Below are 122,421 nucleotides of genomic sequence, written 5' to 3'. Positions count from 1 at the left end.
CCGCTAAATATCGAAAGGGACTCTAAGCAAACAAAAAAGGAGGAACCTGAATTTTCCGAAACTCATAGAATAGTATTTCAACTGGAATTTCCCACTTGATTATTTTTGGTAGAAGAAATATCCCTGAACAATTTGAACTGTAGTTTCTGTTTGCGAACGATCTCCCCGACACGCTTCTAATGGAGAAACCATGTTCATCCACGATTCCAATGGATAAACTCTTCCCTTTCCGCTTCAAAGTCTCCCCTTTCCGCTTGATTCTTCCGGATCCAAGAAGCAAAATAGAAGAATCCGAGCCATATCCCATGCGAATGATCTCCCCGACTCGCTGCCAATGGAGAAATCCTGTTTCTCCACGATTCCAATGGAAAATCCGAGCCATATTCCTCTGTTTGCGGTCGATTTCCCAACCGATTCCACGTTTTCAACCATAACGGCAACGAAAGGGCAGCTTCGGAAAAAAAAAAAAAAAAAAACCTCTGTTATGGACCGGTAATTAAGATTATCCCTAATCTTGGACCGGAAAACATGGTTTGGGTCAACAGGGACTTAGCATTATACAGTAGTCAAGGGGAGGGTCGGGAATTAATTTACGCAAGAATTTATTAGGTGGGAGAAGAACGTTTTTGAAGCACTTCATGTCCCTTCCGCTTACCTCTTCACGTAGCTCAAGGTTTAAACGGACACTCCACTCCATGCTTCGGCAAGGTTTAAACAAACATCAAGGTTTAAAGCTCCTTACGTCTTCCCCCGGCTTCAAATCTTCTTCCTTCCTCCCCATCCATTCCGAAACCAAAAAAAAAGAAAATTCTGTTCAACGGAAGAAGAGGGGCCGAGGGGTGTGGCATCCACGACAAAGAAGAGCATGGGGGACCTCACCGCCGCGCACCTCAACGGAAAGGAGGTGATCGTGAGTATAAGTTTCTAAACATGCTTGTTGTTTTAGTTCTTTTTGTTCTTTTTGTAATTAAAAAAATTGATGTTTTATAGTACTAATTATCAATAAAATTCTCAATTTTGATTGTTTTTTTCATTTTTCATGTCTTTTGTTATGGAATTATGCTGAGATTAGAATATCAAATTCCATTTTAGTGTATATAAACATTGATTAGAATATCAACTTGGAAGGTTTTGCTTCAACGAGAGCCTTGCAAGCTAAATTTTTTGCAGCTTTTTATGTGCTTGTCTTCATATACTTGGAAGTTATATTGGAATTTTTAATTACAGTGCCATCTAGTTCTAGTATAATTTAATTCATGGAAAAGGGAAGGATGCCCATTGAATTATTATTGTTACAACATTTAGAGTTGTATTCTATTTTCTATTTTCTTTAATTGCTGCCAGCTATTGATTTTTTTTCTGAACAGGGACACCCAAAGACTAATCCTCCATTATTTCGAAAATTGACTTTTGAAGATGGGGATTCACTTGTGAGAGTTAATTCGCTGGAACCTATTTCAGTAGATAGCAATGATGAAATTTAGGCTAATGTAGCAGAAGAAGTAATTCCGAAATTGGGAATCGAGTTTGAGACTGAGCAAGAAGCATATGATTTCTATAACAATTATGCACGTGCAGTCGGATTTAGTATTAGGCGAAGTAAAGGACATTATGAAAAGGGGAATCAAGATGATTTACGTAAATGGTTAGATCGAGTTTTTTGTTGTTCTTGCCAAGGTCTACGAGGGAATGACAAAAGAGATGATGATGTGAAACGCCATGGTCCAGAAACAAGATGTGGTTGCTTGGCTGAGATGAAAATTAGTCGTAGATCTAGTGAAAAATATTCTGTAGCAAAATTTGTATCAAATCACACACATGTTTTAGCTTCTCCTCGTAAACGTATATTCCTTAGATCTCACAGAACCATTAATCCGGCTTAAGCTGTTGAAGCTGAATTAGTAGATAGTTCTGGAATTGCACCAAAAGCAAGCATAGGACTACTGGCTAGAAGGGTAGGTGGACTTGACAATCTTGGCTTCATTCATGAGGATTATAACAATTATTTGCGTACAAGACGAACATAAAAGATGAAAATTGGAGATACAGGAGGCCTACTTGAATATCTTCAAAGAATGCAATCTGAAGATCTTAATTTTTCTTATGTGATTCAAGTTGACGTTGATGATCTTATCACCAATATTTTTTGGGCAGATGGTAGAATGAGATTAGATTATGAATATTTGGAGATGTAGTATGCTTTGATACAACTTACAAAAAAAATAAAGAAGGTAGGCCCTTTGCATTATTTGTTGGAGTTAATCATCATAAACAGAGTATCATCTTTGGTGCTGCATTGTTATATGATGAAACATCTGAGACTTTCATGTGGTTGTTTGATTCTTTTCAAAAGACAATGTTTGGTAAGAAGCCACAAACTATCCTCACAGACCAAGATCGTGCAATGGCAAAAGCATTAGCTTCACAATGGCTAGAAACAAAACATCGTCTATGTATTTGGCATATGTACCAAAATGCTGGTAAGAAGCTCAATGGTGTGTTTGGAAGGTATAGTAGCTTTGCAAAAGACTTTAGTAGTTGTGTATATGACCACGACGATGAAGATGATTTTTTACATGTATGGGATAAGATGCTTGATAAATAAGATCTAAGAGATAATAGTTGGTTGCAGAGACAATTTGAGATAAAGGAGAAATGGGCTTTCGTTTATGGGAGTAAAATATTTTGTGCTGATATGTCTACTACTCAGAGAAGCGAGAGTATGAACAGTGTAATCAAAAGGTACATAACTTATAATTATGACTTATTGCGTTTCTTTCATCACTTTCAGAGGTTGGTTGATGATAGACGCTTTGAAGAATTGAGGGCAGATTTTAAAGCAACTCAAAGTAGACCAACATTGGAATATCCTGTGGAAATATTAAAGCATGCAGCAAGTGTTTATACTCCTGCAGTATTTAAGTTGTTTAGTCATGAATTATGGCTCACATGGGATTGTGAATTGCATAAGGATGGTGAGAATGGATCTGTGGTCAGTTATAAAGTTATTCCTCCCTATATATCTCGCTCACACATTGTTCAATTTGATTCATTGGCTTCTACAGTGATATGTAGTTGTAAAAAAATTGAATTTGTTGGAATTTTATGTACCCATGCCTTAAAGGTTTTATCTATTCAAAACTTTAAAAGGGTGCCAAATCAGTATATTTTAAAAAGGTGGTCAAAAGATGCAAAGGATGGGTCTGCAATGAATATATGTGTTGGAAAATATGACCAAAATGGAGATGTGGGAAGCCGTTATAGAGCATTGCTTAAATTGTATTCTAATTTGGCAGCAAGAGCTGCGGTGACTAATGAGTCTTTTGGTATTGCTTTGGATGCTCATGAAAGTACATTGAATAAAGTAGAGGCAAGTTTGAAAAATTTATCAATTGAAGAATCTACTTTTGGGGGCACCCGTTTCAAATCAAAGGCTCATCTATCTAATGACAGTGTGCAACCTACTAGCTGTGAAGGCAAGAAAATTAAAGGAATAAAGCTTAAAGGGAGACAAGCATGTGGAGGGACATCTCACAGAATAAAAGGTGCATTAGAGAGAGCTACAAGAAAGAGAAAACCTCAAACTCAAGGACCCTCCAATATTCAACTGCTCACACAGGTATGAAATATGTTTTATGTCTAGTGCTTACAATGTTATATGATAAAATGTACTAACTAAATCTATATTTCACCATTCGAAACAAAGCATCCATGCCATAACCCAGGTTTCGATTTTGGTAATCAAGCAACTCAGATGTATTCTTCGGTATATTTAACAGAGGTAACAAGATATATATTTTTTGTTTTTAAAATTTGATATTTTAAAAATTAATTTATAGTACTAATTCTTCAAATTATTTATATGATTTTTTTCTTCAACAATATAGCAGTCACCTCAGGATGGTGCCTTTAGCTCAAGGAATCATTTACTGCCTCAACATACAATGGTAAAGTTTTAAATTATGATTATGATTATGGCCTTGTTGTATTACTCTTATATTTTGTTGTATCACCTTATAATTGGTTCATTGTATTATTTGTATTTGTTCCACTATGAAATGTAGCAGAACTTTTACGGGGCAAATTTAAATACACGTGGTTTTACTGAAACGTTGAATTTGATACAGGTAATGAGATGACAGTAGATATTTTTTATTTTGCACATCTTACTGCTTTCTGATCGATTACACATTTATATGTAGGCACAATTACCGAAAATAAGAGAGCAAAGAAATGATGAAGATGCCGGATAACAAAAGATAGAAGTATGCTGGCTTGTAGACTTTATTCGTCAAGCTGTGAGCCACTATGGTGCCATTTTTGGTGAATGATGAAGATGCCGGATAACAAAAGATATAGAATTAACTTTTGGTGCCACTTTTGCTGTGAGCCACTATGGTACCATTTTTGGTGTGAGCCACATTTTATTATATCACTTTTGGATATAGAATTAAATTTTGGTGTCACTTTTGCTGTGAGCCACTATGGTGCCATTTTTGGTGTGAAAAACATTTTATTGTATCACTTTTTGATATAGGATTATTTTTTGATGCTACTTTTATGTGAGCCACTATGGTGCCATTTTTGGTATGAGAAACATTTTATTGTATCAATTTTGGATATAGAATTTTCTTACCGTCTATATGTTTGATACCATAGGATCTTGTCAATGAACTCTTGTGATCTCTTTTTTAGATCTATAGGATCGATATCATCATCATCGTCATCATCGTCATAATTATCATTCTCATCATCGTCATGACCATCCCAATTTCCATTTTCATCGTCACAAATAGCTTCATCATCTGAATCTTCATGCATCATTACATCGACTTGCTTGTGTCCTTCTGGTAACGCCGAAGGAGTGCATGCATGGAAATCTGCCTTATCTTGATGGCCATCATCAATAGCAGCATCTCCTTCACTTACACCTTCCACCACTACTTGGCATCTTATCAATGGAGGGAGAAACTGTTCGGCAAAGGGGTGCGGTTTACCAATATACGATGAGCTTGAGCTGCTGAGGAAGATGGCAGCAGCCACCAAGTTTAGCATTATAAATGCCAAACAAGAAGAGCTGGACTTCTTCAATATTTCAGTAAATAAAAATTGGAACAGCGCCTAGACCTAGGCCAGAGAGCAGCTGCTGTGAGGATTGTCATGAAAGTGAATCCTTGGTTCTTCGGTGTTAAGCATGCTGAATTTTTTTTTTTTTTAACCATGACTGAACCTGATTGGGTTGCCTACGTACCCCTTCATAAGGGGGATCAAGCCATACGTAGTTCTTTTTAAGTTTCAAAAACGCAGCAGAAAAAACCGAATTAAACAATTTAATTCATGCATGCTTACAAGATCAAATCTAGAAATCAGCACCTTAAGAACATATAGGATTATGCCAGAATCGTTTAAACAATTATGCTAAAACTTTCATGCATGATTAACTATCAAATCTAAAACTTAAGAACTCTATTCCAATTAATCTCCGAATATCCATCGAATGGATTCTGGAGATATCTCCGTGAGGAGCCCCAAAAGAGGGTAAAACCTCGGAAATCGGACTTAGATCTTGACACTATAATAAATGATTAATGCTAGATTAATACCTTTTATGATGGATGAAAGTTGTAGATCTGATCCTTGACTTCGCAGCCACGCACACGAATGGCCTCTACGAGAAGTACACGCGAAGTTCCTGAAGAGATCCAATCCTGCGGAAGTGCTAGCTTGCGCAGAATTTTTTGAAGCTGAAATTTGATCTTCCCAACGCTATCAACTTTTGATCCGCCTTCTTGGAAAAACTTGGAGGAAAGGTTTAGAGGAATTGAAGAGGACTTAGATCTGATCTAAAGACTTTTATAATCAGGGACCCCTAACACTAATGGCTTGATGGACTTAGAGGAGGAAGAAGTCGGCTAGATTTAATGCAGAATTTTTCCATGCATGAACTAGGGTTCCTCTCTTTTCTTTTTCCTTTTTTTTTCTTCTTTTTCTCTCTTTTTTCCTTGAATTCGACCACCATCTGATGGAGGTCCTTTTAATGTTGCCATCCCCTCTAACTTCATGCCAACCATCCCTATTTGAGGAGGATTTTGTGGGGTTTTGAATTTTGAATTCAAAATTCAAGTTCATGCGCCATTATATGATGAAGCTTGATCTAATCTAAACCATTCATCATGTTGCCACTTTCCTCTTTCAATTTCAAAATTTCCATGCCCCCAATCAGATTAGAGGGTCACATGGTGATTTTGTGGTGATTAAATTCGAAATTCAACCTTAATTAGAAGTGAGATAAAGATAAGGATGACATATGCCATGAAGAGAGAGAATTTGATCTTATTCAATTCTTTTCATGAATTTATCTCTCCATGTCACCCCATCTGATGATGAAAGAGGTCCATGATGTTGCCAAGTGTCCCATGGCACCATTAAATAAATTAAATTAATTTTTAATCATATTAAAAATCAATTTATGGCGCCATGCATGGATATGTGACAAGTGGATTTCAAGATCCGAACAATTTCAGATCAAACCCATTTAATTTAATTAAATCCTAATAATTAGAATGATCCAATTACCATGGGTTGAACCTAATCCAATTAGGTCAATTCCTAATTAAGCACAAATTTAATCTAATTTAATTTGGTCAACCTAAGTCTTCTTGATTCAGACCTAATCCAATCAGGTCAAAAATCCTGATTGAGCCCAGAATTGAATCTAATTCAATTTAGCTCATCCTTAGTCTAATTACTCAATCCAATTGAGTTCATTAGCAAACTAATTACTAATTAATCCTTCGATAATTACTTTAATTATTTTATAAGATAATTTACCAATCGAATTGACCAATTTACCCCTGAATGATTCTTAATCATTCATCAGCCTTCTTGATCAATCAGGAATCTTCTATGCGTGTGACCTCATAGGTTCGAACCTAAGCCGATAGTATAGGAACGACTTCCTACACTATTCGATATGACCATCTAGCAATGGTACTCGACGTCCGGATAGGTCGAATATATGCGAAGCAAATATTCTGAAATCCTGAACTATGGTTACTGTATAATTCAATCCCTTTGACTCCTAATGCCAGGATGACTTAGAGCTCACTGTCAACCCTATAATTAGTACATCCATTATGTGATTAACTTTAGATATCCCGTGACTCCTCACTGGGATTATCCTAGCCAAGGTTTTGCTAAATTAATCACAAGACATTATCTCCTGTTTTCAAGAGGGGTCAATTCCATCTCGACTCACAACTGACTACGCAAGTACTTGACTGCACCCAGTGAATTAGAAATCCAGGTAGTCCGGTACCAAAGTACAATGAGTTGCTTGCTAGTCACAGGTTGCGGTCTCAGGTCAGAGGGCCAAACTTATACCCATATCCACTCGGAACATCTCTTGACAGAAAAGCGTTCCGAAATTGGTCACGTTCAGTGAAATGTACTCCTACACTTCACCTGTGTGGCATACCAGTGTCTCTACACTCCTTGGTTAAGAGGACAACCAACGTATATGTCACACAATGACCTAATCTCGATAATACTGTCGTCCTAGTAACAACATATCATTTGGTCGCGAACTGGTTTAAGGTGTCACGACCCCCGCCCCGTTTCCGGCGGGCCGCCGCGACGGTCCTAGGGTGCGGGTAGGCATAAGGCCACCAGCCACCACGTAGAACCCTACTACCTATCAATCATCAATAAATTCTGAAAATTTTGGCATGATGCATGCACAAAATGATCACCTTTCCTATAGTGACCTGTCAGGATTATCTCAATACATACAACAACACTACCTGTCAGAGCAGCAATCACATAACCTGTCACATAACGAACCTGGACAATATATATCAATACATCATCACAGGCATATAACTCAACTGTATAAAAATCTGGTTCCCATTCCATCCATGGTCAAACCCATATCCACAATAGGATCTATGACTGTAACTATACACTATATACAACAGAAGATTTATAATACACCAAAAGGGTATAAACCTCTATCTACATTATACTATACTATACTATGGAGCGGCACAGCTAGCAGGCAATCTCTAACCCTGCTCTTCTCTATACAATACCTGCCCTGCAATCAAAAACCAAACTGGGGAGTGAGTATATAAATACTCAGTGAGTGGAGTAGAGAGTACTATGCATATGAGACAAGATATAATCATGGCTCGTGGTGAAATCTCAAGAGCATATGAGCAATCGTCAAGAATAGGTTACACATAACTCAACATAAGAAATAAGGAGTAAATCATCACAATCCCATTTAACTCATCTGGAGCATATATAGAATAATTAAATAAGTATGTATGATAACATGAATATGCTCAACAGGTCGTAGTACTGAATCATATAAATCATGTGTCAATAGGCTGAATCATCAACAAGATAGCTATTGGGAGGTGGGTTTTACGCCCCAGGCGAACCAGCAATAACTCCCTACTGTCACATGCATATGCAGGATAAGACACCATACCGATAATATAAATGCTAGATAGCTATCGGGAGGTGGGTTTTACGCCCCAGGCGAACCAGCAACAACTCTCCACTATCACATGCATATGCAGAATAAGACACCATACTGATAATATAAATGCTGGCTAGTATCCAGAACAGAAATCCATCTCACATCTATATACTAAACGGTACCTCGCGGGAATTCTACATCCGCGGAAAGCCATACTGCACCTTGCGGGGTCTTACTATGCCCGGCGGCAAGCAGAATATAAATCGTAGGACCGGCCGATCCTACGCCTAGGGCCGTGTCCCCCCTAGGAAGGGACTGGGCTCCGCCCACCCAGAAGGCTACTATGTGCACAAAGGCCGATGTTCAACCCCATCGACTATAGGTGTCCTGCAGATACTGCCAAGCCATGCATAAATGCCATAATGCACCCTCCCAATACTCTACTAAAAAGGAGTATAATCAAGACTACCACTCACTCGATCATGACCCAATCATAAACTAACATCAGGGTTAGGAGTGAGGGTCAAGGAAGTGCAATACAACTCAATATACCACTAAAAAGGCTCTACAAATCTTTGAAATAGAGGAAATGAAATCAATTTACAAAAGAAATAATTTCACAATTCGGAATCAATTTGATTACTCATCAACCCCTCGTAATTCCTCTCAATGCTCCCTCAAATGCATGTACAGAATAATCAAGCATGGAGAATCAAGATTATAGAGGAATCTACTACAACAATTAATCAATAAGCTCAGTGGAATCAAGTCACACTTGGCAACATTTATGAAAATGAATAAGGAATGCGCTCATGGTGCAAAGTACAAACTTCCACTCACCTGCCGATCCGGCACGGCCTCGATACGCCTTATGGTAGGCAGTAGGGGGCTTCTTCTTCTTGCTCCCTAACTTCTTGCCCAACTGTCACATGCATTTACAATACATTTAGTCTTGTATCAAGGGTCATATTCTACGTGCCAATTATAACATAGGGAAATTTAATTGATTCAACTTCTCCGTTCCCTAAATCTTTTCTTTTCTTTCTTTTTTTTCTTTTTAATTAATTAACTCACCATTTATGTGTATTAGGAACTCCCTTGCATGAGTACAAGGTCCCTTTTAGCTTGATCTAGGCTTAATACCCTATTATAGCATGAAATCCCCTATTTTCCACCCGGATGAACAGTAACCCGGACCGACAGCCGGTTACTTCATCCTGGGTTTGATCCACTTTCTAGACTCCAAATTTGATGAAATTTTTACCTAACATCCTACGCTCATAGAGGATTCCAGAATAGTAATATGCATCATTATCGGAGGCCGTTTGACCTCCAAAATAATTCGCCGAAGTTGAGACTTCGACACAATTTTTCCGTAGTGCCGAAAAAATTTGTCGAAATCCGATTCTTCCTCTTTTAACCACCTCTACAACCCTTATCCGACCCCTCTAGACTACATCCACCCTTTGTATAGCCTAATATCATCAAAAGACTAGATAGGGATGGATATTTACCTTTTTCTTTTTGAAAATCGAGGTCCTTGCGTAGAGGGGAATGAGATCTACACTTTTTCCTTCAGCTGGCAGCGCAACCGGGATCTCCTTCCTTTTCTTTTTCTTCTTCTTCTTCTTCCTCTTCCTTTATTCCTTTCCTTTCCTCTCCTTCTTTTTCTTCCTCTCTGTTGCCGTCTGAGAACCTCCTCCCTCTTTCTTTCTCTGCTTCATTCCGTGAGCCAGCTCAAACCCTCCAATTAAATCACATCAAGATACTATTCACCCTTTCTTTAATATTATTAAATTTTCATTTTGCCCCTAACACTTCAACATATCTACTGTTATGCCATTAACTTTTGATTCCTTTCCAATTTTACCCTTACCACTTCAACGTATCTACAACTATGCCATTATCTTTTGATTCCTTCCAATTTTACCCCTTATATTAATTTTAAAGGACTATTCTGTCCTTTTTATATAAAAATTTTTTTGGGGTTATTACATCCTCCCCTCCTTATATAAAATTCGTCCTCGAATTTAAAAGAGTAAATTACCTAATTACTCAAAGAGGTGAGGGTATTTGCTCTTCATACTTTGCTCTGACTCCCAAGTGCATTCTTCAACATTGTGCCGGTGCCATTGGACCTTTACTATACATATTTCTTTATTTCTCAGCTTCCTGATCTGAGTATCAAGAATAGCGACAGAAAGTTCTTCATAAGAAAGATCTTCTTCTACTGTAACTTCCTGCACTGATAGCACATGAGATGGATCCGGCACATACTTCCGGAGCATAGATATGTGGAATACTGGATGCACATGGCTGAGGTTTGGAGGCAGTGCTAATCTGTAAGATACATTGCCAACTTTATCTAATATCTCAAAGGGGCCAATGTATCTGGGACTAAGCTTGCCCCTCTTTCCAAACCTCATTACTCCTTTCATAGGAGAGATCTTTAAGAAAATATGATCCCCCGTGCCAAACTGCACATCTCTCCTTCTGACATCTGAGTAGCTCTTCTGCCTACTGAACACTGTCCTCAACCTTTCCTGTATCATTGGCACTTTTTCTGATATCTCTCTGATCAAATCTGGTCCTTCTAGGTGCTTCTCTCCAATCTCAGACCAGCACAAGGGAGATCTACATTTCCTCCCATAAAGTGCCTCATAAGGTGCCATACCAATAGTGGAGTGATAACTGTTATTATATGCAAACTCCACTAAAGGTAAGTATCTGTCCCAGCTACCTCTGAAATTCAGTACACACATTCTGAGCATATCCTCGAGGGTCTGAATGGTCCTCTCCGATTGTCCATCTGTTTGAGGGTGAAATGCTGTACTGAAATCAAGCTGAGTTCCTAATGCCTCATGGAGTTTCTGCCAAAATCTAGAGGTAAACTGTGAACCTCTATCTGATATAATAGAAACTGGCACTCCATGCAGAGATACTATTTTATTCACATATATTTCGACATACTGAGCTACTGAATATGTGGTTTTCACCGGTAGAAAATGGGCTGATTTTGTCAATCTATCCACAATCACCCAGATGGAATCATATCCTTTTTGTGTTCTGGGCAGCCCGACCACAAAATCCATAGTTATCCTTTCCCATTTCCACTCGGGCAAAGGTAACTCTTGCAAAAGCCCTGTTGGCTTCTGATGTTCAAATTTCACTTTGAGGATGATAATGTTATTTTGATGATTAACAAGCAATAATCAAGAGTATGTTACAAGTTAATTCGATACTTCATTTATAAGTCTGTTACTCTCAGTATATTTGTATAAATGCATTTCGTTGTTTATTTGGATGAATCTAACATTGAGTTGCAGCAAAGTGTGGATTGAGTCGACCCCAAGGTTGATTGGGTCGACCCCGGCACATCAAGAAAGCATTTGGCACACTTTTGCAAAAATGGCACAGATGAACAGTAAGTTGGGTCGACCCAAGGAAAGCATGAGTCGACCCAAACCTCAAGCCTCTCAAAGACTCGAAAAAATGGTTCTCTGGAAATACTGAGAGGGTCGACCCAAGATGAAGTTGAGTCGACCCAAGCTTGAGTCGACCCAAACAGTGAGAGGGTCGACCCAAAGACAATGACAGAATACATGACAGAAAAGGTTCTCTGGAAACCCTGAGAGGGTCGACCCAAGTAAAAGTTGAGTCGACCCAACTGAACCTTGAGTCGACCCAAAGAAATGTTGAGTCGACCCAAGTGAAGGAAGGCTGAAATGCAAGGTTCTGTGGTTCTGAGAGGGCTGACCCAAGAAAAGTTTGAGCTGACCCAAATCTGATGAACAGTGGTTTGGGTCGACCCAAGAAAAGTTTGAGCTGACCCAAATCTGATGAATAGTGGTTTGGGTCGACCCAAGAAAAGTTTGGGTCGACCCAAGCACGGGCAGAAGCATAACGGCTAGTTGTGCAGAAGTGCTTTTTGGACTCCCAACGGCTATAAACGGCTAGTTTCTTCAATCCAACGGTCAGGAAGCACTATTTGGAGGTTGGAGAAGTATTTAAGAGGGAGTATTCATCAGAGGAAGTAAACTTTGGGAAAATACATCAAGTGCATTCAAGAGAGAACCCTAGCAAGGCAAGCTTCATCCAAAAGCTTCATTCAAGAGTCAAAAGAAAGTGGTTGAGCAAATTCCAAGAGTCATTAAGAGCTCCATCCACCCTTGAAGAGTGAAGCATCCTTGACAAAGAAGAGAGAAGTCACATCAAGCGATAACTATTCTCTAAACTCTTCTTTGTAGATTATATTGTTATATTTGCTCATCTAGGAGCTTAAATCTTCTTACTTTGTTTATTAAACTCCTTGTAAAGGTTAGTTGGTTAGCCTGCAAAACCAACGGAATAGGTTGATTGGTGAACCCGTAAAACCAATTATAAAGGTTCGTTGGTGAGCCCGAAAAACCAACATAGGTTGTTGGTAAGCCCGTAAAACCAATGTAGGTTGTTGGTAAACCCGTAAAACCAATTGTATAGGTTCGTTGGTGAGCCCGTAAAACCAACATAGGTTTTTGGTGATCCCGGAAAACCAAAGTGTAAAGGTTTTTGGATTGTGAGCCCGGAAAACAATCCAACTGTAATCCGCGGGATTATAGTGAATTCCCAAGGGGTCGCTTGGGGAGTGGACGTAGGTGCTAAGGAGAACACAGAACCACTATACTTCTTGTTGTTTGTATTGTGATTTGTTTAATTCCACTAACTCATCATTTAACATAAGTAAGATAGTTAAAATTAAGAGAAACCAATTCACCCCCCCCCCCCCCCCTCTTGGCTTGTCATCTTGGGCAACAAGTGGTATCAGAGCAAGGTGCTCCAATAGTAATTATTGATCTCACAATCAAGAGTTAAAGATCATGACAACCCAAGTGGGATGTTCTATGAGTGAGGGACAATTAATTGATAGACCTCCACTATTTAATGGTATAAACTACACACATTGGAAAGCACGCATGCGCATTTTCATTCAAGCACATGACTACGATTTATGGAGTATCATAGTCAATGGGCTACATACAAATGCTAATCATGATAAGAAAATGGCTCAGCAAAATGCAAAAGCCATGAATATTCTATATTGTGCATTGGATGATAGTGAACTTAATAACATATCTTTTGCATGACTGCTAAGGAAATATGGAGTATGCTTGAAGTTAAATATGAATGCACTAACATTTCTAGTGAATTTGAAACTAGCTCCGAAGAAGAAGAGCAGCAAACTGAAATTGAAAATCTATGCTTTGTGGCATATGAAGATGAGGTATGTACTCGAATACAAAGGGATTTCTCATTCAAAAATCAAGTACATACTGAAGCTCAATCTGATTTTATATTTGATGAACTTCATGATGCATTTTCTGATTTATACTTAGAATACAAGAAGCTTAATTTAAAGAATAAGAAGCTTAGTTTAAAGAATAAAAAGCTACATCTGAAAATGTCAGAGGAAAGAAATTCTACTGCTGAAATGAAAGACAAATTAAATTCTGAGAATGAACGCTTAAGATTAAATTCAGAAGAATTGATTCAGAAAAATCAGAATTTGATTAAAGAAAATCAAAACTTAAGTGAAGAAGTTAACCAATTGAAATCTTTTATTAACGAATTCACTGTAAGTTCAGAAAGATTAAAAACGATGTTTGAAAGTCAACATATTGTTTTTGATAAATCAAGACTTGGCTGGATTTCTTTGCTCAACAATAAACCCCTAAAGAAAAAGGTTATCAATTCGCCAAACAAACCATTAAATAAGATAACTTATTTCAAACATAAAAAGATTGGGCATAAAAACTTTACCTATGGTTCTAATACGAATAAATCAAATGGTAAAGTTATTACGATTAAACAGATTTGGGTTCCAAAAGGAACCATATGCACTAACCCTCAAGAACCCAAGCAAGCTTGGGTACCCAAAATGAAAATATGAGGGTATAGATATAAGTGTGCCAAGCTACCCATGGAACAAATGAAACTTTCATACAAATGGGTGCGTTGACACATAATTAAAGATAAGTCTCAATTTATTCATTAAATCTAGTATAAGGTTTAACATTCTACATCGTGTATCAAATTATCTTTTTATGAAATTACGATACTCTCTGCATCAAAGTTCTTAAATGCCTCATATGTTGAATTTTTATCTCAACGATCTTAGCATAAAATTTTTCTAGTGCTTGCATGATAATAAGAAAACAATGAATGAATATGTATAACCTTCTCCTTTAAGTTTTTCAAAATCTAAATTTCTTCTCTAATATAAATGGTTGATGCTGATTTCATGCTAAAACTTTATTGAGCATAATACTTATGAAATCTTAGGTTATCCTTCATGAAGGTATGAACGTAATTCATCATGTTATTATACCATTCATTCCTTATATGATTATCTGAAATATATTATGATTTATAAGTCTCATATATGCATCATAGGTTAAATCATAATTATTTCAAATTGGTTCAATCATAAATGATTAATGTGTTATGATCATAATAAGAAACTTACTTAAAAGTTTCTATAATAACAAATCATCTTCCCTCTTACAAGTAATGCTCAAGACTATTCTAAAATTCAAAATCAATAAATCTGATCATTAAAATATTTCATTGAGCATAATCATTGTATCCATGATTAATATCTTTTCCTAAAATGATCTCAAATTCCACTGATTAATTTTAACTCATCATGTTTAATCTGAGCATAAAAATCTGTTAAATTATGAATATTAATTTTCTTGAGCTATCTCTCATAAGTCAAAAATATTTCTTATTTTTTCTAAAAGAAGATTACTTGTCTTCCTGAAACAAGAGTATCTGTGTTGAAAGCTAAATCACAATCAGAATTTTGATAGAAACAACTACTTAAGATAATCTGATTAAAATTCAACTTATATATTTTATTGATAATTATCTTATGCAAATAGAATCTAAGTTAAATTGATTCTGAAAACAAAAAAAATTGATTTAACTTTGATGATTCTTTCTATTGCCTCACATGCTTGTCCTTGAACCATCTTGGTTAATGAAACTATCTTTTTAGTTCAAGTGATATGTGCTTGCTTATATTTAGGCAATCTCTTGAGTAAAGTGACTCAACATTCAACTATTGTCATATCTTATATTGAGTCATCTAGTTAAAAATATGTTGGATGAATGTTCTGTATCTTGAAGAAACTAATGACTTTCTTTCAAGAAAGAAAAGGAGTTTGTTAATAATGCAGGATCCTTGAGCAAGAAAATGAGAGATTTCAACTTGAAGGACACCTCCACATAAGATACAATAAACATTCACATGCAAACAAGAGAGAGGACCTTCTTCAGCCAAATGTTCACACATAAGAAAGCTAGTTTGACTTGAAGAATATAGAATGAATCGGTAATTTTAAATACCTCTCTCATAAATTAGCTGAGCAAAGTCAATAACTTAAATCTTATTGTGGCATGGTTAAAATCTTTAATTATTAATTTCTTGATATCATGTCTATATATGTATTAATTGACTTATGCTTTTAGAAATTGATTCATGGTTTGCTCAAACTAAAATGTTCCTTTGCCTATATCATAACCATGAAATACACAAGTATATGCTTAAAATGCTGATTTGAATTGACTTGTGAGAAGCTATGAATTCTTGAGCATAATGAAAATGTTGTTTGCATGATATACATCTATATGATACATAAGATTATTTCTTTATTCTGCTCTTTCATGTAAATTATTTGAGAATAACAAAAAGAAAGAGAGATAAAGAAAAGAAAATGAACAATTATTCAAGGGAAGTAAAATCTAAGTAAAGGCAAATACTCCAATCTTTAGGAAAAGCAAAACAAGCATAATATATTTGGCATATTTGTGAGACTAATATGAACATTCCTTTTGGAAGAGGTAAAATCCGTAATTAATTACAGAAAAAGTTTGAAGTGAACATTTTAACCCTTCTATATTGCTCATCATAGGGATGGTGCCAATGGGGAGGCTAGTGGTAGTACCCGGCACTATTTGACCCAACTATTCGGTGTAGGGCATATTAGGGACGGCACAAGAGGGAGGCTAGTGGTAGTACCTCGTGCCCCTTCCAACTCCACCGGATAGGGAGCAAATAGAGTATAGAGCATAGAAAAGTAAAACCAAAAGAAATGAAGATTAGAATATTCACTGAGTGGTTAAAGGAAGAAATTCAAAAATGAGGAAATGAATGACAAGATAAATGAAAGTATATAAAAAGCTTGTGAAAAGCCAAATGAAGTTTCGATCACTTGAAAACACACCTTAAGGATAAAAGCTTAAACTTAATTTAAAAAATGCTTCTATCGTTGCATTTTTGTAACTTTCATTATATTCTTCAATGATTGCATCATTTTGGGGAATAACTCAATATGATTTCTAGATGAAAACTACGGTTTAAGAAAAATAGAATTACTTTGGATACCTTGGTTGTTTGCTCCGATACGCATCTGAAACATATCATTTTTTATCTTATAAGTGTATTGAAATTGGTCTAAATGATGTGTTTTTCAATGATCTTGATTGCAAATAAATGGTTCTAAACATATGATATTATTTTGATATTAAAAAGATTTATGGTGCTTCATATATACGTTGCTGAAAAACTATGACTAAGAAATTAATATTTTGAATATACACTCCTACATAATTAAATGCTTCTATCATTAAAAAGAAAAGCTATTTTTAAGAAGAGAGTTAATAATCCTAAAGCTTAGAATATTTCAACTCACTTCAATAATTCTTATAGGAAAGAAAATGTAATTACTTTTGAAAGAAATTTGAGCTTCAAAAGAATTATTTTCTGATTAATATTTCCATACATATTCAAAAAATAATAATAAGAGGAAATATAATTTATTCTTGAAAGATTAAAAAGAGTGATTGCTATAAATTTTGAAAAATTCTAGATCACTCTACATTCTTGATATTATAGAAGAACATAAAAAAAAAAAGGTTTGAAAGAAAATGCATCTTTTGAGGGGGAGCTTTAAATACTCAATCTCTTTATTAAAAATTATCTTCAAACTCTAAACTCTCAAATGGAATGATTAATTAAGGGGGAGAAAGAAAATTTCAGAGTGAGAGATCATATAGAACTTAATCGTACAAATTCGCATCTAAAGATGAGACAAAGAATACCAAATGTAAAGTGGTATTAAACTTTGTGCTTCATTGAATATCTTTTGAAAGTTGGATTTCCATCTGTATTCATCGGTAAATCATTTATTTCTGAAAATTTAATTGAAAAGGATTCCATCTGTCTTAGTTTCGAAAATTTGTCTTGGAATCTACTTATGAGTTCTTATTGGCTTGCACTTTAGTGTTTCAATCCTGAGCCAATTCATTTTAATTGATTTTGATGCTATGATCTTTAAAGGAGTAAAAGAAAGTCTTTAAGAGAGCTCTAAAACAACTTTCAAAGCCTTGAATTTTATGTATCCTACACTGCATAAATTCATGTTTTGGTATCTATGCCCCAATACTTTTATATCATGAAAGAACTTTGAAGTCATTAAGAATTAAGGATTCAACATAATCTTATGTTTTTTTCGAGTATATAAGGTTTGATCTTTATTTGCTCTTATATTATACTCTGAAAATTAATTAGATTGCTCTCATCTTGCTATATACTTAATATATATATATATAAAAAGGTGTTGAACTTTCATTCGTGCCTTCTTTGAATATTATTCTTGATACTTCTTGAAATAACTTGAAAAAGATTCCATCTACACTTGATTTGAAAAATATCTTTGGAATCTACAGTTAGAGATCTCTTTTGGCTCACATCTTAAATGTCTCATTTCTAAAGCCAAACACATAGAAATAAGATATCATTTTATTAGGGATCATGTGCAAAATGGAAACATATGTATTGAGCATATATGTACTGAAAAACAATTAGCTGACATATTCACAAAACCCTTGAGTGAAGATAGATTCTGCACGCTAAGGAGGGAATTAGGCATATGTGATTTTTTTTATTATTGAAGAGATATAAAAGGGAGCAAGCAGTCTCATGATACATTCCTCCCATTTCTAAAAACCCATGAAACATGAGTCAAACTTGTAATCTATAGATTCCTTACTCATGTATCATTGTCCCAGAAAGAATTTGTAAGGATTGGAAGCAAAGAAAATTTTTAGAAACGAAAAGGAAGAGAAAGAAAAAATTTCTGAATTTGAGTCGACCCAACCCAGAATAGGGTCGACCCAACGTTGAGTCGACCCAAGAAAATTCTTGAGTCGACCCAACGTCGGGACCCCACTGTTAAAAGGGGGACCCGTGAGCTTCTAGGGCACTGTTTACCCTTTGTCCTCTTCCGAAAACCTTATTCCGTACTCTCCAATCTCCTCCAATTATCTCCAAACACTAGATTACTTCAAGATCTTGGAGAAATGGGACCCAAGAGAGCCGTAGCCAAGCGATCCGGGAGAGTCTCACGGATCCAACGTGCGGAAAGAGAAGCTACAGAGCCGACCTCTCCTCGCCACGTACACTAGGAGGATGAGGACTAGATCCCAGCCATTAGATACTCCCTAGGCTGATATTAGCATTTCTATTTAGAGCCTAGGCTAGATATCTAGTTCTCATATGTATTTTGTGTTTATCATGTATCTTTAAACTTTGATTAAGGAACATTGTAATTGCTTTTGTTTTTGGCATGAATGTACTAAAATGTTCCTATTTTGATCAATGAAGTTTGAATGTTTGTTATTTATTGTGTCTTTTCCCATGCATCTATTTGATGATAACAAAAAGGGGGAGAAGTAAAGAAAGAGTAATAAGAAGTTGAAGTAAAGAAAGAGAAATAACAAGGAGAAATAAGAAATTGTGTAAGAAAAGAGAAATTACTTGTAAAACAAATTGAAAATCATATAGGAAAGCATATACATTTAAGGGGGAGCAATTTGTAACAATGAAAATGATCAAATCAAAAATTTCTATCAAATCTCAGAATTTGGCACATAGAATTTCAGAATTTGGCACATACCTTTCACACCTCGATACATAATCTGAAACTCATGTTTTATCTCAAATTTTTGAAGTTTCATCTTTAATGAAATATAAATGAAAGGGGGAGCAATTCAAAAAGTCAAATTGGAAACATTTGAATGATATAGGGGGAGACTTCACTCTCATATTTGAAAAGCTGAAATTCAGCAACTTGAACCCTTTTAAAACTGATTTTAAGATAAGTATCAATAGGCTCATACTCTATATTTTGTAATCATCAAAAAGGGGGAGATTGAGGATGATAATGTTATTTTGATGATTAACAAGCAATAATCAAGAGTATGTTACAAGTTAATTCGATACTTCATTTATAAGTCTGTTACTCTCAGTATATTTGTATAAATGCATTTCATTGTTTATTTAGATGAATCTAACATTGAGTTGCAGCAAAGTGTGGATTGAGTCGACCCCAAGGTTGATTGGGTCGACTCTGGCACATCAAGAAAGCATTTGGCACGCTTCTGCAAAAATGGCACAGATGAACAGTAAGTTGGGTCGACCCAAGAAAAGCATGAGTCGACCCAAACCTCAAGCCTCTCAAAGACTCGGAAAAATGATTCTCTGGAAATACTGAGAGGGTCGACCCAAGATGAAGTTGAGTCGACCCAAGCTTGAGTCGACCCAAACAGTGAGAGGGTCGACCCAAAGACAATGACAAAATACATGACAGAAAAGGTTCTCTGGAAACCCTGAGAGGGTCGACCCAAGTAAAAGTTGAGTCGACCCAACTAAACCTTGAGTCGACCCAAAGAAATGTTGAGTCGATCCAAGTGAAGGAAGGCTGAAATGCAAGGTTCTGTGGTTTTGAGAGGGCTGACCCAAGAAAAGTTTGAGCTGACCCAAATCTGATGAACAGTGGTTTGGGTCGACCCAAGAAAAGTTTGAGCTGACCCAAATATGATGAACAGTGGTTTGGGTCGACCCAAGAAAAGTTTGGGTCGACCCAAGCACGGTTTCTTGGGTCGACCCAAGCACGGGCAGAAGCATAACGGCTAGTTGTGCAGAAGTGCTTTTTGGACTCCCAACGGCTAGTTTCTTCAATCCAACGGTCAGGAAGCACTATTTGGAGGTTGGAGAAGTATTTAAGAGGGAGTATTCATCAGAGGAAGTAAGCTTTGGGAAAATACATCAAGTGCATTCAAGAGAGAACCCTAGCAAGGCAAGCTTCATCCAAGAGCTTCATTCAAGAGTCAAAAGAAAGTGGTTGAGCAGATTCCAAGAGTCATTAAGAGCTCCATCCACCCTTGAAGAGTGAAGCATCCTTGACAAAGAAGAGAGAAGTCACATCAAGCGATAACTATTCTCTAAACTCTTCTTTGTAGATTATATTGTTATATTTGCTCATCTAGGAGCTTAAATCTTCTTACTTTGTTTATTAAACTCCTTGTAAAGGTTAGTTGGTTAGCCCGCAAAACCAACGGAATAGGTTGATTGGTGAACCCGTAAAACCAATTATAAAGGTTCGTTGGTGAGCCCGAAAAACCAACATAGGTTGTTGGTAAGCCCGTAAAACCAACGTAGGTTGTTGGTAAACCCGTAAAACCAATTGTATAGGTTCTTTGGTGAGCCCGTAAAACCAACATAGGTTTTTGGTGATCCCGGAAAACCAAAGTGTAAAGGTTTTTGGATTGTGAGCCCGAAAAACAATCCAACTGTAATCCGCGGGATTATAGTGAATTTCCAAGGGGTCGCTTGGGGAGTGGACGTAGGTGCTAAGGAGAGCACCGAACCACTATACTTCTTGTTGTTTGTATTGTGATTTGTTTAATTTCACTAACTCATCATTTAACATAAGTAAGATAGTTAAAATTAAGAGAAACCAATTCACCCCCCCCCCCCTCCTGGCTTGTCACCTTGGGCAACACACTTGTTGACAAGTCAAACAAGAAGCCACATATTTGGCCACATCCCTTTTTAATCCGTTCCACCAATATATGCCTTTGATATCATGATACATTTTGGTGGAACCAGGATGAATGCTATAGGGAGTACTGTGTGCTTCATGCATAATCCTCTGTCTCAGATCTCCCACATTCGGCACACATAGCCTACTGCCACATATCAACATCTCATCCACAATCTGAAACTTTTCTGTCTGTCCTGATTGCACTTCTCCTTTCAGTTTCATAAGGATTGGATATAAATCCTGTGAAACCTTGATTTCATATATCAACCTTGGTTTCACTTGAAATTGTGCAATCAAAGGACGAACCTCTGATACCCCAAAAGATAGTCCCTGAGCAAATAAATCTGCCAGATCTCTGACTATCTCTCTCCTCTGGCCGGAGATGTGAGATAAACTGCCCATTGATTTCCGGCTCAATGCATCTGCTACAACATTAGCCTTCCCCGGATGATACAAGATTTGGCAGTCATAATCCTTCAACAGTTCTATCCATCTTCTCTGTCTGAGATTCAAATCTCTTTGCTGCTGAATGTACTGGAGGCTTTTATGATCAGTATATATTTCACATTTCTCACCATATAAATAATGCCTCCATATCTTTAATGTAAATATGACAGCAGCCATTTCCAAGTCATGAGTGGGATAGTTTACTTCATGCTTTCTTAGCTGTCTGGATGCATATGCAATCACCTTGCCATTCTGCATCAACACACATCCCAATCCCACTTTAGAAGCATCACAGTAGACTACAAACCCGCCTGTATCTGTGGGTAGAGTCAAAACTGGAGCTGATGTGAGGCAATCTTTCAGCTTCTGAAAGCTCTGTTCACAAGAATCTGTCCAAATGAACTTAACATGCTTCCGAGTCAGCTTTGTTAATGGGGTAGCTATTTTTGAAAAGTCCTTTACAAACTTCCTATAGTACCCAGCCAGACCCAGAAAACTCCTGATTTCTGTTACATTTGTTGGTCTCGGCCCATCCATAACTGCCTCAATCTTCTTGGGATCTACCCTGATTCCTTCCTTACATATTATGTGTCCCAAGAATCCAACTTCTTGTAGCCAGAACTCACATTTGGTAAGTTTGGCATACAGTTCATGTTCTCTCAAGGTTTGTAGTGCTATCCTCAAATGCTCTTCATGATCAGCCTGACTCTTAGAATATATGAGGATATCATCTATAAAGACTATCACAAATCTGTCAAGATAGGGTTTAAAGACCCTATTCATCAAATCCATGAATGCTGCTGGGGCATTTGTCAGCCCAAATGGAAGCACTAGAAACTCATAGTGCCCATATCTCGTTCTGAATGCAGTCTTCAATATATCTTCCTTTTTGATTTTTAACTGATGATACCCAGACTATATACTAAACGGCACCTCGCAGGAATTCTACATCCGCGGAAAGCCATACTGCACCTCACGGGGTCTTACTATGCCCGGCGGCAAGCAGAATATAAGTCGTAGGACCGGCCGATCCTACGCCTAGGGCCGTGTCCCCCCTAGAAAGGGACTGGGCTCCACCCACCCAGAAGGCTACTATGTGCACAAAGGCCGATGTTCAACCCCATCGACTATAGGTGTCCTGCAGATACTGCCAAGCCATGCATAAATGCCATAATGCACCCTCCCAATACTCTACTAAAAACGAGTATAATCAAGACTACCACTCACTCGATCATGACCCAATCATAAACTAACATCAGGGTTAGGAGTGAGGGTCAAGGAAGTGCAATACAACTCAATATACCACTAAAAAGGCTCTACAAATCTTTAAAATAGAGGAAATGAAATCAATTTACAAAAGAAATAATTTCACAATTCGGAATCAATTTGATTACTCATCAACCCCTCATAATTCCTCTCAATGCTCCCTCAAATGCATGTACAGAATAATCAAGCATGGAGAATCAAGATTATAGAGGAATCTACTACAACAATTAATCAATAAGCTCAGTGGAATCAAGTCACACTTGGCAACATTTATGAAAATGAATAAGGAATGCGCTCATGGTGCAAAGTACAAACTCCCACTTACCTGCCGATCCGGCACGGCCTCGATACGCCTCCAAAACTTTATGGTAGGCAGTAGGGGGCTTCTTCTTCTTGCTCCCTAACTTCTTGCCCAACTGTGACATGCATTTACAATACATTTAGTCTTGTATCAAGGGTCATATTCTACGTGCCAATTATAACATAGGAAAATTTAATTGATTCAACTTCTCCGTTTCCTAAATCTTTTCTTTTCTTTCTTCTTTTTCTTTTTAATTAATTAACTCACCATTTATGTGTATTAGGAACTTCCTTGCATGAGTACAAGGTCCCTTTTAGCTTGATCTAGGCTTAATACCCTATTATAGCATGAAATCCCCTATTTTCCACCCGGATGAACATTAACCCGGACCGACAGCCGGTTACTTCATCCCGGGTTTGATCCACTTTCCAGACTCCAAATTTGATGAAATTTTTATCTAACATCCTACGCTCATAGAGGATTCCAGAATAGTAATATGCATCACTATCGGAGGCCGTTTGACCCCCGAAATAATTCGCCGAAGTTGAGACTTCGACACAGTTTTTCCGTAGTGCCGAAAAAATTTGTCGAAATCCGATTCTTCCTCTTTTAACCACCTCTACAACCCTTATCCGACCCCTCTAGACTACATCCACCCTTTGTATAGCCTAATATCATCAAAAGACTAGATAGGAATGGATATTTACTTTTTTCTTTTTGAAAATCGAGGTCCTTGCGTAGAGGGGAAGGAGATCTACACTTTTTCCTTCAGCTGGCAGCGCAACCGGGATCTCCTTCCTTTTCTTTTTCTTCTTCTTCTTCTCCTTCCTTTCTTCCTTTCCTTTCCTCTCCTTCTTTTTCTTCCTCTCTGTTGCCGTCTGAGAACCTCCTCCCTCTTTCTTTCTCTGCTTCATTCCGTGAGCCAGCTCAAACCCTCCAATTAAATCACATCAAGATACTATTCACCCTTTCTTTAATATTATTAAATTTTCATTTTGCCCCTAACACTTCAACATATCTACTGTTATGCCATTAACTTTTGATTTCTTTCCAATTTTACCCTTACCACTTCAACGTATCTACAACTATGCCATTATCTTTTGATTCCTTCCAATTTTACCCCTAATATCAATTTTAAAGGACTATTCTATCCCTTTTTATATAAAAAATTTTTTGGGGTTATTACATAAGGACTCGAAGATAAATCCTCCTTTATCATTAATAAGTCCTAAGGACTTCATCATATAAGAGTTCATTTGAAGATGTAAAATAATGAATAATGCAAAATAACACTTTATTAATTTGTCAATTCATTTACAAAATTTAATCATTAATATGCTGACGATTGACTATTAGGATACAATTCCCAATATGTCACTAGGTAGGAAAGCTTGAATCCTAAAGTTGCCTGCATGGAGTTTGCTGTGACTACAAATAATGGCCTTAGAGTTGATGGTTTGATCGAACCTTTGGCTATCTATTTATATCTCAGGAGGTGTGAAGGTTTCTTAGTAATTACTGCAGTCCGGTTGGGGACGTTTATGCCTTGTGTGCCATGGATTTCTCCACCTAATAAATTCTTTTGTCCCATCTATCAAATTTTGACACTTGTCATTTAATTAAAGGTGGAACATAGAGTGGGACAAGAAAATGGGACAGAAGATTTGAAGTCGGCGAGAAGCTACCCCGCCACCACCCATGGGCCCTCGCCGAGGGCCTGATCCTGGTCCTCCGTCGACCGGAACCTCAATGCTAGGTAGTCGTCCGCAAGTGGGACGGCCCCCACCTCCTTCAACTTGGCCCGGGCAGCCACATCCCTAGCCACCCATTCCGCCGGAACACAGCAACCAAGGCTGCGAACTACCGCCGCCCGTCCTTTCCACTCCAGCCAAGCCGCCCAATGGGTTCCTCCGATAGTGTCAGGACTGTCGGGAAGCGGCGGCTCAGCCACTTTACCTCTGCGGCCATGGGCCATTGAGTCACCCACGGCCCCGGCCTCAACCAGGTGTCGGAGGTCTCCCCATGCCCGTTAGCCTTACCGTTGCCTCTTGCTACTCCCTCCATTAACTTTTCCGCCAGCTGCTTCCCCTTTCGATCCATGGTAGTGGAGTTGCCGCCCTGCAAGGAAGAAAACCCTTAATTAAGAAAAATGAGGGCTTCCCTAAGTCGTCGATCTGACCGCGGAACCCCAGCCGTCGTGCCAGTCGCCCTCCACCGGGTGTCGCATGCTTGCCCCTCGGGGGATTCTAACCGGCCGGCCCGACGCAATGCCAATGCGCCCCTTCGCCTTGACCGACGATGACCTCGCCGAGCTCTTCACCGTCAGAAACTAGTCGTTAATACCTCAGAGGAGATTTTCCTCCCCAGAGTTTCTCTCTCTAGAAACTAGCCGTTCTTGCACTTCATAGCACTTAAGGATGATTTTTAGTCTTTGAGGAATTGAATTGTTACCTAACATAAAGGATCTCTAGGTTTTTTTATAGCTGCAGGGTTTCGAATCTCCTGTGAATTGTATCTTAACAACCTAAGGTCATGTGTAACCACTTGTAGATTTAGCATAATCCTTGGAGGCTATTATGGTAATCTTTGTGTCTGGCTTGATGGTTGGAATGCACTTTCGTGTGTAGGAAAAATTGGCTGTTGAGGTGGTGAGGTTCAGGTCGACTTGGAGTAGACACCAAGCTGAGGAATGTCCGAGCTACACTATTTCTTGTCAAGTGATTTGTGGCCTCGAAGGTCTTTTGGTTTGCCTGTCCTGCTTCCTAGTTTGACCAAGATGGATTTGGTCAGGCTACGCGGGATGCCACACAATGCTAAACTAGGCCAATCCGGATGTACTATATCATCAAGTTCATTTTCCACCACAACAATAATGATCAATAATTGAAGCTTTCTAACAACAAAACTATATTATTGTCAAGACTTTTGTCATTGATAAAATAATTTTCACATGGTAAAAACATTTTGGAGGAAAATTTTGGGAAAGAAATTGAATTCAAAAGATTATTTTATTAGGAGAATAGTACAAATACCAAATTTATTTAATGATGAATCTTTATAACGTTATAAACCCATATAAAATCAATTATATAATATTATATGTTATGATAATATAAAGTAAAAGATAACGGAGGATATGTCACATAATAGAGGAGGCCCCCAAATGGTTACAAAAGGGCTATTATATGCAAACTAGAGCTAATCACGGGCCTTCTGGCCCGCCCAGTCTGACTTAGAATTTTTCGGGCTTGGGCATTAAAAAAAAGGCCCATGGGTCGGGCCTGAGCAGGAAAAGTGGCCCGACCAAAAAATCGGGCCGGGCCTAGAAACTTTTAAAAATGACTCGGCCCGGCCCGCGTTTTATATATAAAACACCATATATATATATATATATATAAAGTTAAGTCTTAACTCTTAAGTTAAGACTTAAGACTTAAGAGTTAAGAAACCCTACCCCCCCCTCTCTCGCTGAGAGCCTGAGAGCTGCTCCCCTTTCCGCCGGTTTTCCTGTAGCTGCCCTCGGTGCCGTCGCCTCTTCAATGATCGACCGGAGGCTCTTCGCGTCCTTCTCCACCAGCTGGCAACTTTCTACAGCTCCAGCCACAGACTCACCGGTAAGACTTAGTTTCTATTTTTTTCAGATTATTGGAGCTTTTTTATGATAGTTCAGTTGATGCCTTTCTGTTCATTTCATGGGCAAAAGATAGTAAGAGAGGTACTGAAGGTTGCCTTTGATAGAATGGTGGTGTTAAGTCTTGAAATGTTTTAGTTAATTTAATAATTATGACCATGCTCTCTGTTCCTTCTGCAGACATGATGACATGCAATGGAGCTTTTTTCTTTAGTAGTCATGGTAAAATTTTTGAATTTTAAAATGAAGCTTGCAATTGTAATAAGAAATGTAATTAAAAATATTATTAGTACGGTGGGTACATTGAGTCCCTTCTTTGCATGTTCCTTTTTTTTCAATTGGATGGGGCTTTATTTTTATTATGATAAATACTAGTATCCCAAGTAATAAAGGGATGGTTTGTTGATAGGATAATTCTTATGAACTGAATTTTTTGTATAATTAGTTGTATAATTTTTGGATAGGCTTATATCAAAGGAAAGCGAAAGTTTACCTATTCCTGTGGCGGATAATGAGCGCGAGAATTGTTATGTCAAGGATAGTAAAGCAAAATCAAAGGTGTGGTTGCACATGGTCAAGCTTCCAACCGAAGATAAGGACATATTGAAAGCACAATGTAAGTATTGCAAGGAGATTTTTTCAGTTGCTTCTAAGAATAGTACGTCTCATATATGGTGCTACTTAAAAAGATGTTCTAAATGTTTTCATCATGACATAAGGAATTACATTATTTCAACTGAAACCACAACTTTTGGAAGCACATCTTTGCATTTGAAAAATCCTAAGTTTGATCCAGAAGAAGTTCGTAGAGCTATTTGTATATTTATTATTGCTGGTGCACATCCTTTTACAACTTGTGCGGAACCTGGTTTTAAATATATGGTATTTGTTATGTGTCCTCAATACAAAACCATGAGTAGGCATACTATTAGGAGAGATGCATTAAAATATTACATGGATGAAATGAATGTTGTGAAGGAGGAGTTAGCACAAGCACAGGGAGAATCTGTTGGACTTTTTGATAATTGGAAAAATGATAACACACAAGATAAATATATTTGCATCACATCACATTAGATTGATCCCCCCCCCCCTTTGATGGGCTTTCTATTGCTGATGAGATCGCTTTATGCTTGAATCAATGAAAAATTGATAGTAAGATTTTTACCTTGACATTGGATAATGTATCTTATAATAATAACATGACTACTTCTCTTAAGATTAGTCTTCTTGCAAATAAATCTCTCTTGCATGGTGGTGATTTTTTTCAAATTCATTGTTGCTACCATATTATAAATCTTATTGTGCAAGCTGGTCCAAATCTCATTGATGGTGTTGTTTGTAAAATTAGAAATGTGGCCAAGCATTTGAAAAATTCAATTCCAAAGAAGAAGAAGTTTTATGAAATTACTGAAAAAAGTTTTCATTAGAATACCAGAAAAAGATTGCGTTCTGATTGTTGTGTTAGATGGAATTCTACTTTTTTAATGCTGGACCGTGCACATTATTTCAAGGTAGTTTTAGATCACTGGGGACAGCGTGATAGAGAATTTAGAATCTTTGCACTTTCTGAAGAAGAGTGGAAAAAATAGTTATTCTTCATAAGTTTTTGAAAGTATTTTATGATGTGACTAATCAGTTTTCTGCTAGTAAGCATCCAACATCGAACATTTATTTTAGGAAGGTGTGGGAGATTCATAGAAAATTGATAGAGACTACTAATGTCCCATATGATTTTATGGTTGATATGGTTAGAGAGATGCAAGTTAAATTTCACAAGTATTAGTCTGAGTATAGTTTGATCTTATCTTGTGCTACAGTTTTGGATCCCCACTACATGTTAGAGTTAGTTGAATATTGTTATTCTAAACTTTATGGAGAGATTAGCGCAAGGGAGATGGTTTAGAATATTAAGAATATTTTGTATGATTTATTTGAGAAGTATATGTTGCGTTCAACTTCAGTCTCTTCTCCCAAGGTTGGAACTTTTAGTGGCAGTGATGTTGGCAAGAGTGATGCAGATAGTTTTGAAGATTATGAATTATTTTTGAGTAAAAAACGAAAGCCTGATCATGGGAAGTCACAATTAGATGTTTACTTGGACGAGCAAAATCTTGGGCTATATATCGATTTGGATATTTTAGTGTATTGGAGAGATGCCTCAGGTCGTTTTCCCGAGCTTGCATCGATGGCTCATGATATTTTGGCCATTTCTATATCAACAGTCCCTTCAGAGTCTGCCTTCAGTATGGGTAAAAAGTTGATAAATCCTTGGCGAAGCTCACTTTTACCAAAGACAATTCAAGCTATTGCATGTTATAAGGATTGGTTGCGAGCAAAGGGCTTCTCATTAGGTAATTCTTTAAATCTTTGCTTGTTTTTCTATTTTTTCCTCTAATATATATTTGAATAAAAACTAATTTTCTATTGTTTCATATTTATTTGTTTTTATATTTTTTTAGGACAATCGGAGGTCTTAGGAGCTAACATGGAAGAATCTAGTAAGGATGAAGATGATGAGGAAGAGATGGAAGATGGATTACATGGTTCGGTCATTTAGATATTCTATTAATAACTCTAACAATTATTCATGTTCAATCATTAGCAATTGCTAATGTTTCAATTTTGTGTTTGTAGGTTTTGAGAGTTAGAAGTTGCAAGGATGTTCTTCTACAGTTTTCTATCATGGAAGTGGCTTCAAGAATTATGGTTACATTTACTTTTGAATGCACAAATATGCATGTTTGTTACAATGTTAATGGGACAATGTAATTTGTATTTTGTCTAAATATGTAGTTGTCTAAGTTTGTAGTTTTTATTGTTGGGTTGTAATTTTCAGCTGGACAACAATGTTTCATATATTTTATTTTCTTTCTATTGGCTTGAAGCTGCGAATTTTTTCTTTTTTAATGTTCGTAGATATATCCAAATTCTAAAGTTTGAACCCACCACCAACATTATCTATTTGAAATAGGCTAGTTATATTCTTATCATTAATCAAGATGTTTGTCTCAAAAAGTTGGCACCACAAGTCATGTGTTGAACCCAATTAACATTGGAGAAATAAAATAAAGGTAGAAAAATACATCCAGTTTTAGAGAGCCCATTAAGCTGTTGGGCCATTCTGGCCCATTTCCAGATTCCAAACAAAGAAAAAATCGGACCTGTCGGGTCGGACCTGGGACCATATTTATAAAATCTATAATTTTCAGCTGGACAACAATGTTTCATATATTTTATTTTCTTTCTATTGGCTTGAAGCTGCGAATTTTTTCTTTTTTAATGTTCGTAGATATATCCAAATTCTAAAGTTTGAACCCACCACCAACATTATCTATTTGAAATAGGCTAGTTATATTCTTATCATTAATCAAGATGTTTGTCTCAAAAAGTTGGCACCACAAGTCATGTGTTGAACCCAATTAATCATTGGAAAAATAAAATAAAGGTAGAAAAATACATCCAGTTTTAGAGAGCCCATTAAGCTGTTGGGCCATTCTGGCCCATTTCCAGATTCCAAACAAAGAAAAAATCGGGCCCGTCGGGTCGGACTTGGGACCATATTTATAAAGTCGGGTTGGGCCTGGACAAAAATTTAAGTCCGACAGTTGGGTCGGGTCGGGCCTGGGTATAGCCATCGGGCCTAATTTTTGCTATAGAGCCTGGCCCGGCCCGGATTTTGATCAGTTCTAATGCAAACCAGCTCTTTCTCAAAATTGGTTTCTTAGTGACAAGGCCACAACCACTTATAATTTGCCAGGTTATAGATATTTAGGATGCTTTGCCAGATAATTTATATTTTCAGAATACATATACATATATATATATATATATGTTTGCAATAATGGCATCAATTATCAAGTCCCTATCTTTTCCACTACTGCTAGTGCCTTCTGTTGCTGGAAATTGGACCCGGAGGCGGCCGTCGGCTGAGGAGGAGGAGCTCCGGTGCTGGATCAGGAGGTGGCGGCGGTCCGTCGGCAGGCGGCGTCCTCCGGGGACCTGCGAGAAGCCGGTGGTCGGAGTTTCCGGCGCCGGTCCTCCAATGCTTAAGTCAGAGGGGGCTTAATTTTGGAGGAGAGGGACTGTATGTAGAAGTCCGAAGCCTCCCTTGGGAGGAAGAAGCCTCCAGCCCCTTTTTAGAGGGAGAAGCTCTCCTTTTATAGGGAGAGTGGCAAGGTTACCTGTGATGTGACTGGGCGAATTAATGGGTTACGTGTAAAGTAATGAGTTGCCGTGGATGGCCCGTTTCCATCATGGGAGGAGATGACGTGCAGCCAGAGCTTGCTTGTGGCGCGCAGTGCAGTACATTCTTGGGAATGGTGAGGTGTTGACAGTCATAGCAGGGTATGGTCCCTGATTGATATGTCGTGGCGTGGCCGGTAAGTAAAGCATGGTGCGGTGAGGCTGCTGCAGGGCATGGCCGCAACATATAGACGACGAGGTCGGCCTTCTGAGGTCAGCTCGGCAGCCTTCTGTGCTTGGCAGCCTTTTAGGCTTGACAGCCTTCGGAGCTCGGCTTGCATGCGCTCGGCTCGGCCTTCTGAGCTCGGCTCTCTGAGCTCGACAGCCTGGATGAGCTCGGCAGCCTTCTGTACTCGGCAGCCTTCTGGTCTCGGCCTGCTGTGCTCGGCCTTCTGAGCTCGGCAGCCTTCTGAGCTCGGCAGCCTTTTGGTCTCGGCCTGCTGTGCTCGGCCTTCTGAGCTCGGCTCGGCCTGCATGAGCTCGGTCTTCGGAGCTCGATAGCCTTCTGTGCTCGGCAGCCTGGATGAGCTCGGCAGCCTTCTGGGCTTGGCAGCCTTCTGAGCTCGGCTCGGCCTGCATGAGCTCGGTCTTCTGAGCTCGGCAGCCCAAATGAGCTCGGCAGCCTTCTGGGCTTGGCAGCCTTCTGAGCTCGGCTCGGCCTGCATGAGCTCGGTCTTCTGAGCTCGGCAGCCTGGATGAGCTCGGCAGCCTTCTGATTTGGGTGCTTTAATTTGTGGGTGGTCCATTTTTTCCCCCAACACTACCCCCCGACTTCCGAGTTTGAGCCGCTTTTTGGCTCGGGCGAAGGAAGTAGTCCAGTCGTCGATCATCCTGTAATATAGCCAAATATGTATAGAGATGTACGTGCCAAGTATGGTGTACCTCTAATGCAGTTGGAGTTAAGTGCTTTAGGTCGATTCAGCAGCCTTCTTTGGCTTATGGTCGACTCATTTCTCTAGAACGTCAAGACGGCGCGGCAGATCTTCCGCATCGCACTTCTCCCAGCTGATAGGGCGAAAATTCAGGCCATGACAATTTTGTACTGTCGGAGTCGAGCGTCTCACGCCGAGGTCGGCAGCTTTGCTCCTCGACTAACTTTTGAGGACGCTCTTTTGCTCGGGGTCCACTTTCTGGGGACGCCGGCACAATAGGAGAAATAGTTGCCATTGGAGATCTGTGTGAGCGTTGCTTTATTGTCATCCACGAATATTTTGGGGGCGCTTTGTTGTCAATCACGAACGTTTTGGGGGGCCGTGAAGGTACTACCCCGTCATCCCGAGGTCGAGGGAGCTCGGGCTCACTGTCGATTTGTCGGGGCATCTCGACCTTAGTCGAGGAGGCGCTACGGGGGGCCGTGAAGGTACTACCCCGTTGTTGGTGTTGAGCGCCACGGAGGGCCGCGAAGGTACTACCCCGTCTTTCCGAAGCGTCGAGGGGTCTGGGCACGCACTGTCGACACTTGGGGCATCTCGACCTTAGTCGAGGAGGCGCTACGGGTGGCCGCAAAGGTACTATCCAGTTGTTGGTGTTGAGCGCCACGGAGGGCCGCGAAGATACTATCCCATCTTTCCGAAGTGTCGAGGGGTCTGGGCACGCACTGTCGACACTCGGGGCATCTCGACCTTAGTCGAGAAGGCGCTACGGGGGGCCGCAAAGGTACTACCCCGTTGTTGGTGTTGAGCACCACGGAGGGCTGCGAAGGTACTACCCCATCTTCTCGAAGTGTCGAGGGGTCTGGGCATGCACTGTCGACACTCGGGGCATCTCGACCTTAGTCGAGGAGGCGCTACGGGGGGCCGCGAAGGTACTACCCCGTTGTTGGTGTTGAGCGCCACGGAGGGCTGCGAAGGTACTACCCCGTCTTTCTGAAGTGTCGAAAGATCTGGGCACGCACTGTCGACACTCGAGGCATCTCGACCTTAGTCGAGGAATCGAGCGCAAGGTCGAGGGGTCTAGAATCGCACTGTCGACCTGCGACGCTTCCCGAGGTCGAGGGGTCTGGGAAGCACTATCGACACTCGGGGTATCCCGAACTTAGTCGGGGTCTTTGAGGGAGATCGAGACCAAGCTCGATATCGACACGGCGGGGCGTTCCAGGCTCAGCTGGGGCATCCGAACTTGGTCGGGGCATCATTGGAGACACATACAGGACATGGACTTCGTTCGTTGGCGATCGTGCGCCCTTATTCGGAGCGGGGCGACATTGGAGATAGAGATACCCGTAGGTCATTTTTTGGATTCTCCAACCTGAAAATAGATAAAATATTGAAATTATTTGAAGCCAAAGTGGCGTCCTGTACCTTTTGGAGATATTTTGATGGCTCTCAAGCTTCGAAGTCCCTCAGGACTTCTCTCAGCACCGGCCTTCTTTGGCTCGATTTTCTGGGAGGTGTTCTGCGCTCGGGCTTCGGAGCTCGGCGGCCTGCTGAGCTTGGTCTTCTGAGCTCGGCAGCCTTCTGTGCTCGGCAGCCTGGATGAGCTCGGCCTGGATGAGCTCGATAGCCTTCTGAGCTCAGCAGCCTGCATGAGCTCGATCTTCTGAGCTCGGCAGCCTTCTGAGCTCGGCAGCCTGCATGAGCTCGGCGGGGGCTTCTGTGATGGCGACGCTCTAAAGGAGAGCAACGTCGCGGGCGCCGTCCTGAGGACTTACGCCCGTGAGAAGGGAGTACATGCTGGTTTCTTACTTGTCGCCGGAAGAAAGAAGACTTGGAAGGATAATGGAATTTAATGGGGCTGTACCCTTTGCCACAGAGGCTTACAATCCGATTTTAAAGCTCCATAACTCTCCTTTTCCAGACCTCAGCTTTTATTTCTCTTTCCCTCCAACTCGTTGATGTGAGACTTGGACTACTACTTCTCACTGGTTGCCCCCACATACGTCGTTGCAGCGGGAGCCATGCCTGATTCGAGATGGCTCGGGAGAAAGTTTCTTCCTTTGCTTAACATGAACCCGTGGAGACGACACAGGAGGGGCCTCCACTTGTTGCAGGCTTTGGGCTGCAATGGCTAGCGCTTGGACTTGCTGCACTAGCGCGTCGAAGTGCTCGGGTTGGATTTGTGGAACTTGATCTACTGGAAATCTTGGTGGTGAATTCTGGACTGAGCGTTCGGGACTTGGAGCATGATGCCGAGAGGCGTTAAAGACTCCTCTGCTCCTTAGTTTCATGGCCGCAACTCGGGCCCTTCCTCTAGCGCCAACTGTTGCTGGAAATTGGACCCGGGGGCGGCCGTCGGCTGAGGAGGAGGAGCTCCGGTGCTGGATCAGGAGGTGGCGGTGGTCCGTCGGCGGGTGGCGTCCTCCGGGGGACCTGTGAGAAGCCGGTGGCCGGGGTTTCCGGCGCCGGCCTTCCGATGCTTAAGTCAGAGGGGGCTTTATTTTGGAGAAGGAGAGGGACTGTGTGTAGAAGTCTGAAGCCTCCCTTGGGAGGAAGAAGCCTCCAGCCCCCTTTTTAGAGGGAGAAGCTCCCCTTTTATAGGGAGAGTGGCAGGGTTACCTATGATGTGACTGGGTGAATTAATGGGTTACCGTCACGATTGGACGTGGGCATGTGAAGTAATGAGTTGCCGTGGATGGCCCGTTTCCATCATGGAAGGAGATGGCGTGCAGCCAGAGCTTGCTTGTGGTGCGCAGTGCAGTACATTCTTGGGAATGGTGAGGTGTTGACAGTCGTAGTAGGGTATGGTCCCTGATTGATATGTCATGGCGTAGCCGGTAAGTAAAGCATGTTGCGGTGAGGCTGCTGCAGGGCATGGCCACAGCATATAGACGACGAGGTTGGCCTTCTGAGGTCAGCTCGGCCTTCTGAGCTCGGCAGCCTGCTGTGCTTGGCAGCCATCTAGGCTTGACAGCCTTCTGAGCTCGGCTTGGATGCGCTCGGCTCGGCCTTCTGAGCTCGGCTCTCTGAGCTCGGCAGCCTTCTGTACTCGGCAGCCTTCTGTGCTCGGCAGCCTTCGGAGCTCGGCAGCCTTCTGGTCTCGGCCTGTTGTGCTCGGCCTTCTGAGCTTGGCTCGGCCTGCATGAGCTCGGTCTTTGGAGCTCTGCAGTCTGGATGAGCTCGGCAGCCTTCTGAGTTTGGCAGCCTTCTGAGCTCGGCTCGGCCTGCATGAGCTCGGACTTCTGAGCTCGGCAGCTTGGATGAGCTCGGCAGCCTTCTGTGCTCGGCAGCCTGGATGAGCTCGGCAGCCTTCTGGGCTTGGCAGCCTACTGAGCTCGGCTTGGCTGCATGAGCTCGGTCTTCTGAGCTCGGCAGCCTGGATGAGCTCGGTAGCCTTCTGATTTGGGTGCTTTAATTTGTGGGTGGTCCATTTTTTCCCCCAACACCTTCCTTTATCCATAGTTATAACATACTTTGAATTATTGAAAAATTTTGAAATTATTTTATATTTTCCCTTGACCAAATAATTCTTTGAATTAATCTCCACAAACAAGTTGTTCCAAACTATTCAATTATTCTTGAATTATACATAAATTTTATGATTTATTAATGAATTATTTATGACTAATTTAAGAAAAAAATTATATCATAAGTTAATAATAACATATATCTTGGCTTTATTTATTTTGAATAAATAATTTTATAAATATTTTAAACGTTTATATTTAAATTTTATTATTTTTATTTTTTGTTATTTATTGTTTGGGAATTTTTGAGGACCTCAGTCCGGATCGTCGTAAGCACCCGAACCATGGCTCTATTTTGTTATTTCTCTGGATCAGTCACGTGGCAACCGCACGTGTGAAGATTTAGTTTTTTTATTTCCCACATTAGCCTTCCTCTGCTGCCTTTCGTCTCCCATTCGACCCACCGCCTTCCATCTCCGACCGCCGTCTCCTGATCACCTTCTTCTTCCTCCCGTCGGCCCGGTCCCATCTGAGCCGCTTCCGATGGTGAAACCGCCAAAGAGACAAAGAAGAAGGAGCGCGGCGGTCATTACGCTTGAGCCGTGCTGGACCGGGTCCGACTTGATCCGGCCCGCTTCGATCTCTCGTCCATCGACTCGCTCGTTCTATAAATATATCCCACGAGAAAGATTACACCTTTTATTTCCTATATGTCTTGAATTAAATTAAATTGAGCACGAAACAAAATCCCGGAATCGAACCTCGCCCTTCTTTTTTTTTTCTTCTCTCTCTCTTTTAAGTCAAGCTCTCGTTCCGCCTCACCTCCACCGGCGAGTTCTCTTCTTCTATCGTCACCTGCAGCAATGTCGAGAGGTACGTCTTCTCATCCCTTATTCTTTCTTTCTTGATTGCTGGCGAAAAGTGGGAAAAGAAATTACAGATCGCCATTCTTTTTTGCTGTTCACAACGAGAATTCTTGGAATCCGATCTTTAGGTTTATAAAAGAACTGCAGATCAGTGGTTGCCTGTAATTTAGGATCTCTCTGGTTCGTTTGTCTGGTTTCGATTTGTTGTGATTTTTACTATTCTTGGCATTAAAGTACTCATTTCTTTCTTTTTTTTTTGATTTCTTTTCTGTTTCTATAGTTTTTTTTGATGGGTGATAAAGTAGAAATTGTTATCTTGATCTGAGTGATAATGTTAAGTTTGGTAACAAGATCTGGAGCAAGACTTTTGAACATAAAAAGAGGAGTTGTTCCGTTTAAATTCAATTGCAGCATGTGGTATCTTATGAAATATCCTTGTTGTGGTGGGCTTTGCGAGGTAGCCATATGCTTTCCGAAGGAGGAAGTGCCATATAAGAGAAGCAATCAATTGCTTCCTTCTTCCTTGACTCCGAAGTTCTGATGAAGGGACAAACTCGAGCAGCTAGAAAAACTTGAATTTGATGGCTAAACTAAGGGAAGTCACTGCTGAGAACTTAAAGGCTTTAGGGAGAGAGAAATAAATTTCAAGATGCAGCTAAATCTATCAAGAATTTTTTGGGGCTTTCTCATTTAGTTTATGCTGGTGTCATGTTGCTTAAGGAACATAGATACTGGTTGAAGATTTATGTGCAATCACATGCACTTAATTCTTACTGTTATACTTCACTTGTATACTGTAGCAGCGTTGTGTTTGGTCACTGGAGGCATATGGGTGTGGTGACACCTAATAATGGAGATGGACTACACAGTGCACAGGTTATGGAGTTCGTGATCATACAACAAAACTGTTCTTCCATTTAGTATGTTTGGATGTTTTGGTGTTGCTTTTGTTTCTGCTGAAGTGCTTTTCAAAAAGAAATCAGTCAAAATCACTTCTATGAAAAGAACAATTTTGTGATGGTCATTCGTGGATATGATAAGTTGAAAATTAATTTTTTGGGCTTCCTATTGTTAAATGAAAGATTTGCTGATAAAAAAACTCCCCCATTGCTACATGGTACAGTGATTATCCCTTGCTGTTCTGATCAAATTAATGACCATGAACAAAGACAATTAAATCTAGCAAGCCTATTCTGCTGGGACAGCTTTTTGGCCAAGTGGATGGAGTATCACAAATGATGCTGTAATAACTAGTATTATTGTTAGTAAATGCAATTTTGAACAGCATGTGGTAATATCAAAATGTAGAAGTATTTTACCCCCTCCAAACACTGATTGACAAATGTTAGATACCAATTGTTTAAACAATCAATTATATACTTGATTCCATTCACAGAAAATTTTGTAGAAAAGAAAAATATTATATTCGCAGTTACAGTCCCACATGCTCTCTTGGTTCTGATATTCTTGTGAGAAATCTGGGAGTGAGGGGAGAGAGGGGTTGAAAGGATCATAGCATGAGGAAGGGATGAGAGAGAAGGTGAAAGGGGTGGGGAATGTTTGTAGCAAAGGAAGACAGGCCACTTGATAAATCCAAGAATGATGAAAGTTTGGGACTGACTTTTCATGAATTAAAAGCTAAATAGCTTCAGATAACAGTCGCTTTACTAACTTCTGCGTTTTGGATAAGAAACTTCTGAAATAGGTTACTTTTATGCTATTTTTTTTTGTTTAAAAAAGTCCTATCTTTCTTTTAGAAGATGCAACGTTGCTATTTTTAAGTGCAAATGCCCACTTGGTGGCAGTTGCTGAAGTTTCTTTCCTTCTGAAATGCTTAATTATGAACATTTATCTTGTTCAGTCTTATCACACTAGTTACAGACATTTCAAAAATCTGCTGTATATTTCATTTAAAAATTCTTGCTGAAGGTGCTGCACTACATGAACATTTTGACCTTCTTTCTGGCAGATGATAATGAAGATGATGATTATGAGGAGTTTGGTGGAGGAAATCGTTTCCTGGGTTTTATGTTTGGAAATGTTGATAATTCTGGTGACCTTGACATTGACTATCTTGATGAGGTAATTCATGTGATTTTATTTCGTTTTTGAGCTCAAAGGTATTCGTTATATCACAAAGTTCAATAAAATGATCAGGTGAAGGCAGAGAAGATGTTTGGTCTTGTAGTTAGATGTCTTATTTGGTTGAATATTATTGAAATATAACTCTCATGTAGTATTAGGAAATGTGATTGGCCATAAAATGATTAACCAAGGATATATAATACTCTAAACTATAGTGGTTTCTATGATTTCTGATTGAATGGAGAAGGTATTTAGAACTCTACATGTAGGTATGAAAGAAAGTATGGAACAAAACAATTGGAAAAATAGGAATAAACCCTTCTTTATTTGTGCATTTTCTTTTGCTGGTTTTGATATCTGTTATGATAGTTAAGATTAATGTTAGACATGCGATTTTGTTTCTCAGGATGCGAAGGAGCATCTTGCTGCATTGGCTGACAAGCTAGGTCCATCTCTTACGGATATTGACGTATGCTGCTCTAACAATGAATCGGGTTTTAAATTCATGCTTAGTTCTTGAATATATTGAACCTATTTGAATAATCAATATGGCTTGTTTTAAATTATTTATCTTATTTAAATTGTAGTTGATCAAATCCTCTCCAGGGGCACCAGATGCTTCCGAACAAGGTGAGGCTTTTATCTAGAAAAATAACTTCCATTTTGTGCTCTTTGCTATTTTTTATTGATATAAGAAAGAGTCAAAGCTCATCTATGCATCTATTAGTGCTAAGTGATTTACCTTTTCTTAAATGATTGGTGTATTATAGATGTTTAGGGGCCCTAATTTTGTTGATGGTACAACATTGTCCTTACGAGCTGTGAAAAAGAAATATTTATGATGAATGACTAAAACAAAACCACATGACATCACCTCATATGCTAAAACTTTCCAAAAGCAAATGGAAGCTTTATCTTTTTCCAAAGCATTCTGCCCTCTTATTTTAGGTTTATTTCTATTTTAATTTGTGTTGTATTAAGAGTGCTTTAGGCAAAATTTTTCTAACTTATTTATTTATATTTTGATGCTTCTTGAAGTTAAAGTTTGGGAATTTATTCTAATGTGGATTATTGTCTAATACTATTTAGATATAAGCGAAAGTATTAAGGCAATAAAATTTGGTTTTAGTTTCTACATGGGGTCTCATCAAGGTTTGGATCTTCCATGTTCTTCCTTTTTATTGTATTTTTGTATGTGGAAATCTTTGGGTCAGAATAGGAGCTCATCCTTGTATCTTTAGGAAAAGTGGGTTATCTTCATTTACAAAGGTACTCATCCAATGCATAAATGTTTCATTGTTCCCTTTTTTCTTTAAAAAGACTTGCTTCCTTGTACCAACACTTAGATTCCCCCTTCCACATTTGCTTCTGGTAGCTAAGATCCAGTGTAAGACTTCAAAAGTGGAACAACAAAGCATTATTCACTTCTTTATTGTGTGAATTTTGCTAATGACACTAATAACCTTAGTTATGTTTTTAGATAACTTTTGCACTACATGGTGCTTATTTACCCTTGCCTTTATATGTTCATGTCGAACGTTTCTCCATTCTCTTGTATCCTGACCTATCACAACCAATTGGAACCCCAAAACACTTCCCACACTATTCGTTTGCTATCTTTTGAGGTACTTCTTTTTTTTTTCCTGTTATTTTTGGGTAAGGTTGCCATTTTTCTATTTCATTACTAACAACATATTGAATTTTTTGTGCTGAATGGACTAGAGGTATATCTTGTTCCCTTAGAAACTCTCAATTGCAAATCCAATTAAACATTAGAATTCTATCACTGGCATTTATTTTGAGTTATTTGGCACATAATTTCCATGGAAAACATTCTGTTTGCTTTATCCTCCAACCAAAACTTCATTTCTTTATTTTTTTAGCATTATGGTATCAATGCTTTGCAACTATGTTGTATAGGTTGGGAAAGTGTGGTGCATGCAAGAGAAATTATGGATGGTTATGATTCCCTATCTTGTTAGAAATGTATCTTTATTATTTATGTAACTTGATGATTACATCGATCATATTGGTGGTGCACTTATCTTATTTTTATATATTTTAATTATTTAACTAAATGGAATGTATTCAGTACAATGGGGAAGTGAATAAGTATGCAATGCCGGTTTCATCTCTTGTTTCCTGTGGGGATTTTTCAGTTATAGATGATGTTGCACGCTGTTGATAATCAAACTTAGGATGCTCATGATATACGTACTAGCCAGCATAAAAATTTTTGATCTAATATTTTGTAAAAGGAATTGATGTTGTAGACTTCATCGCAAGACTTAATTTGTATGAGTCCTTGGATTTATCACCATGCAAAGGAATTTTTTTGATTGATATGACTTGTGCAACAAGAGTTGAATTCGCCATGCCAAGATGAAGTCAAACGACCAAGCTCACATATAATCAAGTTTGGAGAACACATGACTTCATAAGGATATTTGCTTATTGCTTGTTGGGATGATATCAAATTGCACCTTATGAAGATGTCAATAGTAGAGATTACAAGGAGGCCTTGCAAGAAGGCAACAAGAATCTTAATTCTGGGCGTTTCCAAGAAGAAATGATAACAAACTCATTAAAACTAAAAGAGATTGCTAGAACCCTTGGCTCATTTTATGGTCATATATTAGGGATGTCAATGGGGAAAGTATGGGTTTGGTAGGCTATTACCTGGACCCGCCCTGCAATTGGAAACCATGTACCTATACCCATCCTATCTTTGCCTCGGGGTGGGGCGGAGTGGGTAGAGTTAAATGGGGCAGGTTGGGACGGGTCGGATGGTAAAGTTGCAAAAATTGTTATTATTATTATTTTCGCATACAAATCAAACAAATAAAAAATAACTTAGTACTTCACATAATAATAAACAAAATGAGAGTCCATGATACGGGAGGGTTGTGAAGGCTACCAGCTAGTAGCAGTGAGTACCAACAAGTTAGGTGACAATAATGAGTGGTAGGGTTGGCTATAGTTTCTAGCACACCTTTTCTTCATCTAGCCATTCTTCTACCTTCTTCTTATTAATTTTTCCCTTTAGTTATAGTTGCTAGCCTTTGGTCTGCTTGCCACCTCCTTCTTCTTGGTGGTTGTCCGTTATGACCCTCTACCTTCTTCTTTTGCTTTTTGCTAGGTGCTCACTCCTTAACAGTGTATTGCAGCTTGCTGGATGCTACAGTAGTAGCAGTATTGTTGCTCTCCTTGTGGATTTTGTTCTTTGGACTTTTTAGGTATGAAAATAGACTTGTCATCCCATATAAGTTGAAAAAAGTGTGTAATACAATATATGTATATATATGTATATATATGTATATATATGTATATATATGTATATATATGTATATATATATATATGTGTGTATGTATGTATGTATGTATGTGTACATATATATATATACATATGCATATATATATATATATACATATATATATACATATATTTATATATATATATGCATATATTTATATATACATATGCATATATATATATATATATACATATGCATATATGCAGATATATATATATATATATACACACACACACATATATATATATATATATACACACACACACACATATATATATATACACACACATATATATATATATATATATATATATATATATATATATATATATATATATATATATATATATGTATACATATGCATATGCATATGCATGTATATATATATATATATCTGTATATGTATATATATATGTATATATATGTGTGTATGTACGTATGTATGTATGTATGTTTATGTATATATATGTATATATATTTGTATATGTATATATCTATGTATATGTATGTATATGTATGTGCTTATTTATGCATATGAATAAAAGTATATATAATAAAAGAACTTAGAGACTTTTATAGCCTAGGCTATACAAGGGGTCTACTGCCGGGCCTCCCCAAGATAATTTGACAACCTTGGGTGACATGGAGTTTATAGAGAAAAAAAAAGGATAAGATAAAGAGTAGGAGAGAATTATGTCGAGTCCACTAAGAAATCGACTTGTTCATTACTTACGCATAGATCATAGTCAGTTGTTAGTCTTAATGAACCCCTCACATTGCTTTCTAATCGTATAAGGACTTCCAAGTTCCAACGTATATGACTTAGGACACTATCAAAGATTTTAGGTCAAGTAGAGTCTTTAATAAACTTGAAAGTTGAAACTCGACTTCATTAAAAACTACTCACTTTTGCTTTGTACTTCTTTGAGTAAGGCAATCTGTGAATTGTATGACTATTTACAATTTAGTTAAAAATAGATCAGAGATATCGATATCAACTATATAAAATTGTCAATATTTCTTTTGTCTGATTACCTTCCCTTTATGCCGCCCAAAATGCACTTAGAAAGTTTCAGCCACTGTCGAGACCATAAGTCCGAAGAAACTTACCAATTGCCAACTCTTAAGATGACCTACATTTATAGAAGACTTCAAAGTCACAAAATTAATTCTGTTATGGTAGATAAGGCCTTCAAAAAATCGGCTTGCATGTGTCCTCTGCCTTTTATTTTCAATTTCTGTATCGCATATACCTTCTTCCAATAAAACTTAGCAATGAAGCCAGTAACACATTTCAACGAAAGATTCAAACAAAGATTATGTAAGACCAGGCCACCCATTTTATATTAAAATAATTATGGATGATTGAAAATAGATAAGTACTTAATCAAAAACACAAAGTGCTTAGCATGACCTCATCAACTTCTTTAACCCTGGATATGTCCATCAATCCTATCACTGCTGTATGATACTTGTTCATTATGATATCATAGTATTGTTTGGTGCTTTTCATATTAGTTGACATAAGCTATATAATTGAGACGAGGGAATGAAACTTTAAAACAATAAACAAAATCAATTGGCATTACATCCATGCAATTCTACTAGTTGATGATATACCTACTTAATTCTGGTTTATTTAAATTTTATGATTTAGAAATTATAGATAATAAGTTTAAATTAACTTTGGAGTTTCCTAGCCTGGCTAATTTAACTGGTAGAATAAAATTCAAAAATGTTTTGTTGCAATATTTACTATCACTATTTTGTCGGTCCTAAAATCTCTTGGATATCAGCGCTTGATCTGCAACTGAATCTCCAATATCCGATAATGGATACTAACAAACAGCCTTCTCATTATAAAACCATCACATGATGGTTCTAGTGTATCTCATTTTTTGGATTCAAAGACGTGCTCATCTATTGTCATTTATTGATCGAATGAACTTTAAAATCATGATCAGATGTAAGGGTGGCAAAATATGACCCGATCCGCCAACCCGACCCGTGTTCGACCTGTCATAAACAGGTTTGGGTTTGGCCTAAATAGGTTCGAATCGTAAACAGGTTATTTAACCTGTTTATTAATTGGATCGGATACAGGTTTTAGATATCTGATCCGTTTAACCCGTATAACCTGTTTAATATACGGGCCTCATTGGGCCTGATTTTATCCCAAATAAAATAGGAGGCTAAGATCCAACGACTGGGAGGGGAGATGAGATCACCGGATGAAAACAGTGAGAAACCCTTAGAGCCCCCGGGTTCTTTCCCTCTTTCCCTCCTCCATCTCTCCCTCTCTTCCCCCGGCTGCCGAACCGCCGAAGCCCGAAGGTCTCCCTTCGGCCGTCGCCCCTCCGTCGAAGACCGCAGCCGGCCATTGCCTCCCTCTGTCGTCGCCCCTCCATCAAGACCGCAGCCGACCATTGCCCCTCCGGCCGTCGCTTCTTTTCGTGGGATTTCACCTCGGTCCCCTCACATTCGGCGAACAAATGAGCCGAGGAGGTCGGTGAGGAGGGACTCGATGATGCCGAGGAGAAGCAGAAGATCCAGGGATGCCAGGCCTTCGATGATGCCGAGGAGGTCGATGAGGAGGGACTCGACGATGACGACGGCGCCGCTGGCGTCAGGGTTGGAGGATTTTATCGAGATCCGGGGATCATCGGAGGAGCGGAGGAGGGAGTGGTGGTTGCGGGGGTCGACCGTCGACGGCCCAGGGCTTGCCGCGGTAGGGGTCGTGGGACCTTCCGACTTCCGAGGTGGAGCTTCCGGGAGATGGACGGCGGCCGCCGTCGGCGGACGGAGGGGGAGGCGAATGAAGTGGGAAAGGGTCTTTACTCTTTGGGGCTAGAAGGGTGAGGACTGAGGAAGGTCTTGGAGAAGACGGGTGAGGGGAGAACGGGGAGGGTGTTTAAAGTTTAAACGGGTCAAGATTCAAGAAGGAACTGTTTAAACTGACCTGTTTATTAAACAGGTTAAATGGGTCGGGTCGAGTTACTTGTTTAATAAACAGGTCGGGTTCGGGTTGTAATTGCTGACCTGTTTAATAAACAGGTCAGATTCAGGTTTATGATTTTTGACCCGACCTGAATTTGACCCGACCCGATTGCCACCCCTAATCAGATTGGTTGGAACTTTTGCTTGATTGGAATCGTTGCTTTTAATCAACACTATGGTTTCGTGGTGTGTTCTCCACTTAGACCTGCCATGATCAAACTACTAATTAGGACTTATAGGTCTTCAACTGCAGGGTTCTCGACCAGTATATCTTTGATGTTGAGTTTGCCAGACTGCTGTTGATCTTGAACTATTGAAGTTTCAATTGTTGATCATCATTTAAAACGAACATAAAACAATGATACTTTACCTTGTACTGTCATTGCAGAGTTTTTGTTGAATGAACATAAATGGACAATACAACTTTTTAATCTTTTCATATGTAAGCTATATGTTATATTTTCAAAACTTGATCAAATGTTGTAATGTTTGTCTTCAAATCCAAATTGAAAGTCATCATATGCCTTATTATTTTTCATGTGACTCCAATTTACTGTTTATTTTTCAATTCTTTGACCAAGTGATACGGCACCTCGGTGCAACTCTGATTTTCTACCCTCTTGTTTCAAGTGAAACTTCAAACTATATTTCCTTTTCACATAATCTCATTTGTTCTTGTCCTTCAGATTATGATGAGAAGGCTGAAGATGCTGTTGACTATGAAGATATTGATGAACAATATGATGGGCCTGAGGTTCAGGCTGGCACAGAAGAAGACCATTTGCTGCCAAAGAAAGATTTCTTTTCTTCCAATGTGTCACTGGCTTCTTTAAGCAATAAAGCTTCTGTTTTTGATGAGGAAAATTATGATGAGGATGAAGAAACTGTGAAGGACAATGAGGTGGATGGAAATGATGTTGATGTCCAAATTTGTCCATCTGCAGGTGACGACTTGGAACCCATCTGTGCTTTTTTTCTCTCAAGGGTTGCAAAGTTGCTATCTTTTCTGGGTATAAATGTTTAATGGCATTTTGCAACCCTTAGAATTCCCATCAAGTGCATTTTTTTGTTGTTTTCACATGAGAAAGTTGTGCATTTTGCTCATCTGTGGATTTAGAAAGGGTTAACAGAATTTTATTTGTGAAGAGTATTATATTAAATAGATGCATCATTACATGATAAAATTCTGTTTTTGCTGCTTTGTTTAAATGCAAATTTGTCATTAGAGACAGTTAAAGTACATCTGGTTTTAGATCATTCTAATTGCTACCTGTGTGCAATTCCTCTATTCTTTCATGAGTGCAAATTCTCTTTGTTTTATTATTAAGTGACTTGGGCATGGTTGTGGATTATGTTTTATAACGAACCATATTTTCTGGATTATGGCTGTTCATTAAATTCCCGTACTTATGTTTATTGGATATATAATTCCCAAGAAGTGCTATTATACAACTTTCTAATGGAGCATGCATTACTTCCATAATGCAGTATGAAATAACTTCTGCAGCCAACGCCAACTTTTTGTGTTCCAATCTACTTGAGTTCAACCATATGGATCTTGTCAAGCAATATTAAGTCACCAAAGAAATTTCTTAATGTCCATTGTGTCTATTGTTGCCCAAAGTTGATGCAAGAGCAGATTCAAGTTTGAGATTGGGGATTTGGTGCTCCTAGACTTTGTTAGCTGTGGGAGTGCCCGACATTCATCTTTATTACCATTGTTCTATGCTAATTACTTTAATAAACTAAAGGCAACTACTAAAATCTACCCTTATTTGGATTGTAAATATTAAATAATTTGCAACAAAATATTGATCTAGACTTATTCCAGCTTGTATGCCTATGGATAAGGTACAGGTCCAAAGACAGTCCCGTGTAGCTTTTCAGGACTGGGTCAAGGAAAACTGATTATCAACCCAATGCAGACTTGGACTTGATATTTTACCTGATATATAATGTGTAGTTCCACCCCTATTTTTAAATTTCTTAGCAAACTTATTAATTATACTTTGTTTCTATGTCATAAATAGATAATTTTGAGGGTATGAAGGGAATTAGATTTCTACATAATGATGCCCACTTTAGACCCAGATCTAGTCCTGGTCCACACCTAATTCTGCATGGAGTTGGACCTGGTCGCTACCCGATCTTTTAGTGGGCAGAGTTTGGTTTACAATGCAGATGAGAAGCCCCCAATGGGGATTTATGTGTGAGGTTTGAATTAGGAGGTATTTGGACCCTCCTGATTTGATAGCGCCCTGGTCAAATTGGTGTGTAATTCATTTACATGATATACTTTAAATTTATCATTTTCCTGATGCTAATTAGCCTCATGTGTTTTGGACCTTGTAACTGAAGAAATCCTTTTGTAAGTGCCTAAGTGGCCTACCCCAACTATTAAGGGTATCTTCCCCTGTTATATCTGTTCTACTGGTTGATTTTTTTCTTCATTCTCTTTTCTCATATTATTGAGGCTTTCTAACTACAGGTAGAAGATCAAATTTTGTAGACTAAGCATTATTTGAGGACTTCTTTCACAGTTATTTGATGGATTTCCGATGATTTTAGCTAATGAGACAAATAGATACTCAGAGGAATGCGTTGTTAATTGTGGTAGCATAGAGTATCCTAAGTGGATTTACCATGCTAGGCAAAAGGTTTCAACTTGCGCCTTCTATTTCTTCCCTTAAACCAAAACTTAGCACTGTTCTTAGCATAGGCATTAGAGCCAAATGATGTCAGTCAGTGGTCCTTGTGCTTCGCCTTAATTATGAAAACTTAGAATCCTTGTGGAGTGCTCCCCTTAATTCCATATATCCTTGAAAAATATGCTCCTCCAGCGTTCCCCCTTATCTCTGACTAAAATCACAATTCTGATTACCTTACATATGTTTGGCTAATGATTGTCTTTGGTACTGCTGATTACTCCATAAATTTAGTGGAACAGATGTTTATATTTGTCAATCAAACTACATTGTGTTGAAATTCCAAAAAGCATGGTTTCTTAACGATCAATAGTTATTCAGTAAAACATCAAAGTGAAAAAGGCTGGAAGGTGAGCTTGGTTTAGCCTCCTTCATACACATATTTAGAATTCTCTCAATTTCATGTTGTTTGATTGTTCACTGTATTGCCCATTAACATTGCATACATTCCCTAAGCCCTGTTTTTTGATATGACCGTTAGAGGGGCAATTATCTACTTGGTGTATGAAACCTGCTTGATAATCTCAGTGGGGACACAAAACCTTTTCAACTCCTCAGACTCGCTTCAATTAGGCATCTTTTACTGTGAGAGGACTATATCAAGGCAAGCAAGAAAATGAAATTCATATATTTTTTTAGAATGTAACTATCAAATTTACTTATTATCAATGCATGATAAGGGAAACCTTGGAAATATCTCTATTGCATGAGCTTTAACTTTATAGTGATCAAATTAAATTTCCTTCTTGTAGGCTTGCTTTTTAGTAAGCCAATTCATGTCTTGAGTGTTGGTGTCCGGCTGACCAGTGTAAAAGGTTATCAAGAACTTTGATAGATCATGTGAGAACCTGTATTTTGAAAATAAAGAGATATTGTGAACCCATGCAACCTGTCTGTTCATGGTTTATTATTGGTATCAAATTAATCACTAAAGAGACATGGTCAACCCATGCATAAAATGATGCCAAAAAGACTTACTTTTGACAACACTTTAGATTATGTATCAAAGAGAGATGGCTGGCCAGTATGGAAGGCAACACCTGACAAACACAGATTTGACAACAGCCAATCTATGTTTCCAGTCTTACTGACGCATAACCCCAGTTGTGTATTGTTACGAACCCTTATAGGTGCTGCTTGAAAGTAAGAGGATGTTGGAGTCAATGAATTAAGTTCTTGGACAATAATAAAGTGATCTTAACTTCATTGACTAATGGAGCTTACATGTCTCTTCACAAATGTATGCGAGAAATAATGCACCCCAGAGAAACTAATGTTGATGAGATCTGAATAACAGTAAAATTACTTCAATGCAAATTTTGTATTGTTAAAACGGAAATTTCTATGCTTCATCTTATGTGAATTCCCTTATTGTGTTCTGTTCCTTATTTTTTTTTATTTTTTATTTCAGATGAACAATTGGAATTAATATCTTCAGTAGAGATTTCTCCTGATGACAATTTGCCTTCTGTTGCATCATCAGAGCCAGAACAAATGATCCCTGAATTGGAGGATTTTCAGGTGATCTGCCTTAGCTACTCTTGATGTTATTTTTTATAATATCTTTATGAAAGCAAAGAAAATGTTTTCTTCTCTAATTGTTTATCGCTTATAATTTCTTCATGATATATGACGAATTTAAAGTATATGTCATGAAAACTTGTTGCTTAATTTTTCCAGATAATCTAAAATTTGACATTAATTGTCATATTTGTGCTTACGGCTGCTTTTTTTTTGTGTGGTTTTCATGATCTTGTAGGAACATGCTATTGATGAACAAAAGCAAATGGAATCTAAAAGTGGAACTTCCCTTCCTATTTTGTGCATTGACAATGGTGTGGTGATTTTGAGGTTCTCAGAAATTTTTGGTGTACATGAGCCTAAAAAACAAGCAGAGCGGAAGGATCAACATAGACATTCAGTAAATAAAGGTCTGTGGTCTGTTCAAGCTTTTGCATGGTGCTCGCTGAAGTGTAGCACATCAAAAAAAAAAAAGCTTGGGAAATGTGTGCTGCATTACTAAATCTCTAACTATTGTTTCTGATTTTGAAGTTAGTGTAACTTTCAAATTTCATGGAGCTTTTCTATCTGTCCTGCCGTGCGAGGCCGAATGTTATGTTAATGTATTACAATATTTTTTTGTCGAGATAAATTTGAGACTTTAATGGTTCTTATTGGAAATGCTAATGTTCATTTATTCATTGACAAGCGTTATTCTCTTTCTACCATCTTGTGGATGTTGAATGACTAATTTCCTGTTCTTTGCCTGGTTACATCAGAGTGGCTCAAACCCTTGGATGTCGCTGATATTGTTGAAGAAGATGAGGAGGCCTTTCTGAGGAGCACTTCTCAAGATTTATCTACTGTTAAGCTTTTCAACTCTGCTATAGATGATGTTGAAGGCAATGTGAAACAAGAAATATCTGGTGTCGCTGAGCAGTTGAAAGATTCTTGTCTTTCCGCTCAGCCAATGAAGGAAAATATAACCATTGATATGTTTTCAGGTCAAAGGTCTCCACTGTGTCCTAATTTTTATCCCCTTGATCAGCAAGACTGGGAGGATGCAATTAACTGGGGAAATTCACCCACTGCAAGTCATGGTTGTTCAGAGAGTTGTATGCTGTCTGAACTTGATGTCGAAGTGCCTAATGATGCTGAATTTGAAGAAGGGTCACGCTGTAGAAACACTGAGCCTGATGAGAATGATTGTAATTTACCGGGTGATCATATTTTGGTAGAGCCATTTGGTTCCAGAAATTTTTTAGATTCACCATGCAATCAGTCAGCAGAAAAGAGTTATCATCCTCAATTACTTAGGTTGGAGTGTCTTTCCAAAAAGGATGGTTTGTATTCTGAAGAAGTCGAGGCTGAGAATGGGACAGCAGAAGTTTGCAAAGGTGATGTTTTACGGCGTCTTATCAAACTTTCTTTGCAGAATAAGGAATTGTCAGAAGGGTCTTGGTTGGATCAGATTATTTGGGATCCAGATGAAGCTATTCCAAAGCCAAAGCTGATCCTTGACCTACAAGATGATCAAATGCTCTTTGAGGTTTTAGATAACAAGGATGGCGAGCACCTTCGCTCTCATGCAGGTGCTATGGTGATAACTCATTCATCAAAATCTTCCAAGGAAGACTCTATTGATCTTCATAGCCAAGGATCATCTGCCAGTCGATTTAACATCTCTAATGACAAATATTATTCCAATCGAAAATCCTCCCAGCAAGCCAAATCCCATGCTAAAAAGCATGCTTTTCTTGGTATAAAAGTCATGCATTCTGTACCTGCTTTAAAACTGCAAACCATGAAGCCAAAGTTGAGCAAGTAAGAACAAGCTCCCTTTCCTCGGTTGTGGTCTTGCAATATAGTCTACATAAGCAAAAACATTTTCATTTTATCACAGTATAAGAAATATCTCGGTAGTTTCTTTAATTCTTTAATTTTTTTCATGGCATGAAATTATTTTATTTGTCTACACATTAAAAACCAACAAGTGGAATGGGTTGGTTGTTTCTTTACAAGTGATTTGTTAAATTATTTAGAATTATTTTTGCAAGTAATTGTTCCCTTTTGTTCGTTGTTCTTATTTTTGTGTAAGCCAATGTAATGAGTTCTGATGTGTTTGCTGATAATTTTACATCTTTCTCCTGTATATACCCAAAATAAGGCCATCTGACAAGCAGTTAAGTTGCTAACTAACAATGAAAAAATCATATAGATTGAGGCAAGGCAAGGAGAAAAATCCAATATTCATGCTCTACCTATATATGAGTCTGACTATCAAGTCATCCATTTCTCAACTATAAATATTGCATTGTTGTCCTTGAAATTGTTCTAAGTTCTTTATGTAGATCCAAAGCATTCAAGGGCGCCATCTCCTAGATCAACTGCATGTCAGTCTGACTGACCTTTAGAAAGCATCTTCAGTTACGTTTTTTTCAGAATATCAATATTCAAAAACCTGGCTTTTACTAATTTATTGTTTCTACGGTTTATGCTCATACTAAGGTGCATTTCAGTTATGTAGCTTTATGTTGGATGCTAGTTAATACGGGAAACAATTCTACTTAAACTAAGCATTTAATACTGCTGTTGCATCTGGATCAGGCCATGTATTGTCCTTTCCACTACTAAACATTAAAATGATATGTGCCTGACAAATTCTTATTTTCATATCTAGCTTGGCAATCCAACATGTCCCATATTCTTATGAGATATTCTCATAATTTTCCATATTTTGTTGGAACCTGAGCAAATAAGTAAGAATTGAGTTTGGTTTTTAAGACCCTTCTTGTGGCTAGAGCTTCTGACTTTTGTTAGGTTGTTCCCATGCAAGTTGCATCTCCTGAAGATGAGATTTCAATACTATATTGAAGCTTCGAGTACATGTACAGTTGAATCAAGGAAGGTTATAAATGCCAACCTGTGCCAGTCCTTGCTAGCTAGCTTGCATAGCGCTGGCCGCTACCAGGACCAGTACTGGGTTGGCATGAGACTATTAAATCATATTCTTAATTTTAATTATACAAATACATTTCTTTAGATTTAAAGCTCTTTTTAATATCTTTTGTTTCAGCATATCTCAGCATGTGCATTGACATGGTGCTTCCTATGCTAGCCAGTACCAGGCACTCCCACTGGTACTGATGCATGGAATCTTGATCACATGTATAGTATTTTCATAACTGAAGGAGGCTGTGCCATTCTTCACAAGTTCTAGTCTCTCGAGCTTATATTATCTGCTGATACTTATTAGTTATTATAATTTTGGATGCCTGTTAACTGACTTTATAGAGTTGTTATGTATTGTATCTATTGCTGGATGTTCATCTAGAACTGTTTACAGTTGTTAATATATTATTTTATCATCAAATTTCTCATATCTTAGTCAATTTAATTAACCATCTACTAGCAGTAGTATGTTGGTCATCAAGAGTTATATTTGCTATGGTTTCTTATTGCATGCATTTGTTTCATCTGATGGAATTCCAAATGCAAAGAAGGCTTTCATCTCTGTTAATATTTGACTTTCAACCAGTGGATGCAGTACTGCATGTGGTTAGATAAAAACCATCTTATTTTATTTAATTTTGTTATAATAGGTACTTCCATTTGTTTAAGTACTAATATGGGACAGTTACAGTAATTTCTTGTGAATGGTCATCAACTGCTCAAGTGCTGTTATTAATGGTTTTGCAGTAAGGAACTTGCCAATTTTCATAGACCCAAAGCCTTATGGTACCCTCATCACAACAAAGTTGCTGCTATGATACAAGGAGCACCTTGCACCCATGGACCCATGAAAATTATTTTAATGAGCATGGGAGGGAAAGGAAAGGGAACTAAGCTTACTGTCAATGCTGAGGAAACTTTGTTGTCTTTCAAACAGCGGGCATCTAAGAAGTTAGGTTTGTCCTCTATCTTGGCATAACCTTATTAAACTAATTATTTCCTTTCTTTCTCTTTTCCTTTTTTATGGCTAAGCTCCTTTAAACCCATTATCGTGAAAATTGCACTAGTTCATGTCAACAAACTAAATTATGGGTTGAAACTCCTTTAGATGCTGAGAAGATTTCTGGCTAATATCTTCATTTGGATGTCCTTTTTTTTTCTTCTTTTTTCCTAATGAAAATCACTCATGTTATTCATGCAGATTTCAAGCTATCAGAGAAAGTTAAAGTATATTATTCTGGAAGAGAGCTTGAGGAAGACATGTCTCTGGCAGAACAACAAGTGCGACCAAATTCTGTGCTTCAACTTGTGCGTACAAGAATCCATGTGTGGCCACGGGCCCAAAAATTGCCTGGTGAGAATAAGCCTCTGCGGCCTCCTGGGGCATTTAAGAAGAAATCTGAGCTATCTGTTAAAGATGGACATGTGTTTCTCATGGAGTAAGTGGCCCATCCCTTATATGCTTGTGATCTAAAATTGTCATTATATTGACATGATACATCTCTGTCAGATCTTGATATTTCGATGAATTTAACTTTTATTTTTTATTTTTTAGCTCAATTTTCTCTCATGCACCTTTTGTATTTGCAACCTGATGCTATTATTTCTGACACTTCTTATTTGTATGGTATTCCAATTTTATTCATTTTACGCATGTTGTTCCAAAGATGTCTTTTGCTTGTCTCACTGCGTGCTGAAATCCAACTTGTTAGCTGTATTTGTGCAGAACATACTTTAACAAACAAAAAGGTTTGGAGATTTGAGTTCAGTTTGAACTTTGAAGTAATGCATGCATCAGAACTTTCATTGATTTGAGCGGTGCATGGTTAAACAATCCTCACTAGATGTATTAAGAGTCTAAGACCTCCCATAAACACACCTTTTCCAATTAATGCCTGGCTTGTTTTCTTGTTAATGTCTAACCAAAGTTAATTTCTGGCTATTTGGATGAGCCCTGGACTGATGACTCTCTGTGGCGTTAGTTATGTTTCAGTCAATGCGTGCTATGCCAATAACATTATTGGCTGAACTTGAGTTCAATTCAGCTGTCATTCTAAATATCTTGCATGTATTATGAGTGCTAACCTATTTAAGGCTGAAATCATTCACATCTTTACCTGCTAAGTTATCACATTAAGCTGAGTTGAAGTCTTCACCTTTTTGCCACATTGATTGCTTATGCTAGAACTTGATAAATCTGCATGTACTATGGGATATAGTGAACTTCCTTTTGCTGTCACTGTAGTATTTGATTATGTAAAATGGGGTTTTTTTTTGTTAGTAGTATGTGCCCATGTTGTTGCCCTCTTCTGATGCGAGTTTGAGCTAGGAGCATTGAAAAAAATCAGAAAAGGATGTTACTTTTTATTTAATAAGTTTCACACTGGTGAGGCCATGTTAGCCAAAATTTGGACTGTGATTTTTTATTTTTTTTGTTTTTCAGTGTTTGCATTAAAAGGAAAAGAGTCCAATCAGTGTCAAGATCTATGTTTATGGGTTTGGCTAGCATTAGTTTGAATTCTGTTTGCCTTTTGATACTATATTGTACTATCATGGGTGTGACTCATGAGTGGTATAATAGTTTAAGATTCCACAATTAGCCATTCTGAGGAAGTGCTATAACTTTAACAAGTTACAAAAAGAATGCACAACTCAATTATTTGTCTGTACTTGGGTGAAGGTCAGCTGGATGTCTAGCTGCTTTCATACAAAAGATCTGTTTAGTTCACTATGCAATCTTTTAGGAGGGTGGCTTTTGCATTAGATGTAAGGCTTGAACATTAAATAAATGATTTCAGTTGAAGAATTATTGGTGTTCTTCCAAATCAAGGTATGATGTACCATACTGAACTGGGCAATACGAGGCATTACTGTATCTTATTGGTTCGATACTGGTATACGATATGGGGGGTGTACCGACACTTGGTATGCCGAACCGGCCCTGTGTCGGGTCTACTGAAACAGTAATAGGGTGGAACCGATATGAGGCCCGGTACTGAGACGACGTACCTTGTTCTAAGTTCTTTTTAGAGGTGCCATTCCATTAAGGACATTTTAACAAACTATGACACAAAGTTCTTGCTAAAGTAGAATGGTGTAGTGGTGGACATCAGGTTGGTTGGGTTGGGCCAAGGGTGTATCTTGGTGCAAGCTCAGCCTGACCTGAGTTGTCCTGCACTACTACATTCGAAGCATGCGTAGACTGCAAAAACTAAAATTTAGTTGAGCACCAACCTTCTCAAGAACTTCCTTGCATGGGCCAAGACACAATTGTTATAGTCCTTAGAAGAATGTTAATGACTTGTACATGTAGATTTATCTATGATATGGAAATTATATGATATGCATTTTGATTCTGCTAAGCTAGGTGGACATTAAGTTTTGCAAGAATTTTCGGCCCAGGCTTAGACCAATTTTTAGCTAAATCTAGTTCACTTGAAAATTAAAATGCAAGTTAGTCAAATAGTTTGCCCTGCCTGATTTGCATCCCTAGGGCACTGCAGATCCTTTATTTTGTAGTTATCCATTATTGTCACCATTATTAGAAAAGAAGCTCGATCTCTTGTTCTTTGTTTCTTCATTGTTTTGTGATAGGCAAGAATGAAGGACCTAGTCTGTCTCAGAGATACCGTAGTGCACTAGAGAGAGACTGTGTCCTAAGACCGTTCAAGACCCAGGTCTCCTTAGACTGGTATGCCCTAGTTCGTCCCAATTTAATTAGGACAATTGTGTCTCGACACTTGTCCCAAAACACCTATTTTTTAAAATTATTTCATTTTTTTAATTTTTTCTCTTCATTGTTGTTTTTAACGATTGTTTTAGTTTGCCTTAGTACCATACTAACCTGGTCCTAGACCGGATAGGCCTTGGTACCCAAATTTAAATCCTTTGGCAAGTATTTATACTTTGAGTTTGATCTCTATAACATGGTTTATGACTATCCTTTTCTATGTATTAGTTTCTTCTGTTACTCATGTATAAATTTAACTTTGTTTATGGTAATTTGCAATAATCAATGTATTGGTGCATACCGTCTTGTACCACGCACACCATACCGTACCATATTGGTATCGAACCAATACTCGATAATAGAGGCGTATTAAGTATCGGTCCACCAAATTGACCAGCACTAATACCGTACCAACATGGTATTGGCACGGTTTCGAAATCGGTATTGTGAATCTTGGTACTTTGTATTGCAGCCTCTTGATATGCCATACTTTCTCCAAGTTACTCCTCTAATTTTTTTTTTGGTTTCTTTTTTCTTTTTTGTATTTTTCAATATAATGCCTATAAAGTTGTCCATAGGCAAGAGATGATAGTCGCATTTTGACCATTTATGTTGTAGGAGAGAATTTTGATTTTTTTTTGTCAAATTGCTAAGCTTATCTTCTTTTGTATGGTTACTAGGATATGTGGTTATGTCTCACAATTTGAAAGGGAGTTTTGTGCGTTACTTTGTAGCCTTTAATTTTCTTTTTTGTTGTCTTTTTTCTTTGTTTTTTCTTTTCAGTAGGTAGCAAATGCTCCTTTCATTTTGCATAGTAGATTTTGCAGCTATGATTTCTATGAAAGACAAATTATTAGTTAATATTGAAGATTATTATCTAGCCATTATTTGACTGTTTCTTTGTATGTTTCTTGTAAAATTCATAATGCACATATTAGCTTCTAACATTTTTTTCTTTAATACAGGTACTGTGAGGAGAGACCTTTGCTTCTAGGAAATGTTGGGATGGGGGCTAGACTATGTACTTATTACCAGAAAACTGCACCCAGTGACCTAACTGCTTCATCACTACGAAATGGCAATGAGGGACTGGGGACCGTGCTTACACTTGATCCTGCTGACAGATCTCCTTTTCTTGGAGATATAGGTCCTGGTTGCAGCCAGTCATGTCTTGAAACAAACATGTACCGTGCACCTGTATTTCCTCACAAGTTGTCTTCTACCGACTATCTTTTGGTTCGTTCAGCAAAAGGGATGCTTTCCCTTCGTCGCATTGACAAATTATATGTTGTTGGACAGCAAGTAAGCATTCTTTCCCATATATATGTACCTTTTAATTGAGATCTCCTGGAAAATATCTATTTTACACTAAATTCATAGCCAACCACTTTATTCCAAGTTTTTTTTAATGATTAGTTTTTGACAACGATGTAGTTGCTCGTTAGATTATCTTCCTCTTTTTGTTAAATCACCTTCATTTACCATTTAAGTGGTACTATCATGCTCTGCTTGCATATGTTTGTGCTCCTATGATAGTTGTTATGAGCTCTTGAATGCTATACTCATCAGATTTCATATTTTGGAATGATTAAATTTACCATTGAGTTGTGATGTAGCTTTTTGATTTTTTAAAAGTCTTGGAGAGTCAAAATGCAATTTCTAATGTTAGCAAATTCCTTAAAGGAGTGCATTAAGAGAATGTGAAAATTGCAAAAGAGTATTTGTTATTTTACATAAACAAAAAGAAGATTGATGATATAAATTGCTGGTGACCATATATAATGAACTAATTTGTAGATGATTGCTTAAAGTCCTATAAGGTTGTTATCAAGGTTCGCAAAACCGATACTAGCTACCATATCAATCAAGAACTGGGTTGGCACAACATGGTATCGTACCATACTGACACATGGTATGCAAGGCTGTGTTGGTCTGGTATTGCTGGCTCCAAACCAAGTCCTACCTCTGCTGTCGGCCCTTCTTCATGACCATTGGCACCATGATTTGTTCTGGTGGACCTCTGCCTTTGTGCTCGTCATCGGTGTCATGTGTTTAGAACAGTAGTTTCTCAAATTAACACAATTGCCTTTTTTTCTGAAATTGACAAAGCAACTAATGAATGAATTTAGAACAGTAGTTTCTTGATCTCTGAAAATTTGAGAATATTTTGCTTGAGGTCAAAAGTGAAGGTGAACCATGTCCCTGTCATTAAGTTTTAACCCCTAAATTTCTACATCATATGATAGTTATTATTTGATTTTTGCTTCAAATATCTGCATATTTTTATTTGTATGTTGAATCAAGATACTGATTGAATCTCCATTCTGAATTTGGATGACTGCTGTGTTCTTTGGCTGAAATTTCTTCCTTTAGTGGATAATCTAGTGATGATGTGAGGTTGGCATCAAGGGGAAGCCTTTCAGCTGTCTAATACATGGATGGCAACCAACATTGTGGCGACTTATTGTAAATCATATAGTAGAAGGCTTGTGTCATCTAGTACCAAATTCTTTAGAATTTATAAAGAAACAAAAATTGAAAGGCATGTCATTTATGATGTAAATGTATCAAGATTGAAAAATTAATAGATACAAATATGAAGTCTATTTTTCACATGATGTTGGATCCCAATGCAATTAGTTTTCTTGTTCGAACTAATTGCTTTCAATGCTGCCATGCCAATGCATTTCATCCTGCTTCCCAACCATAGCTTAACAATCTTAAGAAGAGGGGCACAGGTAGGGGCGGTTGCTTCTGAAGTTTGTACAAATGAAAATTAGTCATTTATAACTTTATATGCAGATTTAGTTCTCCTACGTGATAGAGCAATAGATTAACTGAAACATTTTGTGATAAATTGAACCTCTCAAGTACCCCAGAGAGCTAATTGAACCTCCATGATAGATTAACTGAACATTTTGTGTTAATAAAATTTTTATTAGTTTTTTTGGTTACAGTAAAATGCTTTTTAGTTAAACAGTAAAACTGTTGTATTTCTTTGCAACTCTTCCTTTTTGGGCTGTAACTCGCTCCTTGCTCTCACGTATAACTGTCTCAATTTTGTTAGATTTCTTCTAATGGTGCCACATCCACTCTAGGACTTCTTCGCCTGCACTTGCTTTCGAGCATTTCTTCACTCATTAAATTTTTCATGCTCTCTAGCATGTGAAAACGATTATGGTTCAAAAATACAATTCACTATCTTATCATCGTTTTGAATATCTAAGTCGTGCTTTTATTTTCGATATCTTAACCGAATGAAAATTTTATTTTGCAATGTGATATATTTCATATAAATGTTTCCTAAGATCTTTATGCCCTAATTTTTGGAGGTTTCTGTTTGATGGTTACTGCACTTCCACATCTGCTTTCAATAGAAGCGATTAAAATTTCAATCTCAAATCAGGGATAGGTAGACCTCTAACTAGTAGTGGGCTGCAAAAGGTTATAGCCATCCTGTTCATCCGACTCTCTCCCTCCCGGTTCTCTATTCCCCTACCTCCTTTTTAGTATCGGACTTTCTCTTTGGCTTTCATGACTTTCTCCCTCATCTTTTCTCATCATTTAAAGGCATGTTGATGTTGAGTTAATTATACTTGGTTTGGTACCATTTGCATCTCTTAAAAAAGCATCTATGTTTTGAATAGACTAAGTCACTTTACAACAATTCTGTGAGCTAATCACAGTGTTTGACAAATTGCCCAACACACTTTCACTGTTGTGGGCTGAATGAGCTTAACCATTTTAAACCACATATATTTAGATGTACAATCTATCTGTCCGAGCATTTGCAATAGTTGGTCATAGATGCACGATCTAATTATTAACTCAAAAGGTGCAAAAGATGTTAGAAGAAAGTATGAATAGCTGGTGAAGGGTATCATAAATTCCACTTTGGGCTGGTTGGATTTATTATCAGAATGTTCTCTGCGTCTCCCTTATCTCTGTAAGATTGGTTTCTTTTTTTAACCATGTTAGGATGGATACTAAACTTCTTTTTATGAGTAAGAATAAGGGAAGCTTTAGTCTTGTATCAGGTCTTTATATTGATTTATCTTATTATTTCTTTTATCTTTTATTAATTCAAATTATTGGCTCTCTGCAGGAGCCTCACATGGAAGTACTTTCCCCTGGATCAAAAAATGTGCAGACATATCTTGCTAACAGGATGATAGTACATGTGTACCGCGAGTTTCGTGCTAATGACAAGCCTGACTTTCTTCCTTATATTCGAGCAGATGAGTTGGCTGCTCTGTTTCCAAGCCTAACAGATGCCTTTGTACGCAAACGCTTAAAACATTGTGCAGATTTAAAGGTCAGGTTCATTCGTATGTGGATTGCAAATTGTGTTCACAATACTTTGTTAAGTGGTATCTTATTTGATCTATTGGCTGCTTCGCTTTCACTATTTTACTGTGGAAAAAACATATTTTCATACAATCCTTTATATTAAAACCTTGCATTACCAATAATTCATACTTTATTATGACTTATCTGAAAAAGTATTACTTTATATAAAATTTCACAGAAAGGGAAAAATGGACAGTTAATGTGGGGAAGAAGACGTGATTTTCGCATTCCATCGGAGGAAGAATTGAGAAGGATGTTGACACCAGAGAATGTAAGTTGTTTCTTTGTGAGTGCAGCCGAGTGGCTGCATCTTGATTAAAGTTCTTTGCAATCATGTAAATGGAAATTTAAAATGTTCCAGTGTCCAGAGGATCAAACTCCTTTTTTCTTTTTGACCATCTTAATTATCTGAGGATCCTATGTTAACTTAGATGTGACCATGGCATGTGCATGTTAACCTTAGATTCATGCATTGCTATAGTGAAAGTTTTACCCGGCAAGTTCTATTAAATGCATACTATTGTGCAAGCTGTATGTTACTTAAAAGTCATTTTTTGCACTATCTTCATCATGTAAGAGATTGATACGTCCCTACTCTGCAAGACCAGTTCGTATCTTTTATTTTTTCTTGCGGCCTACTTGTGACATGGTTTAGTTTTAGATTAGACCATCTATTCTTTCATACTTTTAGCTATACTCCATTCTGGGGTAGTTATTGTAGTTTGCATAAATTATATTCTGTTATTGACTGCATTCTATCATCAGGTTTGCTCATATGAGAGTATGCAAGCTGGACTCTACCGGCTCAAACGATTGGGAATTAGTAGGCTTACCCAAAATGTTGGTCTCTCTTCGGCAATGAATCAGCTTCCTGATGAAGCTATTTCTTTAGCTGCTGCATCGCACATTGAGAGGGAATTGCAGATAACTCCATGGAATCTTACAAGCAATTTTGTTGCTTGTACAAATCAGGTTGGTTACCTCCCTTACTTTATACGACATAACAGAGTTATTTCTAATAAAACAGCCCAAGTTATTTTCTTATTTTTGTCCTGTAATTTCTTTTGTTACTGGCAGTGCTTGAATCCTCTGCTTTTTGTTCCTGAAAACATGTAATTGGATTGTCCACCCTTGTTAAAATGTGAATTTTGCTAAATGCTGCAATTTTCTGATACTTGTTGGTTCAGCTTGAATAAGGTCAAAAATGTCACAACATTCTGTATTGAGAACTCTCTTTTATGATTCAGATCCTACAATGACTCAGTTGACCAAAGAATTTCTTTATTTTTTTTTGTTCTTGTTGAAATTTATCATTGGATTACCATTAATTTTAAGAAAATATCGATCACTCCATAGCTGTATAAAAGATTAGGTGCCTGGTTTTCAAGAGTTCTATTTTACTTGTAGAAACCATAAAGAGTTCATCAAAAGCCTGCTAGGGCTGGATGAAAAATCTTTATATGTGTTTTATTTGGAAGAAAAAAAGATTTCTATGGGACAGTTCAGCCTTTCCTATTGCTAGCTCTCTCTCTCTCTCTTTTATCTCTTCTATTATTTTTTGTTAATGTATATATGATATTTAATTTAATTTCTGCTTACATTGTTTTCTGAAATTTAGTTATACATCAATTATAAACCCTCTTGTTTAGCCTACAATCCTTTTGAACAAGGTTTTATGTTCCCTGATATTTTCTTGAGCAGGGTCGAGAAAATATTGAGCGCTTGGAAATTACGGGTGTTGGTGATCCATCGGGTCGTGGACTGGGATTTAGCTATGTCCGTGTAACCCCCAAGGCTCCTATTTCAAATGCAGTGGTGAAAAAGAAAGCAGCTGCTGCACGGGGGGGTCCGACCGTCACTGGAACTGATGCTGATCTCCGCAGATTAAGCATGGATGCGGCACGTGAGGTATTACCCGTTCTAGATGTGCTAGTCTTTGTGATTCCTTGAACAACTTTCTGTGTTATGTCTCCATAGAGAAAGCCTTTGCTGGAGCTGGCTATTATACAATGCATCTATTTTTTAAAGGAATTGATTATTATTTAAGCATGCAGAAGGAAATTGTTTTTGGTTGATAATCTGGTTAATTTCTAGAAGCATGTGATGACCAAGTGGGGTAATTTGCTTTGTGAACTTAAGATATATTAAGTCTTGCGAATTGAATATTTTGGAAAGACCAAAAATATGCTGTGATATTGTATAAATGATTTATATGAGATTATTTTAGGGTTTGTTTTTACAAGTTTAATCAGAAGGGAGCTCCAATGAGTCTAATGCAGCCACATTGTAATCAAATATTCTGTCATTAAACTGCAGATCCTCCTGAGTCAAAATAAAATTTTTATTCTTGTAGCTATGAAACATGATATAGTCTTGGTCCCTTGGAGCATTATTAGTATGATATGTATTGGGTGATTTATTGGTGCTAAGCTGTATGTGGAGAAAAACAATATGCTTTTCTTACTTGTAATGCAATCTACTCAAGATATGGGTAACATCTTATCTACCACACCAGTATGGTTCTGATATTAGTTCTTATGTTTGTTAAAAATGCCTGAATAACCTTGCAACTTTTCAGTACTTCGCACCTCACATTACTTAACGTTAGTCTTGTTGTTGCTTGTGCCTTATATTCTCCAATTTTTTATTGTTTATTGTTATTATCATTCGTAAGAACATCCTTCCTAACCAATTATTCTTTTGTTAATTACTTTCTATGTTACTTATGATGTTAGCTAGTCTGAGTTTCATCATCATCAAATGTGTCCAATATCTACTTTAAATATCAGATGATGCCTGTGATTCATGGGAATCATCATGCATGATCAAGGGAAGAAGAGGAAAGCAGAGAAAATGAAAGAGACATGAAAAGAACAAGCTCAGATTTATGTTGTACCACTTCATCAATCATAACCAGTTCTTTGATTTGCAGTACAAGTAATTGCAAAAAGTTAAGGAGGTGGAAAAATGTAATACATCACCTCTCCATTATAATTAATCAAATAAAAACCCACACAATGAAAGCTTTACCTTTCTTGGAGCATATTTCTTGATGCCTTGACTTGAAATAAGCATTGATTAAATGAACATTCCCTGGCCTTTTGGTGAACATGTTATCCAACTGATCATATGTACATGAAAAAAATCATTTGCTCTCAGTTTTTATGGATGGATATAGAAAAATTGTGGAATTAGCAATGACTACTAGTTATAGTGCATGTGCTTATGCACTTGAATCTGAAAAATGAAAATCTATGATTTTGGCTTGATGTAAACTATATAAGTCATAATAAAATAAGAAATTAATCTATCTTATGAAAAATGTTCATTCATTTAAATTTAAAAAATTTACCCCATGTGCCATTTGGCTGATGAACTTTATTACATAGCTATATGTTTTGTTACTGAATCCAGTTGGATTGCGACTGAGATTGAGTTTTCTTCTGCTGAGGTAATCTGTGTAGGGTAGGACATAAATTTCTGATAGTATGTTCTGACTTATCTTCTTTACATGGAAATTTGAAGAATTTGCAACTTATTTGCTGTTATATTACTAATTTATAACAAGGAAATTTAACAAGAACTCAAGTGGCACTATGCGACTCATATTGAAATTGTACCTCTACCTTCTTAGGTGGACCGAGTATTTAAGGATACCATGTATATAGTGTTAAAAGTCTGATTCTCAGTAGGAGAAAAGTTCAGATACAAGGAATTAACGAAGGAGTAGAATTCAAGAAGTTAAAGAAAGAGGGAGTGTAGCTTCCAGTAATCTCAAGATTGTTTTGATTAATTATTCTTTTCTTAAGGTATGCTTAAAAGTTTGGACCTATGTCTGCCAAACCGGTACGGAGACCCATACCGATCGGACGGTCGGGTTAGTACGGTATCGGCTTGGTACCGTACTGACATACAGTATGCTTGTCAATAATTTTAAGTATAATTTGATATTTTTACGACCCCAGTATAACCTAAATAATACATCTTCTTGTTTTAAAGTGATACAAAACATAAAATGATTAGTGGAATGTTACATGCTATAAAAAGCAATATGAAATATCCTAAAATTAACTAGTGAGATAGAAAATATAAAATAATACAATCAATTACGTATATTTAAAGTATAACATACATATCGATATCTAAAATCTCAAGTGGCGATGCCTCCTGTATATGTCTGGATCATTAGCATAGTCAGAAGGCACATCAGCCCACCCCTTTAACCAAACGGCATTGTAGTCCTGTATGTTCATCCTATAAAGAGCACACTTTGGATTATAAGTACTTTCGGATCTCTCGCTGAAGCTCTCGCTTTGAGAGGTGTCCTCTGGTTGATAATACGACTATGAAGGGGGCTATTCGAATATGCCAGCAGTAAAATGCGATCCGTAAAATACTTCGGGCTATGTAGGATAGTAGCCACCGGAGTATGATGCCTCAGACGCACCATATCTATATCTATATATGTGAGTCATAGGCTATCTGTGGCTACGAATAATAGAATCCAATATACAACTTAGAACCCGATATATCTATGGATCCTATTCCACATGCAAGGTCATTTGTAGCTGCATCGTGTCCTCCAGAATGACCTCAATGAGCTCGTCTCTTATATACAATGTATCCTCGCGGGCTCTACTAAATCGTGCACCGTGGTCCTTATCCTGTGTAGCATGCATCAACGAGGACTCACCGGTGAATCGAAAACGACCTTGCGACTCTCATAAATAGTGGTCTCATATCCTCCACTCTCTTTCTGGCTAGCAGGTCCATGGCCACCAGAACTGTCATCGCTGTTGTTTCTGGTCTCTAAATTGGAGTGAACTGGCTCCTCCACACTCTCCATGAGGCCTGCAGCTGCTTTTCTTTTTTTGTGGTGTGCTAAACAGCCGCCTACTTATCCTTCGTGCCTCTCTTTGCTTGGCTATGCTGGGAGGATGGATGGCACCCTCCTGACTAAGTTGACCGGGTAGCATTTTGTGGCCTTGTCTAAACAACTCTCGATTATATCTCTGAGAGGATATCTCGAACAAGGAGTCATGTGATACCAGCTCCCTAGTGACCTCTGTGGATGTGGTTGATCAGCTAGAAGCATGCGTGAAATGTTGCAACCTGCTTATTGCCCTCTTTGATCCTAGCCTCGCTGGCTAGGAAACTGGCCGATCATGGAGGCAATCCTAGGGGTGGCAAAATATGACCCGACCCGCCAACCCGACCCGCGTTCGACCCGCCATAAACAGGTTTGGGTTTGGCCTAAACGGGTTCGGGTTGTAAACAGGTTGACCCATTTAACCTGTTTATTAATTGGGTCGGATATGGGCTTTGGATATCTGACCTGTTTAACCGTTTAACCCGTTTATAATTTTAGATTTTTTTTTTCAATTTTGTTTGCTTGCTGGGAACTTGGCAGGGTGGGACGATTAGCCCGACCACAGTCCACAGAGTCATAGGCGGGGAGACGGAGACGAACTGGCGGCCCTTAGAAAAATCCTTTACCCAATCCCCTCACGGCTCACCCTCACTCCCACAACCCTGCTCCCCCTCCCTCCCTCCCTCCTTCCCGTTCTCAAAAATCCAAGAGCATCAAGGAAGAAGAGGTAAGAGTTCCTTTCCTTTTTGTCTTTCGTTTAACCCTTTTTTTTTGTTCCTGTTTGCTGGAGGGCCCGAAGCTCCATCTTCATGGCAAAAGATCTCCACCACCTCCGAGCCCCACCTCCGCCGCAAGCAGTGGAAGATCTTCTCCTCCTTAGTCGGCGATCACCCCCGCCACCCCCTGCCGTCCCATCACCATCCTCGGCCCCGACGACCCCCGCGACGCCCCCGGACGCCGACAACCACGGATGCCGACGACCCCCGCGACGCCCCCGGACGCCGACGACCCCCGCGACGCCCCCGGACGCTGCCGACCTGAAATCGAGCGGCGGCAGGGGCTAGGGTTAGGGTTTCGGGCCCTCCCCTCTCTCCATTCTCCTTCTTTGGCGATGAGAAGGTATGATTTCTTCGTCTTCTTCCATGGGGGGTGGGGGTTTGCGGAAGGATGGGATCGTGGGAGGAAGACAGTAGGGCCGGCTGCGACTGCGAGTGAAATTTTGAATAGGTGGTTCACTGGTTCTCCACCACAGAGGGATTTGATATTTGGGAGGAAGACATTAGGGCGCCATTAGGGCCGGCTGTGAGCCTGTGATGCTATCCCAATTTTTTTTTTTTTTATTAAACGGGTTAAACGGGTCGGGTCGGGTTACCCGTTTAATAAACAGGTCAGATTCAGGTTGTAATTTTCTGACCTGTTTATTAAACAGGTCGGGTTCAGGTCTACAATTTTCTGACCTGATCTGCATCTGACCCGACCCGTTTATGCCTGACCCGACCCGATTGTCACCCCTAGGCAATCCTAGCTCATTAAGCTTTGGCTCTTGTTGCTGGTCTATAAATCATTCGATCATAGGATCATCCTCATTGTCAACGAAAGCATTATGTCTCAGATTTGTGTACTTTTGCTCTACTTCTTTTTGAATGTACTTTAGCCTTAATCTCAAATTGTAATGAATATATATAAGGTCTTTGAGGCACTTCTGTGTCAGACGGTTCCTCTGCTTGCTGTGGATGAGGGCGAAGGTGGACCAGTTGCGCTCACAGCCACTTGAGGAAACCGTCTGGGAGAGGATTCGGATAATTAACTACTAAAGATTTTTCGCGGACAAACCAAAATAAATCCATCATTCAGCTGCAAAAATATTGGAGAAAATTATATATAAGATAGTGTCATATTAGTAACCATCTAACGTCAGGTAATAATTATCGTTGTTGTGTAATATACTTGAATTTATACTTTTTTTACGATAGCTGCTGAGACTCAAAACCTATTAGTGTCCTTTCTAAATATTTTAGTCTGTGAAAAAGAATCGTATTATAATATATTAATAATTGAAGATACTAGTTAACTTACGCATGCTACTTAAGTTAACTTACCTCTTCTAGACATAGGGCCGCGACTTCTGGATTAGGCTCCATTTTGTGAATCACATTATGCAGAGCGGCTACAAATTCGTTATTTATATCGATTTCAGGTACAGTGTATTGAAACCTCGGGTTCAGCTAGTATTATTCGTAATTGTTTTAGTAAAATTGTATAAGTGCAGGACCGGTTTAATTTTCAATATTCTTCCTTACCTACTAGACACAAGTCTGCAAGTCTCTACCCATCTGGTAGTCCCACTGCCGCTCAATGATATCGATGTACTCCTGGATATGCATCAGATTTGCCTCTCTGATTTGGATCTTTGCTTTTTCCATCATATGATACAAGAAGCATATTTGGAGTACCTCTCGCTGTCTACGGTCCGAAGCACTCATACAATGGCTTGATAGCCTTCACTATCTTCTCGGCCTGTTGCCAAAATGTCTGCTTCGTCACCAAGTCCTCGACAGTGCTTCCTTCAGTGCCAGCCCTTGCAAATCTACTTTTTTGCCACTCGGGATTGACAAACATCTGACGTATCCACCTTGTTGCTCGCAAAATTGGAGCCCAAGTTGTAGTGTGAGGTCCAAATCGAGTCATATGCCTGGCCACCTCATCTTGTTGCCACTAATTATCCAGGCTCGCCTTAATGGCAGCCTGGTCTGTGCCTTATCATCTGGAGTGGACACCTCCTCTGACTTTCTGCAGTGAAAAAGGTGGCTCTGCCGCTCGGTGGTCCACCTTCGCCTTTTTCTTGGCAGTCCTCTTTTTTGCTGCTCTAAAATTAGTGAAGTGCTTTTTTATCATTGTTGAACTTCTGTGGGCATTTCCGACACAGATACGTTGGTGTAACCACTAGCTGAGTGCTGTTTTAACCTGGTTACCCTTCTTAAACATTGTGTTGCACCAGTTGCACTTCTAGTGGTACCAATCCAAAAGCATTTGCCCATGATTCCAACCAATGTCATGCTCTAGCTTTCTTTTTCTTGATGGTTCTATTCCTGCATGCTTATCAAGTATATCGGTTTATCAATTATTTAAAAATAGAAAAATTTTATTATGATTAAAATAATATTATTTACTTCAAAAAATATATCTGACTATCTAATGCATAGTACTATTTTTTAATAATTTTTAAATTTAAAAATATGTTTAAATACTATAAATTCAGAAAATATGTTTTTTACTTCAAAAAATATTTTTGAAATATGTATTACGTACTACTAATTTTTCATCATTTTTGGTATTAATCATAATTCATCGTACCGTACTGGTACCAAATCTGGTATGGATGACGTAACAACAATCGGTACGCCGAAAAGATCCCATACCATATGGTACTAATACAATGCTAGTATGGCACAAGTACGGGGTCCGATACCGAGACGGCGAACCTTGGTATTAATTATATATTTTTAATCATTTTTACATAAAAAATAATTTTAAAATATAGATATTTCAAAAAATTAATTTGAGCTCAGATGCGTGTTGAACCCTACCATAGATGCTACATATATTTTTTTAGGTCTGTGGGCGTGCATCAAAGGCTACTTATTTCTCAATTTTTTTAAAATTTAAGCCTAGGCCGCTATGCATATGTTTTCATTAAAACTTAAATAAATGAACACCAAATTTAGCTGGAGAGTAGCTTGCATGCCCTTAAATATGCTTCTTCTTTTATATTTTTAATTTAATTTAATTTATTTTATTTTTTAATCCAAAAATATATTTGTAAATTATAAAAATTATATATAATCTGAAAATTAAAATTTTTTGTGATTATGTAGATCAAAATCATATCAAAATAAAATATTTTGGCATGATCTCCTCTTATTTTACAAATTTAAAGGTATATTTGGTGTCCAAAAAGAGATAGAAGAGAGGAAACATACCTTATTTAGGGTTGGATCCTCCTTTAATCTTGTTGAATCAGCGTGTTTTTTGTTGTGAGGAGGAAGATTATTCAGATAGGTTGGGAAGGCTGAGAAACTTCTCAGGCCTTCCCAACTTAAGTCTAAAATGAAAGGAAGAGAGGGGAGGGGGACCAGTTCGAAACCAGCCCGACTTGGTGCGAACCGGACGGGTTACACCAGTTTCACTGTAAACCGGTCGGTTCGGCCCAATTCTGTGCGGTTTGCAACTAGTTACGGCCGATTCGAGACCAGTTCCAAAAAAATTAGGTGAACCGACCCGATACCCCACTGGGTTGGCTCGGTACGGGTCGAACCTTCGGCCCGGTTTGGCAAACCATAGTTTGGACAATAGTCTACCATACAATAAGTTTGTTTGGAAAGAGAAAAATAAAAAAAGAAGCCATATTAAATCATAGAAACATGTCCCATTCCTAGTGGCTGGAGCCCAAAGTCTAGTTCTCTTGATATTCCAGATCTAGAGTTCTATTATAAAATTTTTCAAAGACTCATATTAGGCCATATGAGATCAGAAGAGAGGGTGAAGTGTGACATAGTGGGTGGAGGAAATCATAGTAAGTGCAATTTCTAAAATCAACCGATCAGTCGCATGAATGAATATAAGATTTTCTGTGGAAAGCCACTATATTGCACTCGTTTGGACCCCTTCAAAGCAAACTGGCTTTTCCATGATAGGTGGCACATGAAACCAAAGGGTATAGATAGGGAGAGAAGAAGAGATGGTGCATTGAAAGTTGAAGTCCATGTTGGAAGCTCACTGGTTTTCTAGGGTTTTTTAATAAGCTTGGAAGTTTGAACAGGTCAGGTAAGGGTTGAGTATCCTGATTCTTCCCAATCTCTCCATGTTGAGTTGTATGAAAATTTTACGTATGTCAAAAAATTGTTTGCATATATACTTCCTACTGGGAATTTAGATGTACTGATCTGTCAAAGGTAAAACATTACAGGGATATTATGGGAGCGGGTATTTTAAGAATATGAAAGTCTTTACATCGCACATTGGTACAATTATATAGTTTTACAGATAATATCATCATCTGAAAAAAATGCAAACAACAAATATTGAAGTGTTGAAGCCATAGAAATTAAAGAGTCAAATGTACATCACAACAAATCAAACGAGTTACTGTTATCTCCATATCTAATCCTGGGAAAGATTATAGGAGGTATTAACTTCTACAAATTTGATTAGCAGACACCAAGTCAATGGTGCTAAGGAGAAAGATATATGTACCAGCCACATAATCAGAAACTCAAAGTTCATGAACAATGATGCTAGGAGATGAAAACGCGTAACCATAATCCTTATATTGACAAGCATAGTTGTCATTTGAGTTTGTTGAGACTTGAGAGCTAGAACACATGTTCATTTGATATTTAGTGTAAGGCATTGCCTTTCAAATGCTGAAGTGACAGCATGATGTTATCTCCAGTTGAGTTGGAGTAGGAGGTAGTGCTAGAGTAAGGTTTTTTGAATGAAGACATCATTGTATTTAATAAACATAAGCTTGGCAACTTTTGTTCACCCCACATAGATTTTGTCTTATGATCTGTAAGTTCAGTATACAGATATATGCAATTAATACAGTTTCATCCATGTGGACACTGGCATCCTCTATCTGTATCATCAACAATGCCATCTCCACTGCCATAAAATTTCATCCTTAAAGGGGAAATTATAACAGCTCAATACTAGACATGTGCTGAAAGGAGGGGTCAGTGCCTGTGCTTGGTTTTAAGCCGTAGCTTGTTCTTAAACATATTTGCAATGAAGATGGTCTTTTGCCCTGGTAATTTGCATTCTATTATTTATGCTATCAATAATTACCATTTGTAGGTTCTCTTAAAGTTCAAAGTTCCAGAAGAGCGAATTGATAAGTTAACTAGGTGGCATCGGATCGCTATGGTACGCAAGCTTTCAAGTGAGCAAGCTGCATCAGGAGTTAAAGTTGATGCAATGACCCTCAGTAAGTTTGCACGTGGCCAGAGGATGTCCTTTCTTCAGCTTCAACAGCAAACTAGGGAAAAATGCCACGAAATTTGGGATCGACAAGTTCAGAGTCTTTCGGCTGCTGATGTTGATGAAAGTGATAGTGACCCAGAAGCAAATAGCGATCTTGATTCATTTGCTGGGGATCTTGAGAATTTGCTAGTTGCAGAAGAGTGTGAAGATGATGATGGCACCACAGATTTGAGAGGTGATAAAGCTGATGGTGTTAGAGGTCTTAAAATGAGAAGATGTCCATCTCAAGCTCAAACTGAAGAGGAAATTGAAGACGATGAGGCAGAAGCTGTCATTATACGCCGATTGCTTGAAGGTACCAAACAATGTAATTCAGATTTTCTTCTGCATGTTCATATTACTGAGCTCTGGACTCCATGTTTGTAATATTGAGTTTCCCTGAAGTAATCCTAGACTTTGATATCTACGATAATTTCTTCTATTCATTTTTTTTTTAGCTGTAAAATCCTAGTTTTGTTATATGCAAATATTATTGTCAATCTGTTGGTAGAAAAACCAGTATTTAATTTAATAGACATAATCTGAAGTTAATATTTTAGTTAGGTAACGTAATTGATTACTACAGTATGTGTTTAAATTGGTTGCTAGTTAATTGCATAAGAACGAATCTTTATATTGCAAAAGTTGTTGCTTACTAGTAAAAAAGAATGTTACATTAGTCTAGCAACACGGGAAATTGAAAACTACGTGAAAGGAAGCATGAGTCGTGAGATCTTGGAAGTTGATTATGAGCATTATTGGCATAAGTAAGGGATTCATTAGAAGGGGTATATCTTTAGTACATGCCGAGTGTAGAAGTAACATGAGTTGTGTGTCAAACATGGGAAAATCTATGCCTTCTATCAAATGCCATTGGTTTACAGGTTTATGCTTTCACATATTTCAGTTAGCCACATATCCAAAGGTCAAATGACGCTTTCTTCTAGCTATTGACATGTATAAGCATTTGTTTGAAACAAGGTCCGCCGAACCAGTATTGGAACCTGTACCGGTCGGCGGACCGGTTGGTACGGTATCAGTTTGATACTCTGTACCGACACATGGTACTGTTGGGCATACCGATTCCTTATCGGCACGTATATTTTTTTTTTAACCGACACACATTTTTTTATGTAGTTTTTTAAGTTGATTTAATTAGTAATCAATTTTTTTGAACTTTTTTAATGATTTTAAGTCTAATTTGATGTTTTTTTGATATTTTCATGATCTTGGTTTAACCTAAATGATGCATCTTATTGTTTTAAAATGATATAAATAATAAAATGATTACTGAGATGTTGCATGCTACAAGAAGCAATATGAAATATTCTCAAATTAAGTAGTGAGATGAAAAATATAAAATAATACAATCAATTATATATATTTAAAGTAAAACATATATACTGATATCTAAAATTTCGTCGAGTGGCGATGCCTCTCGTAGATATGCAGATCATTAGTATAGTCAGAAGGCACATCAGCCTACTCCTCTAACTAAATGGCGTTGTAGTCTTGTATGTTAATTCCATAAGAAACACACTTCAGGGTATAAGTACTCTCGGATCTCTCGCTGAAGCTGTAGCTCTGAGAGGTGTCCTCTTGTTGATAAACTAGCTGATAGAACAACCATGAAGGGGCCACCGGAAGATGCTCCGGGCTGCGTAGGATGGTTGCCATCAGAAGATGCCTTAGACGCACCATGTCCATATTCGTATCCTTATGGATCATAGGCTGCCTATGGTTGCGGGTAATAGATTCCAATATACGACTCCAAACCTGATACATCTATGGATCTTACTTTACGTGCGAGATTATTTGTAGCTGCATCATGTTGTGAATGACCTTGAGGAGCCTATCTTCTATATGCAATCGGATCCTCGCGGGCTCCATCAGATCGTGCACTGTAGTCCCTATCCTGGGTAGTATGCGTAAATTCGGACTCACCAGTGAATCGAAGATCACCCTGCAGCTGTCTTATAAACAGTGGTCTCATGCCCTCTACTCCATCTATGGCCAGCAGATCCATGACCACCAAAACTGCTGCTCCTAGTCTCTGAATCTCTAAATCTGAGTGAATTGATTCCTCGACACTTTCCATTGGGGCTGCATGTGCTTTTTGTTTTTCTTTTTTGGCGTGCTGGATAGCTGCTTTCTTAGCCTTCGTGCCACTCGCTGCCTGCTTACCCTTTGTACCTACTCGAGGAGACCGTCTGTGAGAGGTTCTGGATCGCTAGCCGCTTAAGATTTTTTGCGGACAAACCAAAATGAATCCACCATTCAGTTGCAAAAACATTGAAAAAAATTACATATAAGATAGTACGATATTAGTAACCATCTAACGCCAGGTAAATGTCCGCTTGATGTGTAATATACCTGGATTTAATCATTGGGCATAAGTGACATTATGCCAGACCCCTCAAAAGAAAGAGTGAAACACTTTTTATTTAAATGAAAATATCAGTTCTTACCATAAAAATGAAAATATCAGAAAAGAGATTTTAACAAGTGTCATGATGACTGATGCTGGGTTCCAATGCTGTCCGACTTTGTCTGACAAGGATATAACCTGAAACCATGGATGATAGAAAACATACCATCAACTAGATCCAATGAGACACATATACGGGGTTTATGGTGTCAAATACGAGCAGAATTTTGAGGTAAACATCTAAAATTGATGAGTTAAAAGATACCCTAGTTGACGAGAAAGAAAATAGATAATGGTTAGAGGTTTAGAAAGGTATAGTAAGGTGAAGAGGGTAAATGTAGAGGTGAAGGAAGGCTTACAACTAGGTGCAAAACCAGTAGGCAAAGCAAGGATTGAAATCCTGTGGGACAGGGTCATCCCAGTCATTCTGTTGAACGAGATGTGCATCCTAACACTTAGGATGGTGGATATCTTGTTCCATCTCGACGCTTGAGATGGTGTCTTCTCCCAACACTGGGGGAGCTGGCATGTTGTGCTGTCCCACTAGGACTTAAATCCTTGAGGCAAGTGAACCCAATACTGGGACTTCTTACCTAAAATGGGGGTCTTCTTACCTAAGAGTAGATTGCTAATGCTTTCAATATCTCAAGATTTTTTTTTAAGAAAAGGATTTGCTGGGTTTAGCATGAAAGTGTTTCCACCAAGGTGTTAAATCCCAATACTGGGACTTTTTTTGGTCTGGGGCAGGTCAAGGGACAATATTGTCTCATCACCCTTGGATGCTTTGGCATCCTAGTGAATCACTTGAACACTAAATTTTTATTTTATTTTATTTTGATTTTTTCATTAATTTTTATTTTTAATGAATGTTTAGAAGATTGTCATAGTTTTTTGTCTTATTTTAGGACTAGGTAGATTTCTTAGTTCGCATGATTGGGTCAATCCGTTAATGCCATCAATAACCAGTGCTTTGACAAAATTTTAAAAAAAATTACCTTGAGCTCTTCCTTTTTCATTCTTCCTCTCCTTTCTCTCTTCTCACTTTTCCTCTCTCTTGATCTGAGACAACAGGACATACAGCTTCAGTTTTGTTCTTCTCACCATGTCTCGGCTCTATCCCAGTCGATACTGATTGACCTGGTCACCAACCCAGTTTCCCCCATCTGGCACCTATTGGGACAGTCCATGATGCACTGATTCATGTTGGACCAAGTTCTCATAGTTGTCCTAGGACCTGATTTCTCACCGGTTCCATCTAGGATGGCCACGATGGACTGGATCCTGATTGGTTCCCACTATATCTAGGAGAATTTTACTCCATATCATCATCCTATGTGTGATACAGAAGAAATCTATGATGATCAGTCCAGTTACCAAGGTAACCAAATGGATTGAGTGCAACTAGAATAGCAAACATATGCATTTGAGCTATCATCGCACTGCATTTCTGTATTAGTGTTGGATAATATATGATGGATGGAGTGAGAGCGTCACTATGAGTTCTTTGCTGTGCTATTTATTTTTGTATTGCTGTATGCACTGTTGTATGCGTGGCACTCATACGCTTACCTTATATTTGATTATCGATCACCTTCACACCTAGAAATAGAGTTACAAATATGTATATAATATTTTTTATACAATCCAAGATACGGCGTACCAGCCTGAACCGAGCAGTACGGGACATACCGTACCATACTGGTTTGGTACCGGTATTCGGTACGGGTGGCATACCAAGTGTCGATATGGCAAAAAAAAATCCATAGTGTACCGTATCGATACTGTGCTAGTGTGGCACCGGTACGGAGTTCGATACCGAGACGGCGAACCTTGATATAATCCATATATTGCAGTTGTCAGTGTATTTGATTAAAATATATAATTTTGCTTCAAGTATGGCACAGTTGAATGTGATTTATGGAAGATCTACAAGTTGTATTTTCCAGCTAGTACTCAAGTTATATTGCTATCCATAAGTAATTCAGAATATGAGAGCTTTGCCTGTTGCTATTCTGACTGGTTGGGTAAATTATCATGCAGATGATGGGGCTGATATAAAGAAGAAGAGAACTAAACTCAATGGAGTAGAAGTAGGTCATGGTTCTCATTTAGATCCTGCAAATGCTGAGTGTACCAAGAAAATCAACACTGTGGTTGGACAAATTGTTAGCACCCCAAATCCTGATGGTTCATTTACCTCAAAGGAGTTGATGACACAAAAACCTAAGGAGGTAAATCTTATCATTTACTAGGTAAAAGTGTCGGCATGCTTCTGGCATTGGATTATACTTGTAGACAAAATGATAGATCACTGTTATCGTCTTTTAGCAAAGGTGGTGTCTGAATTGAATATCTGAAATTCTAAATGAGCAAACAACTGAACAACTAAATATTGCATGATTGCAGGTTGAAATTTTTTTTGCTGAAAGGAGTCTGTCTGGGAAGGTAAAACCTAAAAAGGGTAATGGAGTGAATGATGACGTATCTGGATTAGTAAATAAGAAAAGTGCTTCAGTTAAAGATGGACTTAAGGTATAGCATGACTTGTAAGTTTTAGATATGTCTAATTTTGCACTTGCACAATGCACGCATTACAATTTCATGTAGAAAAAGCATTTAAGCTTCTGTAAAAATTCTTGTTTCCACTTCCATGTTTTAGCATCAGCGATATCCAAAGAATTAGTCTTCTTATTGGTCTCATCTCCATTTGTAATGCAGCTTTTAAGAGATAAGGGATTAATATCCTTCTGAACCCAAAAACAATAAAATTAGAAACCAACATTTTTTTTTTGTTACAAAGTTTTAATTCTTAATATATATTATATATGTATATATATATATATATGTATGGATATATGCATGTATATATGTGTATGTATGTATTGACATATGCTTGTCTGTATGTGTATGTGTGTATTTGTGCCTCGCTTCGCCAAGGAGCACACTGCACTTTGGGCCTAGGATCCAAGAGGACACCTTACCATGCCTTGAGCCTTTGACAACTGTCAAACAACAAATAGTGCAGAACCTTAGTATGATATACCATGTCAAATTTCTGCTTAATAGTAAAAACTGCATTCATATGTTCAAGATAAATCAAATTCATTAGCATAAAGTAGTTAATTAGTCTTTGCTATCAATTCTAGTGAAATAGAATAATTCAGCAATTCTGGTTTTGAATCTTTTTACGAAGGTTCTTTGTCTCAAGAACAGATCCTTTACCGATATCTTACCGGTACAATTCAACATGACACATGGCACACCCTAATATTATGATGCATATAGTTCCTCAACAGCTTGAAATGAATTCTACACGGCCTAAAATATTTGTGTATTCCACAAGGCCTAAATTTCTACATATAAAAATTGATGTGTTGTGGAGGCCTTTTGCTTAGCGTTGAAACCTCCCATTCACATTAGTTCGGATGATAGTCTATTTGGAACAACTTGATGCATAATCAAGGGGCCTAGTGCAATTTTTTATACATTACCATTCTTGGCCTTGTTGATCACAACCAATGGTATACATTTGCATTTTTCAACCCCCAGATCAAAGCTCAAAGCATTTGTAAAATCCTTTTTTTACATCTGATGTGTGTTTAAAGACATATGTAAGTATATACATATCTATAAATAAATTATCAATTTATCAACACAAGTAAAAATATTAAAAGCATTAAAATTCATACTTCTAATACAAAACATATCAATTTAGCAAATGTTGGTTATCATAACTGATTATCTAGTTCTCATGGGCATGAGAAGAAGAAGTATAAGAAGAAGAAGAAGAAGAAGAAGAAAACTAGGGGTAATACATCCTGTTTTCTGTTCATGATGGGCAGAAAGACAATAGCAGCTGCAACAGCTAAAGAAGAAGAAGGTGGTCTGTTCCTCCCCCTTTTTGTGATGGCAAAGTCCAGTTCATATTCCTTCCCCTACAAGAGCACAATAGAGAGAGAGAGAGAGAGAGAGAGAGAGAGAGAGAGAGAAGAAAATCAGGAAGAAAAATGAAGAGGAAAAACAAGGGGCTTACCAGATGGAAGAAGAAGAAAGCCTGCTGCCCTGCTTGGAACCGTAGATTTGTCTGCCTCTCTCTTTTCTGTGATAGTTCTGCCTCTCTCTTTTCTGTGATAGTTCCCCCGCCCACCCCCCTTCCCTGCCCTTTATGGCCACATAAGCCCCAAAATCTCAATTGGCATAATATAATGGATGGCTGGGATTTGCACCCATGCTTTTCTTCATGGTGCAGAAAAGGAAGTGTGCAGCTTGCACCTTACACACGCCATTGACAACACAGGTTGTCAAATAATTTATGTTACAAATAACAGTATCTATGTGTATAAATAGTAACAACAATGCTCAAAAATATATGATAAACCTACAAAAAGTGATATAAATGTGCTTATATGCTGACAACTCATGTATGTGCACTATACCAGCATTGGGGGAGGCTCATGTACTTGAAGTTCTGCAGGCAGCTTGTGCACTATGGACTAGTTCAATTTGTAATTTTAATCCAATGCAGAATGGCAATTACCATGTCTATAAGTCTTGCATCAGATCTTAAATCGCTGGAAAAGCCAAAATGCGAATTTGAAGAAGCCTTAAACAATCCAGTGGAATGTGGGTGGTCAGGCATTAAAACAGAAAGTGGGGAGATGGGCCTGCACCATTTTATGTCATCCTGAACCTAGGGCCGCAAAGGATCCAAGCTGCTCATGAGCAGCTCAGAATCAGCTAAATGGTGGCTTGGTTTGGGCTCAGCTTAGCTAGAAGACAAGCGGAGCACTAATAGATTTTAGGGCTTGGCTCATAAAAGAGCTGGGCCTGAAAACTAGAGGACTGAAAATATATGGGAAGCTTGGCTTGGCTTGATAAAAGCTCGGCTCAGAACTTACAGGAGCCAATCTTGAACAGCATATGCTAAGCTTGACTCAAGTTTGAGCCAAGCTCAAGCAGCTTGTTTAGCCTGATACTTGGTTTAGTTCAGCTCATTTGCACCCTTACCTGTACCATATATATATATCAAAAGTTGAAATAATACCCTTTGGTTTAGGAGTGTAGAAATTGATACATGGTAGCATCGGCTGTGTAGAGGTACCTATCCCTGTAACGCACCAACAATCTATGAGCAATATTATATAAAATGAACAAACCCGCATTATAGTCCTACTAAAAATAACATAACTAGAAGGCTAAGAGGGACAACAAGGCCTTAATTTTGTTATCTTCAATCATGGCAGTGAAAAGCATGGGTCATTTTCAGTTATATTCCAGCAAAAGCATGTACTTATCTAATATAGGGTTTACCAACCATGCATGTGTGTTTTGGCTCTTACATACAAATTCATCTAATGATAGCCAATTTTTTATTCTAAAGTACAATTTTACTAACTATTTTTTCAGTTTGAAAAATTGGTCAGAGCAGTGATAAAGTTTTTTTTGCTTTACATAATTGTGGATTACCACTTGGTAGTTTTCAGTTAGCTCTTTCCATAATATTTTAACCTTCTCTCTATGCTGAATTAGGTTTTCAAGGAAAAGAAACAGCATGACAAACCAGTGAGAGAAAATTTTGTGTGTGGAGCATGTGGGCAGGTGAGTAATATATCGTATGCAAGTTTGCATCTAGAAATGGATTGTCTGTCTTTGCAGTGACTGACAATTTTGTGATTGACCAGCTTGGACACATGCGGACCAACAAGAACTGCCCTAAATATGGAGAAGATGCAGAAACTTCAGAACTAGAAAGTGTGTCAGGAAAATCTAATCTTCCTGATGCTGCAACTCAGCTCCAAGTGAAAACTCCAAACAAGAAGTTGGTGCCTAAAATGCTTGCAAAAGTGGCAGATGCAGAAGTACCAGAAAGTGTTGAAAGGGCAGGACTGAAGTTGCCGACAAAGATTCTCCCGGTGAAGTTCAAATGCGGCCCAGCTGAAAAGCCTTGTGAGAAAAACTTGTCAGGGATTCATACTTCTGATAAACAGATTGTAGATGCAGAGGGGGCGAATAAACCATCAGGAAAGATCAATAAAATAATAATATCTAATAAGTCGAATTCTGGTGATGTTCAGAATGAAATTCAGAAATCCTCTGTTCTTATACGCCTTCCTGTTGACACAGAAAAAGAACAATCACGCAAGAAAATCATCATCAAACAGCCGAAAGTTAATACTAACGTGGAGCAAGTTAATTCTGCCACTGACACTGGAATTGATCACGATTTCAGAAAAATAAAGAAAATTACTGAGTTATCGAGTTTTGAGAAGAAGAAAAATCAGGAGAGCCAGTGGTTCACCGAAGAGACAAGTAAGAGAAATCTCATCTATGACAGGAGATTATGGGATGAGGAAGAGAAAAGAAAAACCAAGGAGAGGATAGTGGAAGAGAAAACTAGTAGGATGCTTCAGGAGGAAAGAAGGATGCAAGAAGAACACAGATTATTTGAGGCCAGAAGATATCCAGAAGCATTCAGGAGGGAGGAAAGGACAAAGAAGAAGAAGAAAAAGAAAAAACATGATTTCAGAGATGAATACTTACTGGATCATAGGCCATACAGAAACGACAGAAGGATACCTGAAAGGGATCGAGCTGCAAAGAGGCGACCGATGGCCGATGCTGATCAGACAGAATATGCACCATTAACAAAGCGTCGTAGGGGAGGAGAGGTAAAACTATAAATGAAATGAATTGAAATTACCAGTTGTCATATTCTTGATGGCTGTGTCATTTAATTGGCCCCATTTGACTAATTGTTACCCTCTTAGCTAGCATCGCTTTCAATAAACATTTGCATGCTTGTGTGGAATCTGCAAGCAATTTATACGCTACATATGTCCACAATCACAAAAAGAAAAATGTCAACATTTAGCATAGCAGCAATAGTAATAATTTACTCTGGTTTTAAGAGAGTTCGTAAACTTTGGTGTTATCTAACAAACTTTCACATTAATTGATGTCTATAAGTGACTATGCAGAGACTATCAATCAACTATGTTGGTTAATAGATTGATTGGCCCATTTAAGAATTCATAGATTTAGGATGGTAGAACATATTAAAAAAGTAAAGAACTAATAACTTTGAACGGTATCCCAAAAAAATTAAACTTTGACATGTAAAATAAGTATCATTCAACAGCGTCAACCATTTTTTGACTTCTAGTTTTCACTGCAAAATTTATAAATCAAGTAATTTATATTTAGGATGTAGTATCTAGTATACTGGGGAGGGTCTTGGTTTGTTTTGAATGCATGGCCAATTTTAAGGCCTAGGTTTTGATTCTCTCATTACCAGAGTTGTTTCGAGTTTGGACATAAGCTTCCAAGGTAAAGTGAGTAGTCAGTCACATCCTGTGTCTTGTTAATTTTAAAAATATGATTTTTTTCAATGAAAAAATACATTAATGATCCAGCAAGTATGTCTTTTATGATCTGATGAAACCTTATGATCTGCTAAAAGACTCTAACAGCAAATGCACTCTTGCCACTTCATCTGAAAATTGAATCTTGATTTCAAGTGAGTTCTTGTCATCAGAATCTGATATTGAGGTTAAAGTAATGGTGGCACCTTTAATGCGAATTAAGTAATTAGTGCTTATCTAGAAAAAAAGAAAACCTCAATTGCTTACCTTTTTCCGATCTAATTTCCTGAAAAATGGTATGTATTTTTTTTCTGCTTGTTTATATCCAACCATTTTGCTGAAAATTGGATTTACTATACCTATACGCTAAGCTTGTATGTCCGGCTCTTCCCTTATGGTTTTATATTTGTTTCTCTTATATGTTGTGAGGAAAGCTTTGGAAAAGCTTGCAGTAACACCAGCAGTTGTCTTTAGGAATTATTGCTGAATAAGGATTCATAATGCTGAGTTGGTGCTAGTCTTGATATTTATTTTTATAGTTCTCTTCATTTGTACAAGCTTTGTTTAGAATCCGTAGTATGATTGCTGGATTCCTCCACAGGTTGAGTTATCTAACATATTGGAGAGCATACTCGATAGCTTGAAGGAAACTATCGAAATATCGTATCTTTTTCTCAAACCGGTAACGAAGAAAGAAGCCCCTGACTACCTTGACATCATAAAGCGCCCAATGGACCTCTCCACGATCAGAGAGAAGGTAAGAAACATGGAGTACAAGAGCCGGGAGGACTTCAGGCATGATGTTTGGCAGATCGCTTATAATGCCCACAAGTACAATGATGGTCGAAACCCAGGCATTCCTCCACTTGCTGACCAGCTCTTGGAACTCTGCGATTACCACCTGGAACAGAAGCATCACATGTTAAGCGATGCTGAGGCTGGAATTGAGTTCAGGGATATGTAGAAATAACTCGTGTGATCATCTCACCTGAGGCCAATGTGAGCACCTCTGGGTAGAAGAAATTGTTATATGATAAATTTGGAATGGAATTAGATTCTTCTGTATTATATGGTTTTTTTTTGGTAAACCGGCGCCTCATTACACAGGAATATGAGTATGCCTCGAGCTGTCAGAATACAAAACATGAGCTAGGCCCTGTGGAATGGAATCAGTGTCATCCTATAGGATGCATTATATGGTCTTTAGCGCAAACATTTTTACTGGTCCATGATGTGCCTGGGGGAGTAAATTTTTTCCGTTCCATTGTACAGAGAGAGGGTTCAGTATTCTGTAATTCAAAATGTCTGTAAAACAATTACAAAATAGTTAAAGATTGAAATTTACCCAGCAACACTGGAGAATCTTATGGCGGATCTGTGTTTTGTTCCATGGCCTGGGGTTCTGAGCATTTGGAGATGTTCAACTCCAGAAACTCTAATTAGATCCTCCCATCTTATGGTGATTTGGTGCTCTGTGATCCTACGTTCTTCTTTTCTTTTTCTTTTTTTTTTTCTTTTTTTCCTTTCTTTGGTGAATCGGAAATCTTAAGTAATTCGAATACATAGATATCCTCTAAAATCAAAATGTATGAAGCTCTGGAAATCGAGCAATTGTCACCGGAGTGAGAAAGGTTCAAGAAATTTAAATCAGGTGGGAGATATCTGTGAAAGTCATTGCCTTGACTACTGTGTTGTGAGTGATTAAATGGTTTGATCTTTCTTTTGAACCTTCTGTTGAGCTCTACTCTACTCGCATTTCTTTGGAAGGGGGCTGAAGAAATGTCTCCACCTGCTGCCAATAATTCTTCTTTGAAGGTCTACCAGACGACTTGATTCTCCCCTTGGTTCATTTAAGCAACTTATTGTGAGGTCTCCTTGCTAAGAACTTCCTGCTTGCGATCATAGGGTGGTTTTTTTGTTTAACAATAAGACCTAGATGATTATAGCTTATGAGTTTACATCCATCCTTGGTTGGGTATAGTTTCCTTCCTTTTTCTTCCTTGTAATTGTTACCCAAATTCATGCAAGTGTGTCAAGTAGACCTGATTTAGTGGGTACAAATCTTATTTTTGCATCTGGGAAAAAATGATGAAGCCTGTAATGATTGAGGAGTATGTTTGGATGTTGAGGAGGTTTAATACATGATTTTTAGTTTTTATTGGAAAGATATATTTTTTAGGAAGCTCGTCCTAACCTCAGTATTCCTTGTTAAGCTAATTTTATGAGCAATGGATCAAATTAATCTACATATGGGTAAAGACAATAAATATTAATTTATATCATACTATATTACTAGTTAGAGAGTAGTTTGCCAATAGATATATTATAATATTGTAATCTAGTTTATCACAAGGATGAACGCCATAAATTGCAATATATATATATAATATTATTGTGACATTATATATATATATATATATATATATATATAATATAATATATTATTGTGACATTATATAATATTATATCACTAATCACATCATACAACTCGTGACTAAACTGTTGTTATAATAATTCATTAATATAGCATGTAAATGTGTTCTATATATTGCTATGTTACTGTAATACCATATATGATCACCTTACACACCATATTATTGTTATTATGAAGTCGTGAAATATATAATTTATAATATTACAGTATAATATATATAATAACACTTTAGATGGAAGAGGGTGAGAGTAATACTTTTCTATCATTCAATCCTAAATAAAGATGAAATTGAAAAATGGCTCCCAGGTGGAGAATGAGACCTGGCTCCCCTACGTCTATGTACACCGGAATTAAGCTCGTGTGATAGGGTTAAAGTTCTCAACTAGATCAAGGCTCATAAATAGCATTTGGTATTTTATCTCAAATAAAGTCAGGATAAAGGTTCTTTAAGCCGTTCCGGATGGGGCTGTAAGGTTACTTGAAAGAAGATTATATACTCTATTGAGTTGTAGTATTCTTATCTCTCGCAGGATGCGAATAAAAAAAGTAAAAGAACAGTTGATGCGTAACCATAGTGGGATGGCCTGCATTGTGTTACAGGGCCCTAAGAATTAGATAGCTTAGGGTTTATTTCCTGCTCTCTTTCCCATCCAGAGAGAGATCAGCATGCTAAGGAAACTTGTTTGCTGTCAGAGAATAGAAACAAGTCCTGTAGCTTAGGTTGGTGGAGATGCGTGGGTGTACCACCAGCATCGGATTAGCTAGAAATGGAATAATGAAAGGGTGAAGATGAGAGTAGCATAGAAATGGATGCCTTGACCTTGAAGGACTTTTACTATCATCATATTGCCTCATTGAAAGAATAAAAAATACGAGGCTTGGATCAAAATACTCTACTACTACTTCTATTAGTAAATTAAAGTTTTACTAAGAAACCAAATGCAAGAAATTTAAAGATAAAGGTAAAAGCAAGGGTAACTTAAAGATAAACTAGCCTCATTAATCAACCAAAGGATCCACAATTTTGATTGCATTCTCTTATGTTTATTAGAAGACAAATGATGTGATAATTGTCATCTTTCAGCATTAATAGCCTACATCTGGTTTCCACTCTTGATAATGTTGGTAACTAATGTCAACTGGTCTATACTACCCACATTTGTCATAACAACTTGTCACGCCACCAACCCGAGATCGCGAGCCCGAGATCGTGACAATTGTCGCACACTCATAGAAAACTCTCCCCATGAGCATGCAAGGCATCTCATCATGATATCATAAATATGCAGCAAAACAATTTAACTAATAATATGCAAAGTTTATTTATTAACTATCTCAACTTACAATGTCTCACAATTTCAATATTAATCTAAGGTAATATATTAGTTTAAATAAACTCTAATCAAAGGTAACTTGTGCTACAGTTCTTCTAATCGCTCTCCTATATTGAAAATTTGGATAGGCTAGTTCTCTAATTAAATCTATAAAAAAAAATCATATAATGAGCTAAATAACCCAGTAAGCAATGAATATTTTAGCTAGATAAATTAGAAAATCAAATAGATAATAATATGCAGAGAATAAGCATATGTGCAATACTATTATACAAATCAAATATTAGATTATGTTCGTACATTCAAATTCTTTCAAATACTCATTATTGATCCTAAGCTATGACCACATGTTTCCTATGGTAGGGTCATAACACCAACCAATCATCTTGCGGTGAGCGGCACAGCATCTTGCAGCAAAGTCTTTCAAGACCACTAGTCTATTGGCAATATATAATCATTTTGGACACGACCTTCAGGACAAATCATGTGCCAATGTATTAGCCCCCATTGGTGGGGTCCTTAACATAACCAGATCGAAATTCATATAGTTCTAAATTTTATATTCAAGTTCTAAAATCATGAGGTATCAAAATCAATTGATCAAATCAATAATAAGATCATATATCATCGTAACCTTCTAAAATAATGTATTGCATAATAATATACTATGCATCAAATTCATACATCATGAATAATACCACTTAAATATTATGAATATAATAATTTAATGATTGCTGATAATTTAAAAAAATGAAACATTACTTACATTAAATTCAATTTTCCCAAAATCCAAATATCATTCATGAATTAATTTCTTTCAAATCATCAAATTCAACTAACAGCCAAGAACTATGGCCACATCTTTCCTGTGGTTGGGTCATAACACCGATTAATCTTCTTACGGTGAACTGCACATCAACTTGCAGCAAAGTCCTTCAGGACTGCTGGTCTACTGGCGATATGTCACTAATTATCTTGGACACGACCTTCAGAAAAAATCATATGCCAATGTAGTAGCCCCCATTAGCGGGGTCCTTAACATAGTCCGGCTAAGAGTCCAAATCTATTTCGATTCAAAACCATAATCCGTAGCAAAACCAATTCGTTCAATCAAGAGTCATATAATATTCTAAGAAATGGCATATAACACCATGCATCAAATTCATAAATCAGAATAATTTAATTCAAAAAAATATTTAAAATTTGCCGATAAATCTAGAAAAAGGTTACATTACTTACCCCAACTAACAAATTCAATAAATTTCAAAAATTCTTCTTAGATCATATATTTAAAAATTATATTTTCAATCATAGTTTATCATAATTATTTCAAGAATAGATTCCTAATTTCAATACTCTTACAGAGCTGACCAAGTAGGAGTGTTCGACATCCTAGTCGTCCAATCAAGATGATTTCATCAAATCATGTTTGAACTAGGGCATAGATAGTTCAGCAGAGATCGGGACAATCAAATCTAACAATATTTGGCAAAGGCCAGGCTAGCCACACACCGCCCGACGACCCTAGATCGGGACCTTTCGCTAGGATCAATTTAAAATCACTATAAAAAGTCCATACTTCATTATGATCTCAGCAGCATATTTGGTACGCAATCATTGAATGTTAGCTTCCATAATGGTAATCTTCTAACCAATCACTATGCTCTCAATAAAATGCATCGTGTAAATGGTACGATCAAGCCCGCAAAATAGCACAATGACATAGTCAACATAATGGTATAATGGCAAAGTCCATTAAATGGCACAATGGCATAGTCAATAAAATGGCATAGTAGCACAGTCAATATATCAAGACCCTCATACATAGCCAAATATGTCATTCAGAATTTTAAATCTAAAACATATAATAGATGCACAATTGGTAAAACATATAACAAAGCTAAAGCTCTTCTACATAGATAAATATGTCATTCATAGTATGAACAAGCAACATTTCATGAACAAATTGTTTAAACATTATATGGCATTAAACATATTATATTTACTCATAGAACGAACCAGTAAACAACAATCATGAAAAAATTATTTTAACATTACATGGCATCAAACAAATTATAGTTACTCATAGTATGAACAAGCAAGCAACAATTCATAAAAAAATTATTTTATCATCATATGAAAAAATTCTTCTTAAATGATTTTTATCACATAGAATAAATAATTTATTACCATCCAAACATGCCCATCTAAAATAAATAATTAATAATAAAAAAATCAAAAAAAAATCTCTGGCTACCAAGTCAGCATAGAGGAGAAGAGGGGGTATCTTCTGTCTTCCTACATACATACATACACACACATACATACATACATACATACACACACATGATATTATATCATATTATAATACTCATTATAAAATAAGACGCTCTAATGACCTATATGTGCCCTCTAAATTATAAGATTTCCGAGTAAACATGTGTTCGATGAATGGAGCTAGCACCATTTAGCTAACAACATTTGCAAAAGAATAATAGACTATTAATATAAGACCGCGTCCGTATTGATTCTTGGCAGTCACGTGACGTTCGCTGGCTCGCATGTGCGCGCGGCGGCCTCAGCTAGACGCCGACTCCGCGATTCCCCGATTCGTCTAGTTCTCCAATCCCCCCCCCCCCCCCCCCCCCCCCCATTTCGTATTCCTCTCCCTCTATCTCAGTCTCTCTCCCGAGGAGAAGAAGAAGAAGAAGTAGGGACTCCCGTTCTCCTCGGCCCTGAATCCAAACCTAAAGCGATTGTTCTTCTGGTAATGCCGATCTCCAATTCCAAAGATCGTTGTCTGATCCTTTACTTTGTCTCATAACTTTGAATCGCCATCTTGGTTTCGCGTCACTTTTCGCATTCCTTTTTAGATCTTTGATTATTAGAGTTGCGTCGATCTTTCTCCTTGTTCAAGGCCTTGCATTGAATCGTTTAGATCTTCGATGATTTGATTCTCCTTGTTGTTGTTGATATTGGGTAGATGCTTCTTTTTTCCATTGGATCGAGAACTATTGTTCCTCTCTTCTTCTCTTCGATTCGATATGTTCGGGATCTGTTTGTGTGGATCTCGCTTTTGTTCCCAATTGGCTTCAACTCTTCTTCTTCGATTCGGATCTTGGTTTTACCTAACGACGTCGTAGGTCTTTGATTCGTAATCTTCTATTGCGATAGTTAATTCTTAGATCCCTGTACCTTAGATCTATTTTTAACAAAATTTCTCTATTTGATGGTTGACATTAAATCATGTGTACGGTTGTGTTATAACAGCTGAGAAACATGGGGCTTACCTTCACGAAGCTCTTTAGCCGCCTTTTTGCGAAGAAAGAGATGAGGATCTTGATGGTGGGGCTTGATGCCGCCGGTAAGACCACCATTCTCTACAAGCTCAAGCTTGGAGAGATTGTCACCACCATCCCCACTATCGGTGAGAATTCTATCCCCTTTCCTAAATTGTCTACTTTTTGACATTGCTTAATGGATCCTTTAACCTTGATAACCTTCCTTAGGTTTTTTATTGCTGAAAAAGTGAGAAAGAAATATAATTTAGTTTCTATTAGTTTGAGTTATTTAGATGGTTCATTCTAATCTTTCCAATGTTGGTTGTTGACTAAATTATAGTTTTCTTTTTAAGCGCACTGAATATCTCCTCTTTTATGTTTCGATTGTGGTGACGTTTGCTTAGTTGGGCTCTAAATTGAGTTTATTATGCGGCCTTTCACTTTTAAGAGGATTTGATAAACTGTATTCACTGTGTAGTTTTGAGGGAAGTCTGTGATTTCTAGTTGTTTAATGATTGAGCTTTTGTTTAAGCACCTTATTGTTTTGTTCACTGATTTACTGAAAAAAATCTAGTGCTGGTATTGTTTTGTTAAGCAAAGGCATATGTATTGTTACATTTTGTGTAGGGAACATAAGAAGACCAGACTAAAACTTCAATGATCTTTGGTAGTTATATTTCACATATGCCATTTGAGAATTAGCAAGTTATTTTGACTACAGGATCTTTGCCTACAGAAGTGACACCATGGAAGGTCTAATTATGATGAGCCACTTTCATGATGACCTCAGAGTTCAAATTAAGCAGCTTGTAGAGGCTGACTCCTAATAACTGTATACTTCATGTTCATTTGCACAAGTTGGGCCTGCATGCATAATTAAATTTTGAAACTGCGGCATGATTTAGATGACCTTGAAAGCTTTTTCTTGTGGTGCTGAGAAGAGTGAGAAGCAAGTTTGTCCCATGAGATGGACTTGCATTAAATTTCGAACTTTGCTCTGGGAACATTCATTTTCAAGGGTTGGTTATATATAGTTTTTTCATGCATCATACGATATGATAATTCAATATTTTTCTCAGAACCTCGTCAGTGATAGTATTGTTTTCCTAGGTTTGTGTCATCAAGTGTATAAATTCATCTCTTGCAGTACCATTGCTTTTTAGAATGTTGGTGCATTATTAGCCTGGAGATGATCTCCAGTGCAGAAAAGACGTCGGCCCTTTAACCTCATTTTTCCAGAATAATGGTGGAAGCACCACCAATTAGAATTTGTTGGATAAAGCACTTGTGAAACAACACAATTGAGGCTTGAACCTAGAATTTCTTACATATGGAGGAAGGTGCAATCACTGGACTATGGCCCAGTTTACTAAAGATTGGCCCTTTTATCTTGGAAAAATCTTTGATTGGGTCTTTAAAAAGGGCTCTGAAAAGCTAATCCATAGGCCTACCTTTTGCTGTTTCTTAAAATCTGATGGATAAAAATGCTATTTTTGTGATTTAAGATTTCTGGAGGATAACCCAACTAACCAGGACAACTAGATATGCTGTCATTCTGTCTTAAATAGTAGGAATAGTTTTAGATTGTGCAGTATATATCTTTCTATTTAATAAGAATCATTAAAGAATTCAACTTCTTGATTTATTAAGACCACACCCTTCTTAGTCATAAAGGTAGTGGATCTTATGCAGCCCAAGCTGTAGCAAATTTTTGCAGCTTGGGTACATGATGCATTTGTGTTGGCTAAAATGAGCTGGTTGTAATTTTCTTGCCATTAGAAATGAACTAGGTGATGCCAAGAAGTGCGTAGCAAAAGAAAAAAGATTTTCCATGCATCCTGGTGGTAATAAGGTAATATTTGGTTGACCCTAGGGAAGTTAAGAAAATCAAAGAGGCCAAAGTGGCCATTCTCTTTTTTTACTTCTCTTCCCGCCCCTTCTCCTTGTCATTATTTTCCTTGCTGTGGCATTTTTCAAATACTAGATTGGAGCTGTTTTTTATAAATCTGATTGCGGATTTCAAATCTCTTCTTTTACCTCTACTATAAGTTGTAGTTTGCTCTGACCTGGAATCAGATTTAAATTGTCATCCTTTTTCCCTGTAGAGGCCTTCTAGGAGTCCCAATATTCTAATTTGGCATCTCAGTTCTCTAAATGCCATTAAGCTTCTGTGACATTAAAATTATGAAGACTTTAAGAATTAAAATGGTAGTTGGTGCAACTGCTTCTTGGCATGCCACACTGACATGGTGCCTGCTATGTGCCAGCCCTCAGCACGCCACTTTCCTAGGGTGCAAGCCCTGGCATGGCACTGGACAGCTAAACTTGATTTTTTTTTTTCAATTTTTAATTTGCCAACCGAGAAAACACATTTTGAATTTCTCAGCATGGCATCCAAAAATATGAAGTTTACTTGGATTATTCTCAAAATTGCTTTTGTATAGCTCTCCATGAGGAAAACATGAAAACAATTGGAGGATCTATCATGTTGCTGCAGCTTCAGATGGTGTAGATGGAGTTTGGGAATGTAGTCGTATACAAATTCTTTAGGGGTGGAGGGTTTGGGTTGGGGAAGGGTGGGTTATTCTGTATTTGTTTTTGTAAGCTGGGAGCACTTTCTCACTCTCACTGACTGGCTTTTGATATGTAACAAAGTCAGCAACTGCATATGCTTATAGGATACATTTAATATTTACAGGAATTATTGTTTTGGCTTTTAATGCAGGATTTAATGTGGAGACTGTGGAATACAAGAATATTAGCTTCACTGTGTGGGATGTTGGTGGTCAGGACAAGGTACTGCAGTATGTATAGCAGTGTTTTTATGATTTTTGTCGCATGGTTAGCATTAACTACTTAATAGGTGGTCAAATATTATGATTTTTCCTAAAAAAATCTATTTTCAGTGTACTTGTTCTATGTATACTGTTACATGGAGGAACATCCTGGCATGAGTAATTTCATGTTTTTCCATGTACTATATCCACCAGTATTCCATTAACATTCTGGGAAATAAGAAAAAATTAGCATCATTTGATAACATCATTGCTTTATTATAAATGTTTACCCATCTTTTCTTTGGCAATTTTGTTATCATTATGATGGCTGGAAGAATATCAGATATTCTATTACCATCTGACTGATTTTATGGTGATGTGGATATGATGGAAAACAGATCAGACCATTGTGGAGGCATTACTTCCAGAACACGCAGGGCCTTATTTTTGTTATTGACAGCAATGACAGAGATCGTATTGTTGAGGCAAGAGATGAGCTTCACAGGATGCTAAATGAGGTAACTTCTTTCCTTGTGAAAGCACTTCATAATACCTTCCATGACGATGCCCTAAAATCCAACAGGTTTATATACAAATATAAATGTAGACAACACGTACACAATATGTTGTGTGCTTTAAAATTTAGTATGAGCACCAAAAGAAAGTTTAGTACCAAAATATAATTTATTTATAACATGATTTACCGTACCGGCCTAAATCGGACAATATATGGAGGTACCATACCGGTTTGGTTCTAATACCGGTACAGGTGATGTACCAATACTTGGTATGTTATGTTGAGAAGACTCCATACCATATCATACCGATACTGTACTAGTGTAGCACTGTTATGGGGTTTGGTACCGAAACGGCGAATCTTGGTTTACATGTTTGATTTTGAAGGAATATTTATAATATGACCATGGATGATGATGCAGCTTATAAAATATTTCTAAGAGAAATATTTCTAACAGAAGCCAGTCTCTGTTTGTAATAATCACTTTATGCAACATAGTTAAAAGTTTCATGCTTGATTGAATTTTTTTGGGTAACTAGAGATTATTGTGACTACACTTGATCAAATTGGTCATAACTGGATGTGACAGATTTTTGTCATTAGCTCAAATAAAATGGAAGAAGACCTCAACTAGTGGAAAAAATAGGTGAGCATAGTTGATTGTGATACAACTTGATGCCATAAATATATCTTACAGGTTGTCCTCTGATTTACATCTGACAGATTTATGTGTTATATTTGTTGACAACACTTCGTTAATTAAATGAAGCTTTTTGAGTAAATTGTTTCATGATGAGTAATCAGTGGTTGTTGAATTTTTCTTTGTAACTTAATGTAAGTGGTTAAAGTCATTACTCATTATTCTTGTCACCAATTTTTAGCACGATAATTTAAGAAACTTTTGGTTTTAGTGGATTGATATACTTAACTAAAATGCAACTTCCAAACATTTTTTTCTTTCAAGGAATTGAATTGTGAGCATTTTACTTTTACTAACATGTATTGATCACTGCTGCATGATGATGATTTGGTAGTGGCATGGAAAACTGAATCATTAACTGATTCATAATGGGCATGGAAAATGCCCAATTATAATTATTTATGGAGGCCTGAAAGTTGATATGCCTAGATAAAGCTGCATGCATAGGATATGAAGTTTACTTTGTAATTTTTACTAGGTGTCAGGGAATGTTTTGTAAGATGCAGCTATGTAACAGATGATTTCTACAATGATCCACAAAACAGAGTATTCATTTTTTTAACTTAAAGTATTTAAGGCTATCTGCGCCCTTTTTTGCCTTTATTTTACAAATAAGATATCACGGGTCCACTTCTTGTCCAAGACTGACTGGATTTTCCTTGTGACTGACTTTGTATATGGTGGTAATATGCAGGATGAATTACGGGATGCTGTCTTGCTTGTTTTTGCAAACAAGCAAGATCTACCAAATGCAATGAATGCTGCTGAAATAACAGATAAGCTTGGTCTGCATTCCCTCCGTCAGCGACACTGGTAAAGCACCTAATTTTCTGTATATGGGAACATTTTTGTAAATATTGATTTTTTTCCCTGTTTGGGAGTAGTCTTCCAAATTAAAAGGACTGCGCTTGATCATTTTGGTGAGGTCTTAGCAAGGAGTATAATGATGATATTGAGTGGTACATTCAATATAAATAGATACCTAGCTGTATGCTGTATGCTGTATGCAGTCTTAGCTTATTGTGTCTGCATCTTTTGATTTTTGAATAAGATCTCAAGGAAGAAGGAGAAAAATGCCCTTGTATTATATGATTTAAATTTTAGTTCAATGTACAATTCACAGGGTTGAAATCTCTTCCTCTCCCTTTCTCCAACTGCCATCCTCTTATTTATCATCTTTTTTTTCCACATGAGTATCCATTTAGGTCACCTGTCATTCACACTCTTGACTTTATTTATTAGATGAGCTCTGTTCTGACCCTCCTAGTAACCTAAGAATTTTGTTTACTTCTCCTTTGAAGATAAATTTTTGCCTCTCTCTCTCTCTCTTATGAGCATGCACTTGTTTGTGCATGTACCTGTATCTATGCTGGCTCATGCATCATTTGTGTGCATTTTATAAGTTAATATGTGAGGGATCAGCTAGATAATGAGATTGATGAGAACCATTGATCTCAGGTACATTCAGAGCACCTGTGCTACATCTGGTGAAGGTTTGTATGAGGGGCTTGATTGGCTGTCCAACAACATCGCTAACAAGGTGCCATCTTCATTTCTTATTTTCCACTTTCCCTTTACTCTTTTGGATTAAGCTTGAGAATTTAAATTCTATTCTAGCACTTATACCTGCATCTGTTTATCTATGCATCCATGCAGTTTTGGGAGCTTTTAATATGTTTTTATTTGATTGATATTTGTTATTCATCATTTGATACTTTTCATACTTCCAAATTGAATCATGCACTGCAGTATGCTTTTGCATTAACACAATCCCTTTCTTGTCATTTACAGGCTTGAAAATTTCAAGGTGCTTGCAAAACATTCTTCCGTAGACAACATGATGGATTCTTTTGGGATTTTTAGATCTTCAAACTTCTGGATTGTTATTCCCGTGGTTTACCTTTTTTCCCTCAGTTTTCACATTTGAGCAAGTTTAGATTTAGCCATTGGAGTGACAGAAATTTGGACTCACCATTGAATGACTTCTGTTATGGTTTATGCCCCAATTATTGATAGAATGCTTCACTGTCTAAATTGTGATTTCTAGATGATTCTTGATTATCTCTCTTCCAAGATACACCGTCTTAATACCAAGCTCCCTACCAGTGTCATTTTGTCACTGAATTAGTACATCCAGTACAAGGCCGGTTTGGCATGCTGAATGTCGGTATGCTTTCTGTATTAAATATTGGTACCAAATTCGTACAGTACAGTATGTACTCCATACCGTCTAATTCAGTATGGTATAGCCTCCAGTGGTCTCATCAATGATTAGGCCCCTCCTCTTCTTCTTTTTTTTTCTCCAAATTTCATGTTAAGTTGGTTTTGCCTATATTTAATTGGGGTATGAAGATGAGTATGCGAACTCGGTATGGTTACATGGTGATCCTGTATTTACCAGTTAGCTGGCCAAACCAAAGCTTTCGAGAAATTCACAGCAAAAGATAAAAGCAAGCTGTGGCAGTGGTGGATCACTTGATAAACTCTCTGTGGCCTTTGTCAAGGGGGCAATTCATGCATTGGTCCATCCAGAACCTAGTAAATCCACAGCCTCCAAGAGGTGGAGAGCATGATGAGCTTTATTCTTGTTCAGCTATGCATCCCTGATTGGTAGCCGATCTCCAGTTATATTGTTTCAAGTTATTAACGATCATGGATCGGTGCCCAGCTGAGCTAGGATATTTGCAGATCTAACCATCTAGGGCATGAAATATGCACCACAATTACTCATTCAGAAGGAAATAATGGCCCCAAGCATGCTCCTGTCAATAACAAAGCGAACAAAGCTAGAGTGCTTATCGACACGTTAATACAAAAAAAGGGAAAAAAAGGGAGTATTCAATCTGCAGCTGAGATTGACAAGCTTAATGAACTTGTTATCAAGCTGAGTGAGCTTATTATTTTTGTAAGCTCAAAAGCATTCAGGTTTGGACGTGTTTTAAAGGGCTATTTAGTTAACTGCATTTGTCAGGCAGAGGCTATAGTTGTAGTTCTGTAATCTAATTGTAAGTGCTCAAAATAAAAGTTTGGGTGCTTATAGTGGCAATTATAGATTACAATTCAAGAGCTGGAAAAAAAAAAGGTGGGGTTCCAAAACTTGTAATCGGAATAGTAGCCTAAATTAATCGCAGTTTGAATTATAAAAGATATTGTAATTAAGAAAGCTTTTTGAAAGGGATTCCCTCGTTACTCTGACCACTTCCCTTTCTCCTTCTTCTCCACAGTGTCATTGTAATGAAAATAAATATATTTTCGTTATAATATTATTTCTAAAATTTAATGGGTAACGTACGATGTTATAATATTGTTAGAAAATTGACATAGTATTAGATTATTGCAATAGTAATATCATATTACTTTCGTAATAGTAATACTGTATTGTCCTATTATTATTATAGTAGCAATATTCCTATAACATACAGTATTATATTATAATATTATTATATTCATAATATTATAATGTATTACTATTACACTGTAATATAGTTACTATACTATATTATGCTTAAAAAAATATTATATTATTGTTTACTCTTTTATAATTACGTTATAATATTATTATAATATTACTAACATTATTATATTATTAGATAATTAATGTTACTATGATATTATAATATGTATATAATATTCTAATGATAATAATTATGATTATGTATAACAAATAATATTTAATAATCAATAGTTGTTGTAATGCTATAATAAATAAAATGTCCAGTTACTATAATATCAAATTATTTCGTATACATATAATTACTAAATTAATTATTCTGGTACTAATCCAATGATAATTTAATAGCAATATTGTTTTTCCATTGAAATTATAGAAATAATACAAAAAATAATATACAATACTAGAAAGCGTGAATACTTAATTGTTTTCAGGGAGTAATCTTATGAGCTCATTTAATACAGATAACCAAACAAAAATTCCTTTCTACAACTACAATTATAATTGCAAGCACTTGGCCTGTAATTCGATTGCGTGCAATTCGAATAAGCCAAGACTGAACTGTTCATGCAGCTTGCTGTACCTAGAAAATTTCTGCTGTCTGTTTGACCAACCTGTGGTGACTTTTTAAAAGAGGCTTCAGCAATAAATGGGGCAATCAGATATATCTATTGACCTCCAGCAAATCCAGTCTTGTAACCAATGGTAACACAGGATCTTGGTTCAGTTACAAGAGAGGCTTACGGCAAGGGGATATCTAACTTTTAATCCTAGTTGTAGATGTCCTAATCAAGATCCTCAACAAAATTATGGTTGCCAGAATGATTTGAGGATTGGGTCCAGGATGCCTACTACAGTCTGTTGATGATACTCTCTAAAGTTAATCACTAATAAATTATTGGCATTAAGTTCTTTCTCTACACTTTTGAAATTGTCTGTAGACTCGATATCAACTACCCTAAATTTGCCTAGTCCAAATCGACTAGATAGTGATCAAGGGTCTCACTTTAACCAAAGCCTTGCTTGCTAGCTCAGCAAACTCCCAATTAAGTATCTTGAGGCTCCCACAAATCACTAAACAAGACTCACTGGCAATTACTCATTCTCCTCCATCCCTGAATAAAATATGTTCGCTTTTCTATATCCATGTTACGCTCCAACCCATTACTTGGGCTGGCCATGTGACATGTCCCATAACCCCTAGGGCATGACCTTAGAGGCCATGCAAGATCCACAAATAACGCAAAACTTCAACAACATTGGAAATTATAAGATATAATTATCATTTCAATCTAATATAAAATAATTTCACCATTAACAAATAACAAAAGTTGTTCAACTACATAGTTCAATTATCTACCTGGCATTAGAGATGCACTAACCACTGCTCTATGCGATCATAAACCCCCAACTCATCCAATTTTACGTGTTCTGTGGCTCTACAAATAAAGAAATAGAGTGGTATATGCTAACAGCTCAATAAGAATCCTCCCCACACACTAGTGTAAATAATTTAATGATAGAAATTAATGAATAATAAATACTAAAATAAATGTCATTATATGAAATCCCTACCAACGGTTTACAATTGAAATTTATAATCACTACTCAAACTGGCCAATATAACCGTATATCATATATCATCAAAATATGAATTCTATTCAACCATATTTTTAAATAGTTTATTTGCCAATTTTTGGTTAGCATGATTCTGATCCGACAACAATTATCTCAACTTTGGACTATCCATAGTCATGCTTCAACCTATGAAGAGGGGAAGGGAAGGTTAGTGTAGAGCCTCGATCTCCTTCTTTTTCGCTTTCTCTAACCTTTCTTTTAGTCTTAGGCCTCTAGTAGAAGAGTCTCCAAACCAAGAATATAAGATGAGTCATCTAGTCTTCTTGATGGGTTATAGAGGAAGAAGAAGGTGATGAAGAAAAGAAGGGTCTTACGGCTAGGCTCTCAATTTTGGTATGATATTCTCGAGGGACTCTAATTTTCTCCTTTTCTCATGAGAGAATAGTTTTTTTATTGATGGAGAGGAAAAGGATTAAGTGCTACAATCAAAGGTTCTAGGATATTCTTAAGATCTATGGACTATGAAATGGTTGTTATATGCGGTATTTGTTGGAATTTCTTATAAAGGTGGGCTTCCATCAATTATGGACTGATTTTATTTTAATTTATTACTTATACAAGCAAAGTTGTTGTTTGAATGAATATTTAAAGAGCTCATAATTAATTTGTGATCATAAAGTGGTTTTGGATCTATTGTCTTAATCGTATGGTATAGTGAGTATTGGTGTAAGCTTGATTTGGTTAGTGGACTCTATAATGGGTGAATCCATTAGCATTACTAACTAGGCTAAGTTCCTACTCCATATATATATATATACACACACACACACACACACACACACGTTTGTAGAGAAATCATAGGGCATCAAGATCTCTGCATTTCTAGGAGGCACCCATCCCATCGAGGAGACAGGCATCAAGGAGGAGGAGAGGAAGATCTATCCGATCTCTGTGCTTTCTTCTTCTGCAAGATATTGCTGCAGCAATCATCAATGGCTGCTTAAAGCTTTCAAGGTACACTTCAATCTTCTCTGATTAAATTTATGGTCTTTTTTTTATGTTCTAATCTTCTGCATGTAGTCCATAAAATTCCACAAAGTTTTGATCGGTGGAAACAAATTCACAAGGATTGCTTAGACAGCCCTCAGATGGTTGTCTAGAATTATGAGAATTTAGAGAGAAGAGAGTATATTTTCTTATGAATTGAAAGGCTGGGGTTAATGATGATAAAAGGGAAACTAGGAGTAAATCTATGATGGAAGAAAGGATATTAATGCAAAAACTCCTAGATCTAAGGGCAATGGTTAGGGCTTAGGAAATATCTATGGTAGGATGATAATTTAATAGGAGAAGTGATGGACTTAGAGAGGCCAAACACAAACATCTAATTAGGTAAATACATATAAACTTGGACAAAGCTAGTCATTTATGGGGAAGATCTCCAGTTTATCTTATTAAGAGAGAGAAAATGGTGCAAGAGAGGGAGTTTGGAATAGGATGTGTGGCCTCAGACACTTTGCATGATGAGGGAAGAGGAGGATCAATGTAGTTATGCATGTATTTGGGTGAGATCTAGTAATTTTCTAAAGCTTTGTAAATAGAATTATATGCAGCAAAGTTTGCTTATGAAAAGAGTGTACTTGTAGTGTATTAGATCTAATAGGTACATAGAGGATTAGAAGAATTCTGGAAGATCTAGGTATCATGAAGAGAGGGTGCCAAAATGATGTGGTCTTAAAAAGGAAACATGTGATAATTAAGGGGTTAAATTAGGGTAGCAATGTCATAAGATATTTTTCTCTAGATGGAGATCTGGTGGAGGTGAATTTTAGGGAAGGATGGGTGATGAGAAAAGATAACTCAACTACATTAAATAGAACAAATGATAGTCCAAAATTTAGCAAGTGTGAAGGTAAACGATCAAAAGGTATTTTGCATGAATTAAAAATGGTATCCATGGTCCGGAAGGAAAGGTGTTCGGATGCAATTTGGATAGAAAATGATAAGGTTTAATAGATTAATTATGGATTAATCAAAAAAAATCATCCAAAAATGTAGCAAAAATAAGAAAATAGATATTTAGGACTAATTAGGCCAAACTGGGTCAAGGAAAGATGAAGGTCAGTCAGGGTAATGATCAAGAAAGGTTCAGAAAAAATCTGGTCTCCAGTCCAAACTCTAAAACTTTATTTGGAAAGAGAAAATAGGAAAAATCGTCCTAAAAATAGTAAAACATTGGAAATATGGATTCAGACTAAATTAGGACAAACTAAGCTGGAAGAGAGTGTGGTGAAGGTCTAAAAATAGATGAAAAAGTAACTTGGCCATCAACAAGAACATAAATTTATTAATTGTGATATTTGAGGGTTGTCTACACCTTTTTTGATCTACAAGGCAACTCAAAATTCCCTTAATAGAAACCTGATACATAACCCTAGAATCCAAAAACAAACTCTTAAGAGTCCTCCTCAGAAACAAGTGATCTTTGGATGGCACCTGATTTTCTCCAAACCAATGTAGAACTTGAGTCTAGCTCAAAAAACCTCTTTCAGTGAGATCCTGGTTAATCAAGCTACACTACAACAAAGAGCGGTGGAGATATAAATAAACTAAACCCTTGAATAAGCTCTCCCTTCCAAGTGCTTGCAAGCAGAAATATACATCTCATATAACTAGGATTAAAACAGAGTCCAAAATAATACAAGAAAAGAACTCCCGGAAGATGGCTAGCGCTCCGCTGAGGTCCCCAACCTCTCCACCGCCTTCCCCATAATTCCCGCCTTCACCAAAGTCCCTACCGTCCTCCACGCCAAGCCCAAGTCCTTCCGCCAATCCCCCACCGCCATCCGCTTGTATAAATAGCTCTCGAAGGTCATCCTCTGCACATGGTCGTCCCCGCAGAGCTCCACCAGCGCCTCCTTCGTGGCGTTGCTCCCGTAGAACACGCTCTGAAGGAGATCCAGGAACCGGAACATCCACAGGTACTCTCTGTCCCATTTCCTCAAGTACTCTCTCTTCAGATCCTCTTCGGTCACCATGCCCTCGCTCTTATCGTTCCAGATCCTCGCGATCGCCTCGCCGCAAATCCTCCCCGACTTGGCGGCGAAGTAGATCCCCTCGCCGGAGCACTTGGTTACGTACCCGGCGGCGTCGCCGACGAGTGCCACCCGCCCCACCACACGGCGCGGCCGCGGGTGCTCCGGGATCGGGTGCGCCTCCACCTTGATAACTTCCCCCCCCGCGATCTTCGGCCAGGCTCGGGCCCGGATCCCGGCCTGGTACTTCTTGATCTCCGGCTTGGACGACACCGTTCCGGTGCCCACAGCCACGTGGTCGCACTTGGGGAAGACCCATCCGTAGAAGTCTGGCGACACGTCGCCGCCGACGTACATCTCGGCGAGGTCCTCGTAGTGGGCCATCTTCTCCGGTGGGAGGCGGATCCGCTCCTGGAAGGCGATGGCGGAGGAGTAGGTGCCGGCGGAGATGGATCGGGCGACGCGGCTGTTGGCACCGTCGGCGCCGACGACGATGTCGACGGCGAGGGTGGAGGGGGTTCCGGCGAGGGCGCCAGGGGCGGGGGATGATGTATAGTGAATTAAATAGGGCTCGCCGGAGGAGAGGGAGGAGGGGGGTTCGAGGGAGGTGAAGAGGCCGGGGAGGAGGTGGGCGCCGCGGGATTGGGCGCGGGAGCGGAGGAAGGCGTCGAGGACCTCGCGACGGAGCATGGGGATGTGCTCACCATGGCGGAGGGAGCGGCCGAAGTCGACGGCGAGGTTGGAGGGGGAGAAGATGCGCATGCGGGTGACGCGGCGGTCGACGAGGTGGGCGGGGAGGGAGAACTCGTCGAGCATGCAGAGGGGGATGGCGCCTCCGCAGGGCTTGGACCCGGCTGGGCTGCGCTCGATGAGGTAGGTCTCAACGCCGCCGACGGCGAGGGCCTCTGCGGCGGAGGCGCCGGCCGGGCCTCCGCCGATGACGGCGGCGCGGAGGAGGCGGCCGGCGGAGACAGGAGCGGGGAGGGAAGAAACGGAGGGGATTCTTCGGGGAGGGCGCGGGGATTTCAGTGAGAGGCCGGTGGAGAAGGGAGCAGAGAGGTGGACGGGGGCGGCCATGGGTGGGAGTACTGTGCTTTAGGGTTTTTAGGATACTTGGCTTCCAGTGTAGCATAGAGACTCGAATGGGGTAGTGGGTTCGGTACTTCAGTGATCACAGTGGCTCGCAGTACATAGATTTAGTTTTTTAAACAAAAATATTTAATGCTTGTGTCGTTTTCCTTCGTCGGGGCCGTGAGTGGGGCTGCGCGGTGATGGGCATTAAGATGTCGTTTCCTTTCATCCCGACTTGTCTTCGGCGTGACCGCATGCATGTTCAAACATTCTAACCCTCTTAAAACCGAATAAAAGCAGCATCCAATCTCAAGGGTTTGCCGGGCTGTTGCTAGGGTTCAGTGATGCCGCTTTGGTAAAAAAGTTCCAACATATTTGTGGGAAATATCGTGGATAGACAGTAGGTTGGATTAAGTTTTTCCATTTATACATATATTTATTTATTTGGCGCACACAATTTTACCCATTTGCACTTACGTCCTCTATGTTTAGAAGAATTTCAATTGGATTTGGAGCCACCAAGGTAATGCTCCATTGCAATCTCATCCTTTCGTCCCACTGTCCTAATGTCAATGAATTTTGTAAATTTTGTGAATCATGACAATAAAAGTAAAAATAACCTCTTGGATTGTTGCCTCTTACTCAACTAGCATGATAGTATTAACTTCTAATATATAATTAGAGTTTATTATACTGACTCAAACCTTATTCATATTATAAAATTTGATCATCTCCAATATATTATAGTATTTCATATTTGAATAATTAATTATTTTCATAAAAAATTCAACCCTCTTCTTTTGTTCAAAAATAAAAAATAAATTATTTAAGTTTATTCTTTACAATATTTCGAAAAAATATGTTTAAAATATTTAAAAATATTGAGAATGTCAACATCTTTCTATATTCATATTTTTGAAATTTTTTAAAATATATAATTCATAATTGTTTTTATTGATGCTACAATTTTTTTTATATTTAATATAAAAAATTTTAATACTATATATATATATATATATAATTGTGACCATTATACATGGGAGATGAAATACAACAAAGGAATTTTAAGCCAAAAAAAAAGAATTTCAAGCCAAGGAAAGTTTCGAATTAATTTCTTACACCAAATAAGACCGAAGCTTTGAAATCATTCGATCGTATCTAAGGAGCAAGTCGAGTAACCAGGAAGTGGCTAGGTATGGTCCTTAACAAACCAAGTGAAAAGACTATCAGGCCAAGTAATCATTAGAAAGGCCAAGTGAAGATTAATGTCAAATCAACCCGATCATATATGGTGAACTATAGATCTTTTCCTAATGGGCTAACCAAAGGGATCGGAATATAGTACAAGCTCAAGCAATTATTGAGAAATCGTATAGAATCTAACATGTTTTTTTAGGATACGGAGGAAAAATGGAGGAGTGGGGTTTCGGCATATGGGACTTAAAAATAAAGCCTAGCATATAAAGACTAGGGGGCTCTCAAATTAGTACCTGAAGGTCTGTAGATTGCAGAACCCTAGAACACTTGAAATGTTCTTGCCTCTTGGAGGCGAGAACATGAAGCAAAAGCAGGATCCTAACTCATCTTGCTATTAGGCATGAGCGAGTTTGCAGGAGCATGATGGAGATGAAGAGGCTTTGGAGAGCAAAAGCTATTGAGGGCGATAAAGATAGAAGATGATCTTTTGAGATTTAAAAAGATCTTTATACCATACATAACCATACCTAGAAGAATTCAAATTGGTTGTGGTATTTCGGAAAGTAACTTAATCAAAAGGGAAACAATTTAGTAATGACACAATCCTTAGCGGAAGAGAAGACATATTAGCACGAATTATCTCCATAAAAGAGAAAACCTCTAGGAAGCATAGGAATTCCGAAAGAAGTATTTATTTCAAATGCTTGGTCGTTGGCATCTGATGTAGTGCAGATGTTGTGTTCAATAACCCCATCACCCTTCCGATCGATGGCTGATAAGATGTGGAGAGTATTGTGTATACCACATCCTAACATCCAAGGACCATTATACACACGACCGCTCCAACGAAGTATAACAAAGGGAATTTCAAGTTAAGGGAGGTTGCAAATCAAGTACTTAAGTCAAATAAGACTGAAGCTTTGATATCATTCGATCTTACGCAAGGAACAAGCTAAGTAACTAGGAAGAGGCTAGTCATAGTACTTAACAGATTGAGTGAAAAGGTGGTCAGATTGAGTAGCCATCATAGAGGCCAAGTGAAGATAAATGTCGAATTAGCCCAATTGTGTATAGTGAATTATAGGTCTTTTCCTAGTGACCTAACCAAACGCATCAGAAAAGTACGCGATTAGGCAGTTAACGAGAGACGGTATAGGATCTAATATTTAACGAGACATGACGAGTGAAAAAACAATAGTTTTGGTAGTTGAAACTGTCAGAAAAAGTGGAGTCCCGGTGTGGGCTTGTACCAACAGTCAACACGTATAGATACCAAATTGTCTGTAATTCTATGCATAAATAATGGGTGTAACCTAAAAAAAATCTTTTTTTGCGAATCAAATACTTAGCTTTATCCTTATCTTTACAATTAATTTACAATTTTATTTATCTTTAATTTTTTTTGCTTTTGTTACCCATTTCTACTCTAGTTTATTTATAGCTACAGCGTAGAATCATAGCCCCGGCTACATCCTACCTTCCTCTCTTTTAGAAAGATGGTATCATGATAGTAAAAATCCTTAAAGGTCAAGACACCAGGACTTGCATTACCAACCCTTCATCCTATCTTCTTTCAGGCTACCAATGATGGTCTCATGCCTACACACTCACACATGTTGTCCTTCCTACCCCCAACAGAGGATTTCATGGGTAATACATTCTTTTCTAGCATGCCTAGTGGGACAATTGGGTAGCTGTTGTCATACCGCTAAAAAAGAGAATTGATACTCAGACATCAGGACTATCAAGGAGTCCATCAGACCATGGCTAGGAGTCTTAGAGTTTCTAGGCATGGCTATCGAAAGTAATTCCTCCAACTCTGAAAGGAGTCGACATTATCAAGGACCATATCGGCTCTTCTCCTCAGAGCCTGGCCTTGAAGGTAATAGTTTATAGGGGGAGATTACCTTTCTACTAGCTGATTCTTATTAAGATATGGTCACGCTATTCAAATCCTACATGGATGAGAGCCAACACAGTTTAGTGGAAGCATTTACATATCAAATGTCTACTGTGCTAAGACCACTTGTGGAACGATACAAGACTTTGGATTTGATGATAGAATAAGTTGAAAGACTTGTTTCTATCATCAAGAACCAATATAATATGCCGCAACATGCTCTAACACATACTTAGTGAACCTGGCTGATCGTACTTGATGTGGCTAAAATATGTTAACCAATTAGGAGGTGACATATGGCACAGAGAGGTTTAATTTTATTTTAATTTGAACATTTGAACTAGTCTGCATAAGGAAAGCTCGGATCTCTTCCTAGTGAATCAAGAACTCTAGAGCCCAAAATTCATCGGAAGAAGGACTCTTCATCTATAAATGAAGGCCCAACACTCAAAGGACGTATCAAACTCTTTTCAATTATTTTTCCTCTAGCGTTCTTGCTTGTCCTTCTACTATTCCTCCAAAACCCTCACTGACTTAAGTATCAGAGGGCTCGGCAGGAGCCAATATGGCAAGCCTTTCTTTTCTTTGGTGTGCAAGACAACAAACATATTGTGAACTATTGGAGTATAAATTGTACAGAGCCCTCTGATGCTTTAATTGGATTTTGGATAGCAATAGATTGGTGCCATTTGTGGAAAATGAGAAGGCAAGAACTAGAGGAGATGAAGTCTAGAAGAAATAATCAAATTGTCAATAGCAGGCAGGCGGAGCCTTTGCAACCTCGAGATCTTATGCCTCAACATGCCACTAACGCTGCACAATCGGTGGAAGGAGTGATGACTAAGTAATTCAATCTGCTTGTTCAGTAAGTGTAAACCTTGACCATGATTGTGCAAAACATGCTACTGGTGGACGACCATCGATAAACAGCTCAATCTAACCAACCTGCATAAAATAATGATCGAGCTTGACCACGCAGCCTAGGAAGAAATCGTCCAAAAAATCAAGTAGAAAACCACTTGAAGTCCACTTCAAGCCCTAAAGAATCCTTGTTTGGCCGAATTCCCCATGATCCTGCCTAGAGGGACCATCTTGATCAACGGATCAAAGAAATGGATCAAAAGAAAGGCATGGTAATGTAGAATTTGAAGAGAAACATGGCTGGATCTCTCGACAACCTAGGGGTCACCACCAAACAACCCTTCATGAAGGAAATCATGATAGAGTCGTCACCACTGAAGTTCAATATGCCATAGTTCGAGCAATATGATGGCTCTTCAAGTTCTTTAGATCATCTAGAAAGTTTCAAGACCCTTATGTTGTTGCATGGTGCTTCAGATGCTATAATGTACTGGGATTTCCCTGCTACACTGAGGAAAGCTGTGCAGATGTGGTATTTTGGGCTACAACCTAGATCCATTGGTACATTTGACTAGCTCAAGCATCAATTTGTTGCTCACTTTGTAAGCGGTAAGAAGTGCAGAATGACTTTGGCTAGTTTGATAGCAATCAAGCAAAGGCCTGACGAATTACTTCAGAATTACCTCAATTATTTTAACATTGAAGCCTTGGAAGCACGGGATTTGAATCAAGACATGGCCATGGCCATGCTCACCAAGCAGCTGAAAAACTCTCGCTTCAATTTCTCCATTTCAAAGGCACAACCAAGTAGGAGAAAAACCTAACCATGCCAAGGTCCCTCGGATCAACTGAGGTAAAATTCTAGCCATGGCTGGATCCCCAACATCAGCCAGGGTAAAATCCTAGCTATGGCTAGGCTCGGAACGTAAGTAGTCCTGTTTGGACAAGATCCAGACATAAAATTAGCTGAGTGGGAGAAAAACCTAGCATGCCTAGGTCCCTTGGATCAATTGAGGTGAAATCCTGACCATGGTCGGGTCCCTAACGTCTGTCGACGTAAAATCCTAGCTACGGCTAGGCTTGAAACGATAAGTGGTCCTGTTCGGACAACATCCGGATAGAAAATCAGCAAAGCATGAGAAGAACCTAACCATGCCTAGGTCCCTTGAATTCTAAATAGCATGTTAATGCCTTCCGAGGTGAAACTTTGAGGGCTGCCTAGTTCTTGAATTCCTAAGGTTGCTTTGATGCCAAAGCATTGTGTTCCTCCGCAGAGCCAATGAGGAAAACTCGGGTTCTTGAGTCAAAAAGAATGTTGTGTCCATGGTGCATGACAAAAAAGATAGGAAAAATGCTCTTGAACACTCAAATGTTAGACACGGCAGCAGTAAGCACCGACCAAAAAAGTTTAATTTTTCATTAATACTAACTTTGATTTATAGGTGCATTCAAAGTTGTACATCAAATAAATGGCCTTTAAGGCCAAGAAAAAGAAAAAAAGAGAGAGTACAAAACGATCTGAAGGTCAACTATGCTAAAACCTAAGAAAAAACTAAAATTCTAGAAGAAATGACCAGAAAAGCAATCGTGGTCAGACCTAAGGAGAGGGCCAAGGTCCACGATAAGGAAAAGGCCCAGGTCTAGACGAGGGCATCTTGTCAGACCAAGTTACCCTTTCTTTGCTGGGAAGTAGCTGGAGGATGGCCAAGGAATTACTGCTCTCCTTTGCTTCTTTGGCCTACTCTTGCCGGGGGTTTCTTGGTCCTACGCAGGTACTTTTGAATTCAAAGGCAAAAGAGAAAAAGAGATAAACGAAGGAATGACTGAATGAATGAAGATACCACAAGTAAGGAATAGAGAAAAAAAGGTATTGAATAGTAAAAGAAAAACGATTAGCATGTGATAAGCAAAAGGCAATCATCAAACGTCGGACTGGGACTGGACCAATGTGTACCTTGCTGCAGCTAGCTCCGGAACGATAGGGAAGCTCAAGACTCCATTTATGCCTAGACCAAAACTGGTTTGGAACCAACGAAAAAAAAACGGTCTTGTCTCGAACTTCTTTGATCCTTGCTTGGATTTCGGGAAGCGAAGGAAGGAAGCTTAGATAAGAGAATACGCTCTCGCATCGCTTTTGGGCACAAGAGACAAGAAATTAGGGTCCAATCAGTCAAGACGAGCAGATAGAGCAAGTGAGACTGAGAACACGGACGTGGACCAATCACATGGATTCTTTTGAGCCCTACTGTTTGACAACTCAAGCCGATTTCGCACATCACATAACCGAAAGAGGTCGGAGTTCGTGTAACTCAGAAAGTGGGAAAAAAGTTGATTCAACCTCAGACCCTTTTGAATGTAGCGGATAACAGCGGAGCTCGAGAATTGATGTGTATTCGAATCATAGGAGCTGGTAATCACCGATATGCTCATATTGGTGACGCTATCCAATGTCGCTAGTCCTCGACTTATGTCCTTTACCCCTAGATACGGGTCAAGGTTATGCAAATCAATGTCGAGGAAGAGCTGCTCCACTTAGGCTTTGCAGTAGTTGAAGCCCTCCTCACAGACTTCGAATCCTTGCAATGCCATGTCCAACTAGAATGCTGAATGCCTTGTACTCAATGGCCCAAGCTTCCTTCTGCTTGGTCTCAGCGACCTCCCGCTTGGTTGCATCTAGCTCAGCCCAAAGCATACCAACCTTGTCGGCCCTTCTTTCAGCTCAGCCTCTAGCTTGTCAACCTTCTTCTTCAGTTGGTCCCTCTTAATCATCATATCATTTAGATCTTGGACCAATGCAAAGTGGCGGTAATGGGCGGCCACCCAAAAGTTGATGTTCCATGAAGAGCAAAAATGAGTCAATACTAAAAGACCTCATTCATAGCCCACAAGTTTGAAGAAGATTACCTTAATGGCCTCTTTGAAGAACATGATGAATAGTGTCTCGAAGGAATAGCCCATTACTTCGTTCCAATTGCTAAACAAGACAAGCCCCCAAGCTAACTCTTGTGAGATGTGGCTATTGCGGACGACCACATTTGTGGTCCCGACGGACCATCTAAGATTAAAAATATCAGCCTCTGAGTCTGAGGTTAAGAGAAAGCAGGAGTAGGAGCAAGTAGAGTAGGCATACCTGACACCGCCTCAATTTTAGGACTTTTGGCCCGAGGAGCCTCCACTGGGTGGATTGGCTGAGGAGTCGCCACGCAGACTTTGCAAGGAAGCCACACTATCGACTTCTTCCTCATGGGAGGAGCACTCCTACTACTCTCATTGGTCGCATGTTTGTTGGCTTCCTTGAGCAAAGACTTGTCAATCCCCATCTCTACATAGAAAAGAACTATTAGTAGCTTGCTCAACATAAAATAAGTAGGGTGAAGAACTAAGCAACGATTAGGAATTACCCTCACATAGCGCACAGCTCAAGCTAGCATTGACCAAGGTTTGTTCGGCCAAAATTTTCTGCACCAAAGGGACTTCTGCTCGACCTAACTCCAACGCTTTTTGATCTTTATCATCTAGTCTGGAAAATCGATTTACGCCTTTCTTAGGCATCCCCTAAATCATGCTGAATCACCATGACTGGTTAGCTGACATGAAGAAGAAATATCCTTTCCAGCTATAAATTGTCGGCCTTTGATGAGCTACAACCCTTTTTGAGTCGAGACATACCACCATCCGCACTTGGAGTGCTACTCTTCAATGATAAACAGAGCTCTAAAGAGCCTAAGAGAAGGTTGTATGCTGTGCAGAAGGGTGCACTAGAAAACCTATAATGGTCCTCCAAGTATTGGGGACCGGCTGAGCAGGAACTAAGCCATAATAACTTAGAAAAGTACATACAAAGGGATAAAAGGTAAACTTGAGGCCTGCTCAAAAGCATTCTTCATATAAGTAGATGTATTCAAGCAAAAAATTATCGGTCCTCTCATTAGCTTGGGGTAACCTAAGGAAACAGCCAGAAGGAATGAAATAAACATTTGGAAAAACCTTAAGATCCTCCACACCTAAGGTACTCAATACTAGGGCCTGTGGGCTGCTCGGCGGCCTTGCTCAAAGAGAATTGCCTAGCGGGAAGGTCTGATCGAGCTAGAGATGAGGTGTTGCAAACTTCAGAGGTCATAAAAGGAAGAGGCAAAGATTAAGGGAATACCTACTGTTGCTGGGCAAAAGAGGAGAAGCAAAGGAGCAAGAGGCAAATGTGAGAACCTCAAAAGTGAAGAAGCAAAAGAGAGAAGACAAACTGCAAAGTGGGATAGGCATTGGGAGCCCATTCGCTTGTATAGCCGCTTTGATGATGCAGATTGACCTAGGAAGTCATGTCTGATCAGTTTATAGGCCACACGGTGCAATGTATGTCATTTTTTGGTTCGGCAAAAAAGAGCCCACATAGGTCGAGTGACCCTTCAAGTCTCCAGATAGCTTATTAGAATAACTTATCAAGTTAGATAACTTATCAACCAGAGCCCATTTGCAAGCAGATGCAACCTCGAGTCTAGATGAGCCGATGCGCGTAACCCAACTACTTCCTTCACACATGCTCATTTAATCACAATAAATTAGATGATCTGCTTAGCCTCGGAAGTAGGGGCAGAGATGATGTGGCTAAAATATGTCAACCAATTAGAAGGTGAAACGTGAAACCAAGAGGTTTAATTTTATTTAAATTTAAACTTTTAAGCCGGTCTAGATATGGAAAGCCTAGATCTCTTTTCAGTAAATCAAGGACTCTAGACCCTAAATCCATCGAAGGGACTCTTCATCTATAAAACAAGGCCCGACACTCAAAGGAGGAAAAGGAGGTCTCGAACTCTTTTCAAAAAAAAATTTCTCTAACATTCTTGCTTGTCCGATTGCTATTCCTCTGAAGCCCTCTCTGAATCAATCATTGAAGAGCACGACTGGAGCCAATTTGATAAGCCTTTCTTTTCTTTAGTTTGTAGGACAGTGGGTGCATCGTAAACAATTGAAGCATAGATCATACCGAAGCCCTTTAATCCTTTGCTTGGGTTTTGGATGGCAACAGTACCCTTAGAGAGGGCAAATCGACCCATCAATATAGAAATGTTAGAGTCATTGAGAAGCCTGGCTATCAGATTTTGGCTTACCAAGAAGATGAGGCAGAAGATTATCTTAGAGTCCTATGGATCCACAAATCGAAGCAAGGAGGAAATCCTACCAATAAGTGCAGAATCATACTAGATCAGACAAGAAGTCATTACTTTGGTCAGTACCATATCGATTTTCAAACTTGGTACATCAATGCAAACCTTTAGAGACAATCGGTTATCTCTTAATAGTAGTACATGGGGGATAATATATTATTTTATTATACCAATCGCCTCCATTATAAGGGTAGGGGGCAACCATAGCAATGGATGTCATTACTCTTTCCTCGGTTATATTGAATTCATATGCCAAAGGGAAATATCATGGGGGCATGTTTTGGAAGAGATTTCATGTAGTTTGGAGGGCCACGTGGTGGTCCTCGATGATGATTGGAGGGTGAGTAGCCATGGCGGAGCCACTGAATTTTGAATGATGAAAAGGCATGTTAGTGTCGCAATCAAATCCGTGCAAATGTAAGTTTACTCCTTTTGCCTTTCACTTTGTTTTTGTATTTTTCTCCATATTTTAGTAACGAGCAAAGAGAGGGTTGTGGCCACATGTTCCAACAGTTATATCCCTTGCATTTTCTGAAAATGCATGATAAGTGTAGAGGATTATATCTGATTTCGTGAGGGTCAAATATTATCGAGATAAAAAAAACACCTAAAAATCATTTTATATATCACTTATATGGGGAATCAAACCAAGAACCCCTCAATTAGCTAGCTACCATGATAATAATCTACTTTGTTAAAGCTAAGATTTACCATAGTTATTACAAGTTTATCCGCATTATAAAATTTCCTAATTTAAAATATATTGTGATATTTAATATTTTAGTAATTATTTTTCCTAAAACTTAATCCTTTTCTCTTTGATAAAAAGTAAAAAATGAATAACTCATTTTATTCTTTATAATATTTTCAAAATCATATTTAAAATATTAAAAATATCAATAACTTCAATATATTCCTATATTTCTATCATCCTAGGCTGTACTCATGTGAAAAATATATAAATGCCGCTTTTAACCCAAAAAAAAGAAGAAAAAGAAAAAAAAAAAGAAGCTAATTTCATAAAAATCACAAGATCTTTCCACAACGCTATAACCATCCATCCAACAAAGGTCGACATACGACATCCTTAGACTTACTAAACTGATTCACCACAAAGTACAAGAAAAAGCACCACAAAGTACAAGAAAAAGCACAAAAAAAAAAACAAATAAAATAAAATACGGAAGACGCCCATATTTATAAACCATGACGCGAGCCCAACGAGAATCTGATCACATCCCTTGGCGATCAGCACGACCAGTCCCTTCCCCTCCCAAGGGCCCCACATCGTTGAACGTCTGACCCGTCATCTGGTCAGCATCCTTCGCTCGCATCACCACATCCTGCTCTCTTCCTCCACCAGGACCTCCATGCTCCTCCTCCTTGTGCTCCGCCACCTTCTCTCCACCATGCTCCTCTCTCTTCTTCTCCTCCTCCTCCTTCGGCATCGTCAGCTTCTCCTTGATTGCCTCCGTTACGCTCCCAATCGAGCTAAATATATTCCCCGTGGCAGATTTTCCCCTACCAAACAAACAAAAACAAATTTGAATTCAAGTGCCAGGTCTTTAGAGAAAGCATACATAAGATTTGGAGGAGGATGGCAACTTACTTCTCGGCCTCCTCATCTTGGCGTTCCTCAGCCTTTCTTTGCTCCTCTTCCTTCTTTTCCTTTGCTCTCTCCGTAGCCTCTTCCAGCTTCTGCCTCGCCGACTCTTTTGTCTCACCCAACTTCTCCTACCAAACAATATCAAACATTTAGCTAACGTTCTAATGAAGGGGGGAGTAAGCTATTGGAAGGGAAAGTAAAAGGGATTAGATTGAACCTTTGTGGATTCTCCTGTCTCAGCGGCCTTCTGCCTAGCCTCCGCCTCCTTTCCAGTCAAGTATTCCATGGCTTTTCGTGCCGCGTCAGCTGCTGATTCCTTGTACTCCCCCAACTTCCCCTTAGTAGACTCCTTCCCCTCTGTTCTCTCAGCAGCAACGTCCTTAGCCTCCCTCGCCTTCTCGGCTGCCTCACTTGCCTTCTCACTTGCTAATCCTTTGTACTCTTCCGTCTTCTGCATGCTAGCTTCCTTCGCTTCCCTCGCCTTCTCGGCTGCCTCTCTCGCCTTCTCACTGCCCGACTCTTTGTACTCTTCTGTCTTCTCCATGCCTGCATCCTTCGCCTCCCTCGCCTTGTCGGCCGCCTTGCTTGCCTTCTCACTTAGTGATTCTTTGGCCTCCCCTGTCTTCTGCATACTAGCATCCTTCATCTCCCTCGCCTTCTCGACCGCGGAGTCTGTATACTCCCCGGCCTTCTGCTTGCTAGTGTCCTTGGCCTCCGTCGCCTTCTCGGCCGCAGTGTCTTTATGTACTCCGGCCTTCTCCATGGCTACGTCTTTATATTCTCCGGCCTTCTGCATGGTTGTGTCCTTTCCTTCCCTCGCCTTCTCAGCCGCCCAGTCTTTGTACTCCTTCGCCTTCTCTGCGGTAGTGTCCTTGTACTCCCCCATCTTTTGCATGGCGGCGTCCTTGGTCTCCTTCGCCTTCTCGGCCGACGCGTCCTTGGTCTCCTTCGCCTTCTCGGCCGCCGCGTCCTTGGTCTCCCCGGCCTTCTCGGAAGCGTCGTGAGCTTTGCCGGTGGTGACATCCTTGACAGTTCTCAGAAGGGACTTAGTGCCTTCCTGGATGCTCCCCAAGACTCCCCTCCGCTTCTCCTCGCCCCCACTCGCTTGATGCTCCTTGTCATGCTGCTCGCCCTCACTCTCACTGCGGATTTGGGCGAGCTCGTCCGAGGCCTTCTTCGCCTCGGTCTCCGCCCGCTCCTCCCGGGTCTCCTGCGTCGACGCCATGGCCAGCTAATCTCTCTCTCTCTCTCTCTCTCTCTCTCTCGGTTTTTATGTTCAAAACCTTCTATGCAAAACAGTGGAAGGCTGAGAGCTATATATGGAATATTTAAAAGAGATGGGGACGAAGGAGACAATGTGGAGGGCTACGTGGAGATGTGAGGCTTCATACGCGTGTGCGAGGTGGAGACACGTGTGAGGAAACGAAGGAGTGTGATTTTGTCGGGGAGTCGGCCGCGTTATAGCATGAAGTTGAGAGGTGGCGAGGGGAGACACGTACTCGGTCCTGCATGCAAAAGGTGACACCGTGCGTCTGCCGCGTGTCGAAAGCTTGGAAGTTTCCAGGGACATGGAAGTAACGTGGGAGTATGATATGCGATCTGATAAGCATGGAGATAGATTTTTGGGATCTTAAGTCGATGAAGGAACATTCATCAGGGCCGTCGATTTCATCATTCATTTGTAACACAGCTGGACTTTACAATATGTGCAAGCAAGCCTATGTTCTTCGGGTTTACTTGGTTTTAGCAAGAATATTCTTTTTCATTGATGGTAGAATTGTAACTTTCCCATTGATTTCTTTTCACGTAGCTCAATATTATATGTTGCAAACTTGGAGTAGTAATTAACACGAGGAATCCAAATAGGCAGTAGTGGCTCAAAGTTTAGCTATATCACACTTTACGTAAAAATTCGCGCAGTAAAATTCTCTAGATGGATGCACGTGAGAAGCATTCATTGGTCGTGTGGAATTAATCATAATTACATTCGACTAAACACTGAATCATTTCTTTAAAAAAAAAGCAATACACTGTTTTTATGGTGCTCTATCTAATCACAGCTTCTCACATCTACCCCAAGGTAACATGACAGATGGTTCCACTTGATCAACTTAGTCCAAGGCTCCAAGCCCATGCACAATATTAGGAGCCAAGCTCGGCCTTGGAATGGACTGGACCCAGCTGAATTAGATTTCACCAAACTCATTATTTCTAGCCTGAAGTTTTCCTTGAGCTTGGAAATTCAAGCTTGGCCCGGCTATTGGGATTGAATTCTGCCATGCTGGCCAAAAAGCAAGGCACGTCACTTGAGCTGGAAAGGCTTTTGCTACAGTGTTTCAAAGGTCTTTTACATTCTTTTACCATTGTGTATCTCTGGACATTCGATTTAATATGGCCAACTTTGATGCATGTATCTTTTGATGTCACTCATTAAGCCTTGAGCTTTGTACTCGCCCCTATACAGTGGACACATTTTGTCAGAACTTACCCAAAACTAGCCTAGCATTGATGAATTCCTGAATATCTCAAGTAGAGATCTGTAATCACATAAAGAAGAATAAAAAAATTGCTTTATAATAATAAAGAGGAATAAAAAGTAGCGCTATTTAACTCACCTCTTCCTTTTTCAGAAAGAGAAATTCATGTCCTTGCTCTTCAAATGGTTTTATCTAGCATTCAAAGGCCATGGCTTCCAATGACATAAGCAGTCCGTTTTTGATGGTTGCGTGCTCTTATAGCAACGAAGCCCACATCATTTCCATCTCACAAGACACCATTCTCGATCATATTTATAATAAAATATTAGAGAGGTCGAAGCATATCTATCCTTTTAACGGATATAGATTGTATATATATAAGTTTAATAGTCTAGGACAAAGCTCCTATAAATCACAGAAATTATTTTGAAGTTGTGGACAAATCTTTAAAAGATAGTTTAAAACCAGAAGATTTAGAGCAGAAAGAAAAAATATTCGGAGGCAAGACTGTACTACTTAGAGGTGATTTCAGGCAAATTCTTCCGTGAAGAAAGCAGAGAAGATATAGTTGATACATCAATAAGTAGATCATATTTATGAAAAATATTGCAATTTTTTATTTGAAAGAATATATGATTGTTGGATAATAATTTGAATGAAAAAAATTAGAATAGGTATACTTAATTTCAATAAATGGATTATGAATATTGAGGATGGACAAGTATCCACCATTACTGTGAAAGAAGAAGAAGAACCGACTTGGATAAAAATTTTGGATGACTTGCTTATAAAAGTTGAAAACAATCAAATTCAACATATTGCATCTACAATTTACGAAAATTTTGAAGTAAATTATGATGACCCCACATATTTAAAAGAAAGGGCATTCTCTACACCTACCAGTGAAATAATTGACGACATAAATATGTATTTACTTTCTTTGATCCCAACTAAAGAGAAAGTATATCTAATTCAAATATGATATGCAAAACATCAATGTATGCAGCTAATAATTAGGATATCCTCTATCCTATTGAATTTTTTAATTCTTTAAAATTCAATGGCATGCCACATCATGAATTAAGATTGAAAATAGATGCTCCTATAATATTATTATGAAATATCAATCAAAGTTCAGAACTATGTAATGGTAGTGGAGTAATAATAACTCAATTGACTGTAAAAGTAATTGAAGCAAAATCATTAGTAGAAGATACAATGGCACCAAGATAGATATCCCATGCATCATAATGCAGGTGACAGAAACAAAATGGACATTTGTTTTCAAGAGATGGCAGTTTCCGGTGCGGATTTGCTATGCTACGATGATTAATAAAGTCAAGGTAAAACATTGAAGCAAGTTGGATTGTATTTACCTAGACCAGTATTTTCTCATGGCGAACTTTATGTTGTACTTTCTTGTGTTACGTCACGTAAAGGACTTAAAATTCTAATTGAGAATGAATGCGCTTCACTTCAAGGCTATACAAAAAATATTGTTTATAGAGTACTTTCAGACTTATTTTCCTTCTATGCAATGGTTTGTAATTAATTTTTTTAATGTTGTTGTTTCATATAATTTCCAAAAATTGTGTGCAATTTTTTTTTTTGAATAAATTAGCTGAAGAAAATGGAAAACAATTTATTATCGAAACTATCACTTGAAAAGAGGAGATAGAAGATTAAAACTAGACTTGTTAGAATATGGGATTCTGTAAATTCCATCATCAAGAATCAATTGACAAGTATTGATTGCATTTTACTTGATGAACTGGTTATTGCAAATAATTCAAAATATTTTATTGATAATTTTTATGCGTACACAAGAGCTATGGATATATATCTGTGTGTGTGTGTGTTCCATGCATGGTTTAAGAGCTAGATTATTGATGGGATATACATTTATTCAATATAATCTATTTTAATAGATGGATGAATGTACAGCAAGCCAGCGGTGGCATGGATTCTATACCCCTTTAGAAATTTAATTTTCTTAGTTTTGATAACTTCCCATTGAGAAATTGTTAATATTCAGACATCTGATTTAGCGGTTACTAATTCAACTGTTACTGTTAGTTTTAGTTATTTGTTTTAGTTAGACAGTTATTTCAGTTAGACAATTACCTTATCCAGTTTAGTCAGTTACCTTATCCAAAGAATCTATTATTTAGATTAGTTACTATTTTTGTTATTTAGTTAGCAGTTAGCTTCCTTTCAGTTGGAGTTTATGTATATAAATGTAAGCAGAGCTCATCGATGAACAATAATAAGAAAAGGAGCTGCTTTCTCATTATTTTCTTCTCCCCTGTTCCGAGTTCTCTTCATTCCCTTTTTCATCATTCGAATTTCTTCATGGTATCAGAGCTTTAAAGTGCTTCCATCATGATGTCCTCGGCCAATGTTGCTGCCAGTTCTACCAATGCCATTGGTGACTCAATTTCCACTCCAATTCAGAATGTGATGGAGGATCCAACAAGTCTTTATTTTCTACACCATGGTGACAACACAGGTTTGCAACTCATTTAATTAATCTTAACTGAAGAAAACTACTCTACTTGGAGCCGATCAATGACAATGGCATTGACTATCAAGAACAAGGAAGGCTTCATTGATGGTAGCATTGTTCAACCCCCAGAAAATCATCTGCATCATATTGCTTGGAGGCGATGCAATATGGTGGCTTCAGTTTGGATCTTAAACTCCATCCCAAAGAAAATGAGCACTAGTGTGATCTACATGGAATCAGCTAGGCAGATTTAGATTGATCTAAAGGAAAGATTCAGCCAAAGCAATGGCCCCAGGATCTATTAGTTGCAGGAAAACCATCTCATTCATTTCTCAGAATAATGGTTCCATGATTTCATATTTCACTCGGTTGAAGGGACTTTGGGAAGAACTGGAGAATTTCAGACCTCGGCAACAGAATGAATACCAGTTCGAGGAGCAAGTCATCCAATTCTTGATGGGATTTGATGATTCTTATTCAAATATTCGTGGACATATCCTATTTATGGATCCTTTACCACCAGTCAACAAAGTTTTTTGCACTTGTGCTTCAAGAGGAACGGCAACAAGAGGTGACTGCCATGATCCAAAATTCTGAAGCTACAGCTACTGCTTTTACAAGTAAGTCTACCTTTGAAAAATCTCTTAGCAATGGCAATCAGTCTTTTCACAATTAGCCTGCATTCAATCATTCTTTCCCCAATCAACCTTCAAGACCCATTCAAAGACATGGCAATGTAGGCCAAATTCTTAGGAAAAGTAGGCCTATATGCAACCATTATGGAAAATTAGGACATACAGGGATAAATGCTATCGACTTCATAGTTTTCTATCTGGTTTTAACTTTACTAAGAGCAAAAAAGCAATTCCCACAGTCAACCAGATCTCTGGTACCTCTGCACCAGATTTAATGCAAGAATTTTCTAACCTTACAATCACTTCGGAACAATGCCAAATGATCCTTTCGGTGCTGAAACCACAACTGCAAGTTTACACATTTAATTCTGTTGTAAGTGTGCCAACGAGTTTGCCATCAAGTATGCCATCTGCAAATTAAGTTGGAAACTTACGAATGGGAAGTAATAGCTCTCAATGCCGTCAACCTCTGCATTTGTAGGTAACCACATTAGTCTCTTGAGCACCTCTAATCAAAAACAATCATGGTTTTCATGGATTATAGATATAGGAGCCACGGATTATATGGTATGTTCCATTTTCCAATTTTCTAAAACTCCAGCAAAGGTTAATGCCACCGTCAAGTTACCTAATGGTGAACAAGTCCCAGTGACTCATCTTGGGACAGTCAAAGTTTCAGAATCTTTCACAGTAACCAATGTGCTTTGCGTACCCTGTTTTTTCTTCAACTTAATTTCAGCAAGCAAGCTTGTAAATGCACATCATTGTTGCCTAACTTTCCTTTCAAACTCTTGTTTCATATAGGACCTGGTTACTTGGGTGATGATTGGAGTGGGAAAGCTTGAAGATGGTCTTTATCATCTTCAATTAAACAAAGGTTCAACTGATCACTCAACATCCTATTCTGTTGTTTTAATTTCTGTTGCATCATTTCTGCTGCACATTCACATTCAGCTGTAGATCACCCTGGTTTTGATTTGTGGCATCGTAGATTAGGACATCTATTTCTTACTAGGCTTAGTTTACTCAATAAACTTGTACCTGAAATACATATTGGTAAAGAAAAATATTGTAGCATTTGTCCTCAAGCAAAACAACATAGACTGAATTTTTCTAATTTTGAACATGTCTCTAATTCCATTTTTGAGTTGGTTCATTGTGACATTTGGGGACCCTTCTCTACACCTTCAATTGATGGCTCTAAGTATTTTCTTACTATTGTGGATGATTACAGCAGGGCAACTTGGGTTTATTTAATGCATTCTAAGTCTCAAGCTCAGGGAATTATTCAAGCATTTTATTCTTTAGTTAAAACCCAATTTTCTGCCAAATAAAATCACTTAGATCAGACAATGGATTGGAGTTTGGTATGAGAGAGTTTTATGCATCAAAAGGGATAATACATCAACTTAGTTGTGTTGATACTCCTCAGCAAAATGGAGTAGTGGAGAGAAAACATCAACACATCCTTAATGTTGCTAGAGCATTAAGGTTTCAAGCAAATCTTCCTTTGAATTTTTGGAGAGAATGTATTCTTACTGCTGTATATCTTATCACCAGGATTCCCACTCCCAAATTGTCTAATACATCCCCTTATGAAGTTTTATTCTCTTCAAGACCATCTTCTTCTTACTTAAGGGTCTTTGGTTGCCTATGTTATGCTTCTACTTTAAAAAGAAATAGGTCAAAGTTTGATCTAAGGGCTAGGCAATATATCTTCCTCCAATATCCCCATGGCATGAAGGCCTACAAACTCTATTGTTGCCCAAGGTGACAAGCCAGGGGGGGGGGGGGGGGGTGAATTGGTTTCTTTTAAATTTAAACTATCTTACTCAAGTCAAATGGATGGTTAGTAAGCTAAAGCAAATCACAACACAAACAACACAAAGTATAGTGGTTCGGTGCTCTCCTTAGCACCTACGTCCACTCCCCAAGCGACCCCTTGGGAATTCACTATAATCTCGCGGATTACAGTTGGATTGTTTTCCGGGCTCACAATCCAAAAACCTTTGTTGGTTTTACGGGCTCACCAACGAACCTTTACACTTTGGTTTTCCGGGTTCACCAAAAACCTTTGTTGGTTTTACGGGCTCACCAACGAACCTTTACAATTGGTTTTCCGGGTTCACCAATCAACCTACTCCGTTGGTTTTCCGGGCTCACCAACCAACCTTTACAAGTTGTTTAACAAATAAAGAAAGAAGATTTAAACTCCTAAATGAGCAAATGAAACAATATAAACTACAAAGAAGAGTATAGAAAATATTTATCGCTTTGAAGTGGCTTCTCTCTTCTTTGTCAAGGATGCTTCACTCTACAAGGGAGGATGGAGCTCTTGATGACTCTTTGAATCTGCTCAACCCCTTTCTTTGATTCTTGAATGAAGCACTTGGATGAAGAAGATTAGGGCACTTTTGTTTTCTTGTGTACTCTTTGATATTCCTTTCAAAAGTTGTTCTATCTGATGAATAGTGCCACTTTAAATAGTCTCCTACATCCATTGGACAAGCCCCAATGGTTAGAATTCAAAAACTAGCCGTTACTGACTTTGGGAAGGACAAAAAGTACATCTGCAGAACTAGCCGTTATGCTTCAGCCCGTGTTTGGGTCGGCTCAACCTGTCCTTGGGTCGACCCAACTTTCACTTGGGTCGACTCAAACATTCCTTGGGTCGACCCTCTCAGAAAACACAGAAACTTGAAATTCAGCCTTCCTTCTCTTGGGTCGACCCAACCATTCTTTGGGTCGACTCAAAGTTCACTTGGGTCGACTCAACTTCTTCTTGGGTCGACCCTCTCAGTAATTCCAGAGAACCATTTTCTGTCTTCTTTTCTGTCTTGCCTTTGGGTCGACCCTCTCAGGGTTTGGGTCGACTAAAGCTTGGGTCGACTCAACTACTTCTTGGGTCGACCCTCTCAGTGAATCCAGAGAACCATTGTTCTGTCTTGTTTTGAGGATCTTGATGTTTGGGTCGACTCATGCTTTCCTTGGGTCGACCCAACTCACTGTTCATCTGTGCCATTTTTGCAGAAGTGTGCCAAATGATTTCTTGATGTGCCGGGGTCGACCCAATCATCCTTTGGGTCGACTCAATCCACACTTTGCTGCATCTCAAGGTTAGATTCATTCAAATAAACAATGAAATGTATCTATATCAATTTATACAAATATCCTGAGAGTAATAGTCTTATAAATGAAGTATCAATTTAACTTATAACATACTCTAGATAATTGCTTGTTAATCATCAAAATAACACTATCATCCTCAATCTCCCCCTTTTTGATGATTACAAAATAAAGAGTATGAGCCTATTGATACTTGTCTTTAAGATCAGTTTTTGAAAGGGCTTAACTTGCTGAATTTCAGCTTTTCATATATAAGAGTGAAATCTTCCCCTATTTCATTTAAATGTTGCCAATTTGACTTTTTGAATTGCTCCCCCTTTCATTTATAATTCATTAACGATGAAACTTCAAAAATTTGAGATAAAATATGAGTTTAGGTTATGTATCGGGGTGCGAGAGGTGCGTGCCAAATTCTGAAATTATATGTGCCAAATTCTGAAATTTGATAGAAATTTTTGATTTGATGATTTTCATTGTTACAAATTGCTCCCCCTTAGATGTATAAGCTTTCTTATATGATTTTCAATTTGTTTGCCTAATTATTTCTCTTTTCTTGCATAAGTTCTTATTTCTCTTTCTTTACATAACTTCTTATTTCTTTTTCTTTACTTCTCCTTTCTTTAACTTTCTTTACTTTTGCTCTTATTATTCTTTCTTTACTTACTCTAAAGATATCTTTAGTTCTCCCCTTTTTGTTACTTTATTTACTCTAAACAATATCTTTACTTCTCCCCTAAGATCTTTACTTCTCCTAAAATAAATACTCTTTCTTTACTTCTCCCCCTTTTTGTTATCATCAAAAAGATATATGGAAAAGATGCAATAAATACCAAACTTCAAACTTCATTGATCAAAATGGGAACATTTTCATACATTCATGCCAAAAACAAAAACAGATACAATGTTCCTGAATCAAAGTTTAAAGATACATGATAAAAGCAAAATACATATGAGAACTAGATATCTAGCCTAAGCTCTAAACATAGATGCTAAGATCAGCCTAGGGAGACTCTAACGGCTGGGATCTAGTCCTCATCCTCCTAGTGTACGTGGCGAGGGGAGGTCGAGCCTGGTGAGACTGTATCTGGCGTGGAGCACGACGAGCTGGATGACTCTGTGCCGAAATCTCTGACTCAGCAGCCTGTGGCACAGATGGTCCATGGGTCTCTCTCTCTCTCCGGAGTGCTCCTATCTGCTGCCTCAGATCACTGATCTCAGCAGACATGACGTCCAATCGGGCGTCCAATCGGCTCGTCAGCCCGTCAGTGATAGTCCTCGCCTGAGCTGACATGAGCTTAGTCATCCTGCTCCAGAACTCATCTGTATCTCTCGGAGGAACGGATGATGATGGTCCAGCCTCTGAAGGTGCAGTAGGATGATCCATATGCTCCTCATCCTCATCCTCTGGTGCCTCACCCTGAATGCCTGCTCCAGTGTGAATCCACTGCCCGTTCACTTTCTCATATCCCATGCGTATAAGTGTCCGTGCAGTGTATGTGTCAGTATGATGCAGACTCTTGGATGCCTCCTCCTCGAGAGCTAAACTGTGCTGTCGAAAAATCAAGGTGTGTATTATACCATAAGGTAGTGATACCCTGGAGTTGCACATCACCTTCCTCATCTATCTCAGTATCATGGCCGGAAGATTTAGGGGAATCCCCTGAATCATACACTCCATCACTGCTAGATCTCGCTCTGTGATGAGATCGAATCTCCCGGTCTTTGGAAATAAGATTCTATTTATTATACTGAGCAGTAATCTCATTTCAGCAGTAAGAGAACTAGCTATTACCTTCGCGGAAAAGTCGAAGTTTTCATTTTCCATGATCAACTGTAGAGCTCTCATTTTGTTTTCAGGCTTTTCCGGAGCGGCTCCTACGCAGGGTAGATGAAGTAGCTCACTCAAGCTCTCCTCGGAAACTCGAACTCGAACCCCTCGAACTTCCGAAAC

The 122,421-nt window shown here is 38.3% G+C and overlaps 5 protein-coding genes across 7 annotated transcripts; 3 read left to right on the top strand and 2 right to left on the bottom strand.

Annotated features, from left to right (window-relative positions):
• Positions 1–1,748: 1,748 nt before the first annotated feature.
• Positions 1,749–4,531, top strand: LOC120106176 (protein FAR-RED IMPAIRED RESPONSE 1-like). Its single transcript, XM_088717218.1, has 5 exons — positions 1,749–3,619; positions 3,707–3,781; positions 3,891–3,947; positions 4,068–4,127; positions 4,203–4,531. The coding sequence occupies exons 1-5, from the start codon at positions 2,696–2,698 to the stop codon at positions 4,251–4,253; spliced, it is 1,167 nt and encodes a 388-aa protein (XP_088573344.1). The 5' UTR covers positions 1,749–2,695; the 3' UTR covers positions 4,254–4,531.
• Positions 4,532–36,082: 31,551 nt separating this feature from the next.
• On the top strand, positions 36,083–82,174 carry HAF01 (HAC13 protein (HAC13)). The gene is made up of 21 exons (XM_008808011.5): positions 36,083–36,516; positions 38,479–38,591; positions 39,001–39,063; positions 39,182–39,224; positions 45,592–45,849; positions 49,022–49,131; positions 49,370–49,541; positions 49,890–50,934; positions 52,810–53,018; positions 53,264–53,501; positions 56,758–57,094; positions 59,898–60,107; positions 60,321–60,413; positions 60,908–61,114; positions 61,844–62,050; positions 70,869–71,349; positions 75,502–75,692; positions 75,868–75,993; positions 78,991–79,059; positions 79,143–80,129; positions 81,424–82,174. Exons 1-21 carry the CDS (start codon positions 36,507–36,509, stop codon positions 81,784–81,786), a joined length of 5,532 nt encoding a protein of 1,843 aa, XP_008806233.4. The 5' UTR covers positions 36,083–36,506; the 3' UTR covers positions 81,787–82,174.
• Positions 82,175–87,207: 5,033 nt separating this feature from the next.
• On the top strand, positions 87,208–93,899 carry LOC103718981 (ADP-ribosylation factor 2-like). 2 transcript variants are annotated; one of them, XM_008808015.6, is made up of 7 exons: positions 87,208–87,357; positions 87,861–88,017; positions 90,597–90,667; positions 91,047–91,166; positions 92,560–92,678; positions 93,324–93,405; positions 93,657–93,899. In XM_008808015.6, the coding sequence occupies exons 2-7, from the start codon at positions 87,870–87,872 to the stop codon at positions 93,660–93,662; spliced, it is 546 nt and encodes a 181-aa protein (XP_008806237.1). In that variant the 5' UTR covers positions 87,208–87,357; positions 87,861–87,869; the 3' UTR covers positions 93,663–93,899. The 2 variants fall into 2 exon arrangements, with proteins under 2 accessions (XP_008806237.1, XP_088571600.1); XM_088715474.2 differs by lacking the exons at positions 93,324–93,405; positions 93,657–93,899 and having other exon boundaries at positions 87,239–87,357; positions 92,560–92,682.
• Positions 93,900–99,493: 5,594 nt separating this feature from the next.
• On the bottom strand, positions 99,494–101,772 carry LOC149768218 (geranylgeranyl diphosphate reductase, chloroplastic-like). The gene has a single exon (XM_089928764.1). The coding sequence runs from the start codon at positions 101,004–101,006 to the stop codon at positions 99,621–99,623; it is 1,386 nt and encodes a 461-aa protein (XP_089784890.1). The 5' UTR covers positions 101,007–101,772; the 3' UTR covers positions 99,494–99,620.
• Positions 101,773–111,180: 9,408 nt separating this feature from the next.
• Positions 111,181–113,029, bottom strand: LOC120107980 (uncharacterized). 2 transcript variants are annotated; one of them, XM_088715472.2, is made up of 3 exons: positions 111,944–113,029; positions 111,730–111,848; positions 111,181–111,641 (listed from the first exon to the last, which is right to left on the bottom strand). In XM_088715472.2, the coding sequence occupies exons 1-3, from the start codon at positions 112,949–112,951 to the stop codon at positions 111,353–111,355; spliced, it is 1,416 nt and encodes a 471-aa protein (XP_088571598.2). In that variant the 5' UTR covers positions 112,952–113,029; the 3' UTR covers positions 111,181–111,352. The 2 variants fall into 2 exon arrangements, with proteins under 2 accessions (XP_088571598.2, XP_038977435.3); XM_039121507.3 differs by having other exon boundaries at positions 111,730–111,854; positions 111,944–113,028.
• Between the last annotated feature and the right edge of the window lie 9,392 nt (positions 113,030–122,421).

The sequence above is a fragment of the Phoenix dactylifera genome, chromosome 2, assembly GCF_051530095.1.
Source record: "Phoenix dactylifera cultivar Ajwa chromosome 2, Ajwa_hap1_PhDact_Kaust_v1.1, whole genome shotgun sequence".
In the NCBI taxonomy this organism is placed as follows: Eukaryota; Viridiplantae; Streptophyta; class Magnoliopsida; order Arecales; family Arecaceae; genus Phoenix; species Phoenix dactylifera.
This window is presented reverse-complemented; position numbering and strand designations above follow the sequence as displayed.

Coding starts and splice junctions, on each gene's coding strand:
- LOC149768218 (XM_089928764.1), bottom strand. CDS start 101,006: ATGGCCGCCCCCGTCCACCTCTCTGCTCCCTTCTCCACCGGCCTCTCA.
- HAF01 (XM_008808011.5), top strand. Junction 38,592..39,000: donor ACATTGACTATCTTGATGAG/GTAATTCATGTG, acceptor TTTGTTTCTCAG/GATGCGAAGGAGCATCTTGC. Junction 75,994..78,990: donor CAGTTAAAGATGGACTTAAG/GTATAGCATGAC, acceptor ATGCTGAATTAG/GTTTTCAAGGAAAAGAAACA.
- LOC103718981 (XM_008808015.6), top strand. CDS start 87,870: ATGGGGCTTACCTTCACGAAGCTCTTTAGCCGCCTTTTTGCGAAGAAA. Junction 90,668..91,046: donor ATGTTGGTGGTCAGGACAAG/GTACTGCAGTAT, acceptor GATGGAAAACAG/ATCAGACCATTGTGGAGGCA. Junction 92,679..93,323: donor TCCCTCCGTCAGCGACACTG/GTAAAGCACCTA, acceptor CATTGATCTCAG/GTACATTCAGAGCACCTGTG.
- LOC120107980 (XM_039121507.3), bottom strand. CDS start 112,951: ATGGCGTCGACGCAGGAGACCCGGGAGGAGCGGGCGGAGACCGAGGCG. Junction 111,855..111,943: donor AGACAGGAGAATCCACAAAG/GTTCAATCTAAT, acceptor ATTGTTTGGTAG/GAGAAGTTGGGTGAGACAAA. Junction 111,642..111,729: donor CAAGATGAGGAGGCCGAGAA/GTAAGTTGCCAT, acceptor TTTGTTTGGTAG/GGGAAAATCTGCCACGGGGA.
- LOC120106176 (XM_088717218.1), top strand. CDS start 2,696: ATGTCTACTACTCAGAGAAGCGAGAGTATGAACAGTGTAATCAAAAGG. Junction 3,620..3,706: donor ATATTCAACTGCTCACACAG/GTATGAAATATG, acceptor TTCGAAACAAAG/CATCCATGCCATAACCCAGG. Junction 3,948..4,067: donor TACTGCCTCAACATACAATG/GTAAAGTTTTAA, acceptor GAAATGTAGCAG/AACTTTTACGGGGCAAATTT.